The 144,179-nt window shown below is 36.2% G+C and overlaps 2 protein-coding genes, 3 long non-coding RNA genes, 1 other non-coding gene and 1 pseudogene across 12 annotated transcripts; 4 read left to right on the top strand and 3 right to left on the bottom strand.

Annotated features, from left to right (window-relative positions):
• The first annotated feature begins 31,405 nt into the window (after positions 1-31,405).
• LOC112777883 (probable NAD(P)H dehydrogenase (quinone) FQR1-like 1) lies at positions 31,406-68,408 on the top strand (annotated as a pseudogene).
• Positions 68,409-69,340: 932 nt separating this feature from the next.
• LOC112790627 (pectinesterase/pectinesterase inhibitor PPE8B) lies at positions 69,341-73,789 on the top strand. Its single transcript, XM_025833110.3, has 3 exons — positions 69,341-69,887; positions 70,325-70,867; positions 72,959-73,789. The coding sequence occupies exons 1-3, from the start codon at positions 69,536-69,538 to the stop codon at positions 73,654-73,656; spliced, it is 1,593 nt and encodes a 530-aa protein (XP_025688895.1). The 5' UTR covers positions 69,341-69,535; the 3' UTR covers positions 73,657-73,789.
• An 8,033-nt stretch (positions 73,790-81,822) lies between these two features.
• Positions 81,823-85,502, top strand: LOC112790626 (pectinesterase/pectinesterase inhibitor PPE8B). The gene is made up of 3 exons (XM_025833108.3): positions 81,823-82,374; positions 83,339-83,878; positions 84,715-85,502. The coding sequence occupies exons 1-3, from the start codon at positions 82,053-82,055 to the stop codon at positions 85,410-85,412; spliced, it is 1,560 nt and encodes a 519-aa protein (XP_025688893.1). The 5' UTR covers positions 81,823-82,052; the 3' UTR covers positions 85,413-85,502.
• A 336-nt stretch (positions 85,503-85,838) lies between these two features.
• Positions 85,839-90,471, top strand: LOC112790625 (uncharacterized). Of its 2 annotated transcripts, XR_011879934.1 has the most exons (4): positions 85,872-86,313; positions 87,121-87,297; positions 87,704-88,348; positions 88,499-90,471. It is a non-coding gene; the product is annotated as an uncharacterized lncRNA (long non-coding RNA). The 2 variants fall into 2 exon arrangements; XR_003817773.2 differs by lacking the exon at positions 87,121-87,297 and having other exon boundaries at positions 85,839-86,313.
• Positions 90,472-97,816: 7,345 nt separating this feature from the next.
• On the bottom strand, positions 97,817-101,119 carry LOC112790624 (uncharacterized). Of its 3 annotated transcripts, none has more exons than XR_011879932.1 (5): positions 100,656-101,119; positions 99,675-99,851; positions 98,624-99,268; positions 98,283-98,474; positions 97,817-98,149 (listed from the first exon to the last, which is right to left on the bottom strand). It is a non-coding gene; the product is annotated as an uncharacterized lncRNA (long non-coding RNA). The 3 variants fall into 3 exon arrangements; XR_011879933.1 differs by having other exon boundaries at positions 99,770-99,851; positions 100,656-101,115; XR_003196717.3 differs by lacking the exon at positions 99,675-99,851.
• A 1,693-nt stretch (positions 101,120-102,812) lies between these two features.
• Positions 102,813-105,244, bottom strand: LOC112790622 (uncharacterized). Of its 4 annotated transcripts, none has more exons than XR_003196715.2 (3): positions 104,608-105,244; positions 104,293-104,504; positions 102,813-103,032 (listed from the first exon to the last, which is right to left on the bottom strand). It is a non-coding gene; the product is annotated as an uncharacterized lncRNA (long non-coding RNA). The 4 variants fall into 4 exon arrangements; XR_003196714.3 differs by having other exon boundaries at positions 102,813-103,035; positions 104,293-104,485; XR_003196713.3 differs by having other exon boundaries at positions 104,293-104,485.
• Positions 105,245-130,112: 24,868 nt separating this feature from the next.
• Positions 130,113-130,216, bottom strand: LOC112792891 (small nucleolar RNA R71). The gene has a single exon (XR_003197611.1). It is a non-coding gene; the product is annotated as a small nucleolar RNA R71 (small nucleolar RNA).
• Positions 130,217-144,179: the final 13,963 nt, after the last annotated feature.

The raw sequence follows: 144,179 nt of genomic DNA, 5'->3' as shown, positions 1-144,179 counted from the left end.
TTTTAGCTGGTGACAAAATAGAGATAGCAATCAACATTGGGTAATATTCATAGTCATAAGGATAAGACAAACTTTTATGTTGGTTGTCAATGGCCTAACACAATCCTCTACTTATGTGATAATACTATGATGTCTCTTCTTCATATATGCTTGTTGCACTGAATGTTTTGTTATTTCAAACTGATATATGCTTTGGTGGGTTGGGGGCAAGATCATGAAATCAAGCCATTGGTGGAGCAAGATATAGAAGCCTTGTAGAAAATGTTTCCTGAGATTCCACTTTGGATAAAATCCAGACTTTAATAGGGCAAGAAACTATCTTTGACTAGTTTCATTTTGGTTGAATTTTTTTGGGGTTTAGGTTTTTATTGATGCAATGTTTCTTGTTTTCGTGTTTTTGCTAAAGATTGATTGGCTGAACAGGTTTCTGCCTTACCTTGTTAAGGTATTTGCATTTTGAATAAGCTTTGACCCTTTTTCATTTTTACTTTTTACCTTGGTTGTTTGTTTCTCTTAGTGTGTTAATTGTTTTATTGTTTAGGCAATTTACAAAACTGCCGAAGAATATTGCAAAGCCCATAATTGTTGAGTAGATTCTGAAATACAAAATTGATTATGTTGAGTTTGAAACTCTGACACTGGGATGCTTGCCCCCAGCTTTTCAAGGTTAGTAGATCTAGATTGAAGATAACAGATATAATACTTGATACATTCATGAGTAATAATCTCCTAGTTTTGTCCATAAGATACTAAGGATCACCGAGTTTTTATTTTTACAGGGGAATAAATTGTGACAATTTATTAGTTATAATCTTCTTAATGTATCATATTATCGGTTATGCATATGCATTTCCCTATGAGATTCTCTTTTTGGTTTCACTTATTATTTTGTGGGCAGTTTGTAAATTAGGCTAAGAAAATATGGTTTCTTCAATTCCATTTTGTTCATGTGATTGATTATGTCTTGGTAATTTATTTGTGAGATGGTATGAGTATTTTAATTCTCCTTTGATAAATGTAGAATTGGATATTGATACTTTTATAGAAATGAAAGTTTATGTGACTGATGTGAAGGAATTTATTGGTTCGATTGGACATTCCAAAGGCAACTCTATCATTTTTAGAAATGAGTTCACCAATTCAATTATTTTCCTTTTGCTTTTTCTCCCTTATTCATCAATTGAATTATTTTCCTCTAGCTTTTTTCCACTTGCATCCAACAGATTTTTTCATAAGCTTTTATGATATTCCATTTAAGAATTTTAGTTTTCTTTTATATCCACTTTTTTACTTGCAAGAATGAGACACATGAGGTCATCAACTATCTTAAATATTGTGTTCATAGATTGCATAACGAATATCCCAGAATTCATAACTTCCTACTTTCTTTATATATAAAGCAGGTTGAGTGGTTTGCTTCATATATACATACCCCTGATGTAGTGCTTAGAAGGGTATTTCATATTCTTTGTACTATTTGACATTATAATTGCATGTGCTTTCACTTCTCATGCATGTAACTAAAAATTACTCTTTGATAAATTTTATTAACTCTTAAAATTAGATAAATTTAATTAATATATTTATATTTGTATTAAATTTATTTCTCATATGTCTATTCAAGAAGATGATAGTGCACTTTTACCTTTCCTAAAATGCAAGTTTGGGAAGCGATAAATAAATGGTCCTAAATTCTTCTATGATTCTAAGTATGCCTGACGCCTTTGCCCCGATTCCTTCTAAATATATTATTCAGGAGGTTATATGCTCATCGTTTGGCCTTTTAATTGAAAATTTAGCATTAGGAATTCATATTCTTTTGTTCTTTGATTTTATTTAATAATATTTTAAATACTAATTGAAATGAAAAAAATATTGGATAACTTTATTTAATAATGGTACAGGTATGTTGTTCTTAACAACTCACTATCATTTTTGCTGAAGTAAGTTGTGCTCATGTAATTTTTAAGTTGTACAGGTATGTGCTCAGTGTATATGTTATGGTCTTCAATAGAATTAAATATTTATGGTTGAGTAGAGATAGGTTTTGAATATCATTTTCCACTTGATTTGCATATATATGGAGCCAAACTTTTTGAAGGTATTTTCATTGGCTCATTTCTCTCCTTGTCATCAACAACAGTAGTATGTTTTTCTTATTTCTCCAAATAAAAAAATATTGTATATATCCCCTCTTTCTTTTTTTTATTAAAAAAACCTGGTGCTTCGTGAATTTTGACATGACGCATTTACTTTCACTTTTAACTAGGTCTTAAAGTTTTTGGTGGATTGGAATACTAATAATGATCTTCATATTCAAGTTATAATTGGGACTCTTATTTTTCAGGTATCTTTCTAGTTGACTGTTAAATGGTAACTTGTTAGATTTTCATAAATGTCTAAGACTTGACTTGTCCATTTCTTGGTCCTTGTTCAACACTTGTATATCCAAGATTGCACTGTGAGTTTACTATTTGTCCTGCTTCCAGTTTTGGGTGGCAACAATGGTCTTCTATAAAGATTTATTTCAATGGAAAAACTGTATGTCTCTCCATATGCAATCCTTTCTCTGGTTCCTTTGTATCATTTTATAAAACACCTTTCTGATTAATGATCAAGAACTATTTGTTCTTTTAATCAGTTAATGTAAGCTAATTGACTCTAATAATGCTACTATATTTCTGTACCAGTTTCCACTTTCAAGAGTTCTTGAAGGCTTAAACTTAAGAACACAATTTTCGCAATACAAGTTCTTGTCCAAATAAACTTTAATATACTGGCTTTAAGACATATTTAACACTATTTTTAGGCCCTCTTTTTAAGGTTTTTTTATTGGGGGGAAGGATTGGATATGATCATTTATATTATTGAATATATCTAATTGTTTATTGTTTATAACTTCAGGATGCTAATGTCGTCCTTGTATCTCACTGCTACTTTTGTCTTGTCTTGGTCATTTGTTCCTCGCTTTCTTAAACTGATGACATAGTTCTCATATCAGGTAAGGGTAATTCATAGTTGTTTTACAGTTTTCCTTCCACTTTCTTACCTCAATTAGCAATTTTCGTGAGCTTCCTTTCCTTCCAGACAAATGAACTTTATCAGCTAGCTGCTATTTCTTTCTGCTTACTCTCTGCATGGGTAAAAAAACCATATACTAAGTTTTCCTTTACTTGTGTGCCATTCAATATTGCTTTTCCAAAACAATTCAAAGCCAAATGGCCTTGTCTAACATATGTTTATATACAGCTTGTTAGAGTAAACAATTAGTTATGATTCTATGCATTTTGTTAACTTTATTTAATATCTTTCCAGTGTAGTGATAATCTCAGCCTTGATCTTGAGTTGGGTTCATTTGTGGCTGGTTTTATGGTTTCTACAATAGATTTTGCTCAACATACTTTGGATCAGGTATCATTCTCGTGTTTATATACTTCTTTTTTATTGTGAAGTTCATTGTAGTTGTCTGATTATGCTTTCATATTATATATAGGTGGAACCAATTTGAAACCTATTTGTAGCTCTTTTCCTCTGGAGTATCAGAATGCTTATACATGTGCAATTCTTTTGGAACCATGTTGATATCTTGCTGGCAATTATATTCACTTCCACTAAAACACAGTGGAAGAAGATTTGATATACATAGGAATATGAATTTTGTATTATTTGAGGAAGGTGTTTATAGGTAATCACAGGTTAGTCTTGTTTGTTGTTTACACTGATCTGCTTATATCATACACTGATTTAACAAAGTGTTTAGAAAAGAATTCACCCTTTAGATTTTTTCTATTTAAAGGTTATTGGTGCACAAAATTGCAATCACACTTTTGCAATCCGCACAACTAACCAGCAAGTGCACTGGGTCGTCCAAGTAATACCTTACGTGAGTAAGGGTCGATCCCACGGAGATTTTTGGCTTGAAGCAAGCTATGGTTATTTTATTATTCTTAGTTAGGAGATCAATTATAATTATCAGTTTGAATTTCTAAAAAATAAAAGAGCGTGAAATAATTACTTGTTGTGCAATAATGGAGAATATGCTGGAGTTTTGGAGATGCTTTGTCTTCTGAATTCTTGTAACATTATGTTTCCTCTCATGCAAAAGTGCAAAGTTCCTTCCATGGCAAGCTCTATGTAGGGTGTCACCGTTGTCAATGGCTACTTCCCATCCTCTCAGTGAAAATGGTCCAAATGCTCTGTCACAGCACGACTAATCAGTTGTTGGTTCTCGATCATGTCGGAATAGAATCCATTGATTCTTTTGTGTTTGTCATCACGCCCAACACTCACGAGTTTGAAGCTCGTCACACTCATCTAATCCCAGAATCCTACTTGGAATACCACAGACAAGGTTTAGACTTTTTGGATTCTCATTAATGCCGCCAACAATTCTAGCTTATACCACGAAGATTCTGATTAAGGAATCTAAGAGATACTCATTCAATCTGATGTAGAACGGAGGTGGTTGTCAGACACACGTTCATAGATTGAGGAAGGTGATGAGTGTCACGGATCACCACCTTCTCCATCGTTAAGCGCAAATGAACATCTTAGATAGGAACACGCATGTTTGAATGGAAAAACAGAAATAATTGCATTAATTCATCGAGACGCTGCAGAGCTCCTCACCCCCAACAATGGAGTTTAGAGACTCATATCGTCAAAGAGTATAAAATTCAGATCTAAAAATGTCATGAGATCCAAAATAAGTTTCTAAAAGTTGTTTAAATACTAAACTAATAACCTAGGTTTACAGAAAATGAGTAAACTAAGATAATTGGTGCAGAAATCCACTTCTGGGGCCCACTTGGTGTGTGCTGGGACTGAGACTTAAGCTTCTCACGTGCCTGGGCTGTTTCTGGAGTTGAACGCCAGGTTATAACCTGTTTCTGGCGTTGAACTCCAACTTGCAACCTGTTTCTGACGTTGAACGCCAGACTGCAACATGGAACTGGCGTTGAACGCCATTTTACATCATCTATCTTCGCACAAAGTATGGACTATTATATATTGATGGAAAGCCCTGGATGTCTATTTTCCAGCCCAATTGAGAGCGCGCCAATTGGACTCCTGTAGCTCCAAAAAAATTATTCCGAGTGCAAGGAGGTCAGAATCCAACAGCATCAGCAGTCCTTTTTCAGCCTAAATCAGATTTTTTCTCAGCTCCCTCAATTTCAGCCAGAAAATACCTGAAATTACAGAAAAACACACAAACTCATAGTAGAGTCCAAAAATATGAATTTTGCCTAAAAATAAATAAAATTATACTAAAAACTATCTAAAACATACTAAAATCTACATGAAGTTACCCCCAAAAAGCGTATAAAATATCCGCTCATCACAATACTAAACTTAAACTGTTGCTTGTCCCCAAGTAACTAGATAAATAAAATAGGATAAAAAGAAATTAAGAAGCAATAATATCTCAGAGTTTTAAGTGAAGCTCAGATTCTAATTAGATGAGCGGGGCTAGTAGCTTTTTGCTTCTGAACAGTTTTGGCATCTCACTTTATCCTTTGAAATTCAGAATGATTGGCATCCATAGGAACTCAGAATTCAGATAGTATTATTGATTCTCCTAGTTTAGTATGTTGATTCTTGAACACAGCTACTTTATGAGTCTTGGTCGTGGCCCTAAGCACTTTGTTTTTCAGTATTACCACCTGATACATAAATGCCACAGACATACAACTGGGTGAACCTTTTTAGATTGTGACTTAGCTTTGCTAGAGTCCCCAATTAGAGGTGTCCAGAGTTCTTAGGTACACTCTTTTGCTTTGGATCACGACTTTAATCACTCAGTCTCAAGCCTTTTACTTGGACCTGCATGCCACAAGCACATGGTTAGGGACAGCTTGATTTAGCCGCTTAGGCCTGGATTTATTTCCTTGGGCCCTCCTATCCATTGATGCTCAAAGCCTTGGATCCTTTTCACCCTTGCCTTTTGGTTTAAGGGGCTATTGGCTTTTTTTACCTCTTTTGCTTTTCTCTTTTTTTTTCGCAAGCTTGTTTTTCACTGCTTTTTCTTGCTTCAAGAATCAATTTCATGATTTTTCAGATTATCAATAACATTTCTCTTGTTCATCATTCTTTCAGGAGCCAACAATTTTAACATTCATAAAATTCAATATCAAAAATATGCACTGTTCAAGCATTAATTCAGAAGACAAAAAGTATTGCCACCACATATAAATAATTAGAATTTTCCTTATTAAGAACTCGAAAAAATTAAATTGCCTCTTTATTCTAAAAATCTACTATTTTATTCATGTTTGATGATGATGAGAAAAATAAATCATAACTTAATTGGAAATAAAGTAAAAATAGAGATTAGGACAGTTATCACAGAAAGCTTCTGATTGCCTTAACATTGGCAGGTGGTGGTAATTTTTCAATTACCTCTACCTTAGCTTGATCCACCTCTATTCCTTGTTCGAAATTTTGTTCCCAAGGACAATTCCTTCAGTCACCATAAAGTGACATTTCTCCCAATTTAAAACCAGGTTAGTCTCTTGGCACCTCTTTAGAACAAGTGCTAGATGGTCAAGACAGGAGCTGAACGAGTCTCCAAATACTGAAAAGTCATCCATGAAGACTTCCAAAAATTTTTCTACCATATCAGAGAAAATTGAGAGCATGCACCTTTGAAAGGTTGTAGGTGCATTGCACAGACCAAATGGCATCCTTCTGTATGCAAATACTCCAGATGGACATGTGAATGCAGTTTTCTCTTGATCCTGGGGATCTACTGCAATTTGATTATAACCTGAATATCCATCCAGAAAGCAGTAGTATTCATGACCTGCTAGTCTTTCTAGCATTTGGTCTATGAATGGTAAAGGAAAATGATCCTTTCTGGTAGCTGTATTGAGCCTTCTATAATTAATACACATACGCCACCCTGTAACTGTCCTTGTGGGAACCAGTTCATTTTTTTCATTATGGACCACTATCATGCCACCCTTCTTAGGGACGACTTGGACAGGGCTTACCCAGGGGCTATCAGAAATAGGATAAATAATCCCAGCCTCTAGTATTTAGTGACCTCCTTCTGCACCACCTCCTTCATGGCTGGATTCAGCCGCCTTTGTGGTTGAACCACTGGCTTGGCATCACCCTCCAATAGGATCTTGTGCATGCATCTGGCTGGGCTAATGCCCTTAAGATAGTGATGGCCCACCCAAGAACTGTCTTGTGTGTCCTTAGCACTTGAATTAGTGCTTCCTCTTCCTGTGGCTCTAAGGTAGAGCTTATGATCACAGGGAAGGTATCACCTTCTCCCAGAAATGCATATTTCAGGGTTGGTGGTAATGGTTTGAGCTCGGGTTTAGGAGGTTTCTCCTCTTCCTGAGGTATTTTCAGATGTTCTATTATTTTCTCTGATTCCTCCAGATCAGGCTGAACATATTTAAAAATGTCCTCTAGCTCTTATTTGAGACTCTCAGTCATATTGACCTCTTTTACCAGAGAGTCAATAATATCAATGCTCATGCAGTCATTTGGGGTGTCTGGATGCTGCATAGCTGATGAGCGGATAATTTATACGCTTTTTGGCATTGTTTTTAGTATGTTTTTAGTATGTTTTAGTTAGTTTTTATTATATTTTTATTAGTTTTTAGTTAAAATTCACTTTTATGGACTTTACTATGAGTTTGTATGTTTTTCTGTGATTTTAGGTATTTTCTGGCTGAAATTAAGGGACCTGAGCAAAAATGTGATTCAGAGGCTAAAAAGGACTGCAGATGCTGTTGGATTCTGACCTCCCTGCACTCGAAGTGGATTTTCTGAAGCTATAGAAGCCCAATTGGCGCATTCTTAATTGCGTTGGAAAGTAGACATCCTACGCTTTCCAGCAATGTATAATAGTCCATACTTTTCCCGAGATTTGATGGCCCAAACAGGCGTTCCAAGTCAGCTCAAGAATTCTGGTGTAAAACGTCGAAACTGGCACAAGAATGGGAGTTAAACGCCCAAACTGGCACAAAAGCTGGCGTTTAGCTCCAAGAAAAGTCTCTACACAAAAATGCTTCAATGCTCAGCCCAAGCACACACCAAGTGGGCCCGGAAGTGGATTTTTATGTCATTTACTCATCTTTGTAAACCCTAAGCTACTAGTTCTCTACAAATAGGACCTTTTGCTATTGTATTTTCATCTTTTAATCACTTTAGATCTTAGGATCATCTTTGGACGTCTAGTTCTTAGATTATAGGAGGCTGGCCATTCGGCCATGCCTAGACCTTGTTCTTATGTATTTTCAACGGTGGAGTTTCTACACACCATAGATTAAGGTGTGGAGCTCTGCTGTACCTCGAGTATTAATGCAATTACTATTGTTCTTCTATTCAATTCAGCTTATTCTTGTTCTAAGATATCACTTGTTCCTCAACTTGATGAATGTGATGATCCGTGACACTCATCATCATTCTCACCTATGAACGTGTGCCTGACAACCACCTCCGTTCTACCTTAGATTGAGTGGATATCTCTTGGATTCTTTAATCAGAATCTTCGTGGCAGAAGCTAGAATTGATGGCGGCATTCAAGAGAATCCGGAAGATCTAAACCTTGTCTGTGGTATTCTGAGTAGGATTCAAGGATTGATTGACTGTGACGAGCTTCAAACTCGCGATTGTGGGGCGTTAGTGACAGATGCAAAAGAATCACTGGATTCTATTCCGACATGATCGAGAACTGACAGCTGAATAGCCGTGCTGTGACAAAACGCATTGAACATTTTCACTGAGAGGACGGGACTGTAGCCATTGACAACGGTGATTCCCAACATACAGCTTGCCATGGAAAGGAGTAAGAAAGATTGGATGAAGATAGTAGGAAAGCAGAGAGACGGAAGGGACAAAGCATCTCCATACGCTTATCTGAAATTCTCACCAATGAATTACATAAGTATCTCTATCTTTATTTTATGCTTTATTCATAAATCATTCATAACCATTTGAATCTGCCTGACTGAGATTTACAAGATGACCATAGCTTGCTTCATACCAACAATCTCCATGGGATCGACCCTTACTCGCGTAAGGTTTATTACTTGGACGACCCAGTGCACTTGCTGGTTAGTTGTGCGAAGTTGTGATAAAGAGTTGAGATTGCAATTGAGCGTACCATGTTGATGGCGCCATTGATGATCACAATTTCGTACACCAAGTTCTTGGCGCCGTTGCCGGGGAATTAAATGTCCTAACTACAGTTTCGCATTTGTTCCCTGCAATAACAGTGCCAAGTTTTGAACCGGCAACAACACCAAGTTTTTGACGCCGTTGCCGAGGATTGTTTGAGTTTGGACAACTGACGGTTCATCTTGTTGCTTAGATTAGGTATTTTTCTTCAGAATTCTTAAGAATGAATTCTAGAGTTTCAAGGTGATGTTCTTATCATCACCAAAGCTGATTGATTTTCATCAATTTAGCTCTTGAATGTAATGTCCTGCTGAAGCTTGGCTAGTCATGTCTAATTTCTTTAGACTGAAGCTTTAGACTAACATTGCATGATTCCTGGAATTCTCATTAAGAATTTTGATATCATTATTTTCTTTTTTCCACATAATTTTCGAAAAATCCAAAAAAATTACAAAATCATAAAAACCAAAAATATTTCTTGTTTGAGTCTAGTGTCTCATTTTAAGTTTGGTGTCAATTGCATGTTTCTATTCTTCTTGCATTTTTTGAATTCATTCATGTGTCTTCATTGATCTTCAAGTTGTTCTTGATGATTTCATTGCTCTGATCTTTAAATTCTCTTGTCTTGAGTGTTTTGTTGTTTCTCATATGCATTCTCAACTTGTTAGTGTCAGTAGTATACAAACTTCTAAGTTTGGTGTCTTGCATGCATTGTTTATTTGGATCTTAGTTTCGTTTTGATTATTCCTCATTATTAAAATTCCAAAAAATTTTTAATTTGTGTCTTTTCAAGTCAATAATACAGAGAATTGAAGATTCAGAACATACAGCAGAGGAATTACACAGAAAAAGCTGGGCGTTCAAAATGCCCAGTGAGGAAGGAAAACTGGCGTTTAAACGCCAGCCAGGGCACCTGGCTGGTCGTTTAACGCCCAAAAGGGTAGCATTTTGGGCGTTAAACGCCAGAATGGATACCATTCTGGGCGTTTAACGCCAAGATGGCACAAGAGGGAAGATTTTGTTTTTAATGCAAATTTTTTTTAAGTTTTCATAATTTTTCAAAATCAAATCTTTTTCAAATCAAATCTTTTCAATTATATATTTTCAAAATCAATTTCTTTCCATTTTCAAAAATACTTGCTAAGAATTAATGATTTGATTTAACATTTCAAGTATGTTGCCTTTTCTGTTGAGAAAGGTTTACTGTCTGAATCATATTTTTAAATTTCTTCTTAGCCAAGTCATTAATTTTAAAAATCAAATCTTTTTAAATTATTTTTCAATCATATCTTTTCAATCATAACTTTTTAAAAACTATAACTTTTCAATCATATCTTCTTAATCACATCTTTTTCAAAATAGTTTTCAATCATATCTTTTTTATTTCTACTTTCAAAAATCTTTTTCAAAAATCACTTTATTTCTTTCCCAACTTTAATTTTCGAAAATCATTCTTCAATTTTTCAAAATTTCTTTTAATTATTTTAAAATCTTTTACTTTAATTTCAAAAAAAATTCTTCCCCTCTTCTCACATCCTTCTATTTATGGACTAACACTCCTCCACCATCAACAATTCGAACTCCATCTCTCTTGATAAGTTCGAATTCTTCTTCTTCTACCCCTTCCTTTTATTCTTTTCCTCTGACACCTCAAGGAATCTCTATACTGTGACATAGAGGATTCCATATTTTCTTGTTTTATTCTCTTTCATATGAGCAGGAGCAAAGACAAAGGCATTCTTGTTGAAGCTGACCCCGAACCTGAAAGGACCTTGAAGCGAAAGCTAAGAGAAGCTAAAGCACAATTCTCTGTAGAGGACCTAACAGAAATCTTCAAAGAAGAAGACATGGCAGCCGAAAACAACAACAATGCAAACAATGCAAGGAAGGTGCTGGGTGACTTTACTGCACCTACTCCCGACTTCTATGGGAGAAGCATCTCTATCCCTGCCATTGGAGCAAACAACTTTGAGCTTAAGCCTCAATTAGTTTCTCTAATGCAACAGAATTGCAAGTTCCATGAACTTCCATTGGAAGATCTTCATCAGTTTTTAGCTAAATTTTTGCAAATCTGTGACACTGTCAAGACAAATGGGATTGACCCTGAGGTCTACAGACTTATGCTATTCCCTTTTGCTGTAAGAGACAGAGCTAGGATATGGTTGGACTCACAACCTAAAGAAAGCCTGAACTTTTGGGAAAAGCTAGTCAATGCCTTCTTGGAAAAGTTCTTTCCACCTCAAAAATTGAGTAAGCTTAGAGTGGAAGTCCAAACCTTCAGACAAAAGGAAGGTGAATCCCTCTATGAAGCTTGGGAAAGATACAAACACTTGATCAGAAAGTGTCCTTCTGACATGCTTTCTGAATGGAGCATCATAGGTATCTTCTATGATAGTCTGTCTGAACTGTCCAAGATGTCATTGGATAGCTCTGCTGGAGGATCTTTTCATCTGAAGAAGACGCCTGCAGAAGCTCAAGAACTCATTGAAATGGTTGCAAAGAACCAATTCATGTACACTTATGAAAGGAATCCTGTGAACAATAGGACGAATCAGAAGAAAGGAGTTCTTGAGATTGATACTTTGAATGCCATATTGGCTCAGAACAAAATATTGACTCAGCAAGTCAATATGATTTCTCAAAATTTGTCTGGAATGCAAGCTGCACCAGGAAGTACTAAGGACGCTTCATCTGAAGAAGAAGCTTATGATCCTGAGAACCCATCAATGGAAGAGGTGAATTACATGGGAGAACCCTATGGAAACACCTATAATCCTTCATGGAGAAGTCATCCAAATCTCTCATGGAAGGATCAACAGAGACCTCAACAAGGTTTCAACAACAATAATGGTGGAAGAAACAGGTTTAGCAATGGCAAGCCTTTTCCATCATCTTCTCAGCAACAGACAGAAAATTCTAAGTAGAGCCACTCTGACTTAGCAACCATGGTCTCTGATCTAATCAAAACCACTCAAAGTTTTATGACTGAAACAAGGTCCTCCATTAGAAACTTGGAGGCGCAAGTGGGTTAGCTGAGTAAGAAAGTTACTGAACTCCCTCCTAGTACTCTTCCAAGCAATACAGAAGAGAATCCAAAAGGAGAGTGCAAGGCCATCAACATGGCCAAATTTGGAGAGGAGAAAGAGGCAGTGAACGCCACTGAGGAAGACCTCAATGGACGTCCACTGGCCTCCAATGAGTTCCCTAATGAGGAACCATGGGAATCTGAGGCTCACACTGAGACCATAGAGATTCCATTGGATTTACTTCTGCCATTCATGAGCTCTGATGAGTATTCTTCTTCTGAAGAGGACGAAGATGTCACTGAAGAGCAAGTTGCTAAGTACCTTGGAGCAATCATGAAGCTAAATGACAAGTTATTTGGTAATGAGACTTAGGGGGATGAACCCCCTTTGCTCACCAAAGAACTGGATGACTTGACTAGACAGAGATTACCTCAAAAGAGACAGGACCCTGGGAAGTTCTCAATACCTTGTACAGTAGGCACCATGACCTTCAAGAAGGCTCTTTGTGACCTAGGGTCAAGCATAAACCTCATGCCTCTCTCTGTAATGGAGAAACTAGGGATCTTTGAGGTGCAAGCTGCAAAAATCTCACTAGAGATGGCAGACAATTCAAGAAAACAAGCTTATGGACTTGTAGAGGATATTCTGGTAAAAGTTGAAAACCATTACATCCTTGCTGATTTCATAGTCCTAGAGACTGGGAAGTGCATGGATGAATCCATCATCCTTGGCAGACCCTTCCTAGCCACAACAAAGGCTGTGATTGATGTTGACAGAGGAGAATTGATCATTCAAGTGAATGAAGAATCCTTTGTGTTTAAGGCTCAAGGATCTCCCTCTGTAACCATGGAGAGGAAGCATGAAGAGCTTCTCTCAAAACAGAGTCAAACAGAGCCCCCACAGTCAAACTCTAAGTTTGGTGTTGGGAGGCCACAACCAAATTCTAAGTTTGGTATTGAACCCTCACATTCATACTCTAAGTTTGGTGTTGGGAGGTTCCAACATTGCTCTGAGTATCTGTGAGGCTCCATGAGAGCCCACTGTCAAGCTACTGACATTAAAGAAGCGCTTGTTGGGAGGCAACCCAATGTTATATTTATCTATTTTCCATTGTTATTTTATGTTTTCTGTAGGTTGATGATCATGGAAAGTCACAAAATTAATTGAAAAAGTAAAAACAGAATGAAAAACAGAAAGAAAAATAGCACACCCTGGAGGAAAGCTTGCTGGCATTTAAACGCTAGTGAAGACAGCAAATGGGCGTTTAACGCCCAGTATGGCACCATTCTGGGCATTTAACGCCAGAAAGGGGCGCCAGACTGGCATTAAACGCCAGGAAGGGGCAAGAAGCTGGCGTTAAATGCCAGAAATGGGCACCAGCCCGGCGTTTAATGCCAGAATTGGCAGAAGGAGCATTTTTGCTCGCCACTTGGTGCAGGGATGAATTTTTCTTGACACCTCAGGATCTGTGGACCCCACAAGATCCCCACCTACCCCACCACTCTCTCTCTTCTTCACCCATTCACCAATCACCTCAACACCTTTTCCCCAAAAACCCCTCACCTATCAAATCCCACTATTCTCTTCACCACTCACATCCATCCTTCATAAAACCCCACCTACCTTACTATTCAAATTCAAACCACTTTCCCTCCCAAACCCACCCATAATGGCCGAACCATACACCCCCTCTCCACTCCTATATAAACCCATCTTCACTCCTTCAATTTCACACAACCTAAACACTACTTCTCCCCCTTGGCCGAACCACAAAGCCACCTCCATCTCCTCTATTTCTTCTTCTTCTACTCTTCTCTTTCTTCTCTTGCTCGAGGACGAGCAAACCTTCTAAGTTTGGTGTGGTAAAAGCATTGCTTTTTGTTTTTCCATAACCATTTATGGCATCTAAGGCCGGAGAAACCTCTAGAAAGAGGAAAGGGAAGGCAAAAGCTTCCACCTCCGAGTCATGGGAGATGGAGAGATTCATCTCAAGGATGCATCAAGACCACTTCTATGAAGTCGTGGCCATGAAGAAGGTGATCCCTGAGGTCCCTTTCAAACTCAAAAAGAGTGAATATTCGGAGATCCGACGTGAGATCCGAAGGAGAGGTTGGGAAGTTCTTACCAACCCCATTCAACAAGTCGGAATCTTAATGGTTCAAGAGATTTATGCTAATGCATGGATCACCAAGAACCATGATCAAAGTGTGAAACCGGACCCAAAGAATTGGCTTACAATGGTTCAGGGAAAATGCTTAGATTTTAGTCCGGAAAATGTAAGGTTGGCATTCAACTTGCCCATGATGCAAGAAGATGAACACCCTTACACTAGAAGGGTCAACTTTGATCAAAGGTTGGACCAAGTCCTCATAGACGTTTGTGAAGAGGGCGCTCAATGGAAGAGAGATTCAAGAGGGAAGTGATGACAAGTCATCACATACCCATTTTTCAAGCTAATTTCACTTGTTTCACTAGTCTTTATGCACTTTCTTGCATCCTAAGTATGTAATTTGGAATGAAAATGCATGACTTCTTTAAATCAAACAACCACCATTAAATTGATGCTAAATCATGAGGTTTGAGCTAAAATTTATTGATTTTTAATGAATTATAAACCTTATGAGTTTAGAGATACTTTGATTGGTTGTTTTGGTTTCTTGTAGGTAAAGAAAGGAAGAAAAGAAGAAAAACGTGGCTTAGGAAGTGTGGCCAAGAGATGAGAAGTGTGGTGCAACATAGAAGGAAGAAGCAAACACTGCCCTCCACAAGAGCATGTTGCCCTCCAGGAGAGCAGCATAATGAACCAAGCCTTAAAAGCATCACTGCCCTGCCCACAATAAGGGCGGAGCACAATTCTATGCCAAGGACCAAAGGAAGCAAAAACTCTGTCCTGCCCTCCTCAAGATCAATATCAGGCTTTCATGAAAAATAATTCAAAGGAAATTGCTTCCTAGTGTTTCCTATGGGTTTCGAACCCAAGAACAAGGAGGAAAGGAGTAGCGCTCAAATACAAGGAAAACAAGCAAAACTTAGCTTGTTTTCAATCTCCAAGAATCGAACACAAGGAACTAGGCGTTACTTTGGTGCCAAGAAAACCAAGGAAAAAAGAGCAGCGTGTGCCTCCACCGAGTTTCGAACTTGGGACTTCACCCATTGGCAACATTGCCCTACCCTCCACAAGGGCAGGGCAGCATTTCTTGGTGCATGGCCAGCGCACAAATTGGCACGGGCTTGAGCACTTGGCGCGCAACATGGACGCACGGGCAGCAAGGCAAGGCGCACCATGGCAACACTGCCCTGCCCTCCACAAGGGCAGGGCAGCATCCTGACGCAGCACACGCACTCACGAGGCTTCATCACACAATTTCCCTGCTCTGTCCTCCACAAGGACAAGGCAGCCTCCTGGAAGCTACTTTCTCATGGGCTGAAAATTGGATTAAAAATCCAATTTAATTCATTTCTTCACCAAATCAAAAGCCCATCCACATTCCAAAATCCAAGAATAGAAAGTGTATAAATAGGAGATAGTTTGATGTAATTAGGACCCTCTTTTTGATTTTTGAATTTTCACATCTTTAGACTTGATTTTTCGTGGAGAGCTTGGAACTGAGATTTTAGAGAATTGGGAAGGAGAATTGATCTCTCTTCTTCCTCGTTCTTGCTTGAGCACTTTTTACTTTTCTTGTTTGAGTCTTGGGTGTGAAAAATTGAGGAATTTCTGTCTCAATCTCCATTCAAGATCTCTTTGATTTTCCTACTGCATAAATTGAGTTGAATTCAATTTCCTTTACTACTTCAATCTTCAATTTCTCTTTAATTGCTTTGTGAACTTGGATCTGGGAAGGAAATTGAGATCTAGACTTTGCTATCTAGTCTCTGGAGTCCTGAGATCCAATTTTCCTGTTGGTTCTTCTATTGAACCACTGCTGCAATTTAATTTCTATTTTCTGTTTGATATCTAGTTGAATTCAAATCATTTCTTACTTTGATAATTGTTGCAATTTAATTTCCCTTGCTTAAATTCTGAATTCCCAGTCCTCAAATCCCTTTTCCATTCAAGCAATTTATATTTCTTGCACTTTAAGTTACTGCAATTTACATTTCTTGCACTTTAAGATTCAGTCATTAAATTTCTTGTTCTTTAAGATTCAGCACCTTTACTTTCAATTCTCTTTAATTTTTGCAATTCCTCCCTCTCCCTTTACTTTCTCTACTATTTACTTACTGTTGGATATAAAATCACTCAACCAATACTTGATTCGCTTGACTAAATCAACCACTGAACTAAAATTGCTCAATCCTTCAATCCCTGTGGGATCGACCTCACTCCCGTGAGTTTTATTACTTGATGCGACCCGGTACACTTGCCGGTGAGTTTTGTGTTGGATCGTTTTCCACACATCAAGTTTTTGGCGCTGTTGCCAGGGATTGAATTAGATTGACAATGATTAAGTAAGGTGGTGGTCTAGATTAAGCATTTTTTTCTTTTTAACTAAGCACATTAATTGTTTGACACATTGTGTCACCTAACCCTCTAACCACATTCTAGCATTAGAATGTCCATGTTTCATTTGGTTTGTTTGTGATTCTTGCAAGTCATGGAGGCTGAGGTGCGTGAAGAGGGAGTGAGCAACAATACCCAGCCTGCAAGAAGGGTGTTGGCCTCTTACAATATCCCCAATGCAAGAAACTGCGGGAGTAGCATACTCACTTCCAACGTTCATGCAAATTATTTTGAGTTGAAGCCTCAACTTATCACTCTGGTGCAGAATAATTGCTCCTATGGAGGAAGTCCACTTGAAGATCCAAACCAACACTTATCCATCTTCCTCAGGATTTGTGAAATTGTCAAAACAAGTGGTGTGCATCCAGACATCTACAAGCTACTACTGTTTCCATCCTCTCTGAAGGATAAGGCCACTCAATGGCTAGAGTCATTTCCCAAAGAAAGCATCAATAATTGGGAAGACTTAGTGAGCAAATTCCTAGCCAAGTTCTACCCACCTCAAAGGGTAATCAAGCTGAAAACAGAGGTGCAAACATTCATTCAAGTGGATGGAGAGTCACTGTATGATGCCTGGGAGAGATACAAGGCCTTAATCAGGAAGTGTCCCCCAGAAATGTTTAGTATGTGGGATAGACTCCAAAACTTCTATGAAGGGTTGACCCAGAAAGCTCAAGAAGCATTAGATCATTCAGCAGAAGGCTCATTGCAGCTAATAAAGACAGCAGAGGAAGCCCAAAACCTCATAGAGATGGTGGCAAATAACCAATACTTCTTTGCTCATCAAAGACAACGCCACCCAGCCCAGAGAAAGGGTGCACTGGAGTTGGAAGGAGTGGACACTATTTTATCTCAAAACAAGGTGATGCACCAGCTAATCCAGCAACAACTTGAGCAAATGGCTAAGAGAATTGATGAACTGCAACTTGCTGCAGTGAATACACAAAGCCAATCTCAAACCTCACATGGGTGGAATCAATCTGAAGAAAGTTTTGGGACATTCAATTTTGAGCAACAAAGCCCTGAGCAGGTGCAATGCATGAACAACACTTCAAGTTCATTTCAACACAATTTTCATGGTGATGCACACAAGACACCCTGGAAGATTCATTCTAATTCAAGGTGGGGTGAGCATCAGAATCAAGGACAAAGGGACTTCAACTCTGGCAGCCTCAGCAACACAAGCAACCATAACCATTCATCCAATAATACTAACCAATTCAAAAATTCACAAAACACATATCACCAACCCCATAATAACTCACAAAACCACCATAATAACTTTTCCACATCCACATTCCATCCACAAAGTACCCCCACAATTAATTCAAATAACTTCCAACAACAACCATCTCATTTCACACAACCACAACCAAATCTAGACTCTCAAAGAATCTCAAGTCTAGAGAAAATGATGGAGAAACTCATGAAAAATCAAGAGATGGCAAGACAAGATCAGGAAGCTGCAAGGAAAGACCAGGCCCTGGCATTCAAAAACCAAGAGGCCTCAATCAGAAACCTTGAGAGACACATGGGGCAAATGGCTAAGCAAATTTCAGAAATGGGTGAGAAGAGAGCAAATACCTTCCCCAATGTCATTGAAGAACACCCAAGGGACAAAGGAAAAGCCACAAAATGGGAGGAGTGCAAAGCAATTATAGTGGAAAGTGAAGAGACTAGGGAGAAGGAAGCCATCAATCAAGAAGAACACAACAGAGAAGTTCCACAAGAAGAGACAGAGGGGAAAAGTAAAGAGGATCAAGAAACCAAAAATGCAAAAATTTCAAAGGGATACAAGAACACCCTTGAATCACAACTACAAGAGAAGAGGGAAGGAGTGAATCCTTGTGTCCCCAAACTTCCATACCCTCAGAGGTTTAAAAAAGAAAATGAGGATAAGCAATACTCAAAATTCCTGGACATATTCAAGACACTTAGCATCAATATTCCTTTCTTGGAAGCACTTGAACAGATGCCACTATATGCCAAATTCATGAAGGAAGTGCTGACAAAGAAAAGATCCCTGAAGGAAGTACAGATTATTGAGATGACAAAGGAATGTAGTGCTATCCTCCAAAGAGAGTTGCCAGAGAAGAAAGATGATCCTGGGAGTTTTTACATACCTTGCACCATAGGAAACATAACAATTGAGAAGTCATTCTGTGACCACGGTGCAAGCATAAACTTGATGCCTTTGTCTCTAATGAGGAAACTTCAAATTTCTGAGCTGAAATCCACACGAATAGTTCTCCAAATGGCTGACAAATCCATTAAGCAAGCATTGGGAGTTGTGGAGAATGTGTTGGTAAAAGTGGGAAAATTCTTTCTCCCTGTTGACTTTGTTATCTCAGATATAGAAGAGGACCCTAACACTCCCATCATCTTGGGGAGGCCTTTCCTAGCTACGGGCAGAGCATTGATAGATGTTGAAAAAGGGGAATTGTTGCTAAGAGTGCATGATGAGCATCTAGCATTCCATGTTTTTAAAACCTTGCATGAACCCATTCAAGAAGAAGATTTTATGAAGGATAAGGCCAGAGATCAAAGTTTGAAGGAGGCAGTCAATGAGTTAACTCCAAGACTTCTAAATCCATGCTTGAAAGCAGTAGAAATAGTGCAACAAACCAAAGAAGTCAAGGAGGAACTAGAACCAAAACCCCCAGATGAGAAATTCAGCATCCCAAATAAAGAACCACCAAGGCAAGGAGTATCTCTTGAGAAAGAAAAGAAGAAGAGGCCAAGAGGGTGGAAAAATAAGAAGATCCCTACTGAAGGCTTTTCACCAGGGGATAAAGTGGTGTTAAACACCCAACCAATGAAGGTGTTTCCACAATTATCTGAATACTACACTATGAACCGGGTCCTTTCACTTGAACACCTAGAGATCATCAAAGAGGAGACTGGAAGGAAGTTCACAATAAGAGGAGAAAAGCTGAGGCACTATGATTTTCAGCCTCCATGATCAAAAAATGGAGGATGTCAAGCTAATGACAACAAAGAAGCGCTTGTTGGGAGGCAACCCAACCTGAGGTACTTTCCTTTTTCTAGCTTATTTCAATAAGAAGGTTGAATAATTGGTCTGTAATGCAAGGAGCTAAGTTTGGTGTTTCACACCAAAACAAGTTAAGGGAGAATGAATGATTTTAAGTTTGGTGTTCCACCAAAATTTAACTAAAAGCACATTCTCACCTTATGCAGAATGCTAGCTCCAAGCAACTAGACAATTCATTCAACCATCTAGTTATTTTTTAGTTTTTAGTTCCATCACTTTTAGCAAGATCAAGAAAATCCATATAGTTAAGTTGATGCATGAAAAATAGTGGCAAGGAACTAAGTTTGGTGTTCACACACCAAAGTAAGTTCAAAAACCCATAATCATTTTTAGACTAACCAATTGCACAAAGGCTTGAGAAGCAAGCAACCTTTGAGAATTATGCAGGGCATTAGTCAACCATTGAAGATATTATGCATCTTAACTCAAAGAGAACACAACAGAAGGAAGAATCAAAGGGCTGCAACTCCAAAGGTTGTATCTAAACTTAATCCTTGCTGCTATGAATTGTTTTGAATCTGGGAACCCTTATATATCTTGCTAAAGTGTTTATCTGGTTGCAAGTGGAATTGTTTGTTAAGAATAATTTGCATAATGCTTGTCATTCATCACTTAGCTAAATTTTGTTTTATTTCCCATATGCTTGAATAAAAGAGAATTGTTTGAATTAGAAAGTAAATATCCAATGTTGCATAAGTTAGAATGGAAGTTAATGGTGGTATATGTGTTTGAGTAAATGCATAACTCATGAAATAATTGCTGCATAATGTCATTTGTGGTTCAACAGAAGAACCAGGAAGCCGGTTCAACTGAGAAGGCATGACCTCAAGCCCGTGGCTAGAGGATGGTTGGAGTTTATCCAACGCTCAATCATTCCCACTAGCAACCGGTCCGAAGTTACTATAGACCGGGCTATCAGGATTCATAGCATCATGATTGGAGAGGAAGTAAAAGTTCATGAGGTTATATCCCAAGAACTTTATAAGGTGGCAGACAAGTCCTCTACCTTGGCAAGGTTAGCCTTCCTTCATCTTATTTGTCACCTTTATTATTCAGTCGGAATTGACATAGAGGGAGACACCCTCATTGATGAGGACAAGCCCATCATTAAGAAAAGGATGGAGCAAACAAGAGATCCCACTCATCATGAAATCCTTGAGATGCCTCAAGGGATGCACTTTCCTCCACAAAACTATTGGGAGCAAATCAATACCTCCCTAGGAGAATTGAGTTCCAACATGGAACAACTAAGGGTGGAGCACCAAGAACATTCCATTCTCCTCCATGAAATTAGAGAAGATCAAAGAATCATGAGAGAGGAGCAACAAAGACAAGGAAGACACATTGAGGAGCTCAAGCACTCCATAAGATCTTCAAGAGGAAGAACAAGCCACCATCACTAAGGTGGACCCGTTCTTTAATCTCCTTGTTCTTTAATTTACTGTTTTTCGAATTTTTATGCCTATGTTTATCTATGTTTGTGTCTTATGATCATTAGTGTCTTAGTGTCTATACCTTAAAGTTATGAATGTCCTATGAATCCATCACCTTTCTTAAATGAAAAATGTTCTTAATTGAAAAAGAGAAGAATTGCATGTTGAATTTTATAATAGATTAATTATTTTGATGTGGTGGCAATACTTTTAGTTTCTAAATGTATGCTTGAACAGTGCATATGTCTTTTGAATTTGTTGTTCATGAATGTTGGCTCTTGAAAGAATGATGAAAAAGGAGACATGTTACTGAGGATCTGAAAAATCATAAAAATTATTCTTGAAGCAAGAAAAAGCAGTGAATACAAAAAAAAAGAAGAAAGAAAGAAAGAAAGAGAGGAAAAAGAAAAAGAAAAAAATAAAGTCATGATCCAAGGCAAAAAGAGTGTGCTTAAGAACCCTGGACACCTCTAATTGGGGACTCTAGCAAAGCTGAGTCACAATCTGAAAAGGTTCACCCAGTTTTGTGTCTGTGGCATGTATGTATCCGGTAGTAATACTGGAAGACAGAGTGCTTTGGGCCACGGCCAAGACTCATAAAGTAGCTATGTTCAAGAATCATCATACTTAACTAGGAGAATCAATAACACTATCTGGATTCTGAGTTCCTAGAGAAGTCAATCATTCTGAATTTCAAAGGATAAAGTGAGATGCCAAAACTGTTCAGAGGCAAAAAGCTAAAGCCCCGCTCATCTAATTAATACTGATCTTCATAGATATTTTTGGAATTCATTGCATATTCTCTTCTTTTTATCTTATTTGATTTTTAGTTGCTTGGGGACAAGCAACAATTTAAGTTTGGTGTTGTGATGAGCGGATAATTTATACGCTTTTTGGCATTGTTTTTAGTATATTTTTAGTATGTTTTAGTTAGTTTTTATTATATTTTTTTTTAGTTTTTAGTTAAAATTCACTTTTCTAGACTTTACTATGAGTTTGTGTGTTTTTCTGTGATTTCAGGTATTTTCTGGCTGAAATTGAGGGATCTGAGCAAAAATCTGATTCAGAGGCTAAAAAGGACTGCAGATGTTGTTGGATTCTGACCTTTCTGCACTCGAAGTGGATTTTCTGAAACTACAGAAGCCCAATTGGCGCGCTCTCAATTGCGTTGGAAAGTAGACATCCTGGGCTTTCCAGCAATGTATAATAGTCCATACTTTGCCCGAGATTTGATGGCCCAAACAGCCGTTCTAAGTCAGATCAAGAATTATAGCGTAAAACACCGAAACTGGCACAAGAATGGGAGTTAAACGCCCAAATTGCCACAAAAGCTGCTGTTTAACTCCAAGAAAAGTCTCTACACGAAAATGCTTCAATGCTCAGCCCAAGCACACACCAAGTGGGCCCGGAAGTGGATTTTTATGTCATTTACTCATCTTTGTAAACCCTAAGCTACTAGTTCTCTACAAATAGGACCTTTTGCTATTGTATTTTCATCTTTTGATCACTTTAGATCTTAGGATCATCTTTAGACGTCTAGTTCTTAGATTATGGGAGGCTGGCCATTCGGCCGTGCCTAGACCTTGTTCTTATTATTTTCAACGGTGGAGTTTCTACACACCATAGATTAAGGTGTGGAGCTCTGCTGTACCTCGAGTATTAATGCAATTACTATTGTTCTTCTATTCAATTCAGCTTATTCTTGTTCTAAGATATCACTTGTTCCTCAACTTGATGAATGTGATGATCCGTGACACTCATCATCATTCTCACCTATGAACGTGTGCCTGACAACCACCTCCGTTCTACCTTAGATTGAGTGGATATCTCTTGGATTCTTTAATCAGAATCTTCGTGGTAGAAGCTAGAATTGATGGTGGCATTCAAGAGAATCCAGAAGGTCTAAACCTTGTCTGTGGTATTCTGAGTAGGATTCAAGGATTGAATAACTGTGACGAGCTTCAAACTCGCGATTGTGGGGCGTTAGTGACAGACGCAAAAGATTCACTGGATTCTATTTTGACATGATCGAGAACCGACAGCTGAATAGCCGTGCTGTGACAGAGCGCGTTGAACATTTTCACTGATAGGACGGGACTGTAGCCATTGACAATGGTGATGCCCAACATACAGCTTGCCATGGAAAGGTGTAAGAAGGATTGGATGAAGACAGTAGGAAAGCAGAGAGACGGAAGGGACAAAGCATCTCCATACGCTTATCTGAAATTCTCACCAATGAATTACATAAGTATCTCTATCTTTATTTTATGCTTTATTCATAAATCATTCATAACCATTTGAATCTGCCTGACTGAGATTTACAAGATGACCATAGCTTGCTTCATACCAACAATCTCCATGGGATCGACCCTTACTCGCGTAAGGTTTATTACTTGGACGACCCAGTGCACTTGCTGGTTAGTTGTGATAAAGAGTTGAGATTGCAATTGAGCGTACCATGTTGATGGCGCCATTGATGATCACAATTTCGTGCACCAATAGCTTTGACAACATTCAACTTGAACTCATCCTCATTGACTCTCAGGGTTATTTCCCCTTTTTGGATGTCAATAAGGGTTTGGCCAGTTGCTAGGAAAGGTCTTCCTAGAATGAGAGTTGCACTCTTGTGCTCCTCCATTTCCAGCACCACAAAGTCAGTAGGAAAGGCGAATGGCCCAACCTTGACAATCATGTCTTCAATCACGCCTGATGGGTATTTAATGGAGCCATCAGCAAGTTGGAGATATATCCGGGTTGGCTTGACTTCTTCAGTCAACCCAAGCTTTTTGATAGTAGACGCAGGTATTAGGTTGATACTTGCCCCAAGATCACATAGAGCTTTCTTGGTACAAGGACCCTCTAATGTGCATGGTATCATAAAGCTTCTGGGATCTTTAAGCTTCTCAAGTAAGCTTTTCAGAATGACTACACTGCATTCTTCAGTGAGGTAAACTTTTTCAGTTTTCCTCCAATCCTTCTTATGACTTAAGTTCTCTTTCATGAACTTAGCATAAGAGGGTATTTGCTCAAGTGCCTCTGCAAACGGAATCTTCATTTCAAGAGTCCTGAGATAGTCTGCAAAGCGGGCAAATTGCTTATCCTGTTCCGCTTGGCGGAGTTTCTGAGGATAAGGCATTTTAGCTTTGTATTCCTCAACCTTAGTTGCTGCAGGTTTATTGCCTACAGATGTGGGTTGGGACGCCTTTTTCGAATGGTTATTATCAGTACTTGTATGTGTCTGATCCCCCACTGGCAATTGAATACCAGGGGTGGAAGCTGGAGTGGCGTTAGACGCCAACTCCTTACCTGTTTCTGGCGTTTGAACGCCAGAACTGTGCTTCCTTTGGGCGTTCAATGCCAACTCCTTGCTTGTTTCTGGCATTGAACGCCAGAACTGAGCATGGGTTGGGCATTCAATGCCAGCTTCCCACCCATTTTCTGGTGTTTGAGCGCCAGAATTATTCTTTTCTGGGCTCTTACTGTCCTCAGATGGATTTTGGGTGGTTTGCTCATTTCTTGGCTTCCTGCTATCTTGAAGTGAGGTATTTAATGTTTTTCCACTTCTTAATTGAACTGATTGGCACTCTTCTGTTATTTGTTTTGATAGTTGCTGTTCTGTTTGCTTCAACTGTACTTCCATATTCATATTAGCTATTCTTATTTCTTGTAATATCTCCTTGAATTCGGCTAACTATTTTGTTAAAAAGTCTAATTGATGATTGAATTCAGTAGTTTGATCTGCAGGACTGAGTTCAGCAGTTACTGTTTTAGCCTCTTCTTTCATGGAAGATTCACTGCTTAGGTACAGACGCTGATTTCTGGCAACTGTATCAATGAGCTCTTGAGCTTCTTCTATTGTCTTTCTCATATGTATAGATCCACCAACTGAGTGGTCTAGAGAAATCTGAGCTCTTTCTGTAAGCCCATAGTAGAAGATGTCTAACTGTACCCACTCTGAAAACATTTCAGAGGGGCATTTTCTTAGCATCTCTCTGTATCTCTCCCAAGCATCATAAAGAGATTTATTATCTCCTTGTTTGAAGCCTTGGATGCTCAGCCTTAGCTGTGTCATCCGTTTTGGAGGAAAATAGTGATTCAGGAATTTTTTTGATAGCTGTTTCCATGTCTTTATGCTGTCCTTAGGTTGATTATTTAACCACCTCTTAGATTGGTCTTTTACAGCAAATGGAAACAGTAACAATCTGTAGACATCCTGATCTACTTCCTTTTCATATACTGTGTCAATGATTTGTAAAAACTGTGCCAGAAACTCTGTAGGTTCTTCCTGTGGAAGACCGGAATACTGACAACTTTGCTGCACCATGATAATGAGCTGAGGATTCAACTCAAAATTACTAACTCCAATGGAGGGTATACATATACTACTCTTATATGAAGCAGTAGTGGGGTTAGCATATGACCCCAGAGTCCTTCTAGACTGTTCATTTCCACTTAGGTCCATGATGGAGAAAGGGAGATGACTTGGATTTATTTTATTTAATTTATTATAAAAAAATTGATTTTCGAAAGAATAAAATAAAATAAAATAAAAACCGAAATAAAAATAAAATAGACTAAATAAAAAAAAGAAAATTAAAGATTAAAAATAATAAAAATTAGAAAATATTTTATGAAGATTTTCAAAAAAGTGAGGAGAGAGAAAGTGGTTAGGATATTTTCGAAAAAGATAAAAAATATATATATATTTTTTTAAAATCTTAAAAGGATAAGATTTGAAAAATTTTGAAATTGAAATCTGAATTTTTATAAAAAAATTTCGAAAAAGTAGCTTAAAAATAGTTAGAAAAGATAAATTTTTTTTTTAATTTTAAATTTTATGATGAAAGAGAAAAACACACAAAAGGCACAAGACTTAAAATTTTTAGATCTAATGCTCCTTATTTTCGAAAATTTTGGAAGGAAAACACCAAGGAATACCAAACTTAAAATTTTAAGATCAAAACACAAAGAAGACTCAAGAACACTTTGAAGATTCACAAGAACAACAAGAACAAAAGAAAGAACACCAAACTTAAAATTTTTGGAAAACTTCAATAAAATTTTCGAAAATTATAAAAAGATTAACAATAAACGCATCAAACTTAAAGTTTGGCACAAGATTCAATCAAAGAAAAATTATTTTTGAAAAAAATTTTAAAAAGAAGATTCCCAATTACCAAGAACATAAACCAATGCTCTAGCCAATTGAGCTGTAAATGTAACACTTGTTTTGAAGAGGTATATATTTTTTTTTGGAAGACTAATGCTTTGGAAAAGCACAAGAAAAACAAGAAAAGACACAGAACAAGAAAAATTAAAGATCAAACAAGAAAAATAAACAAGAACAATTTGAAGATCAAGGAGGAATGAAGAACACAAATTCGAAAAATTAAAAGGAAAATATAAAATATGCAATTGACACCAAACTTAGAACAAAATACTAAACTCACGAAAAAAATTGAAAATTGATAAAGAAAAATAATAATTTTGAAAATTCTTGAAAAGAAAATAAAGGACTCATATTTAATGACTCTATAGCAACAATACTCTATTCCTAATCTAAGCAACAAAATAAACCTTTAGTTGTTCAAACTCAAACAATCCCTGGCAACGGCGCCAAAAACTTGGTACACGAAATTGCAATCACACTTTTGCAATCCGCACAACTAACCAGCAAGTGCACTGGGTCGTCCAAGTAATACCTTACGTGAGTAAGGGTCGATTGATAAACCACTATTTTATAGTTTATCTTATGCTCAATTGAGTAGTTTTTATCAACTCTTTACACACTTATTCATATAATTCGCATGTTTTACATTTTCCTTCCTGATCTTGTGCTATGATTGAAAACATGCTTCTTTGATCTTATATTTGCTTATTATTAATCCTCTCTTATGACCATTAGATGCCTTGATATGTGTGTTAAGTGTTTTCAGATATTATAGGGCAGGAATGGCTTGGAGGATGGAAAGGAAGCATGCAAAATTGGAAGGAATACAAGAAGTTGGAGAAACTGCAAAGCTGTCAGCTTGACCCTCTCGCACTAAAATGACCATAACTTAAGCTACAGAGGTCCAAATAACGCGGTTCCAGTTGCGTTGGAAAACTAACGTCTGGGACTTCGATTTGATATATAATATGCTATAGTGGCCCTGACGCTAGGCGACGCGACCGCGTACTCCATGCGGCCGCGTCGCAGTGACGAAAAACCAGCGTGGCAGATTTCTTCTCCAGCAATTTTTGGGCTGTTTTCGACCCAGTTTTCGGCCCAGAAAACTCATATTAGAGGCTATAAAGTAGAGGGATTGCATCCATTCAGAGGAGGCACTCATAATTTACTTTTCATATTTTAGATGTAGTTTTCAGAGAGAGAAGTTCTCTCCTCTTTCTTAGGATTAGGATTTAGGACTTCTCTTAGTTTTAGGAGTGACTCTCAATCCCAGGTTCTTTATTTTTATTTTTCAATGTTCTTTGTATTTATTTATTTTTCAATGTTCCATGTTTGGATTGATTTTCTTAATTAATGTTATTTGAGGTATTTCAGTTTAAGATTGTTTTATTTATTAATGCTTTTTAATTTAATCCAGATTTTTTCCCCTTTTGACTTGGGTCAAGTAATTGGTAACGCTTGAGCTGTCAAATAAATAGTGATTGAAATGGGCAGATTATGATTGCACTAGGATTGCTCTAAAGTTAGTCTCTCCATAAGAGTTGACTAGGACTTGAGAATCAAGCTAATCAGTCCACTTAACTTTCCTTTGTTTAGTAAAGGTTAACAAAGTGGGATTAAAAATCCAATTCTCATCACAATTGATAAGGATAGGACTTCCAGTTCTTCATACCCGGCTAAGAGATTTTATTATTGTTAATTTATTTTACTTGTCCAACTAACCTTTTACCTTAATCCAAAACCCCAAAACATACCTTTCCATAACCAATAAAAAGAACATACCTCCCTGCAATTCCTTGAGAAGACGACCCGAGATTTAAATACTCGGTTAACAATTTTTAAAGGGGTTTGTTACTTGTGACAACCAAAACGTTTGCACGAAGGGATTTCTGTTAGTTTAGAAGCTATATCTACAACGCGAATATTTTTAATAATTCTTTACTAGCAAAAATCCTAACGTCATCGATCCCACGGAGATTGTTGGCTTGAAGCAAGCTATGGTTATTTTATTATTCTTATTCAGGAGATCAATTATAATTATCAATTTGAATTACTAAAAAATAAAAGAGCGTGAAATAATTATTTGTTGTGCAATAATGGAGAATATGTTGGAGTTTTGAAGATGCTTTGTCTTCTGAATTCCTGTAACATAATGTTTCCTCTCATGCAAAAGTGCAAAGTTCCTTCCATGGCAAGCTCTATGTAGGGTGTCACCGTTGTCAATGGCTACTTCCCATCCTCTCAGTGAAAATGGTCCAAATGCTCTGTCACAGCACGCTAATCAGCTGTTGGTTCTCGATCATGTCGGAATAGAATCCATTGATTCTTTTGCGTTTGTCATCACGCCCAACACTCACGAGTTTGAAGCTCGTCACAGTCATCCAATCCCAGAATCCTACTTGGAATACCACAGACAAGGTTTAGACTTTCTGGATTCTCATGAATGTCGCCATCAATTCTAGCTTATACCACGAAGATTCTGATTAAGGAATCTAAGTGATACTCATTCAATCTGATGTAGAACGGAGGTGGTTGTCAGACACACGTTCATGGATTGAGGAAGGTGATGAGTGTCACGGATCACCACCTTCTCCATAGTTAAGCGCGAATGAACATCTTAGATAGGAACACGCATGTTTGAATGGAAAAACAAAAATAATTGCATTAATTCATCGAGACGCTGCAGAGCTCCTCACCCCCAACAATGGAGTTTAGATACTCATGCCGTCAAAGAGTATAAAATTCAGATCTAAAAATGTCATGAGATCCAAAATAAATCTCTAAAAGTTGTTTAAATACTAAACTAATAACCTAGGTTTACAGAAAATGAGTAAACTAAGATAATTGGTGCAGAAATTCACTTCTGGGGCCCACTTGATGTGTGCTGGGGCTGAGACTTAAGCTTCTCACGTGCCTGGGCTGTTTCTGGAGTTGAACGCCAGGTTGTAACCTGTTTCTGGCGTTGAACTCCAACTTGCAACCTGTTTCTGGCGCTGAACACCAGATTGCAACATGAAACTGGTGTTGAACGCCATTTTACGTCGTCTATCTTCACGAAAAGTATGAACTATTATATATTGCTAGAAAGCCCTGGATGTCTACTTTCCAGCCCAATTGAGAGCGCGCCAATTGGACTCCTGTAGCTCCAAAAAATCTATTCCGAGCTCAGAGAGGTCAGAATCCAACAGCATCAGTAGTTCTTTTTCAGCCTAAATCAGATTTTTGCTCAGCTCCCTCAATTTCAGCCAGAAAATACCTGAAATTACAGAAAAACACACAAACTCATAGTAGAGTCCAAAAATATGAATTTTTCCTAAAAATAAATAAAATTATACTAAAAACTAACTAAAACATACTAAAATCTACATGAAGTTACCCCCAAAAAGCGTATAAAATATCCGCTCATCAGTTATTCTGTAACATGTAAGGACTCGAATGAAGATCTTGGTTAATAATTACTGACCATTACTTCAAATTATTGGTGTTGTAGCTCAACTAGGGTTTTAGTAATTAGGGTCTTGTAAAACGATCCGGTTAATGCATACACTCTTTATTATAGACATTCTTTTGATACTAACATTTTATTTTAGTTTGATAATACAATGAACCTATTTATTTTTTGAAATATTATAAATATTCAAATACAAGTTAAATAAAAATTTGTATTCCTTAAATTTATATTTATTTTGTATGAAAACGGGTTTATTTTGGAATGAAAAAATCTAAAAAAAAATCTATTTTAACTTATTGACGGGTTTACAGACGGATTTTCTGTCTATATTTCAAAAAAAATGCTTTTCCAAGGCTCCAATTACTGACAAAAAATCTATTGAAAAATCTGACGCTGGTTACTGACAGAAAATCTTTCTGAAAATTGGACGGTTTAAGCAATATGGAAGTGACGATTACTGAGAAAAAATATGTCAGAAAATCTGACAGTTTTTTAGCAAAAAAGGGGACCATTACCGAGGAAAATTCTGTCGGTAACGGAAAAAAATCTGTCGGTAAATTACCGACGGAAAAAAATTTGTCGATAAATAATTTCGGACGAGTCTTTTACAGAAGGACAAAATTTGTCCGTAATTTTGTTGATAACAAAAAATTTTCTGTAATAAAGACTAAATCTATCTATAAATCCATCTATAATAAGAAATTTCTCAGTTGTGGTAGAAAATTTTTATAATTTTTTAGATAACTAAAGTTCAAAATATTATCATTCACATCATGTTGTTTCAAGAAATAATAATAATAATAATAATAATAATAATAATAATAATATAGCAAGTTATAATTTGAGCTTTTCAATACAACCACTTTTTCTTTACATCTAATACCTTAATTAGTATCTTTAGAATACTTTTATTATTAATTAAATCTTTCTATTATTATATCATTAATAATTTTTATAACTAATATATGATAACTATTAAAAAATTAAACAAATCAATGAAGTTTTCATTAACTAACTTTTGGAGCAAAACTTCACTTGTTTTGATAGAATTTGTGATAAATAGAGAGTAGTTGGTAAATGATATATAAAAACTCAAAAGATAATAAATGCTTTATTATCCAAAACTACATCGTTTTTCAGCTCATGACCTCATATGATAGTAACGAAACATGCACCACTATAAATAATGAAATTGGATAATTCCATTTTGTTTCGCACTATTCATTGACAGAAGGAGATACATGTCCACTATTTGCTATCTCAAAGGACCTAATTAGTACTTTTTTTCAAAGACACTACTAGAAAACTAGTAATTACAGACGGATATTTCTGACAGATTTTATCCCACAGAAATACAGACAAAATTTGCGAGGGATTTTTTGTCGGAAATACAAAAAATAAATTAGCATAAATTACAGACAGAAAAGAGAATCATTCGATAATTTTGTCGGAAAAATTAATTTTTTTTCGTGGAAAATGGTTACCGACGAAAAATCCGTCTGTAATCAAATGAATAAAAATGCTTTGTTTTTTTAAATTATTATAGACAGAAAATATGACTGTAATTTAAAATTTTCTATCAGAAAAGATTGAAATAAGGTTTTTGCTTTAAGCGTGTCTTGTCATTTCGCATGACACCTCTCCGCGCCTCCATACTCCTCTGGGCCTCTCCTCCGAATGCTCCATCAGCGGTGCCTCTCGGCCTTGCACCGTCATCGCACCGAACTTCTGTCACACCAAAGCTTCGTCTCACCCCCTCCCAGCTCTTCTTCGTGTGCCGCTCATGTCACTTCGTATCGAACCCTAATGTGCAGAAATCGCTCCATTTTGATCTCGCCTCAGTTGTACAGGTAACCCTAATCTCTTCCACGCCTTTATCACTCTCCTATTCGTTGCTACACTAACGCTAGCCTCTCCTCCTGTTTGCCATTTCCGTCGAGCTTTTCTACTGAGCTTTTTTACATCTCGTTCAATTCACCACCTCTCCTCGAACTTTGTAGTGCACTGTCGTTGTTCTAGTCTTGGTATGGTTTCTGTCGTCTACTTCTTATTGTTTTTGATGTCCTCTTACGCATGCATAGCTATTTTGTTTTATTTTTCTTTTGCTTTGTTTCTTTCTTTCTTTCTCCTTCATTTTCCTTCTTACACTTCTAGATCTAGATATGCTACTACTCATAGAATTTTCCTGTTCTAGAATATCGAGAACCTATCCTCAGATTTGGTTAATTTTTGAATTTATCACTTTCAGTTTTCTAGATTTTTATTTTCATTTTGAAATACTGATCGAGTAGATTTTGTTGTTCAATTAGTTCATTCTTTTTTCAGTTACTGAGAAGATTAGATGGCTTTAAGTCTAAAATATGAGCAATACAGTAATGTCTATGAGTAGAGTATAAAATATCTCCTATTGTTCTATTTTACACACTCTGAATTCTACATGCATCATAGATCAGCTTTTTCTTCAATCTTATGCAGGTCAAGAGCAAATAGAATAGCAGTAATGTCTGTGGATATTTTACTTAGGAATTAGTACGTGTAGATGGCATATGCAACATTAAGATGAAACTATATTTATTAACTTGATGAACTTTTTTCTTTAGGAATCATTTGAGATCCCATGTGGCCAAGGTTGTGGTGGTGAAGACATTGAGTTAGGAGCATATGGAATGAACTCAGGAAAACTGGGCTTGAATCTTTTCTTCAAAAAGGTGTTTGTTCTTAATCCTTATATTTATGTTGAACACCATTCGTCAACTTTTATTTCTTTTTTCCCCCTCAATTTATGGTGAAGACATTGAGTTAGGAGCTTATGGAATTTTTAAAGGGATTTCTTCCTCTTTTTTAACTTCTTAGCTTTCGTATATAGTTTTGTAAATGGTCTTATTAGAATTGTTTTGTTGATAGATATATTTCAGAGATTGGCCTGCCTTGTTAGGTGGGTTGATTACATATTTCTATTTCTTCTTGTAAGGATACCATATTCTTTACATACTTGGTTCTTTTTTTTTCTGATTCTCTTCATGAAAGTTGTTCCTGATAAGAAAATTGATGAAAAAACCACTCAAATTCATATATCTCATCTTATAAGTACTTTTAGTTCTCTAAAATTAGCAAGTAAGGACTTTGGAAGAGAGTCAAAAGTGTTTGTTTGCAATTGATAGACAGCTTGCATGTCAAGAGTGAGGGAGAAACATAGGAGAAAGAAATGTTACGATTCGAAAACCATTTATGAAGGACAAAGAATGAGAAGATTCTAGCTTGAATGCAATGGAAATAAGCCTTGAATTGTTGCTCTATTTAGTCATATTTTTGACAAGTTAATTGACAATATAGAAAGTGGAATAAATAATTTGCTTTTGCTCCAACTTTAGAATTTTCAAATTGGCAAGATTAGAGCACTCTATATGTATGACTTGTTTAGGAAAATTTTCTATTAAGTGTTGTACACTTGTACTTGCTTGTTTTTATATTATGACTTGATTTAGATGTCACTGATAGGGAGAAATCATTTCTTCATGCTGTAAAATAGCAGCGAATCATATTGGATGAAGTGAGTTTTAATAGCATACTATGATCAAGATTAATGGAACTATTTTACTTCTATAATTTTAACTTTCTAATTTTCATAAGATGTTTTTTAATGAAATAGTTATTTTGTACCTTTCCCTTTTTCCCTTATTTCCACACATGTGAGGGTGTTTTCTTTATTGTTTGAATATCTCCAAGAGAAGTTTTAATCTGCTATCTCCTACTTATGGTTACAGTTTATTTTGTTTTTTTTAAAGCTAATGACTTGTTGCTTAATGTAAGACCCAGAATTTTTGAAAAGGTTTATTATAAACTAATTTCAAATTAGATTATTTATTTCTAGCTTTAATTTCAGAAATTACTTTATTAAAGAATATTTAAAGTAAGTTTTGATTAATTGAATTTGAAATAAATTAAGATTCTTATCCAATTATATAATTATTGAATTATTTTTTTATATTTGGATTATAAAGTTGGCAGTTATGAAATAATAAGAATTTTAAGTTTTAAAAATAAAGGAATTTAATCTTATTATCTTATAATTTCAATTAAAGTATTTGATTTTCAATTAATTAGCATTTCGATACAATAAATAATGTTTTTGAAGTAATTTTAAGTATTTAATTAGAATTCAAATTAATATCCTATGCCTTAATTTTATTAAAATTACCTTACTCTAATTAAACCCAAAATCCCCAAATTAAAACCCTAATTTTTTTTACCTAACCCTAGCTACCCCAACCCACACACGTAACACACACAACCAACACCCTCTGTCACTCTTCCTCACCCTCTCAGCACACACACACACCCAACGAAAGAAAGGGAACAGAAGGAATGGGGAAAGCAGAGGGGAAGAGAGATCGGTGAAGGAAAATAGAAGAGGGAGGAGCTGCGCCACCACTGCCGGCCTTGGGCTCGGCATCTAAGCCTGTAGCGTCACCGCCCAACCGCGTCCAGCCCACCACCCATCGCTGCCATCGTGTGTTGCCGTTGAAGGAGGAGGAGCGCGAACCAGATCCGCGAGGAGAGGGAGTCGTGCCGTCGTCCCTACACCATCGCGGATCAGATCTGAGGCGAGGGAGAGGACCGCGATGGAGGAAGGAGTAGCGCTACCCAGTCGCCGTCTGTGGGGAGTCATCGCCGGTCTGCACGCCACCAACTTCACCGGCGTTGTCGCAAAAAGGAGAGAGAGCCACGTAGGAGGAGAACAACCGTCGCGGAGCTGTCTCTGCCACTGCGCCCAGCTGCTGTCGCGAGCCTCATCGCTGCTGATTGGGGTGCGTTACCAAGCTCCTACTGTCGGAGAACCCCACTGCGGTCACTGATGACCACTGCCAGTAAGGAATTTTAAGTTTGGTTTCAGTTCTTTCGGGTTCCAGGATGATTTTTAACATTGCGTGGTTGTTACAGTCGCTGTCGCCAGAATTCTTGTCGCCGTTGTAGTTTGGGATGGCTGTCGAGGCTGCCGTTAGATCAATTCAGAGACCGTTGCTATTTCATTTTTCTTATTTTGGTAAGTGTTTATGTTTTCAAAACCCCTGCGTTAGTATTCTGTTATGTTTGGTTATAAATGCTGAGATTTTGGTAACGTAGGGTCGTGTTTTGAGCATTGCATATCGCTTTTAAGTTGCTTTGAGTGCTGTGAAAGTGATCAGGGACTAAGTTTGTGGTTGCTGTTGGTTTCGGGTTGAGAGAAAAGGTTTCCTTGGCACGTTTTGGGTTATGGTTTTGACTTGTCGAGGTAGGGGCTGTCTATAAAAACTAATTCATTTAAAGTTGGAATTATTATAAATAGATATGATGTGCGAAAAGCATTTCTGGTGATTATGTAAGTCTTATGAATTGTCTGATTTGTATTGTATAAATATGGTTGTCTGTTTGTTTGAAATAATGTCTGATTTTATACAAAATGGAGGTTTTTGTTGTTTTGAATTGAAAGGATTTTAGTATTTGAAGTCTAAATTTTACTTATTGGAAACTAATTTAGTCTTGAATCTCTTGTAAAAGAGTTGAGGATTGGTTTGGTTGGGACTCGAAAAGGGTGACAAAGTCCAAGTTTTAGGGGAGATGCTGCCGAAATTTCTATAAAATCTGAGATTTTGCTCGAAGCATTATTTTAAAAATAATGAATTATGCTTTGAATTGAATGTCTGATAAATGAATTATATTTGAACTTATCTTATTAAGAAAATTATTAAGTAAGTTGGTTTTAAAATTGGGTTGAAATATTTGATACATTACTTTGTTTTGGGTTTGAATTCTACTTTATTTATTCAAGTCAAGAAGCTAAAGTTTTAGAGGTTTTCAATGAACTTAAGGAAATGAGTTATGTTATTCTCCCCTAAAGTCTTGAGATTCTGCTGAGGAATTTTATCACCAAATCCTTATTTAAAATGAGTGATTTTAAGTCTTTCAAAAGAGATTTTGAATTTGACATGGTTTTGAAATTGTTTGGAAGTTTTGAACAGAGGGGGAAAGTGGCACTGTTTTGAAAAGTGATTCTTGGTAATAGGTGAATTGAATACGTTTGTTATTTGAAAATAAATGGGCCAAGAATGATTTTTGAAGGTAAGATATTGAGCCTGATTGATTGGGGATATTACTGAGAATATGAGGATGATTTCTAGATCTGACCTCCTTGCACTCCAAAGAGCTTTTCTGGAGCTACAAAAGTTCAAATGAAGTGTTCTTAACGGCTATGGAACGCTAACTGGTGGACGAAATTGTGATACAAGAGTTCCAGGTACTGTTAGAGAAGCTTTTTCTTTCCACAACTCCATTCAACTAAACCAGCAAGTGTACTGGGTCATCCAAGTAATACCTTACGTGAGTAAGGGTCGATCCCACAGAGATTGTTGGTATGAAGCAAGCTATGGTCACCTTGTAAATCTCAGTTAGGAAGATTAAATTTGTTTATGATGAGTTCGAAAATTAATAATAAATAGAAAATAAAAAGGGATAGAAATACTTATGTAAATCAATAGTGGAAATTTCAGATAGGCGTACGGAGATGCTGTGCTCCTCTTGAATCTCTACTTTCTTATTATATTCATCCAATCCTTCTTACTCCTTTCCATGGCAAGCTGTATGTAGGGCATCACCGTTGTCAATGGCTACATCCCATCCTCTCAGTGAAAATGTTCCTATGCTCTGTCACAGCATGGCTAATCATCTGTCGGTTCTCAATCAGGTTGGAATAGAATCCCTTGATTCTTTTGCGTTTGTCATCACGCCCAGCCTTCAGGAGTTTGAAGCTCGTCACAGTCATTCAATCCCAGAATCCTACTCGGAATACCACAGACAAGGTTTAGACTTTCTGGACTCTCATGAATGCCGCCATCTATCTAGCTTATACCACGAAGATTCTGTTGGGGAATCTAAGAGATATGCGCCCGGTCTAGAGTAGAACGGAAGTGGTTGTCAGTCACGCGCGTTCATAGGTAAGAATGATGATGAGTGTCATGGATCATCACATTCATCAGGTTGAAGTGCAACGTATATCTTGGAATAAGAATAAAAGAGAATTGAATAAAAAGTAATAGTAATTGTATTGAAACTTGAGGTACAGCAGAGCTCCACACCCTTAATCTATGGTGTGCAGAAACTCCACTGTTGAAAATAGATAAGTGAAAGGTTCAGGCATGGCCAAATGGCCAGCCCCCTAAAACGTGATCAATAGCCTCTTAAGATGAAGAATAAAACAAAACTGAGACCAAAGATGTCTAATACAATAGTAACTTGTCCTATTTATACTATACTAGCTACTAGGGTTTACATGAGTAAGTAATTGATGCATAAATCCACTTCCGGGGCCCACTTGGTGTATGCTTGGGTTGAGCTTGATCTATCCACGAGCTGAGGCTTTTCTTGGAGTTGAACTCCAAGTTATAACGTGTTTTGGGCGTTCAACTCCGGATCATGACGTTTTTCTGGCATTTAACTCCAGACAGCAGCATGTACTTGGCGTTCAACGCCAAGTTACGTCGTCAATTTCCAAATAAAGTATGGACTATTATATATTTCTGGAAAGCTCTGGATGTCTAATTTCCAACGCCGTTGAGAGCGCTCCAATTGGAGTTCTGTATCTCCAGAAAATCCATTTCGAGTGCAGGGAGGTCAGATTCCAACAGCATCAGCAGTCCTTTTGTCAGCCTTTTTCAGAGTTTTGCTCAAGTCCCTCAATTTCAGCCAGAAATTATCTGAAATCACAGAAAAACACACAAACTCATAGTAAAGTCCAGAAATGTGAATTTAACATAAAAACTAATGAAAACATCCCTAAAAGTAGCTTGAACTTACTAAAAACTATCTAAAAACAATGCCAAAAAGCGTATAAATTATCCGCTCATCACAACACCAAACTTAAATTGTTGCTTGTCCCCAAGCAACTGAAAATCAATTAGGATAAAAAGAAGAGAATATACTATAAATTTCAAAATATCAATGAATATTAATTCTAATTAGATGAGCGGGACTTGTAGCTTTTTGCTTCTGAACAGTTTTGGCATCTCACTTTTTCCTTTGAAGTTTAGAATGATTGGCTTCTCTAGGAACTTAGAATTTCGGATAGTGTTATTGATTCTCCTAGTTAAGTATGTTGATTCTTGAACACAGCTACTTTTATGAGTCTTGGTCGTGGCCCTAAGCATTTTGTTTTCCAGTATTACCACCGGATACATAAATGCCACAAACACATAACTGGGTGAACCTTTTCAGATTGTGACTCAGCTTTGCTGGAGTCCCCAGTTAGTGGTGTCCAGAGCTCTTAAGCACACTCCTTTGCTTTGGATCACGACTTTAACCACTCAGTCTCAAGCTTTTCACTTGGACCTTCATGACACAAGCACATGGTTAGGGACAGCTTAATGTAGCCGCTTAGGCCTGGATTTTATTTCCTTGGGCCCTCCTATCCATTGATGCTCAAAGCCTTGGATCCTTTTTACCCTTGCCTTTTGGTTTTAAGGGCTATTGGCTTTTTCTGCTTGCTTTTTCTTTTTCTTTCTATTTTTTTTCGCCTATTTTTTTTCGCAAGCTTTTTACTTTTCACTGCTTTTTCTTGCTTCAAGAATCAATTTCATGATTTTTCAGATCATCAATAACATTTCTCTTTGTTCATCATTCTTTCAAGAGCCAACAGTTTTAACATTCATAAACAACAAGATAAAAAATATGCACTGTTCAAGCATTCATTCAGAAAACAAAAAGTATTGTCACCACATCAATATAATTAAACTAAATTCAAGGATAAATTCGAAATTCATGTACTTCTTGTTCTTTTGAATTAAAACATTTTTCATTTAAGATAGGTGAAGGATTTCATGGAATTTATTCATAGCTTTAAGACATAGTTACTACATACTAATGATCATGAAGTAGAGACACAAAACATAGATAAACTCAACATAAAAAAAAAACAAAAACAGAAAGAAATAAAGAACAAGGAGTGAATCCACCTTTAGTGGCATCTTCTTCTTGAAGGACCAACAATATCCTTAAGCTCTTCTATGTCCCTTCCTTGCCTTTGTTGCTCCTCCCTCATTGCTCTTTAATCTTCTCTTATTTCATGGAGAATGATGGAGTGTTCATGATGTTCCACCCTTAATTGTTCCACATTGTGGCTCAAATCTTCTAAGGAAGTGTTGAGTTGTTCCCAATAGTTGTTGGGAGGAAAGTGCATCCCTTGAGGCATCTCAGGGATTTCTTGATGATGAGCTTCCTCATGCATTTCTTGAGAGCCGTTAGGACTTGGTCCAACCTTTGATTAAAGTTGACCCTTCTAGTGTAGGGGCGTTCATCTCCTTGCATCATGGGCAAGTGAAATTCCAACCTCACATTTTCCGGGCTAAAATCTAAGTATTTCCCCCGAACCATTGTGAGATAATTATTTGGATTCGGGTTCATTCTTTGATCATGGTTCCTAGTGATCCATGCATTGGCATAGAACTCTTGAACCATTAAGATTCTGACTTGTTGTATGGGGTTGGTTAGGACTTCCCAACCTCTTCTTCGGATCTCATGTCGGATCTCCGGATACTCATTTTTCTTGAGCTTGAAAGGGACCTCAGGGATCACCTTCTTCTTTGCCACAACATCATAGAAGTGGTCTTGATGGCTCTTGGAGATGAATCTTTCCATCTCCCATGACTCAGAGGTGGAAGCTTTTGTCTTCCCTTTTCCTTTTCTAGAGGATTCTCCGGCCTTAGGTGCCATTGATGGTAGTGGAAAACAAAAAAGATTGTGATTTGACCACACCAAACTTAAAATATTGCTCGTCCTCGAGCAAGAGAAGAAAGAAGAGAAGAAGAAGAAGAAGAAGAAAATATGGTAGAGAGGGAGAGAGGTAGGTTCGGCTAAGGTGAAGAAGAGGGGGTATTGTTGTGTGAAAATGAAGTAGAATGGAAGGGTATATATAGGGAAAGGGGGGGTGTTTGTTCGGCCATATAGGGTGGGAATGGGTGGGAAAATGGTTTTGAATTTTTGAAGGTAGGTGGGGTTTATGGGGAAGAGTGGATGGATGTGAGTGGTGAAGGAGGTGATTGGGAAGAGGAATTGAGGTGATTGGTAAAGAGTGTTGGGAAGTGTGACATGGGGAATAGTCATCACAAAATAGGATTAGGAGGCAAGGTGGGAATATAGTAGGTGGGGATCCTGTGGGGTCCACAGATCCTGAGGTGATCCTGTGGGGTACACAGATCCTGAGGTGTCAAGGAATTCCATCCCTGCACCAAATAGGCATGTAAATTGCCCTTGCACACCATTCTGGCGTTTAAACGCCGTGTGGTGCACATTCTAGGCGTTCAACGCCCATGTAAAGCATGTTTCTGGCGTTGAACGCCAGTTTCATGCTTGTTACTGGCGTTCAGCGCTAGCTTTTCCTCTTAGGCACATTCCTGGCGTTCAGCGCCAGAATGTTGCTTGTTTCTGGCGTTCAGCGCCAGAATGATGCTCTTTTCTGGCGTTGAACGCCAGCCAGATGCTTCTTACTGGCGTTGAACGCCAGCCTGTGCTTCCTCTAGGGTGTGATTTTTTTCTTCTGCTGTTCTTGATTCTGTTTTTAATTTTTATGATTTTTTCGTGACTCCTCATGATCATGTACCTAATAAAACATAAAATAACAATAAAATAAAAATTAGATAAATAAAATTGGGTTGCCTCCCAACAAGCGCTTCTTTAATGTCAATAGCTTGATAGTGGCTCTCATGGAGCCACAAAGGTGATCAGGTCAATGTTGTATAGTCCCAACACCAAACTTAGAGTTTGGATATGGGATCTTAACATCAAACTTAGAGTTTGGTTGTGGCCTCCCAACACCGAACTTAGAGTTTGACTGTGGGGGCTCTTCTTGACTCTGAACTGAGAGAAGCTCTTCATGCTTACTCTCTTTTGTCACAGAGGGATGGCCTTGTGCCTTAAACACAAGGTAGTCCCCATTCAATTGAAGGACTAATTCACCTCTGTTGACATCTATCATAGCTTCTGCTGTGGCTAGGAAAGGCCTTCCAAGGATGATGCATTCATCCTCTTCCTTTATAGTGTCTAAGATTATGAAATCAGCAGGGACGTAAAAGCCTTCAACCTTTACTAACACGTCCTCCACTATTCCATAAACTTGTCTCAATGACTTGTCTGCCAATTGTAATGAGAACAAGGCAGGTTGTACCTCAATGATCCCCAGCTTCTACATTACAGAGAGAGGCATAAGATTTATCCCTGACCCTAAATCACATAGAGCTTTTTCAAAGGTCATGGTGCCTATGGTACAAGGTATTAAGAACTTGCCTGGATCTTGTTTCTTTTGAGGTAGAGTTTTCTGAATCCAGGTATCTAGTTCACTAATGAGCAAGGGAGGTTCACTTTCCCAAGTCTCATTACCAAACAACTTGGCATTCAGCTTCATGATAGCTCTTAAATATTGAGCAACTTGCTCTCCAGTCACATCTTCATCCTCTTCAGAGGAAGAATAGTCTTCAGAGCTCATGAATGGCAGAAGGAGATTTAATGGAATCTCTATGGTCTCTGTATGAGCCTCAGATTCCTTTGGATCCTTAATAGGAAACTCCTTCTTGCTTGAGGGACGTCCCAGGAGGTCTTCCTCACTAGGATTTTCGTCCTCCTCCTCCCTTGTGCATTCGGCCACATTGATCACATCAATGGCCTTGCACTCTCCTTTTGGATTCCCTTCTGTATTGCTTGGGAGAATACTGGGAGGAGTTTCAATGACTTTCTTACTCATCTGGCCTACTTGTGCCTCCAAATTTCTGATGGAGGATCTTGTTTCATTCATGAAACTGAAAGTGGCCTTTGACAGATCAGAGACTAGGTTGGCTAAATTAGAAGTGTTTTGTTCAGGATTCTCTATCTGTTGCTGAGAAGATGATGGATATGGCTTGCTATTGCTCAGCCTGTTGCGTCCACCATTGTTAAAGCCTTGTTGAGGGTTTTGTTGATCCTTCCATGAGAAATTTGGATGATTTCTCCATGATGAGTTATAGGTGTTTCCATAAGGTTCACCCATATAATTAACCTCTGCCATGACAGGGTTCTCAGGATCATAAGCTTCTTCAGAAGCTGCCTCTTTAGTACTGTTGGATGCATGTTGCCATCCATTCAGACTTTGAGAGATCATGTTGACCTGTTGAGTCAACACTTTGTTCTGAGCCAGTATGGCATTCAGAGCATCAATTTTAAGAACTCCTTTCTTCTGAGGTATCCCATTATTCACGGAATTCCTCTCAGAAGTGTACATAAATTGGTTGTTTGCAACCATATCAATGAGTTCTTGGGCCTCTTCAGGCGTTTTCTATAGGTGAATAGATCCACCTGCAGAATGGTCCAATGACATTTTCAAAAATTCAGATAGACCATAATAGAATATATCTAATATGGTCCATTCTGAAAACATGTCAGATGGACATCTTTTGGTCAGCTGCTTGTATCTTTCCCAAGCTTCATAGAGTGATTCACCATCTTTTTGCTTGAAAGTTTGAACATCTACTCTCAGCTTGCTCAGCTTTTGAGGAGGAAAGAATTTATCCAAGAAGGCAGTGACCAGCTTATCTCAGGAGTCCAGGCTATCCTTGGGTTGTGAGTCCAACCATATTCTAGCTCTGTCTCTTACAGCAAAAGGGAAAAGCATGAGTTTGTAGACTTCAGGATCAACTCCATTCGTCTTTACAGTCTCACAGATCTGTAAGAACTCAGTTAAAAACTGATAAGGATCTTCAGATGTAAGTCCATAAAACTTGCAGTTTTGTTGCATTAAGGCAACTAGCTGAGGTTTCAGCTCAAAATTGTTGGCTCCAATGGCAGGAATGGAGATGCTTCTTCCATCAAACTTGGATGTTGGTTTTGTGAAGTCACCAAGCATTCTCCTTGCATTATTATTATTTTCGGCTGCCATCTCCTTCTCTTGTTCGAAATTTTCTGAAAGGTTACTTCTGGATTGTTGTAATTTAGCTTCTCTTAATTTTCTCTTCAGAGTCCTTTCAGGTTCTGGATCAATTTCAACAAGAATGCCTTTATCCTTGTTCCTGCTCATATGAAAGAGAAGAAAACAAGAAAAGAAAGAGAAATCCTCTATGTCACAGTATAGAGATTCTTTTATGTTAGTAGAAGAAGAAAGGGGAGAAGAGTGAAGAAGAATCCAAACTCAAGGGATAGATTGGGTTCGGATCTTTAGATGAAGAGAGGTGAAGAGAAGTGTTAGTAAATAAATAATTAAATAGAATAAGAAAAGAGAGGGAAAATTCGAAAATAATTTTTAAAAAAAAGGGTTAGTAATTTTCGAAAATTAGAAATAAGATAAGATTCAAATTAAAATTTAAAACAAAAAGAATTTTTGAAAAAGATATGAGATATTTTCGAAAATTAGAGAGGGAAAAGTAGTTAGGTGGTTTTGAAAAAGATAAGAAACAAACAAAAAGTCAGAGTTAGTTGAAAAAGATATTAAAATCAAATTTGAAAAGATAAGAAGATAAGAGGTTAGATAAGATATTTTGAAATCAAATTTTGAAAAAGATAAAATTTTTGAAAAAGATAAGATAAAAGATAAAAAGATTTAAATTTTAAATTTAAAATTACTTACTTCACTAACAAGAAACTTCAAGATAAGATTCTAGAATTTAAAGATTGAACCTTGCTTAACAAGCAAGTAACAAACTTCAAATTTTTGAACCAATCACATTAATTGTTAGCTAATTTTCGAAAATTAGATGTAAAGATAGGAAAAAGATTTTGAAAATATTTTGAAAAAGATTTTTGAAATTTTCGAAAAATAGAAAAAAAATTGAAAAAGATATAATTTTTGAAAAAGATTTTGAAAAGATAAGATTTTTAAAATTGAAAATTTGACTTGACTTGTGAGAAACAACTAATTTTAAAAATTTTTGACCAAGTCAACCCAAAATTTCGAAAATTTGGAGGGAAATAAGGAAAAGATATTTTTTGATTTTTGAAATTTTAAAGATGAGAGACAAAAACATAAAAATGACCCAAAATGTGAAAATTTTGGATCAAACACATAATGCATGCAAGAACACTATGAATGTTAAGATGAACACCAAGAACACTTTGAAGATCATGATGAACATCAAGAACACATTTTTGAAAAATTTTTGATGCAAAAAAAACATGCAAGACACCAAACTTAGAAATCTTTAATGCATGGACTCTAACAAACAAAAAATGCATATGAAAAACAACAAACAACACAAAACAAGAAAACATCAAGATCAAACAAGAAGACTTGTCAAGAACAACTTGAAGATCATGAAGAACACCATGAATGCATGAATTTTTTCGAAAAATGCAAGAAAAATTTTTAAGGCATGTAATTGACACCAAACTTAAAAATTGACTCAAGACTCAAACAAGAAACATAAAATATTTTTGATTTTTATGATTTTATGATTTTTTTTTAGATTTTTATTGATTTTTTTTCGAAAATATTTTTGGAGAAACGAAAAAGAAAAGAAAAATTTTGAAAAAAAATTTTTTTTTGAAAAGAAAATTACCTAATCTGAGCAACAAGATGAACCTTCAATTGTCCATACTCGAACAATCCTCGGCAACGGCGCCAAAAACTTGGTGGATGAAATTGTGATACAAGAGTTCCAGGTACTGTTAGAGAAGCTTTTTCTTTCTACAACTCCGTTCAACTAAACCAGCAAGTGTACTGGGTCATCCAAGTAATACCTTACGTGAGTAAGGGTCGATCCCACAGAGATTGTTGGTATGAAGCAAGCTATGGTCACCTTGTAAATCTTAGTTAGGCAGATTAAATTTGTTTATGATGAGTTCGAAAATTAATAATAAATAGAAAATAAAAAGGGATAGAAATACTTATGTAAATCAATAGTGGAAATTTCAGATAGGCGTACGGAGATGTTGTGCTCCTCTTGAATCTCTACTTTCTTATTATATTCATCCAATCCTTCTTACTCCTTTCCATGGCAAGCTGTATGTAGGGCATCACCATTGTCAATGGCTACATCCCATCCTCTCAGTGAAAATGTTCCTATGCTCTGTCACAGCACGGCTAATCATCTGTCGGTTCTCAATCAGGTTGGAATAGAATCCCTTGATTCTCTTGCATTTGTCATCACGCCCAGCCTTCAGGAGTTTGAAGCTCGTCACAGTCATTCAATCCCAGAATCCTACTCGGAATACCACAGACAAGGTTTAGACTTTCAGGACTCTCATGAATGCCGCCATCTATCTAGCTTATACCACGAAGATTCTGTTGGAGAATCAAAGAGATATGCGCCCAGTCTAGAGTAGAATGGAAGTGGTTGTCAGTCACGCGCGTTCATAGGTGAGAATGATGATGAGTGTCACGGATCATCACATTCATCAAGTTGAAGTGCAACGTATATCTTGGAATAAGAATAAAAGAGAATTGAATAAAAAGTAATAGTAATTGTATTGAAACTTGAGGTACAGCAGAGCTCCACACCCTTAATCTATGGTGTGCAGAAACTCCACTGTTGAAAATAGATAAGTGAAAGGTTCAGGCATGGCCGAATGGCCAGCCCCCTAAAACGTGATCAATAGCCTCTTAAGATGAAGAATAAAACAAAACTGAGACTAAAGATGTCTAATACAATAGTAACTTATCCTATTTATACTAGACTAGCTACTAGGGTTTACATGAGTAAGTAATTGATGCATAAATCCACTTCCGGGGTCCACTTGGTGTATGCTTAGGCTGAGCTTGATCTATCCACGAGCTGAGGCTTTTCTTGGAGTTGAACTCCAAGTTATAACGTGTTTTGGGCGTTCAACTCCGGATCATGACGTTTTTCTGGCGTTTAACTCCAGACAGCAGCATGTACTTGGCGTTCAACACCAAATTACGTCATCAATTTCCGAATAAAGTATGGACTATTATATATTGCTGGAAAGATCTGAATGTCTACTTTCCAACGCCGTTAAGAGCGCGCCAATTGGAGTTCTGTAGCTCCAGAAAATCTATTTCGAGTGCAGGGAGGTCAGATTCCAACAGCATCAGCAGTCCTTTTGTCAGCCTTTTTCAGAGTTTTGCTCAAGTCCCTCAATTTCAGCCAGAAATTACCTGAAATCACAGAAAAACACACAAACTCATAGTAAAGTCCAGAAATGTGAATTTAACATAAAAACTAATGAAAACATCCCTAAAAGTAGATTGAACTTACTAAAAACTATCTAAAAATAATGCCAAAAAGCGTATAAATTATCCGCTCATCACTAACATTCAGGGTTTTCCAGAAATATATAATAGTTTATACTTTGCTTCAGAATAGAAGGCCCAAAACTGGCATTCAACGCCAGTCACCTACCCCAGTGCAGGTGTCTAGCGCCCACAAGGGGATAGCCAGCGTTCAAACGCCCAAGAAGGACCCCCTAGCAGGCGTTCAACGCCCAAGGAGTCTCCTAGCTCGTGGATCTCATCAATGCTCAGGCCAAACACTCACCAAGTGGATCCCAGAAGTGGATTTTAGCACTAAAAGACTATTTTACCCTTCTTAAGTAATCCTTAGTCATTAGTTTAGTATTTAAGGGATATTTTACATGATCTTCAAAGACCTTTTAACACTATACACATTTATCATTGTATTCTCTATCAGTATGAGTTTCTAAACCTCCTAGGTTGAGGGGAGGAGCTCTGCTGAGTTTTATTGATTAATAAAGTACTACTGTTCTTTCTCAATTCGTGTTTGATTCTCTATTCTAAGATGTATCTTCGTTCTTCATTCTAAGACCGCGTGCGTGACAACCATCCTTGTTCTTTTTGGGTTCATGTGAATACATAATTGGAAAGCATTGAACTACTAGCTTGATTATACATCTCTTAGATAGCTAATCGACAACTTCGTTGGGGACTTCTCGAGACACCAGTTCAGCCAAAGTATGGGGAGATTAGAGTCTTTGTGGTAGAGGCTAGAACCCAAAGGCACAGCATTCTTTGATCTAGAAGATTCAACCTTGTCTATGATGTTTTGAGTAGGATCACTAAAGAGAATGAACTGCAGGAGCTTCACCCTCAATCAGAATGGATCCACACTAACCTTGGGTTCAGATCTGGAAGAGCATTGGCGACCTCTCAACCGGCGTTGATCACATACAGCCTGCCATAGAAGAAATCATTCACAGTTGAAGAAGACAGTAAGACCAGAGTTATCCAGAAGGATAAAGCATCTCCAATCCTTAACCATCTTCTTATCATTGCAAACATATCAACCTAGTTAAGATCTCTTTATTTCCTTTTATGCGTTTACACAACATACCTACATCTCCTATTCGCCTGACTAAGATCTACAAGATAACCATAGCTTGCATCAGATCACAATCCTCGTGGGATCGAGCCTGACTCGCTCAGGTATTACTTGGACGACCCAGTGCGCTTGCTGGTTCAGTTGTACGAAGTGTGGGGATTTGCACACCAATGGTGGTATAATCCCGCTTGCTCAGAATGTAAACCGTTGTGCAGGGATGGTGGTTTTATCCCGCTTGTAGTGAAGATGGTGGTTTTATCCCGCTCACATATTGATAAATTATTTAGCAAGGACGGTGGTGTGATCCCGCTTGCATATTATTTTGTGTACCTAGTAAGGATGGTAGTTTAATCCCGCTTACTGTGGAGGCAAGGACGGTGGTTTAATCCCGTTTGCGTGTTCCGAGAAAGGATGGTAGTTTAATCCCGCTTATTTATGAAACCTACAAGTAAGGATGCTGGTTTAATCCTGCTTATCCGAGTCGGGTCTGGAAACATAACCGATGCGTGAGCTCATGGCCAGTAGGATAGGCATGTATCATTTGCATCTATGTGACATTGATTGGGTGTGATTATTGTATATGTGGTTTGCCTATGGGAATAATTATGCTTAATTGTTAATGGCTCAACTTGATATAACTACTTAAACCTTCTACTTGGGTGTGATTATTATGTCTGTGGATTGATTTGTTTGGGCCTAGGGCCATGGTTGATTACGAGATGGGCCAAAGGCCATGTTTGATTTGAGTTCTCGGTTTGGAAAAGTATGAAAAACTAAAATGGTTCAGCATAGACTTAATGAACCTATGCATGGAACAGTTTAGTCATTCATGCTATCTAGGAAAAATTTTTAAAAAGGCTTTTGGATTTCTGAGAAAATTAACAGTTTTCCCTTTAGAAAGGATTTCAGATTTTGAATATTAAATCTTTGGTCTTGAAAAGATGCATAAGGCGGTTATTAATCACTGTACTTTAAAAACGGTCTTATTTTCGCATCTTATTATAGCAATTCTGTGACCCTATAGTGAGAACCCTTTCGAGGACGATGTTCTCACTCCCCTACAGGATTTTTCCCTTTTCAGGATATGGGCGACGAAGCTTCAGAAGAGTTATATTCATTTTTTGTTTATTCGATATTATTTTGTATTATCTTAGTTATTAATTTTCCATCGCCTTTATTTTTAGCAATTTTTTGCAACAGGGATAGGAGTTTTGATATGTGAAGTTTGTATATTGGTATGATATATATATATATATATATATATATATATATATATATATATATATATATATATATATATATATATATATATATATGTAGTATTTGAAAGTATTGTAATCTGTATTGTAACGTATGGATGTATGTTTTGAATATTTGGTTTCAGTATTAAACAGGCTCATATTTTAGTACTAAATATTTTAAGAGTCGTCGTAATACCCGAGCTATCAGAGTGGTGCAGCCGGAAGTGTAACTTTTGATAGTTAGGGTGTTACACTTAAGCCTAGGTTTTGATCTAATAACTTTAATTTTACATTTTTGGTGTTTCTTATTTATTGCAAACGATATATTATAAATCATCATTGTGATATCTGAATTGATCTGTTTCTTTATATGAAAAATAGACACACTACATAAAGTCGAGACACTGTAACACTACAAAAGTTGTTCTTGCCTTAGACTCTTCATACAGATGGGCGCTTAGTGGCACTCCCCTGTAGAACCGTGTTGGAGAGCTGTACTTTCTGGTACACTAGAATCTTTTTGGGCTATCATCTATTTTTCTTTTTTTTATATAATTTATCAAGAACAAACTCCTCCTATAAGATGTTTGGTGGAAGACTGAAAGCTAAGTTTTATATCTCATCATGGACATAATTCACATAGAATGCCATTATGCAGGTTCGGTTTCTGTAAATAGTTCCTTATTCCTATTATTTCTGCAAGGAATGTGATTGCCAGGCTCTTGATCACAGGTATGGCTTAGATTCAAAAATGATATCTAGATTTTATAAGCATTGTCATCTGTTGTTTTCACACTTTTTAAATACTTGCATCATTATGTTAATATATATGGTGTCGGGTGCATGTGCTGCCTTCATAGGCATATGTCTATTGTACATTCTTCAATACCAGATATTCTAGAATTGTTAACTATTTTTAATATCCTGGCCCCCTTGTGCAGCTCCTCTAAACAATGTTCAGCCTGTGGTCATAGTTTTGTTAGACATTTTTTTTGGTGGAACAAAGTAAGTCTACAGTTTGTTGATTTAATTTTTTTCTTTACCATGTGTGACAGAGATTATGTTGCCAATTCTTTTCAAATTTGTACAGAGTCTTAGCTGACAAGTTAACATGCTCTTTATTATTCATGTTTAACGTTGATTAGTATGTTGCCACACCAATTCAATCGTATGGATATGGTGATTATGGAAGAAGAGCTATGATACTACTTAAGAAGAAAATTTTAAAGAATATAGTTCTAAGGCGAACTAAAATAGACCGGGCTATTGATCTTGCACTACCACCTAGAATTGTAAGTTCCTGTTGCTCATATGGCTAGTTGTGCAATTCTGAATATGGAAACCCTACATATTTATTTCTATTTTGTTTCTCCTTGCAGGTTTCATTGAGGAAGGAAGCCTAGATATAAAAGAGCAAGACTATTATGTCATATTCTTTATCTCATCATAAAGTATGGTAAAGCTGTTGTCTGTGAAAAAACAAAAATAAAATTTATTCCATAAGAATGAAGTGCTATTTAATTTACTGGTTGCTAGGAAATTACTTTCTCATATCACTTTATTGTGAATGAAATTGACCTGGAGGGCAATTGCTTGTCATGAACAGTTCCTTTTGTCAACTAGGGTTGAGGTTAATCTAGTGGGTCAAAACATAAGCCAAAAACTCTTTATCAAAAACTTCCATCTGACATTTGATTAGCTAGGTCTGGCATGCCTTGCCTTGCCTCAACTTTAGATGATTGGTTTCCAAACTACTATCAATGCGCTGATAGAAGTTTGATCATGTCAAACAAGTTTAGTTTAACCATGTTTGTGGATTAATTTTAGATTATACCTAAACTAATATTAGCTATTAGCTTTGCTGAATTGAGAATGAGAAAGAAGTAGATGAGAGACTGGCAAAAATTCAGTAGGCTGCTGGAGTTCCTTCCAAGAAGGACAAACCGGTGTGGCACGAATTAATCTTCCATTTTCCTTCGCTTCGCCGGATGCTAATCACAGGATGTGGTATCCAATGTTTTCAGCAGATTCCTGAAATTGACGCAACATTGCATTACAGTCCTGAGATATTCAAAGCTGTTGGGATCAAGGACAATTCAAAGAGTCTAGCAGCAACAGTTGCCGTTGGAATATAAAAAACTATTTTCATATTGGTTGCCATAGTTCTTGTTGATAAACTAGGTAGGAAGCCTCTTCTTTACATAAGCACAACTGGGATGACAATTTGTTTGTTCAACATAGGAGCTACTATTTCTATGTTTGGACAAGGATCCTTTGTGATTATGGAATAATATATATTCATTTTGTTATGTTATAAATAATTTTTAATATGATTTCATTGGCATGTATTACTCGCTATACGGACATGTAGAGAGACTAGCAGAACAAATAAAGAAATGTACTGATTCTGTAGATGGTGTTGAGGCCACTCTATGGTACCGGAGACTTTGCCGGAAGATGTAACACCCTACCACACAGAACTTTATGCTCAAGTCATAAAGCAGAGGTGGTGAGGTATTACGACCTCTAAAAATAAAATATATACATAATAATAGTTGAAAGAAATTTTATACGAGGAGCCTTTGAAGAAAATTTTAAAACAAAGCGTTAAACAGAAAAGCGCATCACTCGCATAAGCGATAAACGTAAACCGACGAGATATGAGTGGTGCACGAAATTGTGATCTCAATGGCGCCAACAACTTGGTATGCACAATTGTAATCTCAACTCTTTTTCACAACTTCGCACAACTAACCAGCAAGTGCACTAGATCATCTAAGTAATAAACCTTACGTGAGTAAGGGTCGATCCCACGGAGATTGTCGGCTTGAAGCAAGCTATGGTCATCTTGTAAATCTCAGTCAGGCAGATTCAAATGGTTATGGAGTTTTGATAATTAAAAGATAAATAAAACATAAAATAAAGATAGAGATACTTATGTAATTCATTGGTAGGAATTTCAGATAAGCGTATGGAGATGCGTTGTTCCTTCTGAATCTTTGCTTTTCTACTGCCTTCATCCAATCCTTCAGACTCCTTTCTATGGCAAGTTGTATGTTGGGTGTCACCGTTGTCAATGGCTACTTCCCGTCCTCTCAGTGAAAATGGTCCTCTACGATTTCTGTACAGCTAATCAACTGTCAGATTGCTCGTCTCGGATGAAAAACACCATGCACAGATATTGTATGGCTAATCAGCTGTTGGTTCTCGATCATGTAGGAATAGGATTTACTATCCTTTTGCGTCTGTCACCACGCCCTACAGTCACGAGTTTGAAGCTCGTCACAGTCATCCCATCCCAGATCCTACTCAGAATACCACAGAGAAGGTTTAGACTTTCCGGATCTCAAGAATGCTGCTGATAAACCACTATTTTATGGTTTATCTTATGCTTAATTGAGTGGATTTTATCAATCTTTCATACACTTATTCATACGAATTGCATGAGTTTACGTTTTCCTTCCTAATTTTGTGCTATGATTGAGAACATGCTTCTTTGGCCTTAATTTTGCTATTTATAATCTTCTCTTATTACCATTCGATGCCTTGATATGTGTGTTAAGTGATTTCAGAGATTACATGGCAGGAATGGCTTAGAGGATGGAAAGGAAGCATGTAAAAGTGGAAGGAATACAAGAAGTCGAAGGAATTGTAAAGTTGTCAGCCCTGACCTCTTCGCACTCAATCGATCATAACTTGAGCTACAGAGGTCCAAATGAGGCGGTTCTAGTTGCGTTGCAAAGTTAACATCCAGATCTTCACAAAAATATATAATTTTTCATAGTTGATCTGGCGTTTAAGGATGCGGACGCGCAAAGTACGCGCACGCACACATTGGCAAAAAGGCCATCGGTGCGCACGCGCACCTGGCGCGTACGCGCGCATGAGCCGCGACCTGTACGTGGCAGATTTCATCCCCAGCAATTTTTGGGCTATTTTTTACCCATTTCTCAGCCCAGAAACACAGATTAGAGGCTGGGAGGGGAGCAGAATCATTCATTCAAACATTACTCATAATTTTAGGGTTTAGATGTAGATTCTAGAGAGAGAGGCTCTCTCCTCTCTCTTAGGTCTTAGGATTAGGATTAGGATTCCTCTTTAAGGATTTAGGATTTCTTTTAGTCACTAGGATTGTTTCTTTATACCAGGTTCAATAATTTATGTTTCTCTTTTACTTTTATTTACTCTGATGCTTTTATTTGTATTTGATTTATGTTGCCCAATTGGCTTATGAACCATTCATGTTAGGATTTTCTTAATTAATATACTTTGAGGTATTTCAGACTCATGATTGTTTTGCTCTGTTTATGATTTATTTTCTTCTTTTGGCTTTAGTTAATTAATTGGTAACACTTAAGTTATCAAACTCAGCAGTGGTTGAAATTGGCAATTGCTAATTGATTTAGATCGCTCTAAAAGTTGACTAGGACTTGAGGATCAATTTAATTAGTCTGCTTGACTTTTCTTTATTTAATGAGGGATAACTAAGCAGGATTAAAACCCAATTCCAACACACCTGATAAGGATAACTAGGATAGGAATTCCAATTCTCATACCTTGCCAAGAGATTTTCTTGTTATTAATTTATTTTTCTTGTCAATTAGACTACTTGCTCAAACCTTTTCAAACCCAAAAATACTGTTTTCCATAACCAATAATAAATCATACTTCCCTACAATTCCTTGAGAAGATGACCCGAGGTTTGAATACTTCGGTTTATAAATTTTATTGGGTTTGTTACTTGTGACAACCAAAACTTTTGTAAGAAAGGATTCTTGTCAGTCTAGAAGCTATACTTACAACGGGAATTTATTTGTGAAAATTATAGATCACGCGAGAGTTTCATTCTCCAGCTACCAATGGATTCTAGCCTATACCATGAAGACTCTAATCTCGGATTCAGATGCCTCATTGTCAGAGGGGAGTCGATGTGAATCATTGATTGGAAACCCAAGAGATATACATTCAAGCTTGTCTTCATGTAGAACGGAAGTGGTGGTCAATCACGCGTTCATAAATGAGAATGGTGATGAGTGTCACATAATCATCACATTCATCATGTTCTTGTGTGCGAATGAATATTTTAGAATAAGAATAAGCATGAATTGAATAGAAAACAGTAGTACTTTGCATTAATACTCGAGGAACAGCAGAGCTCCACACCTTAATCTATGGTGTGTAGAAACTCCATCGTTGAAGATACATAAGTGAAAATACGGTAGGCATGGCCGAATGGCCAGCCTCCCAAAATGTGAATAATGGTCCAAAGATGTTCCCCAAAAACTCCCTAGTACAATAGTAAAAAGTTCTATTTATACTAAACTAGTTACTAGGGTTATAGAAACAAGTAAATGATGCAGAAATCCACTTTCGGGCCCAGTTGGTGTGTGCTTGGTGATGAGCGGATAATTTATACGCTTTTTGGCATTGTTTTTAGGTAGTTTTTAGTAAGTTCAAGCTACTTTTAGGGATGTTTTCATTAGTTTTTATGTTAAATTCACATTTCTGGACTTTACTATGAGTTTGTGCTTTTTTCTGTGATTTCAGGTAATTTCTGGTTGAAATTGAGGGATTTGAGCAAAACTCTGAAAAAGGCTGACAAAAGGACTGCTGATGCTGTTGGAATCTGACCTCCCTGCACTCAAAATGGATTTTCTGGAGCTACAGAACTCCAAATGGCGCGCTCTCAACGGCTTTGGAAAGTAAACATCCAGAGCTTTCCAGCAATATATAATAGTCCATACTTTATTCGGAAATTGACGACGTAACTTGGCGTTGAACGCCAAGTACATGCTGCTGTCTGGAGTTAAACGCCAGAAACACGTCATGATCCGGAGTTGAACGCCCAAAACACGTTATAACATGGCGTTCAACTCCAAGAAAAGCCTCAACTCGTGGATAGATCAAGCTCAGCCCAAACATACACCAAGTGGGCCCCGGAAGTGGATTTATGCATCAATTACTTACTCATGTAAACCCTAGTAGCTAGTTTAGTATAAATAAGACTTTTTACTAGTGTATTAGTCGTCTTTTGACCACATTTCATCTTTGGTCTCAGTTTTGTTTTATTCTTCATCTTAGGAGACTATTGATCACGTTTTAGGGGGCTGGCCATTCGGCTATGCCTGAACCTTTTACTTATGTATTTTCAACAGTGGAGTTTCTACACACCATAGATTAAGGGTGTGGAGCTCTGCTGTACCTCAAGTTTCAATACAATTATTATTATTTCTATTCAATTCTCTTCTATCCTTATTCCAAGATATACGTTATACTTAACTTTGATGAATGTGATAATCCGTGACACTCATCATCATTCTCACCTATGAACGCGCGTGACTGATAACCACTTCCGTTCTACTCTAGGCCGGGCGCATATCTCTTAGATTCCCCAACAGAATCTTCGTGGTATAAGCTAGATAGATGGCGGCATTCATGAGAATCCGGAAAGTCTAAACCTTGTCTATGGTATTCCGAGTAGGATTCTGGGATTGAGTGACTGTGACGAGCTTCAAACTCCTGAAGGCTGGGCGTGATGACAAGCGCAAAAGAATCAAGGGATTCTATTCCAACCTGATTGAGAACCGACAGATGATTAGCCGTGCTGTGACAGAGCATAGGAACGTTTTCACTGAGAGGATGGGATGTAGCCATTGACAACGGTGATGCCCTACATACAGCTTGCCATGGAAAGGAGTAGGAAGGATTGGATGAATGTAATAAGAAAATAGAGATACGAGAGGAGCACAGCATCTTCACACACTCATCTGAAATTCCCACTATTGCTTTACATAAGTATTTCTATCCCTTTTTATTTTCTATTTATTATTAATTTTTGAACTCACCATAAACCAATTTAATCTGCCTGACTGAGATTTACAAGGTGACCATAGCTTGCTTCATACCAACAATCTCTGTGGGATAGACCCTTACTCATGTAAGGTATTACTTGGATGACCTAGTACACTTGCTGGTTAAGTTGAACGGAGTTGTGAGCTTCTTTAACAGTGCCTGGAACTCTTTTATCACAATTTCGTCCACCACTTGGGCTGAGCATTGAAGCTTTCACGTGTAGAGGTCTTCCTTGGAGTTAAACGTCAGTTTGTAACTTGTTTCTGGCGTTTGACTCTAGCTTGCAACTTGTTTCTGGCGTTTAACGCCAGAATAGGGCAGAAATCTGGCGTTAAACGCCAGTTTGCATCATCTAAACTGGGGCGAAGTATAAACTATTATATATTGATGGAAAGCCCTGGATGTCTACTTTCTAACGCAATTGAGAGCGTGCCATTTGGGTTTCTGACGCTCCAAAAATTCCATTTCGAGTGCAGGGAGGTCAGAATCCAACAGCATCAGCAGTCCTTTTTCAGCCTCTGAATCAGATTTTTACTCAGGTCCCACAATTTCAGCCAGAAAATACCTGAAATCACAGAAAAACACACAAACTCATAGTAAATTCTAGAAATGTGAATTTTGCTTAAAAACTAACAAAAATATACTAAAAAGTAGCTAAATCATACGAAAAACTATGTAAAAACAATGCCAAAAAGTGTATAAATTATCCGCTCATCACAACACCAAACTTAAATATTTGCTTGTCCCCAAGCAACTGAAAACAAAATAGGATAAAAAGAAGAGAATATACAATGAATCCCACAGTATCAATGAAACTTAGTTCTAATTAGATGAGCGGGGCTTGTAGCTTTTTGCTTCTGAACAGTTTTGGCATCTCACTTTATCCTTTGAAATTCAGAATGATTGGCATCTATAGGAACTCAAAATTTCAGATAGAGTTATTGATTCTCCTAGTTCAGCATGTTGATTCTTGAACACATTTACTTTATGAGTCTTGGCCGTGGCCCTAAGAACTTTATTTTCTAGTATTACCACCGGATACATAAATGCCACAGACACATAACTGGGTGAACCTTTTTAGATTGTGACTTAGCTTTGATAAAGTCCCCAGTTAGAGGTGTCCAGAGTTCTTAAGCACACTCTTTTTTGCTTTGGATCATGACTTTAACCACTCAGTCTCAAGCTTTTCACTTGGACCTTCATGACACAAGCACATGGTTAGGGACAGCTTGATTTTGCCGCTTAGGCCTGGATTTTATTTCCTTGGGCCCTCCTATCCATTAATGCTCAAAGCCTTGGATCCTTTTTACCCTTGCCTTTTGGTTTAAAAGGCTATTGGCTTTTTCTGCTTGCTTTTTCTTTTTCTTTTTCTCTTTTTTTTTGCCATTTTTTTTTGCTACTTTTTTTTTCACTGCTTTTTCTTGCTTCAAGAATCAATTTCATGATTTTTTAGATTATCAATAACATTTCTCTTTGTTCATCATTATTTCATGAGCCAACAATTTTAACATTCATAAACTTCACTATAAAAAATATGCACTGTTCAAGCATTCATTCAGAAAATAAAAAGTATTGCCACCACATCAAAATAATTAAACTAATTTCAAGATAAAATTTGAAATCCAAGTACTTCTTGTTCTTTTGTAATTAAGCACATTTTTCATTTAAGAGAGGTGAAGGATTCATGGAGTTATTCATAGCTTTAAGACATAGACACTAGACACTAATGATCATGTAATAAAGACACAAAACATAGCCAAACGTAAAGCTCAAAACCGAAAACAGAAAAATAAATAGACAAGGAGATTAAGGAATGAGTCTACCTTAGTGAGGGTGGCGTCCTCCTCTTGAAGAACCAATGGTGCTCTTGAGCTTCTCTATGTCTCTTCCTTGCCTTTGTTGCTCCTCCCTCACAGCTCTTTGATCTTTTCTAATCTTATGGAGAATGATGGGGTGCTCTTGGTGCTCTACCCTTAGTTGGTCCATGTTGTAACTCAAGCCTTCCAAAGATGTGTTGAGTTTTTCCCAATAGTTGTGTGGAGAAAAATACATCCCTTGAGGTATCTCAGGGATTTCTTGATGAGGAATTTTCTCATGCTCTTGTTGAGGTCCATGAGTGGGCTCTCTTGTTTGCTCCATCCTTTTCTTAGCGATGGGCTTGTCCTCTTCAATGAGGATGTCTCCTTCTATGTCAATCCCAGCCAAATTGCATATGTGACAAATAAGATAAGGAAAGGCTAACCTTGCCAAAGTGGGGGACTTGTCAACCACCTTGTAGAGTTCTAGAGGTATGATCTCATGAACTTCCACTTCCTCCCCAATCATGATACTATGGATCATGATGGCCCGATCCACAGTCACTTCAGATCGGTTGCTAGTAGGAATAATAGAGCGTTGGATGAACTCCAACCATCCTCTAGCCATAGGCTTAAGGTATGGTCTTCTCAATTGAACCGGATTACCTCTTGAGTCTCTTTTCCATTGAGCTCCTTCCACACATATGTCCATGAGGACTTGGTCTAACCTTTGATCAAAGTTGACCCTTCTAGTGTAGGGGCGTGCGTTTTCTTGCATCATTGGCAAGTAGAACGCCAACCTTACATTTTTTGGACTGAAATCTAAGTATTTTCCCCAAACCATTGTAAGTCAATTCTTTGGATTCGAGTTCATACTTTGATCATGGTTCCTAGTGATCCACGCATTGGCATAGAACTCTTGAACCATTAAGATTCTGACTTGTTGAATGGGGTTGGTGAGAACTTCCCAACCTCTTCTTCGGATTTCATGTCGGATCTCCGGATACTCATTTTTTTTTAGCATGAAAGGGACCTCAGGGATCACCTTCTTCTTGGCCACAACTTCATAGAAGTCGTCTTGATAAACCTTTGAGATGAATCTCTCCATCTCCCATGACTCGGAGGTGGAAGCTTTTGTCTTCTCTTTCCTCTTTCTAGAGGTTTCTCCGGCCTTAGGTTCCATAAATAGTTATGGAAAAATAAAAAGCAATGCTTTTACCACACCAAACTTAAAATATTTGCTCGTCCTCGAGCAAAAGAAGAGAGAAAGAAGTGGGAGAAGAAGAGAATGGAGGAGATGGAGGGAGAGAGTGAATTCGGTCAAAGGGGTAGTAGGTGTTTGTGATGTCTGAAAATGAAAGACCGAAGAGCGGTATTTATAAGGAAAGAGAGGGAGAGTGACCGAATGGAATTGGGTGGGTTTGGGAGGAAAAGGTGTTTGAATTTTAAAGTGAGGTAGGTGGGGGTTTTTGGGGAAGGGGTTTGGAGGTGATTGGTTTAGAGAATATAGGGAAGAGGGTATGATTTGATTGGTGAGTGGGAGAGAGAGAGGTGAGGTAGGTGGGGATCCTGTAGAGTCCACAGATCCTTAGAGGACAAGGATTTCTCATCCCTGCTCCTTTTAGGCATGTAAAACGCCCCTATTGTGCAATCCTGGCATTTAATGCCAGACTGCTGCTTGTTTCTGGCATTAAACACCAGCTTTTATTCTTTTCCTGGCGTTAAATGCCAAGCTGCAACCTGTTTCTAGCGTTTAACGCCAGTTTGTTGCTTCTTTCTAGCATTTAACACTAGTATGGTGCTTCTTTCTGGCGTTTAATGCCCAGAATGGTGCCAAACTGGGCGTTAAACACCCATTCTGCTACCCTTACTGGCGTTTAAATGCCAGTAAATTTCTCCTCCAGGGTGTGATATTTTTAATGCTATTTTTGATTATTCTTTAATTTTTTTGCAGTTGTTTTTTTTACTCCACATGATCATCAACCTAACAAAAAAGAAAATAACATAGATAAATAAAATTGGGTTGCCTCCCAATAAGCGCTTCTTTAATGTCAATAGCTTGATAGTGAGCTCTCATGGAGCTTCACAGATGTTCAAAGCATTGTTGAAGCCTCCCAACACCAAACTTAGAGTTTGAATGTGGGGGTTCAACACCAAACTTAGAGTTTGGTTGTGGCCTCCCAACACCAAACTTAGAGTTTGACTGTATGGGCTTTGTTTGACTTTGCATTGAGAAAAGCTTTGCTTGCTTCCTCTCCATGGTTACAGAGGGAGATCCTTGAGTTTTAAACACAAGGTAATCCTCATTCAATTGAAGGATCAACTCTCCTCTGTCCACATCAGTCACAGCTTTTACTGTGACTAGGAAGGGTCTTCCAAGGATGATGGATTCATCCTCATCCTTCCCAGTGTCTAGGATTATGAAATCAGCAGGGATGTAAAGGCCTTTGACCTTTACTAGCACGTCCTCTACCTGTCCATCAGCCTTTTTCATGGATTTGTCTACCATCTCTAATGAGAATTTGGCAGCCTATACCTCAATGAGTCCCAGTTTCTCCATTACAGAGAGTGGCATTAAGTTTATGCCTGACCCCAGGTCACACAGAGCCTTCTCAAAGGTCATGGTGCCTATGGTACAAGGAATTAAGAATTTACCAGGATCCTGTTTCTTTTGAGGTAATGTCTGCCTAACCAAGTCATTCAGTTCATTGGTGAGCAAGGGGGGTTCATCCACCCAAGTCTTATTACCAAATAACTTAGCATTCAGCTTCATGATTGCTTCAAGGTATTTAGCAACTTGCTCTTCAGTAATATCTTCATTCTCTTCAGAGAAGAAATAGTCATCAGAGCTCATGAATGGCAGAAGTAGGTTCAATGGAATCTTTATGGTCTCTAGATGAGCCTCAGATTCCTTAAGTTCCTCAATTGGGAATTTCTTTTTGTCCAGAAGACGTCCCATGAGGTCTTTCTCACTGGGATTCACGTCCTCCTCCTCTTTTCTAAGTTCGGCCATACCAAGTAAGGTTATGGCCTTACACTCTCTTTTTGGATTCTCTTTTGTATTGCTTGGGAGAGTACTAGGAGGAGTTTCAGTGACTCTTTTACTCAGGTGGCCTACTTGTGCCTCCAAATTTCTAATGGAGGATCTTGTTTCATTCATGAAACTTAGAGTGGCCTTAGATAGATCAGAGACTATGTTTGCTAAGCTAGAGAGCCTCTGCTCAGAATTCTCTGTCTGTTGCTGAGAGGATGATGGAAAAGGCTTGCTATTGCTAAACCTATTTCTTCCACCATTATTAAAGCCTTGTTGAGGCTTTTGTTGATCCTTCCATTAGAAATTTGGATGATTTCTCCATAAGGGATTATAGGTGTTTCAATAGGCTTCACCCATGTAATTCACCTCTGCCATTGCAGGATTCTCAGGATCATAAGCTTCTTCTTCAGAAGATGCTTCTTTAGTACTGTTGGATGCATTTTTCAATCCATTCAGACTCTGAGAAATCATATTGACTTGCTGAGTCAACATTTTATTCTGAGCCAATATGGCATTCAGAGCATCAATTTCAAGAACTTCCTTCCTATGAGGCATCCCATTACTCACAGGATTTCTTTCAGAGGTGTACATGAACTGGTTATTTGCAACCATGTCAATGAGTTCCTGAGCCTCTGCAGGCGTTTTCTTCAGGTGAATAGATCCACCTGCAGAATGGTCCAATGACATCTTAGATAATTCAGACAGACCATCATAGAATATATCCAGGATGGTCCATTCTGAAAGTGTGTCAGAATGACACTTTTTGGTCAGTTGCTTGTATCTCTCCCAAGCTTCATAAAGGGATTCACCTTCTTTCTGCCTGAAGGTTTGAACATCCACTCTAAACTTGCTCAGCTTTTGAGGAGGAAAAAACTTGGCTAAGAAAGTCGTGACCAGCTTATCCCAAGAGTTCAGGCTATTTTTAGGTTGAGAGTCCAACCATATTCTAGCTCTGTCTCTTACAGCAAAAAGGAAAAGCATAAGCTTGTAGACCTCAGGATCAACTCCATTGGTCTTAACAGTATCACAGATCTGTAAGAATTCAGTTAAGAACTGAAAAGGATCTTTTGATGGAAGTCCATGAAACTTGCAATTCTGTTGCATCAGAGAAACTAATTGAGGCTTTAGCTCAAAATTGTTTGCTCCAATGGCAGGGATTGAGATGCTTCTTCCATGGAAGTTGGAATTTGGTGCAGTAAAGTCACCAAGTATCTTCCTTGCACCTCCACCATTGTTATTGGTTTCGGCTATCTCTACTTCTTTTTCGAGATTCTTTGTAAGGTTTTCTCTGGATTGTTGTGCTTTAGCTTCTCTTAGCTTCTTCTTCAGAGTCCTTTCAGGTTCAGGGTCAGCTTCAACAAGAATGTCCTTGTCCTTGCTCCTACTCATGTGAAAAAGAAGAGAACAGAAAATGATAGGATCCTTTTTAGCCAGATATAGAGGTTCCTTTATATAAGTAGAAGAGAAAAAGAATAGAAGAGGAAAAATTCGAACACAGAGAGAGAAGAGAAAAGGGTTCGAATTATGAGTAGAAGAGAAGTGTTAGTAATTAAATAAATAAATAGAAGAAGATGAGAGGGAGAGAATTTCGAAAATTGTTTTTGAAAAATGGTTAGTAATTTTCAAAAATTAAGAGAAGATATAAAATTAAAATTAAAATTTAAAACAATTAGTTAATTAAAAGGAATTTTGAAAAAGGGTGAGGAATTTTCAAAAATTAGAGAGAGAAAAGTAGTTAGGTGGTTTTGAACAAGATAAGAAATAGTAAAACAAACAAAAAGTCAATTAGTTAATTGAAAAAGATATGAAAATCAATTTTGAAAAGATAAGAAGTTAGAAAATATTTTGAAATTAAAATTTGAAAAAGATATGATTTGAAAAAGATATGTTTGAAAAAGATATGATTGAAAAGATATGATTAAAATTTATTTTTGAAAAAGATTTGAAAAGGAAATTAAAAAGATTTGATTTTTTAAAATTAAAATTGATTACTTGACTAACAAGAAACTAAAAGATATGATTCTAGAATTTAAAGATTGAACCTTTCTTAACAAGAAAGTAACAAACTTGAAATTTTTGAATCAAAACATTAATTGTTAGTGTTAATTTCGAAAATTATGAAATAAAGATAAGAAAAAGATTTTGAAAATCAATTTAAAAAAAATTCGAAAATATAAAAGAAAAATGGAAAAGATTTGATTTTTGAAAAAGTTTTGAGAAGATAAGAGTTTTAAAATTGAAATCTTGACTTGACTAACAAAAAATAACTTATTTTAAAAAATTTTGTCTAAGTCAACCCAAAGATTTCGAAATTTATGAGTAAAATAAGGGAGAGATGTTTTTTATTTTTTTGAATTTAATGAGGAAAGAGAAAAACCACAAAATGACTCAACACATAAAAATTTTGGATCAAAACAAATGATGCATGCAAGAACACTATGAATGTCAAGATGAACAACAAGAACATTTTGAAGATCATAATGAACATCAAGAACTTATTTTTTGAAAAATTTTCAAGAAAAGAAAAACATGCAAGACACCAAACTTAGAAATTTTTAATGCTTAGACACTAACAAACTAAAAATGCATATGAAAAACAAGAAAAGACACAACCAATAAAATGTAAAGATCAAACAAGAAGACTTACCAAGAACAACTTGAAGATCATGAAGAATACATGCACGAATTTTTCGAAAAATGAACAAATTTTAACAACATGCAATTGACACCAAACTTAAAAATTGACACTAGACTCAAACAAGAAACACAAATTTTTTTTTTGTTTTATTATTTTATAATTTTTTGTATTTTTTTTTTGAAAATTATTTTGGAAAAACGAAAAAGAAGAAAAAAATTTTTAAAAGATTTTTGAAAAATTTTTGAAAACAAAATAAAGGTTGAAACAAAAAGAAAATTACCTAATCTGAGCAACAAGATGAACCGTCAGTTGTCCAAACTCGAACAATCTCCGGCAACGGTGCCAAAAACATGGTGCACAAAATTGTGATCTCAATGGCGCCAACAACTTGATACGCACAATTGTAATCTCAACTCTTTTTCACAACTTCGCACAACTAACCAGCAAGTGCACTCGGTCGTCCAAATAATAAACCTTACGTGAGTAAGGGTCGATCCCACGGAGATTGTCGGCTTGAAGCAAGCTATGGTCATCCTGTAAATCTCAGTCAAGCGGATTCAAATGGTTATGGAGATTTGATAATTAAAAGATAAATAAAACATAAAATAAAGATAGAGATACTTATGTAATTCATTGGTAAGAATTTCAGATAAGCGCATGGAGCTGCGTTGTTCCTTCTGAATCTCTACTTTCCTACTGCCTTCATCCAATCTTTCAGACTCCTTTCTATGGTAAGCTGTATGTTGGGTGTCACCGTTGTCAATGGCTACTTCCCGTCCTCTCAGTGAAAATGGTCCTCTACGGTTTCTGTACGGCTAATCAACTGTCGGATTGCTCGTCTCGGATGAAAAATACCATGCACAGATATCGTATAGCTAATCAGCTGTTGGTTCTCGATCGTGTAGGAATAGGATTTACTATCCTTTTGCGTCTGTCACCACGCCCTACAGTCGCGAGTTTAAAGCTCGTCACAGTCATCCCATCCCAGATCCTACTCGAAATACCACAGACAAGGTTTAGACTTTCCGGATCTCAAGAATGCTGCCAATGGATTCTAGCTTATACCACGAAGACTCTAATCTCGGATTCAGATGCCCCATTGTCAGAGGGGAGTCGATGTGAATCATTGATTGGAAACCCAAGAGATATACATTCAAGCTTGTCTTCATGTAGAACAGAAGTGGTTGTCAATAATGCGTTCATAAGTGAGAATAGTGATGAGTGTCACATAATCATCACATTCATCATATTCTTGTGCGCGAATGGATATCTTAGAATAAGAACAAGCATGAATTGAATAGAAAATGGTAGTACTTTGCATTAATACTCGAGGAACAGCAGAGCTCCTCACCTTAATCTATGGTGTGTAGAAACTCCACCGTTGAAGATACATAAGAGAAAATAGGGTAGGCATGTGACGTTAGGATTTTTGCCAGTAAAGAATTTCATAAAAACAGTCGCGTTGTAGATATCGTCTCTAAACCGACAGAAATCCCTTCGTACAAACGTTTTGGTTGTCACAAGTAACAAACCCCTTTAAAATTGATAACCGAGTATTTAAACCTCGGGTCTTCTTCTCAAGGAATTGCAGGGAGGTATGTTCTTATTATTGGCTATGAAAAAGGTAAAATTGGGTTTTTGGAAGTAAGGGGCAGTATGTTGCACAAAAAATAATAAGAAAAATAAATAAATAACTATAAAATAAACTCTTGGCAAGGTATGGGAACTGGAGGTCCTATCCTAGTTATCCTTATCAATTGTGATGAGAATTGGATTTTTCTCCCACCTTGTTAACCTTTAACTATGGAGGTAAGTTAAGTGGATGAATTAATTCGAATCCTCAAGTCCTAGTCTTTCCTTAGGAAAGACTAGAGTTATTGGAATATGAATTAATGAAATGAAGAAATCCAATTTTCAATCAATGAGTTTGATAACTCTAGAGTCACCAATTATTTAACCAAAGCCAAAAGGAAAACTATCAACTCGAATGAAAATAATTTGGATAAGTACCAACAACATAAATTAAAGAAAGCAATCATAGATCTGAAATACCTCAAATAACATTAATTAAGAAAATCAATCCAAAGTATTTTAAAATAAAAGGGAAGCTTAAAACAAAGAAACATTAAACCTGGATCGAGAGTCACTCTTAGAAACCAAGAGAATTCCTAAATCCTAGTTTCTAAAAATCCTAATTTCTAATCCTAATCCTAATCCTAAGAGAGAGGAGAGAACCTCTCTCTCTAAAAACTACATCTAAAATTGTAAAAAAGTGAATTATGAGTGCCTAATTATGAATGGATGCATTCCCCCACTTTATAGCCTCTAATCTGTGTTCTCTGGGCCGAAAACTGGGTCAGAAACAGCCCAGAAGTCACTTCCAGTGCTTTCTGGTCCGTACAGGTCACGGAAAAGTGACGCGGCCGCATGGCTTACGCGGCCGCGCGGGTTGCGTTCCTGCCAGGTCACGCGTCCGCGTGGCTCACGCGTTCGCGTCGCCTGGCGTCGAAGCAGCTATAACAAATTATCTATCAAATCGAAGCCCCGAACGTTAGCTTTCCAACGCAACTGGAATCGCGTCATTTGGAACTCTGTAGCTAAAGTTATAGCCGTTTGAGTGCGAAGAGGTCAGGCTGGACAGCTTAGTAATTTCTCCAATTTATTGTATTCCTTCCACTTTTGCATGCTTCCTTCCCATCCTCCAAGCCATTCCTGCCTTATTATATCTGAAAACACTTAACATACATATCAAGGCATCTAATGGTAATAAGAGAGGATTAATAATAAGCAAATATAAGTCCAAAGAAACATGTTTTCAATCAAAGCACATAATTAGGAAGGCAAATGTAAAACCATGCAAATAGTATGAATAAGTGGGTAAAGAGTTGATAAAAATCACTCAATTGAGCACAAGATAAACCATGAAATATGGGTTTATCAGCATAGTCGAATGGCCAGCCTCCCAAAACGTGAACAATGGTCCAAAGATGTTCCCCAAAAGCTCCCTAGTACAATAGTAAAAAGTTCTATTTATACTAAACTAGTTACTAGGGTTACAGAAACAAGTAAATGATGCAGAAATCTACTTCTGGGCCCACTTGGTGTGTGCTTAGGCTGAGCATTGAAGCTTTCACGTGTAGAGGTCTTCCTTGGAGTTAAACGCCAGTTTGTAACTTGTTTCTGGCGTTTGACTCTAGCTTGCAACTTGTTTCTGGCGTTTAACGCCAAAATAGGGCAGAAAGCTGGCGTTGAACGCCAAATTGCGTCATCTAAACCCGGGAAAAGTATAAACTATTATATATTGCTAGAAAGCCCTAGATATCTACTTTCCAACGCAATTTAGAACGTGCCATTTGGGTTTCTATAGCTCCAAAATTTCCATTTTGAGTGCAGGGAGGTTAGAATCCAACAGTATCAGCAGTCCTTTTTCAGCCTCTGAATCAGATTTTTGTTCAGGTCTCTCAATTTCAGCCAGAAAATACTTGAAATCACAGAAAAATACACAAACTCATAGTAAAGTCCAGAAATGTGAATTTTGCTTAAAAACTAATAAAAATATACTAAAAAGTAGCTAAATCATACTAAAAACTATGTAAAAACAATGCCAAAAAGCGTATAAATTATCCACTCATCAATGAGTGAAAGACATATACATAGGAAAAGAATCCCAAGTATACAGATAATAAAGCTTCTGACTCAGCTCGCAAAGTTAAAACTGGCCAGATCATATATACATATATACATGAGAAAAACCCCCCAAAGAGACTCAAAACACAGTTTATAGAACCTTTTTCTCCAAGTCAACCTCTAAGAGGGATAAAACATAAAATATACGTAGTACAGATATAATAGTATCTATATCTATATCTTAACCAAAATGTAAACCGAACACACAAGGATCCTTCGCTGACAGAACCTCCTAGAATGCCTCAGTGGTTTTAGGAAAATTAAATTTTATAATTTAACCAATTTATCCTCTATCAAAATCAAAGTTCTACATTTAAAAATGACTCTAAAAGCTTCATATTCAATCACAACCAATCATGCCTCAATTTTAAACCACTTCATTCCACAAGTTCTCAAATATACAACACAATTATCAATTTATCAATATTCATATATTCACATTCATAATCCTCATCTATTAGCATCAAGTTCATCATTCATCAATCTATTTTACCAACACCAACCACATTCACATCAATAAATCATCAATCTAACCATACCTCATCATTTTAACATACATTGACAACTAAAATCATTAAACATACTCCAAACACAATTCAACTTATCCTATAGTCATCTAGCCTAAATTTTCACGATACCGTATATGTTATATACGACAAACTAAAACCATACCTTGGTCGATTCCCTGTTAATCCCAAAATGTCACAATTGATTACCGTTCCACAAAACCCAAGGCTCCAAACCTCTCTAATGAAAGTTCAGCTTCCAAGGTTCACTTCCAAGAATCCAATTTCATCAATTCATCTCCAATTCAACATAATTTCAATCTAATACATACAATTCCATCGTAACCACAAATCAATACCTAAACTTCAAAAAATTAAAATATTCACAAGGGATATGAGTTTCTCAACTTACCCATGGATGACCTGGGCAAAACCTAGTGATTATCTACTGTTAGAGTACCCCTAAACCATCAAAATTACAAAATCTCTCAATTATCAAAATCTAAAATGTAATTTTCTCACCAAATTGGTTAGTGGATTTTGTAGAGAATTCTGGATTGAAAGTTACGTGGAATTAAATTTTTGGCAACGGTTTGGCGTCATTCTCCCCCCCCCCCCTTTCTCTTTGTTCAGCGTTCTTCCATGGAGAAATAAGGAAAGAGATGCTGTTTTGGGCTTTTATATATTGGGCTTTGGGTCTGGTTTAGTCTCGGTCCAATCGGTTCGTCCCGTTCGGCCTAATTTTGGGCCAAATTATTTAAAATTAGTGCCAAAATTCTTATTTTAATTAGCTCTATCTCATTAAATTATAAACTTTAATTTTTTAATTTCTTTAAATAATAATTAATTTATTGGTTAATTAATTACTAATTTCACGGGTTTTACATGGAAGAGGTGCTTGGCAAAATGGGAGCACCACCGAAGAGCGATGTGCCGCTCATTAACTCGAAGGAGCTGCCAGAGGGTGACAATTTCGTGTTCGGCTTCCCAACATGATTCGAAATGATGGCTGCTTAGTTCAAATCTTTTCTAGATTCAACTAGAAGCCTATGGCAGACACAACAGCTTGCTGGCAGGCCCGCTAGAATCTTCTACAATACCGGTTCTCAAGGTGATGGACAGGAGACTACAGCGTAAGAATTTCACTCTCAACTATTACAACCATATTACGTGTCTATAAAAAATCAGTTATTAAATCAACTATATATATATATAATATTTATCTAAATATAAAATACAAATTTGACTAATTTGATAAATGATTTTGAGGTGCACCTAACATTTTTGAAATTAGTATCAATTGGTAATTAATAGGACTCATGAATGAAGTTCCAATAATGATAAGAAAATTGTGAAATCAATGGCAGGCTAACAGCTATCACTCAGTTGGTTCACCATGGAATGCTATTTGTCCCAATCGGATATACATTCGGCGACGGCATGTTCGAGATGAATGAAGTGAAGGGTGGCAGTCCGTACGGCGCTGGAACTTATGCTGGTGGTGATGGATCAAGACAACTAACTAAACTTGAGATGGAGCAAGCATTCACCAAGGCAAGTATATTGCCACCATTACTAATAAGCTTAAAAAAGAATGAAGCTATCCGTAAATTAGGATATTGAATCTTGATAAGTCCACTAGTAGTTACTTGTCATCTAATGTATTCAGTTTGTATTATTACATGGAAATAATTGCTTTTTGTTAGAAAAAAACGCTTTGTACTCACTAGTGTGTTTTTCTATTTATACTATCAATAAAATTTGTATTTATTAAATTTATATTTATTTTGCATAAAAAAAGATTTATTTTGCAATAGAAAAATCTGTTGCCAATTACCGACAAAAAATTTGTCAGAAAATCTACCTCTAATTATCGACGAAAAATCCGTCTCTAATTACTAACGGAAAATCTGTCGAAAAATCTATCTCTAATTACTGACAAAAAATTCGTCAGAAAGTCTGACGTTTCACGAAAATGGAGGGGAGAATTTACATAGGAAAATTTTATCGGTAACTGGTAAAAATCTGTCGGTAAATTACCGACGGAAAAAAATTTGCCAGTAAATAATTTTCGACGAGACTTTTACAGAGGGACAAAATCCGTCGATAACCAAAAATTCGTCAATAATAAAGACCAAATCTGTCTGTAAATATTAAGTAATTTTCTAGTTGTGAGAATAATTAGTCAAAAGTCAACATTTTCGAGGATCTAATTATAACTTTACTCTAAAAATAAAAATTGTAATTATCTATAAACTAAAATATTTTAGATCACTCAAATTTTTTATTTTGTTTTATGAAATAAAATACATTTTTTATTCTAAACTTTAAAAGAATTTAAATTATTTTTAATATTTAATTTGATTTAATTATACCTTTAGAATTAATATTTTGACTGTGATGGAATAATCACTATTTTTGGCCATGCATTAACTTTCAAAAGAATTTGACCATTGAGTAACCCTTACTCCCTTCCTTTTACGACACTGTTTCCATCTTCCAGAGAGGCAGTTGACTCCGTCACAAACACACACAAAACATAACTCAGGAAACTTTGACATTGCTGCTTACCTTCTTAAATTTCCTCACCTGCCAAGGCTAACCAACACCTTCTATCCTTTATTGGCTTCCTTCCTTCTCTCTCACACACTCTCTTTCCCTTTAAATATTTGCAAATCCCCTTAGTTTAGCATTATATCTATACTCTCAGTCCTTTCTTATTCCAATGGCTCTTGCTTCAAGAAAAATGCCATTACTTCGTACACCTACTTCTTCTTTCACTATCACATCTTCTGTGTTATTCTTTCTGGTGGCGGTGGCGTTTCTTGGTGGTGCTGATGGCGGTGCTTATTTCGCTGGATCAGAGTGTCTCAAAGTGACTCCTTCTGAATTTGTTGTGTCAGTGAGAGATGTGGTTGATGTTATGCAAGGGATTATGTCCATTCTAGCTGAGTTCGACAATGGCGGATTCGGTGATGATTTTCGTGTCTCTAATGCCGTTTCTGACTGTGTCGATTTGCTTGACTTGTCCTCTGATGAGCTTGATTGGTCTGTTTCCGCCACTCAGAACCCCCAAGGTACAGTACAGAGCAACATCACATCCGTCTCTAGTGCCGTTACAGTTACATTATGTTTAAATTAAATTGTAAATCATATGAATTTCTTGGGTTCAAATAGGAAAACAATTCCTTAGTTGAAAACAGGGGATTTCATTTCAAGCTTCAACTCCTGTTTGCATTGCTGCCTCGTCACTCTACACTTTTCACTTAATCGAGCATGCTAAAACAAGTTAATATCTATTTAAACGCTAATTTTATTGTGATTGAATAAATTAAATTTGAAAGGAGTTTCCGGATAATAATATTTTTTGAACTGATTTTCTTTTATTACTTCTGATTAATTCATCTTGTTGAAATGTCGGAAATCCATGTGACATTAAATTAAAGAAAAAATGGGTATAGTAATAATATTATTATATATATTATTCATTTAAAGTATATTTATTATTTTATAGGGAAGCATAACAGTACTGGGAACCTAAGCTCAGATTTAAGAACATGGCTAAGTGCAACACTGGCGAATCCAGAAACATGCATGGACGGATTCGAAGGCACTAATAGCATGGTTAAGGGTCTAGTTTCCACTGGCTTAGTCCAAATGATCTCACTGGTTCAGAACCTACTAACCCAAGTGGACCCGGTTCCGGATCACTCCTTCTCCACAAAACAAGGGAAGTTCCCTGCATGGGTGAAACCAAGGGATAGGAAGAAGCTTCTGGAAGCGAACAACAACGGCGTGGGGGTGTTCGCCGACGCGGTGGTGGCCGCCGATGGCACTGGGAATTACACAAAGATAATGGATGCTGTGAAAGATGCACCTAATTATAGTATGAGTCGGTATGTGATATACATAAAGAAGGGTGTTTATAATGAGAATGTTGAGATTAAGAAGAAGAAGTGGAATCTTATGATTATTGGAGATGGGATGAATAACACCGTTATTACCGGTAACCGCAGTTTTGTTGATGGTTGGACCACTTTCCGGTCAGCCACTTTTGGTAAGACCGAAACTTTTCTCTTTATATATTTTTTATTTTGTTCCTTTAAATTTTTCTCCTGTCTTAATATTAATATTAGCGATATGATCTCATATATATATATATATATATATATATATATTCATCATTCTATTTCTTTAGGTAGATATTAATTAAAATTCTATTAGAGTTTTATTTTGTCTATATATGATGTGTAGAAAAAAAATTAGTTAAAAATTAATTATTATATTAATATAATTTAAAATATAAAATATATATTAAAAATAAATTAAATAATTTATATATTTATATATAAATATATAATAACTAATTTAATGGCTAAATGTTTGTGTACATATGATAATCTTTTTATTATTATACTATACTATTATATTGTGGCTTGTTATAACTTAATCATATATCAATAAAGTGATGAGTACGTAAATAGCAAACAATGTATCATACAATTTTCTTTTATGAGATATGACTTGTACGGTTGGAGATGTTTCATGATTTTTATCTTCCTATATAAAACAAGAAATTATTACTACATATTACTTTTCTGCTCATTTATTTATTGTCATTTCTATTCTTTTGTTTATTTTTATGTTTGTAGAAATAAGGATATATCCTATATACTTTCTTTAATTTATGAACTAATAGTAGTGTACTAATCTAATTTTGCACCATAATTAAATGGTTTGGATTCAAATTTTAGGAACAAAAGATTTTTTTGTTGATATAGATGATAAAATATATTTTATGAATACAATTTTGTGCACCAAACTCCTCTCTAATTTTCATTATATATAGTAAAAGTAGATATAAAAGTATTTCTACACGGTTCAATTTCTCCAATTCATACTTGTGTGTTAGTAATAAAAATTAAATTGATTTTCAAGATTTTTATAATAATTTGGTCATTAAAAGTTACATTTTGTGAGTTACATTATTCCCCCCCCCCCCCTCTCTTTTTTCTATCACAAAAGGATCAAAATAAATTACACAGTATGTAATATAACACAACTATTACTTTTGAAAATGAATATCAATTTTTATTATGACCACAGTCTTGAGAACGATAAAACAAAATAAACGGTTTACTCAAAGTACAAATATACACTCATTCATTCTTTCCCTTTTTCTAATTCCTTTTTACTTTTTATCACTTTTTTCTTATATCATCAACCTCATCTTTTCTTTTTCTGTTATTGTCACTTTAGTCTTTATTTTTATTAAAGTTGTCACAATTTTTTTAATTCATATTTTAGTGATGGTATAAAACTGTAAATTTTAGGTACACGTAACACATCATTGTCCATCTAATAATAATATGGTGGAAAAAATATGTTTGCTTTGCGTGGCTATTTGAGACCTAAAGTTGACCTCTATCCCATCCGGAGGTCAGGTCATGTCTACTGCCTGCATTGTATTGTGTAGACAACGAGAACTCGAAACTATCTTACATTAACTTAGATTTCTATTTCGCCTAAACTCTTAACTCATCATGAAATGGATTATCAATGGAATGGCCTACACCAGAAGCAACACGAAATAACTTAATAACATCCTCAGGAACATTCGATATAGTCCACGATTACATATTCATAAGCAGTACATTGTAGGGCCATATTATTTATTAAACCCTAACTAACATATAAACATAACTTAATCCAATTCTCCAACCACAATTTAATAAGCACATGTGCTGTACCTACATTACATTAATAATGCTTCAAGTCCACACGCCTTGTTTAACATCTGAAATCTCTGACCCAAATCTCATACACCTCCCTCCACTTCAATTAATTGTGCCGTCTATTTTCTAATTCGGTACAATGGACAATTAATTGATACCAGAACTTATACAATTTTATTTTGGAACAGATTAACAGGCAGTTGTTTTCGTGTAAAGCAGTTAAAAATTAATAAAAAAATTAATATGTTTAATGATACTTAACCATATTTTTTTATAAAGAGAACTGCACATCAGGTTTAACTTTGACTAAATTATTATTTAATATTTTTTTTCTATCAATTTTATATAAATACAATTATTTTTTCTCAAATTTTTTTATATACTGATTATGATGTGGAATGATACATGTGCAGCTGTGAGTGGTAGAGGATTCATAGCAAGAGACATCGCTTTCCAGAACACAGCAGGGCCGGCGAAGCACCAAGCAGTGGCGCTAAGATCCGACTCGGACCTTAGCGTTTACTACCGATGTGGTATCTTTGGTTACCAAGACAGCCTCTACGCCCACACAATGCGTCAATTTTACAGAGAATGCAAAATCACTGGCACCGTTGACTTCATCTTTGGCGATGCGACTGCGATTTTCCAGAACTGCCAAATCCTCGCTAAAAAAGGCCTACCGGATCAAAAGAACACCATTACGGCGCACGGCCGGAAAGAACCGACCGAGCCAACCGGTTTCTCAATACAATTTTCCAATATAACAGCAGACTCCGACCTTGTGCCATTGATCAACACTACTCACACGTACCTTGGTAGACCATGGAAGCCATATTCAAGGACAATTGTGATGCAATCTTTCATTAGTGATGTGCTGAGGCCGGAAGGGTGGCTTGAGTGGAGTGGCAATGTTTCTTTGGACACGTTGTATTATGCCGAGTACATGAATCATGGGCCCGGATCTGGGCTTTCTAACCGCGTGAAATGGCCCGGGTACCATGTCATGAATGATTCTAGCCAGGCTAGTAACTTCACTGTCACACAATTTATTGAGGGAAATCTTTGGTTACCTTCAACGGGTGTGGTGTTCACTGCTGGCTTAGGAGTTTAATTACGTTTCCGTGTCTTCCCACTTCAATATAAAGAGAAAAACTACCTGCACAAGTGTTTTGTCTTGTTCTTTTGTTTTTTCCCCCAAGTTTTACCATTTGATACAAAATAATACAAAACTTCCTTTTTCTTCCCTTTTTTCTATTAATACAATTTTTTTGGTGTCTTCTATTATTACAAAATAACATAAAAATTCTAGCAATAATACAAAAATTATATGTAAATAACACATTTACTGACAAAACAACACAGTTTATAAACGTAATAATGAATATTCTATTTTGTAAAATAGTAGGGAGTAGAATTTTTTATATGAATGAAAAATTATATACAAATATATGGAGAAAATTTAGGGCAAGTACTTTTATTAAAATTTGGTCATCACTTAATTAGCAAAAAAAAAGTGAGTAATCCCACACCATTGGATGAAATCTCACACTATTAGAAACATCAATGATAATTAATTGATGGCTAGTTACAAATCACAAAACTTGCTGTCCTCCTAGTAGTCCTCATATATGTAGATTGGGAGAGTTAAACCCCAAAATAGTCCCAGAAATTAGCATCGTGTATTCAAATCGTCCCTAAAATTCTAATTTTTCTAATTACGTTCCTGAGATTGACAAAAGTGCAACACATTAGTCCCTAATCCATTTTTCATTAACAACGTGATTACATGGCTTGATGACGTGGGCTGTTAGTGATATATGTCACTCCATGGTTTAGCCACGTGTAATGGTATGATGATGCGGTGACCAGTGACACATGGCATCCTGATGTGGATGGTTGTGTCAGGTGTCACAATGCTATTTGGCTACTTATTTGTTTGTGCAATATGTTGCAACAATATTCGTCCATGTGTCGTCCATTATGTAATCATTGTAGATGCACCAAATTAGTCCCTCACTTTACATTAAGTGACTTATTTTAGTCCCTAAAATTGAATGACGTGCACTAAATTAGTCCCTTCACTATTTTTATTCGTGTATGTTTTATTAAATATCTCATTAATACAGATAATGTATTGAGTAAAGTGATAATTAGGTCCTGAGGATTTCGCGTTCTGACAAGTTAGACCCTGAAGAAAAAAAAAGTAACAATAGATCCCTCAAACGAAATGTGGATACTTTATATCCTTTTGTTAGTAAGTGTAACACCCTACCACACAAAACTTTACGCTTAAGTCGTAAAATAGAGGTGGTGTGGTATTACAACCTCTAAAATAAAATGTGTATATATAATAGCAGAAGGATAATATGCTAAGAGCCTTGAAGAATAGAGGAAACAAAAATTGTGAAATAAAAGCGCAACACTTAAGAGACGAGTTAACTTGCGTGCTAAGAAGGCTATAGCTGTGAAACATAACATAATAAAAGTAGGAATAGAGTGCCAAAAATACAAATTAACAAGCTCCTAGCTCAACCCGCGAAGTCAAGACTGGCCAGAGAATACTTATACATATATACATACATATTCAAAATCCAAATGTACATAAACACAATCTTGCCTCTCCATAAACCTATATATATCACAGCACAACAAAACAACCCAGTAACCACTTCACCTCAGGTATCCAGTCGCCTAGTGAGATGCCTCTCGACCTGCATTTGAAAAATAACAACATAGTATGGAATGAAAACCGGAGGTTCTCAGTATAGTAAAGGTGCCACACACATGATATATAAGGTTCTGGGAATGCCAGAGGCAACCCTAGAACACTGACACCCAAATTATAGAGCTTAAAGTATTAAACAGAAGCCATAAAAGGTGGTTTTCTAAAAGTATTAAAGCCTAACTTAACTTAACATTAAATCTAAGTCCTATACTGCCATTCCTCTATACCTCCGACTCCATCATGCATTTCACAGACAAATAAACAGATAAAGGCAAGCACAAGAAGATCACATATATTGCAGGTAACAAATATACATTTAGCATAGCAAGTACACTTAGGCACACTCAGTTAATGCACAACAAGTAATTCAAGTAGAATGCATATGATGCATGTCTGTCCTATGGCTGATAAGGCTCATTTGTCAGTTATTTAGCCAACCGGACAAGTCCGAAAACCTTAGTCTGTCCCTCGACGTGCATCCCAAAAGTCTATGCATAACTTTTTCTCAAATAATCAATATTGCTCAATGGGGGTAACATTCCCGAGAATTTATAGTGCCTGATCACCCTTACGTCGTATAGTCAACATAGTATCAAGTTTTCAACCTGGTACACATGGTAGCAAGCCACGGTACTTTATCCAGGGAATCTCGTATCCCAGATCATTCAAATTCAGAAGCCATATAAATAATTCAGTTATAATTCATCAACATCCACATTATTCTCAATCGCATCTCATTCATCATCATACATCAGTCATATTCAATCCTTATCCTTCATTATCACACCTCCCATTCCGTCCATCAATAGTTCCAATTCAAAACATAATTCATTCTTTTCTAAATGAATCAAACTTAAAACATACTCATTTTCTTAGTAACTCAAAATCAAACCATATAACCTTTGAATCTAAATCTTTTTAAATAATCATATAAACAAAATCTCTAATTTTTATAAAATTTCAACAGCATCTCCTCTAAAACTCAGACTTTGCCACCCTTTTCAGGTCCAAACCTGCATTCTTTTCAATTCAACATACTCTTCCTCATCATCATAACAATCACCACAATAAATCTACCTCAAATCAACAATTATACTCATAAAATATTCAAATCTAATAACTAAAATTCAACTAAGAATTATAGTTCACAAATCCTAAGCTTTTAACACCAAATACCTTATTATCACACAACCTCCACAATAGTTATACCTCAAATCAATAATTTACCAAATCACCAGTTAATCAACAAGTACCAAACCAACCATGTTCATCAATAGGATACTAAGTATTAAATATACACATGCAATCCAACTTATCCTTTGGTCATCTAGTCTAAGTTTTCACAGAATATTATATATTAAATGCAAGAAACTTAAACCATACCTTGGCCGATTTCCATGTAACGACCAAAGCAATTTATTCAAAATCAAGGCAGCCCCTCAGAATTCAACAAACTCTAAGCTCAACTCCTCCAAGTTCCAATGTTCACAATTTTAAACTCCAATTATTTATTTTCAACCTAATACACATTTATAACACATATATATCCAATTTAATACTCAAAGCTCAAATTCAATGAAATTAAAATAGAATTATCGTATCCTCACCTTACCCAAACTTCACATAAGCAAGAGTGAATATTTTTCTTAAGCTAATTAGTTCCTAAAACATCATAAATCAAAGAAATTCAATATTCCTACTCAACATTCAAAAATTGGGAGAAGAGGAGGCTGAGGGTAAAATAACAAGTTACCTATGAAATTATTCTGGTAGAAATGTAGAGCTCGACGCGGTGAACGCATGGCCGCAAACGGTGCAGCGATCGGAGCTTGGACGGAGAAGTTACGGGAGTTGAAAGTTAACGTAAGGGTTTGGCGTCCTTTCTTTCCTCTCCCCTAATGTTCTACGACGATGCCAAAATGGGGAGAAGAAGAATGTGGGTTTACTTAAAGGGCTGTCCGGTTGGACCCACAGCCTGGTTTGGGTCCGGTTCAATCGGTTCAGCCTACTCGGTCTAATCTTGGACCGATTTTTTTGAAATTAATGTTAAAATTCTCGTTTCGATGAGCTCTATCCTAATTTGATATAATATTCGTATTTCTAATTTTTCTTATTAAAACCTAATTTATTGACTAATTATCTACTAATTTAACAAGGTTTACAGTAAGACTAACGCCCCTCTAATGTGGACTGTTAATTTGTTGAGGTGTCCATTAAATACCACATTGGAATTACTCTAAATACCAAGGACAAATTGGTCCTTCTATGTTGTTTGAATTTAAATTACCCGAAACCCTAATTTTTTAGAATTCCCAATTATTCACTCTGAAATAAATTCCTTCAACGCAGAATGAATAGTATCGGAAGCTCCAGAAGCATGAGGCACCAAAGGAAAAGAATGAAACCAGCAGTTGGAATTGTAGGGGTGACTCAACACATGGAAGAGGCTTCAGCAATAAAATCGCGCCCAAGTGTAACTGACAGCTATATGCTGTTGCTAGGTTGTTCTTAGGGTGCCCAAACTATAGGGAAGTTTTAATTAGGATTTTTTTATTATTTGAGTTTTGTGTGTTCCATTGAATTGAAAGTCATAGCTGTCATTCATGGTATATTTTTTGGTTCTATTTACAGGACAATTTGCCATATTACAAGTTCTTTAGATGGTTGGATAATATTACTGGAGATGTGGAGGTTCAAAGTTCAAAGCAGGGAGTGGAGGATAGATTAATTGATTTGGAGGAGAGAATTCTGAGATTGAAAATATATTATTGAAATAAGGAGACTCCAAGCAAAATTACTGATAGTAGATTTAGGAATGTTGTGTATTTTATAGCTGATTTTTTAATTGCAATTATTGTGAATGTGTGGGGTAAGAGTTCTAGATGAATCAAATTAGATAGTTGAAGCATGAATGTAGTAGTATTCGTAATTATATTATTATGAATGCGAAAAATGAATAACTATTTTTAAATCATTGTATGATCTATGATGGATGTTAGTGTTAATGTATTTAATGTTCATATTGATCTAATGAAAGAAATCAAATAACTATAATAGGCATAAAAGTATTGTTATATTATCTAAGCTTCCAAAAGATTGTTTTCAATTACAGGGTTCATCCAAAAAGAGACTGAATACTTGTCTGTATTACTAAATCAAAAGAAAATCTACATAGCAACATTATCATAACTGTACAATATATTGTGCCTAATTTAAAATAGGATTTAAGTTCAAAGAAAATATATCCAAAATACTAATTGATCATTTTCAAAATACTACAATTTCATCCATTAAAGACTTCAATTAAGGCTTAAATCTAGGAGTGGGAATAAAGTAAAACATTCTTGAAGTTGTTCTTAGATTTGTTGCAATCGGAGTTTTTGCAGATAATTATCATGATTGTAGGTGTTTTTGTATTATTTATATTTTCGCGTTCAAATTTATATTCTAAGTCAAATTTTTATTGATAATTTTTAAATTTTAAAATTTAAATTTTTTTAATTTTTTTCTCACTTTTATTTTATTAATTAATTATTTATTATTTATCCCGATTTTTACAAATTCTACTACTGAAACCTTCTTTTATTGAAAAGGTATTAGATATATTTTGGATGGTGTTTTTGTTGGGTTTGTTCTCTTTTTATATTGGGCCGAATCACAAATTTTGGAGAGTTCATTGCACTTGACAAGACTATTGCCCTTAATTTCTTCCTGTGTGATCGAACTAAATAACAAAATATAACATGCGAGCTGCACATTTGGCTAGTTCAGTCTTACCAGTTGAGATTTCAGTGAGATGTACCTTCAAGCAATCTTTTCACTATTAACTATGATTTTTCATATGAATAATATCATTTTTTTGTAAAATAATAATATAAAAAAGAGTAGAGGTAACTCAATGTAATTGCTTTTGGTTTATGTTTATGCTATTGTTGTGTGTTCCTTTGTGATTAATTGAAGCATATTTGCAGGAAAATTTGAGTTGTCTTTGTGATTAATTTTTTCTTCTAACAGTTCTTACAAAAATAGTCAACCTAGGGGGGGGAGGGGGGGGAGTACACGTGTCCTCCTCTTATTAGTTGTAGCCATCATACAGTCATATAATACTATACCAATTCACCATAGATGTCATGTCACCTATTTAAGTAGAAACTAAATGTGTTTAAATATTTTTAAATTTTTTTAATTATATAAAATATTTAAGTTTTTTATTTTTATAAACTATTTTAAATTTATTTTAAGAAGATAAGAATAAAATTAGATATAATAACAGTAATAATATTTGAATATTTTTAAATATATTCAAAGAGATATTTTAATTTTTTTTTGTTGAGATAGTTAAATGAAAAATATGAATGGCAAATTTAAAATGTATATAAGAGAAGTTCATATGTGTGCATTATATGCTTAAGGCATTTTATTCTTCGAAATCTTCTTCACTTTTGAATTTGATTTGATTTTCATGGAGAGTCTATTTGGTTTAGCGTTAGAAATACAAGAAGTTTAATTTTTTTGAATGTCAGAAATTTTTTTGTTTGGTAAACTTTTTTTTTTAAATGTAAACATGATTCTGAATTTTAACTTTCGTTTACCAAAATTAACAAAATGTAGTTTTTGCTTCCTATTGTTAGTAGGGATGGCAAATAGGACTAAATATGTCAGGACAGTTCGCATAATCTACCAAAAAAAAAGTTGGACTGGAAAATTGGGACCGCAGAAGAGTAAAAACTCGCTAACCCACAATGCTTAAACCACAAGTTTTAGCGGGGTGGGGCGGACTTCTCTGTTGGGCTTAATCTTTTTTAATAAGGGGGTATTTTTACAATTTTTTTGTCAAAATTTAACTTCTCCCACCCAACTTACAAGAATATGAAGATGAAAATTAAGTATTTTAGATTATATTTATATTGCTTTAGAGACAATATTTATAATTATGTTTTTGGATTATATTTATTTTTCTTTGGAGACAATATTTATAATTATATTTTAGATGAAAACTTGGTTTATAATTATATTTATTAGAAGTTTGTAATTACAAAAATTTTAATGTTTGTGAATATAAAAAATATAATTTTTTTATGTCTTTAGAAATTATAAATTTATTAATATGGTTGTGAAATTATATATATTATTTAGTAGTTAATAATAAAAAAAAGGAAGCCCGCCATCCCGCCAGCCCGCAGTTAAGCGGGGCGGTCATTAGGCGGAATGGGGCGGACTTCTAGTGGGGTGGTGCGGGCTTTTTCGTTGGTCATCCCTAATTGCCAAATTAAAAAGTTAACTAAAAAAATGATTTTTCTCCCAATTTTACCATTTAAGCTCATTTGAAATAAGAGATATTAAGAACAATCACAAAAATTCTTGAATCTTTTTATGGTTATGTTTAACAAATAAATAATTTTTTAATATCATTCTTAGTATTTTTTGTTAAATTTTGATTTTTTATTAATTTTTTATTTATTTTTCTGGTTCATAATATGGATATTTTGTTTAGAATTTTTTATGTTTATTGGTATATATTATTGTATTTTTTAGTAGAATTTTTAGTATTTGTTGTTCATATAATTTTTTTAATTATTTTTATTGATATATATATTTTACAGAATTTTATTAATTTTTTATTTAACTTTGTATAATTTTTCTATGGATTCTTAAATTAGTATATATTTTATTTATTATTGTTATTTTTTGTAGTATAAATTTTAATTTTAATAGAAAAATTAATTAAATAAAAAAATACTAAAAAAATACTAAAAAATTATAATTGAAAGAGTACTAAATTTTAACATATAAATTTAAGTTGTTTTCAAAAAAAAAGTTATAGGTAAATAGTGTTAAAATAATATGATTTTAAATTATATAAATGTATGTCTTTTTTAATAATTTTTATCTAAATATAATTTTAAATAATGTAATTCAAAAATATTCATTTTACTATAATTCACTTTAATACAAAATTATTAAACATAAATCACATTAATACCAATTTATTTTTTTTATCAAAATCAAATTTATAAAATTAATTTGATACAAATTTCTATTTGTAAACTTCAATTCAAACACACACTTAATTGTGTAAATGTAGTATTCATTTCATTATTTCTAATTTTTGCTATTATATTGATTTTGAACTATTATTCACACTCTTACTAAAAGTTTGATCAATATAATTTCAGAGACTATCTATAGTAGTCTCTCTAACACAATTTTTCAAGACTTGAACCAATCAAAATTATTGAAAAAAAAAACGAAATTTCCTAGCATTCTCCTAATAGGGCGTTAATATTATTGTTTCTATACATTAAATTGTTACTTTCTATACTCAGGTTGGATTAGCTGTCTGCCTGTCTATATACACGACAGTAGTGTCTATTTTTGGATATACAAATAACACTTCCCTTCGAAGTATTTACATAAATAAAAAGAAAGTAGCTTTATGCATGCCATATGTGACTTCATCCACTTGGAATTTTGAATTAACAAAACCATCCTCGTGTTCACACTACTTCCTCTGCTTCCTTTTCCGTTGACCCTTTGCTATTTTCAGAAGCTGCCACTATCACACATAACTCCAATGCTATTAATTTCACCAAAACCTCTTAATTAATTTTCCCAACTTCACCTATTGCTAATTATGTTCTGACTATCTTCTAACTCTATTTTATCTCTTTATCATTCTTCTACTTATCCAAACACCCATCCAGAGGAAGTGTGTGTGTGATAATCATCAATTCACCTTCCAACTTTTATTATTTTTATGTTTTACTTTCCATTCAAATTCAATGGCCAGAACCCCGTTATTATTCACTTCATTGTCATTGCTTTTCACTCAGTTCCTATTCACCCCATTTGATGCTGTTCTTGGTTCAAAAGGATCACTTGAATGCCTTAAAGTTTCTCATGCCGAGTTCACTAACTCAGCGAAAGAAGTTGTTGGTGTCTTGAAAAGTGTTACATCCACTCTGCATTCTGAGTTTGTTAGAAATGGCGGCGGCTTTGTCGATGATCATCGCCTTTCGAGCGCTGTTTCGGCGTGCCTTGAGTTGATGGACTTGTCCTCCGATGAGCTCAGCTGGGTTGTGTCCGTTTCTGAAAGTCCCAAAGGTAATGCATTTTTTTTTTATTTTGTCTCTTGGGTTTGGTTCCCATATATTGTTTGCCCCCTTTGGCTCTCTCTGTATAGCCAATTTCAGCCTCTAACGTAACTCATTGCCAGCACTCATAAATTAAAAGCATCTTTTTATGTATGAAACTGCTGTCTTTGAGTGGTAGCTTATATGAGAGTTTCTCGTTCTCAATTGATCCTTTCAGAAATTGCGGTATTTTGATTCACTGTTGAGTAATGCATGACACACTAAACAAATTATAAAAGAATTAATTAGATGACAGATTCTTGTATATATGCTCTCAGCAAAGAAATTAAATTAGAATCTTAATAAGAGTATCTCTCATAAATCATATATTCTTGGTATTATATAATGGTTACGTTATCCGACGATGTATTAATAATCAAGCCGTATATATGAACCATTTATTCACATTTAATTTGAATCATTCAACAAAAATTCAATGATGGTCATCAGTCATCACATTGTTCTATGAACAAAATTCCAATAAATATTTTGTTTTTCTTCATTTAGAATATCTCCACCCGTATTGCTATATATTTTTTTTCGGTTTCATATTTTCTATATATTTGGTCATATTATTATTAATATTATTAACTATAAGTTTTCTAAGAACGAGTGGCCTCAATAAATATATACAATGTATATGCTTTTTGTTGTTCTTTTTTTAAATACAGTTTTGATATGTATTCATCAGTTATCATTTTGTACACCTTCATTTTATAAAAGATAATTTTTTTTTTCTATCACTTCTTATCCGTTTTTTTAAATATAAAAAGAGTTCAATTTTCATGCACTACTCCACCTATAAAGTTGTTTTACACTGACATGCATCAAAATTAAATTCATATAAAAAATGAAACATATACAAGAAAAGTATATATAATGGCATTGCATATAACATTTGTTGAAATATTAAATGTGAAGTAATGTTTTTGCAGGCAAGCATCACGGCACTGGTAATTTGAGCTCTGATTTGAGGACATGGCTAAGTGCTGTTCTTGCCAACACAGACACATGCATGGAAGGATTAGAAGAAGGCACCACCAGCAGTGTCAATAATATAAAGAATGCAGTAACCGCTTCCATCAACAAAGTGAACACAATGGTCCAGGATCTCCTAACACAGGTGCACCCTGTTTCGTATAACAGGGTGAGCAAGAGCAAACTTGAGTTTCCTTCTTGGGCCGAATCAGAGGATCTTGAGGGTAAAAAGTTGCTAACGGCGGTGGATGCCGTGGTGGCTTTGGATGGGAGTGGGGACTACACACGTGTGAAGGATGCTGTGGAATCAGCGCCTGAGTATAGCATGAAACGTTATGTGATACACATTAAGAAGGGTGTGTATTGTGAGAAAGTTGAGATCCATAGCAAGAAGTGGAACCTTGTGATGATTGGAGATGGAATGGAGAATACCGTTATCACTGGTAACTCGAGTCGTTATTTCAATAATACCACCACATACATGACTGCAACCTTTGGTAATTATGGACTCCTCATCACTCTTCCTCCTCCTTTTTTATTCTCTCTATTCAATACTTGTAGTAGTACTCTGATTTTATTCACTTTGAAGACTACAATAATAATGATAACATTCTTTAAGAAGATGATAGCAAAGACAACTACCACGCAATACAATAATACTAATAATTACTTTTTTTCGCATAATTAAATGTTATTCTATTATTTTAAATATTTATGAATGTGCAATTAAGCTTATTAAGGGAAATGTTAAAAGATTTTATAAAGATACTATGTGTATACAAAAAATCAATTACTAAATTAGACACTCATATCAAATATATGTTAAAATATAAATTATATTAAAAATAAATTAAACAACACATATTTAAACATAAATATATAGTGATTAATTTTTTTTGTGTACAAAATATTTTTGCTTCACAAATTTATCATAATTTTTTTAGAGAGACAAAAGAGAAAAAATAAAAGGGAAAGGAAAAATAAAAAGAAGATAAAAAAAAATGTGTCAAACTCATTTTTATAGACCTTCAAAAATGTTTGCACAATGACTTGTAATTTTGATAAAATTCGTTAATACGATATATTGTAAGTGAAATTGTATTCACAAAATTTCAAACCATTATAATTTTCACTAGAAAAGGAAATACTCTGCTTTTTATTCTTTAGTTTTTGTTTATTTCATATATGTTGATTTACTTTGATATTAATTAGGCTTTCATCCTTATGATTTGATTCTATACATAAGCTTATATATAGATTACTTTTATACAATTTTATCTTGCATTTCAACAATTTTATTTGTTACTTCTAATTTTATTTATTTTTTGTGAAGCTGTGGAAGGCAGAGGGTTTATAGCACAAAACATTTCCTTCCATAACACTGCAGGACCAAGAGGGAGCCAAGCAGTAGCTCTAAGATCACAATCCGATCTCTCAGTCTTCTACCGCTGCGAAATCTCCGGCTACCAAGACAGCCTCTACGCCCACTCCAACCGCCAATTCTACCGAGAGTCCATCATCACCGGCACTGTAGACTTCATCTTCGGCCGCGCCGCCGCAGTCTTCCAGAACTGCACCATACTTGCCAAGAAAGGCTTACCGGAACAAACCAACACCATAACCGCTCAAGGCGCAAACGACTCCACCTCACCCTCCGGCTTCTCCATCCAGTTCAGCAACATCTCTGCACATTCTGAACTTCTACCTTTCTTGAACTGCACAAGAACGTACCTTGGGAGACCATGGAAGGAGTATTCGAGAACGGTTTTCATGCAATCTTACATGAGCGAGATGGTGAGCCCGCAAGGGTGGAAAGAATGGAATGGGACGTTGTATTTGGACACACTTTACTATGGTGAGTTCATGAATTATGGGCCTGGATCTGGGCTTTCTGAGAGAGTGAAATGGCCAGGGTATCATGTTATCAATGACTATGATGAAGCTAGTAACTTCACGGTGGCCCAATTTATTCTGGGGGATCTATGGTTGCCATCAACGGGTGTGAATTATGCATCTGGTTTCACTAAATAGTAAATACTAAAACGTTCCATATGTAATTAGTCAAGTGGATGGTTACCTTATCAAAATCCAAAAATAAAAAAAGGTTGTTATTTTATCAAAGAGGAAATAAAAAAACAACAATAATAATAGTAGTAGTTGTACAGCTATTAATATCGCTATTAATTTTTTCTATTTAAATTTTGGCAAATTTATCTTTCTATCTCTTCTTTTACTATCTTTATTTAGGTGATTGCTACGGTACGGTGATAAATTAATACGTATCGATACGTTTAAGATGTGGACAAATAATAATTAAACAAGTAAAATTTATTTTCCATGTCAGTATTTAATTTTTTTTAAATATATAATATATCACCACTTTTACTAAAACACCCTTTTAATTAAATAAAAATTAAACATTTATTTATTTAATTTTATAAAAAAACTTAAACATCCTTTCTTTATTTAATTAGACAAAAATACCCTTTTGAATATCCCTACTCTAACAGCTTCTCCCCCAAATTGAAACAGAAACCTAGCTTCTCCACCACCGCCGCAAGGACTGCCGCCGTCCGTCGCTCTCAGGCACTACCATCGTCGTCTGGTCGTCCGTGCTTCTTCCTCCTTCAAGAATCGCAGCTTCTTCTTCCTCGACCTCGGCGCGTCAGTTCCCGGTATTCACCTGCTCCATCGCGCTCCTGCCGCCGTCCGTCGGGCGCTCAGTCACCATCGTCTTTGTCTGGTCGTCGCAGATTCTTCCAACCCACCACCGTCTTCTGAGTTGTGTTCGTCGCCTGGCCTCTGTCTCCGTCACCATTTTGCCCCCCTCTTCTCAGACTGCTCAGAAGAAAAACCCATCTCCATTCCAGTTTCCTTCCTTCGAGTTCAGAGAGCAGAAGCTCAACCAAGAAAAAAACCTTAGACTTCGACGGTCAGTTCACTACTAACTTCTTTTCTGCGTTTTTTATTTATTCCATTTTCAATGATTATTTGATTACTGAATATTTGAATGTTTTGTGTTTTAATTTTCTATTGAATGATTATTTGATTACTAATGAGCTCTAGTTCTGCTGTGTTGCTATTTTTGTGTGTTGTGATATTTTTTTTGAATGATCTTCTACTGTGGTGCTGTTTTGTGTGTTGCTGTTTTGCTTTTTTATGTGTTCTTTATTTTTTATTGACATGCATCTGAGTGATATCACCACTGTAACTTAACTACTTGCTCTGTTGATGTGCTTAACTACTTGCTCTGTTGATGTGCTTTTGATTTCTGAATGTCATGCCACTTGTTATGTTGCTGCTGCTGTTTTAGTATTTTTTAACTTCTGAATCTGCTGTTTTTGAATTTTTGTTGATAGATTTATTGATTTTAGGATTTAGGGTAATTATATGTTGCTGTATTCTAATTTTAGTTGCTGATTGTTGTTGATTTCTGGCTCTGTTTAGTATGTTGTGCTGATTGTTCTTGATTTTTGGCTCCGTGAGTGTTGTTCTGTTTTTGGTCTGTATTTGATCTTGTTCAAATTTCATGATTTTGTTACTGTCTCCTGAAAGTTGGTTTTCTTTTTATAATATGCTTAACATCAGAAAGATTTGGAAAAATTTGTTACTCTTTGTTAAGTATGTGCTGAAACTTTGTTAAAATTTGCCTGAAAATTTTGTTATAAGATAGATAGATGGATAGATAGATAGATAGATAGATAGATTTTGATATGAATATCCAGTGGTTCCTCTGCAGCTATTGATCTGGTTGATGAAGCCGCTCCCAAACTGAAAATGGAAATTACTTCTAAACCTACTGCACTTGATGAGATCAACCGGTCAATCTTGAAACTAGAGATGGAGCGACTGTCCCTAACAAATGATACCTTTTTGCTCTGTTTTGTTTGCTTTATGCTGAAAGTTCTTTCTTTTGGTAGGTAACAAGGATTGAATTCTAGGCATTGTAGTCATAAAAGCTCTGATACTATGTGATGAAACTAATACTGAAAAGCATACTTAGATATACACGAATGGTTATATCTATAGCTACTGAAATTTAATATTTTTTTGTTTTTTAATTAGAAGAAAGAATCTTACATAGAAGAGAATTTTTTATTTTATTTTATTTATTTTTTTTAAATGTTGTGGCCGCAAATGAATTCCAAATATTCTGTAACTTGATTAATGGTTTGAAGCAATTTTTTGGTTGAGATTACACAAACTAGATTGGTTTGAAGAAATATAGTGAATCAACACACGACAAGTATCATGTGAAATTTTCACTTTCCCAAAAAGAATCAATTCTCATGTGGCTCAGCTCTGCATTTTCTGCTGTGCAGGTTAGTGGTGCATGGCTTCTGTATAAATCTAGTACAGATGGAAAAGGATTCCTCTCTGCAACTCTCCAAGGTTTCACTGTGTTTGATGATCGTGAGGGTGTTGAAAAAGAATTCCGGTTAGCAATAGGAAAGCCTGAAAATGTTGGAGCCAGTCTTCTAAATGCTTTTTCTCATCAGCAAAACCAGGACTCAGCGAATAGTAGCATAGTCAAAGAGAATGGTTTTCCAGTTCCAACGATGCTAATTGTTGATGTAAAATTTGCTCAGGATTCAACTTTTGTTTCTTTGTGCATACAGAGGCCTCAGTTGCTGGTTGCACTAGATTTTCTTCTTGCTGTAGTTGAGTTCTTTGTTCCAACAGTCAGCAGTATGCTGTCATATGAAGAACACAATATGTCTCACATGCTGGAAGCTGTCATTATGGATCAATCAATCTACGTATAACCATGTCCTGAATTCTCCATCTCACCTCAAAAGCCTTTAATAGTTGACAATGAAACTTTTGATCATTTCATTTATGATGGCCATGGTGGAACCTTGTATCTAAAAGATGGACAGGGATTTAATCTCACAGAAGCTAGCTCAGAGGCTTTAATATATGTTGGAAGTGGGAAGAAGTTGCAATTCAAAAATGTTGTTGTTAAGGTCAATGGGCTTGTTCCATCAAATTTTCTTTTAAAAGTAAAAAACATAAAAAAAATTTTAAAGAATCACTTTATGATTTGAAGATACATGAGTATGCCAAAATAATGACATAACATAACAATGAAGAATGCTTTGGTTTTATCTTTGCAGGGTGGACAGTACTTGGACTCTTGTGTTCTTCTTGGAGCAAATAGTAGCTACTCGGTTTCAAAAGAAGACAATGTCTACTTGGAAGATTTTGAAGAAAGTCCTTCTGAAAGGTCTTTGAGAGGGAACATTCTTGATGAACTGTATCAAAGCAATGCAGTTAACAACTCCACAGAATTGATCATTGAGCTTCAGGTTAAGTGTTGCTGTAGTTTAGTATTTGTGCACTCATTTATGCGATTGTGTCCACTTGTGTTTATTAACCGTTGCTTTGTGGGCTTAAAATTTGATATTTACCAACGAGTTAATACTCAAAATGACCCCTGAAATTTGACCTCCAACTTAATTTAGTCCTTGAATTATCAATTGACTCAAATTGTACCCTGAAATTTTAAGACGTGACTCAAGTTAGCCCTTCCGTCTATTTCCGTTACCGAAAAGCTGACATGGCACATGTAATTGACACTTGGTAGCCTCAACAGTTGTCTGACGTGGCAAAATTCTTGTATGCATCAATTTAGCCCCCAATAATTTAAAAAAAAAATTCCTGCATAAGTCTTCTTATCAGGCTTCACCTCTTCCTTTATAAACCTTGTACAATTCAACTTCACCTCCTCCACTATGCCTCAGATCCCTCCTAACTCTCCTGTCACCACCATCATCTTCTTCACCATAACCACCATTTTCTTCTTCACACCCATCTCTTCTCCGCCTCTCATATCTATCCTTATCCTTATTCCTATCCCTATCGTTCTCTCTATCCCTTCCCCTTCTCCTAGAATCCCCTTTTTCATCATCATAATCATCATTATCTCTATCTCTATCTCTATTCCTATCTCTATGTCTTTCATCTCTATCATATTTATCATACCTGTCTCTTCTATCTCTTCTATCCTTTCTATCTCTGTCTCTTTCTCTGTGCCCATCTTCACCGTGTATTTTTCTATCTCTATCACCACCATGTTTCTCTTTGGCTTCAGCTTCAATCTCCTTCTGCAGCTCCTTAACTCTATCCCTATCATCAGCAATAGCCAATGCCTTGAACTTCCCCTTCGAACCACCACCGTCCTACTTCGAACCCTTGACGTCACTATTCCCAGAACCCTTCTTCGGAGGGAGAATAGCGTGGATTATCGTGAGAAGTGTACGGACAAATTGAGAAGCTTGTGGAGTTCTCCACCGCCATGGCTCTAATGAAGAACCGAAGCGCGAATGACGAATTGGGAATTAGCGTGGATTCGTGGAGTTACCTGAGGTTTAGTTGCTGCCTCCTAACTCACCAGAAACGACTTGATTTGGGAGAAATAGGGGTTGCTGGGTTTTTTTTTTAAATTATTGGGGGCTAAATTGATGCATACAATAATTTCGCCATGTCAGACAATTGTTGAGGCTGCCAGGTGTCAACTACATGTGCCACATCAGTTTTTCGGTGACAGAAATAGACGGAAGGCCAACTTGAATCACGTCTTAAAATTTCAGGGTATAATTTGAGTCAATTGGTAATTCAAGGGCTAAATTGAGTTAGAAGTCAAATTTCAGGGATCATTTTGAGTATTAACTCTTTACCAACACTTAACAGCAAATTTGATACTTACAGCCTCGGGGCTCTTTAAAAAGAAGAAAGAATTCAATGAATATAAGTTCAGCTGGAGATGCACTAACATGTGTTGCTAACTTAAGAGGTGAAAATTGGAGATTATACCTTCTTACAAGACACATGATGTAAGAACTTTGGGTCCATCATACCAAATATTGGAAAATAGAGGGAGATGCAACAATAAGATTCAAGCAAGGTGGAGGAAATGTTGAGTATTATTTGTATAGGAAACTATTATCCAAGCTTAAGAAGGAATTTATATATAAAACTAGCAAATTTGTATGAGCCACGTTGTTGGGAAATAAATTAAAAAAAAACAAGAATATAATCTCAATGTTGCAATGAGGAATGAACTCGAGATGATAGAATTTGGAATTGATGTGTTGGAGAAAAGAATTCCTTTTTCTAGTACGAATCCTTTATATATTTTGAAAGGATTCCTTTTTCCAGCAAAAGAATCACGTTTATATATCTCAAAAATGTTGAATTTTCTATATTTACAAAATGTACAAATTCTTTATATATTTTGAAAGGATTTTTTCTTCGGTAAAAGAATCACGTTTATATATCTCTAAAATATTGATTCCTTTTTTATATTTTGAAGATTGACCAAATATAAAAAGAAAAGACAAGCAAAATAATAATCAAGGTCCATATTCATGTGAGAACGTGTGTAAATATTTTCAGTTGTGACCAATGATTAATTTGATGAAACTAAAAGACTATGGTTCAACAACTTCAGGGGCTTGATTTGCATATTTCAGAAATTGAACAACTGTGCACAGAAGAATAGATGTATGTGAAATTTAGTGGTCTTTTCAGAGTTTCAAGAGAAAAACATCCTTATCCAGATTTGTCAACTCTCCTGTCTCAAATTGTCTCTAGCTTTGGTGCTAACCATGTAATGTGGGGCAGGTAAACTACCGTAAAACCATTGAACTTTGTAAAAAAAAAACAACCAGAATTGGCAAATTCATGAGGGGGTTTTATTCTGTATGCTAACTTGTAATAAGGTTCAATGGTGTTCTGCAAAATTTATGTGCTGCAAAATTTGCTAAAAATCCAAAATCTTCAAAATTATGTTAGTTTAAGTAATCATAGTTGCCATCTTTATACGAAGATTATAAGTGAAAATCGATAGATTGATTTGATATATTTGACTAAATTGTTACGAAAAATAGTCACCCAAAATTTAATCACACAAGATAGTTAATTGCAAGTTGTACACGCAAAAAGTACTAACATTATAGAACCAACAGAGATTCAGAAGAATTGAGAGGCAACACATTTCCAAAACTCATTGGCAAGCCACTTCATTGTAGAATTAACTAACAAGTAACAAGAATTATTCAACAATTATAGTTTAAAAAAATTAATACCTAGAACTAAATGCCAGAACAGAGCAGAGCAGATCAGTAGCAAGAAAGGAACAGGGAACGACCGAAGGGCTGACGCGATGGAACAGAACTGGCACCGTCGAGACAGTGGCTGCGCGACGGAGGCAGAAGGCGAGGCCGGCGACGGTGGTTTCGAAGCTCAAGCGTGGCTGCACGATGGAGGAGAACAACATTGCGACAGTGGCATCAAATAATTAATACAAGAAAGAACAAGAAGGAAAAAAATCACCCTAAGAAGAAGAAACGCATAATTGGCACAATTTATCAAGCATACCAATAATAAATATTCAATCATCTACTTATCTAGTTAATTCAATTCATCTATTTTTTTGTTAAAAACAAAGATGAAAAAATAATTTTTTCTAAAACAAAAGATTGGTCATAATCAAGGTCCATATTCTTGTGAGAACTTGTGTAACGCTATAATTTCACTTATTAAAGCATGCCAAACATCTCTCCACATTTCACCTCCCAAATCAATGAATTCCAGTATCCTGCTATTTGAACAAAGCATACTTATTGTGAGCAGAAAAAATGGAAACAGCAGAGTCAAAAAGTGCAGACCCTAAAGGCCCAACCGTTGCATTCTCTACCTTTAATCCTTGTTGTGTAAGATCTATTCTCATGGCTCTCTTCTCTCCCAATAAGTCAATTACTGGAATGTGTATTTGAAGTTATCAATAGAAAAAGATAATGATCCCTTTCTCCTTGCAGAAGAACTATTCTAAACCCCTCCTTCTACTCATAATGAACAAATAGAAGTTCTAACAAACTTTTAACAAAATTTTCAGCATAATTTCAATAAAGATTAATAAGATTTTCAGCTAATCACAATTTTAGCAAAATTTAAGCACAATTTTAACAATCCAATAGCCTTAGGTGTTTCTTAGTTGAAAAAAAATCCAACAACAATACAATATCACAACAATACAATCCAATTACAAAATCACAGTAAACCACAGCAACTCACTCCAACCCAGTAATCTCAAGTCTCCAACAGTCAAAATTATTCAACAATTATTCAATTCAGTAACAAGTCCACAGATTAATTATTCAGCAATTATTCAACCAGTAATCTCAGCAAGGTTCACAGATTAACTAACAAGTAACAAGAATTATTCAACAATTATAGTTTAAAAAAATTAATACCTAGAACTAAATGCCAGAACAGATCAGAGCAGATCAGTAGCAAGAAAGGAACAGGGCACGACTGAAGGGCTGACGCGATGGAACAGAAGTGGCACCGTCGAGACAGTGGCTGCGCGACGGAGGCAGAAGGCGAGGCCGGCGATGGTGGCTGGACGTTGAGGAACGGCGACGAGAGATGGCTGCTTCGGTGCTTCCTCCAAGCTGCGTTCGAGTTCTCTTCTGTCTTCTCTGCGTTCTTCAGTGTGTTCGTTCAGAGAACAGAAAAAGCAATAATCAGAAAAGCATATAGTTCCCTTATGTTCGCGAGAGAACAGAAAAGCAATAATCAGAACTACGTTGGTCTAACATTTCAATTATCACATTATGCCAAGTTAGAACCAAAGTAAATGGCATTGGAAAACATGTTAATAAGAACGAATAGAAGAACTTTATATATAATAGCAAATCGTGTTCTTTACTTGCAATAGGCTATCGAGTGGTCCTGGGTGAGTGGGTGGTCCTGGCATGCTGGGTGCGATTTGCGAGTTGCGAGGGACTGAGGGTGGTGGTGGGTGCGACTTGCAAGCGTGGTGCCGACCTGCTGGGCGCTGGGCGCTGGGCGCTGGCTGTGTGCTGCAGTGCTGGGATGCTCTGTCCGCGAGGAGGTCCTGGGTGGGAGCAGTGGAAGGGCTGCGCTGGGACGAAGGTGGCGGTGGCTGCGAGGTGGTGGGAGGAGGTCTCTCACCGGCGATGGGAGTTGCAGAGAGCGAGGCTGTGAGACCTAGGGAGTAGGGAGAGAGGGGCTAGGGTTCGTTTGGGAGTGGGGCTTGGGGGAATGGCCGAATGGGGGTTACTGGGTTAGGTTTAGGTTTCGCTCATTTTGGGGGAGGGGGGGTTTGATTTTTTTTTTTGGTTTTTTACCTGACCGGTTCGGTTCGGTTCGGTTCAGTTAGTTTTTGTACCGGTTCACGGTTCGACTGACCGGTTCGAATAGGTTTTTAGAATCTTGGTCCGAACCGCTTTTCCCCTCGATTCACGAATTGACCGGTTTGACCAGTCAATTCGAACCGTTTTCAGAACTTTGCGTTTTTCCCTTATTCCAAAAATCCGGCCAGGTGACGGTTCGGTTTGACCGACCAGTTCTTGGCCGGTTCAACGGTTCAATTGTGGTTTTTGAAATTGGGGGTTTTAACATTTGTCCGAGTTGTTTTCTGTAGCGGTTCATGGTTCAACCGGCCGGTCCGAACCGATTTTCAAAAGATAGATTATAACCATTCTCTCATGTTGTTTTTATTTAAAATGCTTAATATATTTTAGTATCAAATTTTCAATTAAGCTTACAACACAGAAGTGGTTCAAGGAATCAAAATGCTAGAGTAAAAATTAAGCTTCACGTAAATTCAACTAAAATCGAACGAAAGACAGAAACATTATAATATAGTGCATAATAATTTTTTAAGTAAAAGAGATGAAACTAACAAGTCTTAGTAGTTAATATAATCTTAACATGACTACATGACAATTACGATTAATTAATTTTTGTTTGACTCCTTTTGTTTATACTTATTATAATTCCTGTTAGCAGATTTAATGGCATTACGCAGCATCAAGTTGTGGGGCCTTAGAATCAAATCCAACGCAAGTCGCATCCTTGTACCATGATTAACCTGAAAAATATAAATATTTTAGGTTACCAACAAAACCATACACATTAGTAATTGAAGTACTATTTTTTTAGCAAAAGAAAATTACATTTATTGTATAACTATACGTCTTCCTGTAGTTTGTCATCCAGGTTGCCACCCATACCCCACAATCATTACTGTGTTAAATAAGACGCGGTTAGCTTATGCAGATAAAAATTTGAAAAAGAAAAACACAAATACAGATATTCCTTACGAGCAGGGAGCTTGTTCTCCTGTTTCTAGCATATCCACAAATGCAAAATCAAGTATCCTTGGCCTAAACGGAGTGTTGTATTTATAGAACGAGTCATACTTGAGCATATCTTCCAGATATTTTGCCTATTTATATAGGAGAAAAAAGAAATAAAGGACGGCATTTGAAATCTAAAAAAAATGTCATAGAAGTGAAAATAGGAAAAGTTAATTTACCAGCTTTACTATACTCGATCTCTTCTGCTCTTTATTTATAGCAATCGGTAGGGAGTCTAGCAGAATTGTTTGATGATTGCACAAATCAAAAACAACCAGATACCAATGTGTGTTGTTCTTGTTGACAGGTAAAAAAATCTAGTACCAACTTTCACGTATTAGAATATTACTAGATACAATTTTTTTTTTAAAAAAGGTATAGATCAGTTCATAAAGATAAATGCCATTAAATAATAAAAAAAATTAAAAATACAATAAATCATATACCTTTTTTAGACCTTCATCAACTTTTTCCATAAATTCTTTTTGATAATATTTCAATAGAACTTCAATTTTGGTATCACATTGCAGTATGAATTGCTGAATTTAATAGTTAGGGGCTAAGTCAGTGACACCAATTAAGTAATAAGATAAAATAAATAAAAACGGTAACAAGCCTGAAAAAGACATTACGTACCGAAAACACAGCTGGCAAATACCAGCTTGTTTGACATCCCATTTCTTTCTCGTGCATGGTTAGCATAGTAGCCACCAAATTCAACACCTATGTGGTAAAATAAATATATTAAAAATTAAAGTATGCTAGACATAGCAGTTTAATTATGCACTTACATCCCCATGTACCCACTCCTTGGGAATTAATGACTTGAAATTGTCACGAGTTCCACTAAATTTGTTTGTTGTCGCCAATACCTCATCACTACAAATACGAATCACATTAATATTGAACTATTTTTTAAATTTTAGTAGATAGATAATGAGATATTTAACCTTCTTTTATTTGGTGCAAACACATAGGTTGCCATTTTAATATCCAAGTCATCTAAATCCATGTATGCAGGAGGCTTAAATAAAATCAGGATCCACTGCAAAAAAAAAAAAGATTGGTGAGATCACTAAGTTATGTAACCGTAGAGGATTCATGCGAATGCTTGTGATATGAGAACTTACAGATGGCCATTCAATTCTCCGTTTATTGTGCTCGATGTTTTTCTGGTTTAGGGTAGGCATGCTAATAGAATATCCATTTGGTGTACTCTTTTTTAAGAGTGCCTTTTGCTCCTCAGTTAGAGATTTATGTGAGGTTCTTGGTGGAGTTTTTTTTTTTTTGAAAAGTTGTCTTTAATGGAGGCCGCATTCACACCACCCTTATTTTGAGACAAATGTGAATTCCAAACAATTCTTCTCTTAGCCGTACATATCTTCTTATCGCGTACACTTGTCTGTTTTGATGCCTTTTTATTTGTACCAGAGTCAGACTGATGATGTTGTGGAGACTTTAGCAGTTTAAGAATTTCATCTGTATCTCTTGAATTAGTAGATTGAAAAGGATATAAGAGAGTAGGAGGCTGAAAATTTGTGACAGTTGAAACTACAGTAAATGATGGTGGGAATATGTTGTATAGTGATGGATGCATGGTTGTCGGATATTGGTTAGAATATACTGCACCAGTATAAAAACCAGGGTACATAGAATACAAAAATTGGGGTATGTGAGGTGTATAGTTCAAGTGCGAATAATGTAAAAGTTGGCTATCAATAGCATTAATGCTAACATCTCTTTTGTCTCTCTTGTTCTCACTACGTTGAGGTAATCCTGATAATTCTCGCTTACCCATATCAAACACTCAAGCATATATGTAATACAATTAGAATTATAATGTGAATATAATTTGCTAATGATATGCTGAATAGTATTTTTATATACAGAATAAAATTTTGTTTGTTTATTCTTTATTATTGAAAAATATCTTTCAAAAAGATTTTATTATTTTATATATATATTATATAATATAATTATAAAAAATGTGTATCTATGATTGTAATTTAAAAAGATTTATTATTTAAAGTGGATATTATTTTTATATACAAATTATTTAAAATAGATATTATTATTCAAATTTATTACTTTAAATTGATATCATATTGTACATGATAATATAATGTGAAAAGCTTTGTGTATTAATACATAATATTTATTAATAAATATTTAATTTTTTTAAAAGATCGTAACATTACTAAAACATGCTAATTTTAATTTTATTATTCTATGTGATAACGAATACGTAATATGTAATAATAAATATATAATATTTTCAAAATTATATATTATTATAAATTTATTATTTTTATGTCGAAATTATTCATAATAGATATTATTATTTAAATTTATTATTCAACGTGACAATAAATCTACTTAATATTTTTAAGTTACTGAAAATTTATTTTGTTTATTAAAACATGATTTAAAATAGATATTATTATTTTAGCTTATTTTAACTTATAACTCTACGTAATACTAGCATTTAAATTTATAATATTGATTTAGATATAATATTAATTTTGACGGAATATATGATTTACTTGTAAATAATATAATTGATGTGATTTATGTTGATTATAAATTAATTAGATTGTCAATAATTAGAATGAATATTTGCATTTAATATAGATTTAGCGTAAATTGATATATAATAAGAACTCTCCTTTATCATTGTTATGTATTTTTATTCTCAAACACATAATACTACAAGCCAGTTACAATGATAAAAAAGCGAAGAAATATTTCGATGGCTTATATGCATTTCAAATCTTTAATGGGTGAAATTATTAGTTTAAAATTTTAATTTTTTTCTTTTTTACTTATAAGACAAAAATTAAACTATTAACACTTAGCTAAGAGAATATAAACGTAAAATAATAGTTTGAACGTTAAAATAAGAGTTAAATAATCTAAGTAATAATTATAATAATAAGAGGTGGTAAAGAAAATAATTATTATTTTGCTTGTCTTTTCTTTTTATATTTGGTCAATCTTCAAAATATAAAAAAGGAATCAATATTTTAGAGATATATAAACGTGATTCTTTTACCGAAGAAAAAATCCTTTCAAAATATATAAAGAATTTGTACATTTTGTAAATATAGAAAATTCAACATTTTTGAGATATATAAACGTGATTCTTTTGCTGGAAAAAGGAATCCTTTCAAAATATATAAAGGATTCGTACTAGAAAAAGGAATTCTTTTCTCCAACACATCAATTCCAAATTCTATCATCTCGAGTTCATTCCTCATTGCAACATTGAGATTATATTCTTGTTTTTTTTAATTTATTTCCCAACAACGTGGCTCATACAAATTTGCTAGTTTTATATATAAATTCCTTCTTAAGCTTGGATAATAGTTTCCTATACAAATAATACTCAACATTTCCTCCACCTTGCTTGAATCTTATTGTTGCATCTCCCTCTATTTTCCAATATTTGGTATGATGGACCCAAAGTTCTTACATCATGTGTCTTGTAAGAAGGTATAATCTCCAATTTTCACCTCTTAAGTTAGCAACACATGTTAGTGCATCTCCAGCTGAACTTATATTCATTGAATTCTTTCTTCTTTTTAAAGAGCCCCGAGGCTGTAAGTATCAAATTTGCTGTTAAGTGTTGGTAAATATCAAACTTTAAGCCCACAAAGCAATGGTTAATAAACACAAGTGGACACAATCACATAAATGAGTGCACAAATACTAAACTACAGCAACACTTAACCTGAAGCTCAATGATCAATTCTGTGGAGTTGTTAACTGCATTGCTTTGATACAGTTCATCAAGAATGTTCCCTCTCAAAGACCTTTCAGAAGGACTTTCTTCAAAATCTTTCAAGTAGACATTGTCTTCTTTTGAAACCGAGTAGCTACTATTTGCTCCAAGAAGAACACAAGAGTCCAAGTACTATCCACCCTGCAAAGACAAAACCAAAGCATTCTTCATTGTTATGTTATGTCTATATTTTGGCATACTCATGTATCTTCAAATCATAAAGTGATTCTTTAAAAATTTTTTATGTTTTTTACTTTTAAAAGAAAATTTGATGGAACAAGCCCATTGACCTTAACAACAACATTTTTGAATTGCAACTTCTTCCCACTTCCAACATATATTAAAGCCTCTGAGCTAGCTTCTGTGAGATTAAATCCCTGTCCATCTTTTAGATACAAGGTTCCACCATGGCCATCATAAATGAAATGATCAAAAGTTTCATTGTCAACTATTAAAGGCTTTTGAGGTGAGATGGAGAATTCAGGACATGGTTATACGTAGATTGATTGATCCATAATGACAGCTTCCAGCATGTGAGACATATTGTGTTCTTCATATGACAACATATTGCCGACTGTTGGAACAAAGAACTCAACTACAGCAAGAAGAAAATCTAGTGCAACTAGCAACTGAGGCCTCTGTATGCACAAAGAAACAAAAGTTGAATCCTGAGCAAATTTTACATCAACAATTAACATCGTTGGAACTGGGAAACCATTCTCTTTGACTATGCTACTATTCACTGAGTCTTGGTTTTGCTGATGAGAAAAAGCATTTAGAAGACTGGCTCCAACATTTTCAGGCTTTCCTATTGCTAACCGGAATTATTTTTCAACACCCTCACGATCATCAAACACAGTGAAACCTTGGAGAGTTGCAGAGAGGAATCCTTTTCCATCTGTACTAGATTTATACAGAAGCCATGCACCACTAACCTGCACAGCAGAAAATGAAGAGCTGAGCCACATGAGAATTGATTCTTTTTGGGAAAGTGAAAATTTCACATGATACTTGTCGTGTGTTGATTCACTATATTTCTTTAAACCAATCTAGTTTGTGTAATCTCAACCAAAAAATTGCTTCAAACCATTAATCAAGTTACAGAATATTTGAAATTCATTTGAGGCCACAACATTTAAAAAAAATAAATAAAATAAAATAAAAAATTCTCTTCTATGTAAGATTCTTTCTTCTAATTAAAAAACAAAAAAATATTAAATTTCAGTAGCTATAGATATAACCATTCGTGTATATCTAAGTATGCTTTTCAGTATTAGTTTCATCACATAGTATCAGAGCTTTTATGACTACAATGCCTAGAATTCAATCCTTGTTACCTACCAAAAGAAAGACCTTTCAGCATAAAGCAAACAAAACAGAGCAAAAAAGTATCATTTGTTAGGGACAGTCGCTCCATCTCTAGTTTCAAGACTGACCGGTTGATCTCATCAAGTGCAGTAGGTTTAGAAGTAATTTCCATTTTCAGTTTGGGAGCGGCTTCATCAACCAGATCAATAGCTGCAGAGGAACCACTGGATATTCATATCAAAATCTATCTATCTATCTATCTATCTATCCATCTATCTATCTTATAACAAAATTTTCAGGCAAATTTTAACAAAGTTTCAGCACATACTTAACAAAGAGTAACAAATTTTTCCAAATCTTTCTGATGTTAAGCATATTACAAAAAGAAACCCAACTTTCAGGAGACAGTAACAAAATCATGAAATTTGAACAAGATCAAATACAGACCAAAAACAGAACAACACTCACGGAGCCAAAAATCAAGAACAATCAGCACAACATACTAAACAGAGCCAGAAATCAACAACAATCAGCAACTAAAATTAGAATACAGCAACATATAATTACCCTAAATCCTAAAATCAATAAATCTATCAACAAAAATTCAAAAACAGCAGATTCAGAAGTTAAAAAACACTAAAACAGCAGCAACAACATAACAAGTGGCATGACATTCAGAAATCAAAAGCACATCAACAGAGTAAGTAGTTAAGCACATCAACAGAGCAAGTAGTTAAGTTACAGTGGTGATATCACTCAGATGCATGTCAATCAAAAATAAAGAACACATAAAAAAGCAAAACAGCAACACACAAAACAGCACCACAGCAGAAGATCATTCAAAAAAATATCACAACACACAAAAATAGCAACACAGCAGAACTAGAGCTCATTAGTAATCAAATAATCATTCAATAGAAAATTAAAATACAAAACATTCAAATATTCAGTAATCAAATAATCATTGAAAATGGAATAAATAAAAAACGCAGAAGAAGTTAGCAGTGAACTGACCGTCGAAGTCTAAGGTTTTTTTCTTGGTTGAGCTTCTGCTCTCTGAACTCGAAGGAAGGAAACTGGAATGGAGATGGGTTTTTCTTCTGAGCAGTCTGAGAAGAGAGGGGCAGAATGGTGACAGAGACAGAGGCCAGACGACGAACACAACTCAAAAGACGGTGCTGGGTTGGAAGAATCTGCGACGACCAGACGAAGACGATGGTGACTGAGCGCCCGACGGACGGCGGCAGGAGCGCGATGGAGCAGGTGAATACCGGGAACTGACGCGCCGAGGTCGAGGAAGAAGAAGCTGCAATTCTTGAAGGAGGAAGAAGCACAGACGACCAGACGACGATGATAGTGCCTGAGAGCGACGGACGGCGGCAGTTCTTGCGGCGGTGGTGGAGAAGCTAGGTTTCTGTTTCAATTTGGGGGAGGAGTTGTTAGAGTAGGGATATTCAAAAGGGGATTTTTATCTAATTAAATAAAGAAAGGATGTTTAAGTCTTTTTATAAAATTAAATAAATAAATGTTTTTAATTTTTATTTAATTAAAAGAGTGTTTTAGTAAAAGTGGTGATATATTATATATTTAAAAAAAAATAAATGCTGACGTGGAAAATAAATTTCACTTGTTTAACTATTATTTGTCCACATCTTAAACGTATCGGTACGTATTAATTTATCATCGTACCGTAACAATCACCCTTTATTATTGATCAATTTTTCATTGAAAGGATAATTAAATCTTTTAATTCGACTTTATTTTGATCACTTTTCTTTTATTGTTTTCTATCTCTTATTCTTTGTCGATGTTGGTGTAGACTTTCCATCATTTATGCTCTTTTCAAGCTTGAGTCTTCTCTATTTCTCTCTCAATGTATGCAGTCTTCATACGTTGACAGACATTAAACCCCAACAACGACTTTCACATCATCTTCTTCTTTTATGGTCGTTATCCAACTTATCCTTTTCAGCCAAGTTTAATTTAATCAAACAGCTAATTACTATCATTTTCAATTGAGAAAGTATGGGAAGACAATAGTTTTAGTGTATAATGTGTGTACAATAGGAGTAACAAGAAAATTAAGATCTTATAATAATTAATTTAATTAATTATTAACAATTACCATTTTTGAATTAAAAAAACTAGAATTTGAAATTATGGTCAGTTACGGAGAGAGCAAACTTGCCTCCCTCTCCGCATGTGAGTTCTCTTCGTCTCTTCCATTCTCTTCCATTCTCATTGGCACCGCTTCACTTCCTCGCTCTTCGGTCCGATGCTACCCAGACTCCAGCACAAACACCGAGCACAAGCGCCGTCACCGTCTAATCACTACTCCGATGACTAGCCAAGATGCCTTGTCCACGTATGCTAGTCTCAAAGAGGATATTTCCGTCAAGATTTTTCATGAATTGAGCAGCAAGGACAGACCCTTTGACACTACAAAAAAAAAAGGTCTATGATTTCGGTGAAAAATCCTGACCACAACTAGTGAAAAGGGTGACCAAAGGTCTATGGTCACGATTTTCCCGTCGTGGCCTATTCTCTCGTGGCCATAGACCTATGGTCGCTGTTTTTTTTATCTATGGTCACGGTTTATATGGTCACGGTTGTAATGTTCAAATTCTGTCACTTTAGGCCATGTTTTTTTTACCGTGACTATAGGTTAATCTATGGTCACGCGATAAAACCGTGATCATAGCCTTATCTATGGTCACAGTTTAGCCTCTATGGTCATCCCTTCTCAAAACCATAACCATAGCCTTATCTATGGTCATGGTTTTGACCATGACCATAGCTTCTATGGTGACCCCTAATTAAACCGTGACCATAGCCTTTATGGTCACCCCTCCCCAAAACCGTGATCATAGCCTTATCTATGGTCACGGTTCCGTCCTCTATGGTCACCCCACCTAAAACCGTTACCATAGCCTTAGCTATGGTCACCCCTCCTTAAACTGTGACCATAACCTTATCTATGGTCACGATTTTTCGCCGTGACCATAACCTTATCTTTGGTCACGGTTTTTAGCGTGGCCATAGCTTATCTATGGTCACCCTACTTTTAAATGGTGACCATAGCCTGTTTACGTTATGAGATTTATTTTTTTTTAAAAGCATAATCACATCCCAAAATGATGATAATCACAAAATAAATCTAAGAATGAGAAATTTGATAAATCCATATCATAAAAGTTTCATTAAAAACTAGATATCTATTACAACACTAATCAAAATAGAGTGTAATCCATCCATTACATGTAATATTGGATAAAGTCTTATCAAAAAGTAAAGAACACATCAAAATAATACATTTAGATAACCAAACTCATTATAAGACCCATCCCATCTTGTATTTGTATAGAACGTATTTTCTTCACATCATGTCCTCCTGCTAGCAAAAGAAATAAACATGTTAGAACAGAGCAAAAATATTTTCGATAATGCAGTACAGTTGAGTAATGAATATAGAGCACAAGTTTAATAAGTCAATCAACATGAAAATTTCATCCACTAAATAACAAGGAGCATTTATAACAAAATCCTTTTTCTTAAATAAATCAAAAACGAAATATAATTTATCCTATTCTTAATAAATCAAATAACACAGTTTCTCAAATATTCAAACACATTGTCACCCAACTTAACCAGAATTTTAGCAACATTGACACCAAAATACACAAAAATATGTATTATTCACAAAATCCTGGTTCTCCTATAATCAACTATTATGTTCACCCAAAAATTTAGCTTCATATAGTTTCCAATTATTACAAATTATCTTTATACTTTTAAAATAACTGCATTAGTTTCCAATTTAGATTTTAAGGAATTATTTTAACAATCGATTTATGATCTCTTTACAATTCACAAGTTCAAACCTAGCTTATCAAAAATCAATTCAACGTCCAATGTACTGCTGACAAGCAAAATTAGAATCTCCAGCAAACGTTCACCAAGCAATCCTCAATTTACATATTAATCAAAGCATAAACATAACGTACTCATAGCTAGCCCAACTAATCAGGATTAAGTAAAATAATCAAACCACTGATCATTATCATAACAACCACAAAAGTAGTTACAGTCTATAAACATAATTAGAATCAATAAATTATGACACAGAAAATTAGTCCAACCATTACAAAACTATTTATATACTTTTAAAGTTGCTATTCTATTTCAGAAAATCAGGTTCTCAAGACAGTTTAATCCCTTAAATTCTAATCCTTCAATAATCACCAAAGCCAATTTCAACTAGTCACAAGTCAATTTCATAGCCATTCCGATTTATCAGATAACTAAAATCAACAAGCACTTATTCTCAATAATCAGAATACAGTCACAACTCAACCAATTCAGTATAATAAAATTAGAATTTTCAACAATTCCATCAAAATCAGAAAAAACCAATATCAATTATAGCTTCAAACACTCGCAACAACAAAGCCCAATAACATTCACAGCCATAACCTGAATTCAATAATTTAATTGAAACACTAAAGCATCATCAAACTTAATCCAAATTTCACAACCTCATACCAAGCTTATTCCTATCAATTAATCATATTTATGAATTATTTGCAATTACTCACTAAACCTCATTGGCATTCATAAGTTAAAACTGTAAATTTTGAAATAAATCCCCTACCTCGATTAGCCGAAATTCGACAATCAAACGCAACAAAGCCTTTTTATTTTTAACTCGCAGTGGCAACAACAATCTTGAACCGAACTAACAGCAGCGGCATTTTTTATCACTTCTCAGCAGCAGCAGTGGCATGAACTAATAGATTCAGAACCAGAATAGTACTCTTGACAAGCACCAACGACCTCGGTGGCAGCTGCGGCGGTGCAGAGTAACTCACAGTAACAATTTTGTTTAATACAAACAGTCTCAACGACAGGCTTCATAGTAGAGACAAATTAGGAGAGAAGGAAGAATCAAAAATAGGGTAAAGCTTACCAAAATAGTAGTGGTTATAACGGTGGTTTCCGATGGTGATGGCGGCGTGCAGCTGGACGGTGGACCACACTCGCGGCAGCAACGACAGTCACAGTGCCACCTCTATCTTGCGGTTCTGCCTCCCTTCCTCCACGCCTCTGGTAGTGATGGCCAAGGCTTCAGTGACGGCTTCGTTCATCACCTCTTCTCTCTCGCATCTTCAGCTTCTCTCGCTCTCCTCTATTCGCGATTCACGGCGGCGATAGAAGCTTCATCGACGGCGACGCAACAGCGGTGAGCGAACGACAATCTCTGATGGCGACGGAAATGCTTCTCGCGATGAGCGCTAGCAGCGACAGCGGCAGAACGGGCTGGGCGTGACGGCGATGCTCCTCGCAGCTCCACAAACGGCTGATAGGAGACGCTGCAGTGCGGGCAAGGCTGGGTGACGCGGACAATGGTGGCATGGGATCCTCTCGTGCGGCAGCCCGGCGGTCACGGCGGCAGCGAAGCAGCAGCATCTTCCCTCTCTCTATACGTTCCTTTCTTCCGTTCTGTGTGTGTTGTTAAGTTGAAGGAGGGTAAGAGTGCTGTTAGGGTTAGTGAATTAGGGAATTTTGGGTTTTTAATTTGGGAATTAGGATTTCTGATCCAATTTGGGAATTAAAATTAGAAATTAGAATTTTATAAAAAATTATGGATAGACATGAATAGATATTTTGATAAAATTAGATGACAGAATAATTTTAAAATCAAATATATTCTATTAAAAATATTTTGGAACATTATTTATTATAATATTGCTAATTTCAATTAATTTTAATTTAAGTTATAAAATTAACATATTAATCACATTTTTATAAAATATAGTTTAAATTTTATTAATTACTCAAATCAAATGATATAACTTTTCATTATTTTTCGGGCAATTTATCATATTAAATAATATGGAAATCAATTTTACCAGAATGTATAAAATGAAAAATAGATACCAGAATGCATTTTCTCCTAATTTATGTAAACCGCGACAGGGGTCTCACGGTTTACGAATACACGTAATCTGCTATAGGGGTGTCGCGGATTACGTGCAACTAAAAATGAGCACAAACCGCGACAGGGGTGTCGCAGTTTACGTGTTGGCGTAGAATGCGCATAAACCATGAGAAAGGTGTAGCGGTTTATGTATTAGTATAAATACGCTGAAGGAGTCTCGCGGATTACATTTGTGCTGGAAAAAAAGATTTCTAGAGAGAGAAGTAGTGGTTTTCTAGAGAGAGGAAAAGAGAGAGAAGTGGTTGAGTTGAGTTGAGATCGGAGCCGGAACCATGGCGGAGGCACGCGGTCTATACAGCCTGAACGACGTTGCGCACGTTGCTGGGAGCATAAACGAAGAGGTTAGTTTGGTTATTTTTAGTTAATGTATGTTGTATAATATTTTTCGTATTTTTCAGTGTTTTGGTTATTTTTAGTTTCGTAATTGTTAGTTAATTTATTTAAATTTAGATTTAAATTATTATTTTAAATCATAAAATGTAGTATTTAAATTATTATTTTAATCGTTTATGTCTTTCATTGAATTTTATGGTTAGAAAATAGGAAGTGTATGTTACCAGTTTAAACTTTAAAATTGTAGTTAACTAGTTCATGACTATAAATTATTACTGTTGGATTTTTTATATGTTTGGTTTATTCTGTGACATGCTCCAGCCGACTAGGTGTATATAAAGTGTCCGGAGGCAGCAGAACATGCCTCTGCATGACAGGATCGTTTTATATCCGGAGAGGGCTGGTTTGTACCACCTGGCGAGGCTCAACGCCAGGTGGTTCTGGTTGGACGAGCCCTTAGTTAGTGCTTTCATTGAGAGGTGGCGTCCCGAGACGCATACCTTTCATATGCCCTTTGAAAAGTGCATTATCACGCTGCAAGATGTAGTATACCAGTTGGGGCAACCCGTGGATGGTTTACTGGTATTCGGGTGCCTTACTGATTTTGAGAAGTTTATGAAAGAAGGCAAACCGGCATGGGAGTGGTTTGAGGAACTGTTTGGCGAGCTTCCACTACAGAATAAGGTGAAGTAGTATATAGTCCACTTCACCTAGTTTCATGAGAGGTTTAGGGTGCTGCCAGATGATGCTACGGAGGAGACCGTACACATATATGCACGGGTTTATATTATGATGCTGCTTTTCACTCAGTTGTTCGGTGACAAGAGTGAAAACCGGGTTCATATACGGTGGTTGCCCTTTGTACCGAGGCTTGTTTATATGGGCAGTTATAGGTGGGGGTCGGCAACGTTGGCCTGGCTATATCGGTGCATGTGTCCAATGGCCAACAGAAATGTGACAAACCTGGCAGGCCCCCTACAGCTACTGCAGTCATGAATTTTCTAGCGGTTTCCTAGCCTCAGGCCGGGGAGCTTCGACACATACTCCTCTCGCGGTTTATGCACATTCTACGCCAACACGTAAACTGCGACACCCCTATCGTAGTTTATGATCATTTTTAGTTGCACGTAATCTGCGACACCTCTATAGCGGATTACGTGTATTCATAAACCGTGGGACTCCTGTCACGGTTTACATAGATTAGGGGGAAAATGCATTTTGGTATCCATTTTTCATTTTGTGCATTATGGTAAAATTGGTTTCCATATTATTTTATATAGTAAATTGCCCTTATTTTTCAATCACCAGAACATTAGTTTCAAATTATAAAATAACTAGTTATAATAAAAATTGTACATAAATATTATTTGACGTAAACTTAAAGTATTTATAAAAATTAATCTAATCATTTCTAATAAATTAATTTCTAAGAGTTCAAATTAATAACATAATTTATTCAAAATAGAATTATTTAAATTAAATTATACAACTCTTTCTTATTTTTCAATAACCGAAATTATAATTTCAATTATACCAAATATCTAATAAAGATTATATAAAAATTCTAATTAATTTAAACTTCAATTATCATGAAACTCCATTTAATTACTTTTAGTAAAATAATTTTCTTAAAATAAAATTATCAATAAATAAAATAAATCACAAATAACTAATTATTTGATTTTCAAAAATTAAGATTGTTACGCTGTGGATCTGCGCGGCTGTGGGGGATTGCAGGAAGCTACAATGGCTATGGGGTCGGATGCAGGGGCTGCGTGGCTGCAGTGGCGATGGAGACTGCAGTAGCTGCGAGGGGGCGGGCTGTCGTGCTGGGTTGTTGGGGGCTAGGTTTAGTTCCTGCTCTGTAGTTTTGAAGAGGAAAGGATAGTGGTGCTGAGTGAGTGGGCCGGGTGTGTGGTTAGTGTTGGTTTCCTTATTAGCTTTGTTCTTTAGTTTTAGTTCCTTAGGGTTTTTATGTTTTTTTCCTTAATTAAAGCACAAAACTTAATAATCGATTTAATTTAATGGTTAAATTTTTAGTGTACAAAATTAATTTAATTTTTATATTATTCTAATTATTTTATATTGTATTATGGCTAAAACATAAACTATAATTAAAACAAATTTGGTATTATAAGTGGTCATTAATGATGGACTTGTTTTTCATCCGTTATTAAGTTATTAAATCATTTTTTATATTATTAAGTTTTAAATCTTTTTTTTAATTTAAAAATAATAGTATTCAACTTAATTTTTTATTTATAAAATTAAATTTAAAATTTTAATATTTAAAACAAATTATATAAAATTATTATTAGTTTTAATTATTAAAATTTTTAAATTTTAAAAAGATAAAATATTTAAAATTGTAAAAGATACATAAAAATCCTAATTAATTTAAACTCAAATGATTAAAACTGTGACCATAGACCTTTTTAGGTCACCTTCCAAAATTGCGACCATAGACCTCTTTAGGTTACCCTCCAAAACAGTGACCATAGACCCTTTTAGGTCACCCTTCTGAAAAACCGTGACCATAGACATTTTTTGGTCACTGTAAAAAACCGTGACCATAGACCCCTTTAGGTCACCCGCAAAATCGTGACCATAGACTCCTTTAGGTCATCCTCAAAACTGTGACCATAGACCCTTTTAGATCACCTTTCCGAAAAATGGTGATCATAGACCCTTTTTGGTCACTATAAAAAACCGTGACCATAGACACCTTTTAGGCCACCCCCAAAATCGTGACCATAGACTCCTTTAGGTCACCCCCCAAAATCGTGACCATAGACCCTTTTAGGTCACCTTTTTTTGAAAAACTGTGACCATATCCCCTTTTTGGTCACTGTAAGAAACCGGGACCACAGACCCCTTTAAATCACCTTTTCGAAAAATCGTGACCTTAGACCCTTTTTGGTTAATGTAAAAAATCGTGACCATAGACAGCTATAGGTCACCCCCAAAACTGTGACCATAGACCCTTTTATGCCACCCCCAAAACCATGACCATAGACTCCTTTAGGTCACCCCCCAAAACCGTGACCATAGACCCCTTTACGTCACCCCCTAAAATCGTGACCATAGACCCCTTTAGGTCACCCCCAAAACCGTGACCATAGACCCCTTTAGGTCATCCTCAAAACCGTGACCATAGACCCCTTTAGGTCATCCTCAAAACCGTGACCATAGACCCTTTTAGGTTACCCTTCCGAAAAATCGTAACCATAGACCCTTTTTGGTCATTGTAAAAAATCGTGACCATAGACACCTTTAGGTCACCCCCAAAACTGTGACTATAGACCCTTTTAGGCCACGCCAAAACCGTGACCAGAGACCCCTTTAAGTCATCCCCTAAAACCGTGACCACAGACCCCTTTAGGTCACCCCCTAAAACCGTGACCATAGACCCCCTGATAAAACCATGACCATAGACCCACTTTAGGTTATCCTCAAAACCGTGACCATAGACCCTTTTAGGTCACTGACGTTAGGATTTTTTCCAATAAAGAATTTCATAAAAACAGTCGCGTTGTAGATATAGTCTCTAAACCGATAGAAATCCCTTCGTACAAACGTTTTGGTTGTCACAAGTAACAAACCCCTTTTAAAATTGATAACCGAGTATTAAACCTCGGGTCGTCTTCTCAAGAAACTGCGAGGAAGGTATGTTCTTATTATTGGTTATGAGTTTGTAAATTGGGGTTTTGGAAGTAAGGTGGGAATATGTTATATGACAAATAATTTAAATGGCAATTAAAAATGAATAAATACTGTAAAGCAAACTTTTGGGCAAGGTATGAGAAATTGGAGGTCCAACGTAGTTATCTCTCTCAACTATAAGGAAAGTTGAATCTAAACTCCACTTGGTCAACCTTTACTAAAGCAAAGGAAAGTCAAGGGACTAATTAAATTGAACTTTGAATCCTATTTATTTTTTAAGAAAAGGTTGTGATTACTTAAGTTCAGCTCAATTAGCAAGATAACGATTATCAAATATGTTGAGTTTAATAACTGTTGAGTTACTGATTTCTTAACCAAAACCAAAAGGGGAAAAAGTAAAATTGCTAGAATAATAGAGGTGACCTTAGATGGAAGGCAATAGTAACTTAAATCAAAGAGAACAATCTTAACTGAAAATACTTCAAATATCATTAATTCAAAATAGAGATTTGGAACATGGAATAATTCATAAATCAATTCAAATATTAAAAGCAAATAAGTAAATAAAAGTAAACTGAAAATAAAAGAACATTAAACCTGGATCCAGAGTTACTCTCAAAACAAGAAGAAATCCTAAATCCTAAAGAGAGAGAGAGAGAGAATCTCTCTCTAAACTAAATCTAAATCATGAAAACTAGAAATTGGAGAGCTCTCCCTGAATGGATGAATTCCTCCACTTTATAACATCTAATCTATGCTGTCTGTGCTTGGATCTAAGCCAAAAAGGGCTTCAGAAATTGCTGGGGGCGTATTCTGTGAATTCTGATACGTGGCCTCTGTCACGCATCCGCGTGGGTCACGCGATCGCGTCTTCTGGAGCTTTTCCTTGCCATGCGGTCGCGTCGGTCACGTGTTCGCATCGTGGGTGTTCTACTTGAGGCGCGCGGTCGCATCAGTCATGCGGCCGCGTCGCTGCTTCTTCGCTTTTGGCACGCGATCGCGTCGTCCATGCGATCGCGTGGATACCAGTTTCCTTAAAACTCCATTTTGCCTTCTCCTTCCATTTTTGTATGTTTCCTTTTTCATCCTTTAAGTCATTCAGCCTTAGAAAACCTGAGACTACTCAACACACTAATCATGGCATCGAATGGAAATAAAGGTAATTAAAACAATTAATTTTAAAGCTTAGGAAACATGTTTTTTACAATATGACATAATAAGGAAGGGAAAGTAAAATCATGCAATTAATGTGAATAAGTAGGTGAAGGATTGAATAAATCACTCAAATTAAGCACAAAAGAACTCATGAAATATGGGTTTATCAGTCACCCTTCCAAAAAACCGTGACCAAAGACCCTTTTTAGTCACTGTAAAAAAAGTGACCATAGACACCCTTAGGTCACACCTAAAACTGTGACCATAGTCCCTTTTAGGCCACCCCCAAAACCGTGATCATAGTCCCCTTTAGGTCACCCCCCAAAAACGTGACCATAGACCCCTTTAGGTCATCTTCAAAACCGTGACCATAGACCCTTTTAGGTAACCTTTCCAAAAAACCGTGACCATAGACCCTTTTTGGTAACTGTAAAAAACCGTGACCATAGACACCTTTAGGTCACCTCCCAAAACTGTGACCATAGACCCTTTTAGGCCACCCTCAAAACTGTGACCATAGACTCCTTTAGGTCACTCCCCAAAACCGTGATCATATACCCTTTTCGGTCACCCTTTTTTGAAAAACCATGACCATAGCCCCTTTTTTGTCACTGTAAAAAACCATGACCATAGACCCTTTTAGGTCACCCCCAAAACCTTAACCATAGACTCTTTTAGGTCGCCCCCAAAAATCGTGACCATAGACCCCTTTAGGTCACCCTTTTTTGAAAAACCGTGACCATAGACCCCTTTAGGTCACCCCTCAAAACCGTGACTATAGACCCTTTTAGGCCACCATTTTTTAAAAAACCTTGACCATAGGTACTCTATGGTCACCCTTTCCAAAAAAATCGTAACCATAGCTTTTTTTTGGTCACCTTAAAAAACTGTGATCTATGGTCACGGTTTTTTACCTTGACCAAAAAAATCGTGGCCATAGACCCAAAATGTTGAAGTGTGAATTCCTTGTTGAGATAAGGATGCTCACATTCAAGGTTCTTACCACCATATTTTTTGGCTTTCATGATCATGATCATGTTGACCTTGGCATGGTAGACAATTTGTACATAATCTTGAATCTAGGAATGAAGTTCATGTCCATCAATCTTCCTGCCTTTGCATTCCATAGGGCCCTCAAGGTCTCTTTCTCTCTATCCCCTTTGTCGCTGCAACCCCCACGCCAGCTGTGCCGACGTCATCCGCAGCCACAACCCTTCCCCTCATGTGCCCATTGATGGATGTTCAGTTCAATCGATTGGCAGATGGTTATTGTGTAATTCTTATGCGGATGGTTAGTTTTAGTATATATAATTAACAAATGTTGGATGTTCATTTTATGAGGTAGCTAGATGGGTATTACCTGGATGGTTGTTTGTTGGATTTGTATCTATCTCAAATTTTTCAGATGCCACTGAGGTAGGATGGTTAGTGAAGAACGTACCAGGGGGGTTGCCGTCGGGAGAGGGAGAAGAAATTGGGAGAAAACTGTTTTTAATTAGGATTTGGATGATTGTTTTGATAAAAAAAATCTGGAGTTTTTGAAATTCAGATAAATAATTAGCCCATTGTACACGTTGTAGAGATTCTCTATTGTCTCTCTAGCAGAATTCCTTCCAATTTTTCGCTCTTATTGTGAAATTAAACATAAAAAATCCTCAATTTAATTGTAATAGATTAATTGTTGTTTCTTTGATTCTTCATCCAAGCATCCTAATAGTATGAATTTTTTTATTATTTTTTAAAAATCTATCGAGACTTATTAAAGTAGTAGATCAGAGCAATTCTATAATGTCTATAATTTTTCTGTCTAAATTGCTTGAACCTGAGTGATGAGAGATAGAGTCTACTTTTATTAAAAAATTGGATGATGTGTTATTTATAGGTACCATAGAATAATACATCATAGTAATATTTATAAGGTTGTAAGAATCGAATCGGTCAATGAACTGATAAAATAACTAGTTCAATGGTTTAGTATTTTAATTGGAATTTAATTGATTTAATTAAATATAAAATAAAATTATAAAAAATATAATATATAATTTTGAATATTTAAATTTAATAATTTTCAAACTAATAAAATTCAAAATTGTTCCATCTTCAACATACAATCAGCAACTCAATCAAATAATTAACCATTAAAATTAACTCAGCAAAACAAATTAATCATCAACAAAATTATTCTACAAAATTTAACAACGTAGTGAAGGTACCGTCAACTCAACCATTTAACAAATAAGTGAAACAACATCAACAAAATTATATCAGAATTATTGAAATCAACCAACTTCAGAGTTAATTCCAGTTTCATACAAAATTAATAAAAGAAAAAACATAACAAAACAATCAAAAACTCATAATCATAACCATTATTGGGTTATTCCATGTTCAAAAATTATACAAAAATAGAAACTCAAAATCATAAAAATTAACAAAAGAAAAAATTGATCAAGCGGAGCTTATTGACAACGACAGAATAACCAAACTGACAGCAACAAAGGAACGAAATAGACAGTGAGAAAGGAATGAAACTCAACTATTGGTGAGGGAGAAACTAATTTGATGACGAGACAGAGATGAGGGTCAAGCAAACTAGCCACACTTGGAGAAGAGATGACAACGACATAGAGAAGACGGTCACGAGCTTTGATCTGCAAGTTTAGAGGCGACGACGACGAGCAGAAGAGAATCGGCGGCCAAGAATTTTGAAATGACCCTTTGTCTGTTAATGCCGACAAGGACAACACCTTCTGATTGAGGAGAATATTTCGTCGATGGTGGGGGCTGGGCGCTGGTTGTTGCTGCTGCTAGGTGGGTTGGAAATCAGAGAGAGAGAGAGAGAGAAAGAGAGGGAGAGAGAGAGAGAAAAGGGTATTTAGGGTTCTTGTTTGTGAGAGAGAGTAGGGTAGGTATTCAATGTTTTTTTATAATTAAAACGACATCGTTTGAAAAAGTTTAAAGTTAAACTGAAAATTCGTAAAAAAATCTATTGATTCTATCGGTTTACTGATTTATTACTACTTTAACTGATTTTTTATCTTTTTTGTCAAACAACATTTTATTTCAATTGGATTGGTTTTTTTATACTAGCAATTAAACTGATCGAATCGATCGGACTGGTTCGATTTTTAGAACCTTAAGTATTAGTATACCTTAAAATATAATTTTTGTCTGTAATATTTTTAAAAAATTTAAAAAATATCTTTAATTTTTAATTTAATTCAATTTTATTCCTAAAATTTTAAATATGTTTTAATTATATTCTTAGGAGATATTAACAAATATACTGATGTAGCAATTGTTCGCTAACATATCACTTACACTTTAATACAAAATTATTACATCATATGTTGTCTCACTCGAAATATAATTAAAAACATATTGTGATAAAATTTAAATTAAATATTACGAATAAAATTAAAACAAAATATAAAGGTTGAGAATAAAAAATATATTTTTAATTGAAGTTATTTTATACAATTTACTTTTTTGTTATCAAACTTTATATTTTATTTTAATTTTTTTAATATTTTAGTTTTAATTTTATTCCTGATGTTCAATGCGTTTTAATTATATCTTAGATGAGATAATACATGACTGCAAAATTCTATGTTAATGTACTACTACCACGTCAACATGTTTGTTAACTGTGTATGTTATCTTTTAGGGTACTGCTTCGGATCTAATGGTTTAAGCGTACAATGTATACAATAGGTTAAATCTTTGGTTCATGAATAAAATAAACATCGCCCATACTATCGAGAATAACCATCCGAATAGCAGGGATAATAAATGATGAGCGGATAATTTATACGCTTTTTGACATTGTTTTTAGGTAGTTTTTAGTAGGATCTAGCTACTTTTAGAGATGTTTTTATTAGTTTTTATGCAAAATTTACATTTATGGACTTTACTATGAGTTTGTGTGTTTTTCTGTGATTTCATGTATTTTCTGGCTGAAATTGAGGGACCTGAGCAAAAATCTGATAGGAAGCTGAAAAAGGACTACAAATGCTGTTGGATTCTGACCTCCCTGCACTTGAAATGGATTTTCTAGAGCTACAGAACTTTAAATTGCGCGCTCTCAATTGCGTTAGAAAGAAGACATCCAGGGCTTTCTAGCAATATATAATAGTCCATACTTTATTCGAGTTTAGATGATGAAAACTGGCATTCAACGCCAGCTCCATGATGCATTCTGGAGTAAAACGCCAGAAACACGTCACAAACCAGAGTTAAACGTCAAAAACACGTTACAACTTGGCGTTTAACTCCAAGAGAAGCCTCTAGACGTGTAAAGCTCAAGCTCAGCCCAAGCACACACCAAAGTGGGCCCTGGAAGTGGATTTCTGCACTTAGACTTATTTTTGTAACCTTAGTAACTAGTTTAGTATAAATAGAACTTTTTACTATTGTACTAGGGGTCTTTGATGAGCGGATAATTTATACGCTTTTTGGCATTGTTTTTAGGTAGTTTTTAATAGGTTCAAGTAACTTTTAGGGATGTTTTCATTAGTTTTTATGCTAAATTCACATTTCTGGACTTTACTATGAGTTTGTGTGTTTTTCTGTGATTTCAGGTATTTTCTGGCTGAAATTGAGGGACCTGAGCAAAACTCTGATAGGAGGCTGACAAAGGACTGCTGATGCTGTTGGAATCTGACCTCCCTGCACTCGAAATATATTTTCTGGAGCTACATAACTCCAAATGGCGCGCTCTTAACGGCGTTGAAAAGTAGACATCCATAGCTTTCCATCAATATATAATAGTCCATACTTTATTCGTGATTAGACGACGTAAACTCGCGCTCAACGCCAGTTCCATGTTGCTGTCTGGGGTCAAACGCCAGAAACACGTCACGAACCGGAGTTGAACGCCCAAAACACGTTACAACTTGGCGTTCAACTCCAAAAGAAACCTCAGCTGGTGGATAGATCAAGCTCAGCCCAAACATACACCAAGTGGGCTCTGGAAGTGGATTTATGCATCAATTACTTACTCCTGTAAACCCTAGTAGCTAGTCTAGTATAAATAGGATAGTTTACTATTGTATTAGACATCTTGGGACGTTTAGTTCTCAGATCATGGGGGCTGGCCATTCGGCCATGCCTGAACCTTTCACTTATGTATTTTCAATGGTGGAGTTTCTACACACCATAGATTAAGGGTGTGGAGCTCTACTGTACCTTAAGTTTCAATGCAATTACTATTATTTTCTATCCAATTCGATTTATTCCTGTTCTAAGATATTCGTTGCACTTCAACTTGATGAATGTGATGATCCGTGACACTCATCATCATTCTCACATATGAATGCGCGTGATTGACAACCACTTCCGTGCTACCTTAGACCGGGCGCATATCTCTTGGATTCCTTAATCAGAATCTTCGTGGTATAAGCTAGAATTGATGGCGGCATTCATGGGAATCCGAAAGTCTAACCTTGTCTGTGGTATTCCGAGTAGGATTCCGGGATTGAATGACTGTGACGAACTTCAAACTCCTGAAGGCTGGGCGTTTGTGACAGACGCAAAAGAATCGCGGGATTCTATTCAAACCTGATTGAGAACCGACAGATGATTAGTCGTGCTGTGACAGAGCATTTGGACCATTTTCACTGAGAGAATGTGATGTAGCCATTGACAACGGTGATGCCCTACATACAGCTTGCCATGGAAAGGAGTAAGAAGGATTGGATGAATGTAATAAGAAAGTAGAAATTTGGAAGGAACACAGCACCTCCATGCACCTATCTGAAATTCCCACCATTGGATTACATGAGTAACTTTATCTTTATTTCCTGTCTATTTTATTTATCTTTTGAATATCTAATCCAATCATATTTGAATTAGCCTGACTGAGATTTACAAGATGACCATAACTTGCTTCATACCAACAATCTCCGTGGGATCGACCCTTACTCACGTAAGGTATTACTTGGACGACCCAGTGCACTTGCTGGTTAGTTGTGCAGAGTTGTGACTAAGTGTAATTCACATGTGAGAGCTACCAAGTCATTGGAGCCATTGTTGATGATCACAATTTCGTCCACCAAGTTTTTGGCACCGTTGCCGGAGATTGTTCGAGTATGGACAACTGACGGTTCATCTTGTTGCTCAGATTAGGTAATTTTCTTTTCAAAAAGTTTTCAAAAATTTTTCAAAATTTTCTTTGTTTTCGTTTTTCCAAAAAAAAAAATTCATTATTTTCGAAAAAAAAATTTAATTATTCTATGGCTCCAAAACTTTCAAGAATGAATTTTAGAGTTTCATGGTAATATGTTGAATCCTAGCTGGCTACAAAGCCATATTCAAACTCCTTTGGAATTGGTCTTCAACTAATCAGTACAATGCATGTAATTCCATCCTAAAGCTGACTGGCTATTAAGCCATGTCAAACCCTTTGATTGGAGCTTTGGGCTAACATTGAAAGATTCCTGGAATTCTTCTTAAAGATTTTGAATTTTTTTTTCTTTTTCCATATAAAAAATAAAAGAAAATACAAAAAAATTAGAAAATCATAAAAATAAAAAATATTTTGTGTTTCCTGTTTGAGTCTTGAGTCAATTTTTAAGTTTGGTGTCAATTGCATGTTTTAAAAATCTCTTGCATTTCTTTTCGAAAAACTCATGCATTCATGGTGTTCTTCATGATCTTCAAGTTGTTCTTGGTAAGCCTTCTTGTTTGATCTTAATGTTCTCTTGTTTTGCATCTTTTGTTGTTTTTCATATGCATTTTTCGTTTGTTAGTATCCATGCATTAAAGATTTCTAAGTTTGGTGTCTTGCATGTTTTCTTTGCATCCAAAATTTTTCAAAAATATGTTCTTGATGTTCATCATGATCTTCAAAGTGTTCTTGGTGTTCATCTTGACATTCATAGTATTCTTGCATGCATCATGTGTTTTGATCCAAAATTTTCATATTTTGGGTCATGTTTGTGTTTTTCTCTCTCCTCATTAAAAATTCAAAAATAAAAAATATCTTTTCCTTATTTTCCTCCAAATTTTTGAAATTTTGGGTTGACTTGGTCAAAAAATTTTAAAAAATTAGTTGTTTCTTACAAGTCAAGTCAAATTTTCAATTTTAAAATCTTATCTTTTCAAAACTTTTTCAAAAATCAAATCTTTTTCATTTTTTATCTTATTAAATTCGAAAATTTTAAAAATTATTTTCAAAATATTTTTCTTAATTTTATTTCAAATTTTCAAAATTACACTAACAATTAATGAGATTGATTCAAAAATTTGAAGTTTGTTACTTTTTTGTTAAGAAAGGTTCAATCTTTAAATTTTAGAATCATATCTTTTAGTTTCTTGTTAGTTAAGTCATTAATTTTAATTTTAAAAATTAAATCTTTTTCAATCTTATCTTTTTATCATATCTTCTTATTTTATCTTTTTATCATATCTTTTTCAAAATTTTATCTTTTTCAAAAATTTGATTTCAAAATATCTTATCTAACTCCTTATCTTCTTATCTTTTCAAATTTGATTTTAATATCTTTTTCAACTAACTATTTGACTTTTTGTTTGTTTCTTATCTTTTTCAAAACCACCTAACTACTTCTCTCTCTCTAATTTTCGAAAATATCCCATCCTTTTTCAAAAATTCTTTTTAATTAATTAATTATTTTAAATTTTAATTTTAATTATATCTTATCTTTAATTTTCGAAAATCACTAACTACTTTTTCAAAATTATTTTCGAAATTCTCTATCTCTGCTCTTCTTCTATTTATTTATTTATTTACTAACACTTCTCTTCACCTCTCTTCATCTCCAATCACTGCCTCTATCCTCACCCTTGTGATTGGATTCTCCACTTTTATTCCTTTCTTCTTCTACTAACAATAAGGAACCTCTTTACTGTGACATAGAGGATTCCTCTTTCTTTTCTTGTTCTCTTCTTCCCTATATGAGCAGGAACAAGGAAAAAGGCATTCTTGTTGAAGCTGATCCTGAACCTGAAAGGACTCTGAAGAAGAAACTAAGAGAAGCTAAATTATAACAATCCAGAGACAACCTGTCTGAAATTTTTGAACAAGAGAAGGAGATGGCAGCCAAACCCAGCATCAATAATGCAAGGAGAATGCTAGGTGATTTCACTAAACCAACGTCCAAATTTGATGGAAGAAGCATCTCCATTCCGGCCATTGGAGCAAACAATTTTGAGCTGAAACCTCAATTAGTTGCTCTAATGCAACAGAACTGCAAGTTTCATGGACTTCCATCTGAAGATCCTTATCAGTTTTTAACTGAGTTCTTGCAGATTTGTGAGACTGTTAAGACAAATGAAATAGATCTTGAAGTCTACAGGCTCATGCTTTTCCCTTTTGCTGTAAGAGACAGAGCTAGAACATGGTTGGACTCACAACCTAAAGATAGCCTGGACTCCTGGGATAAGCTGGTCACAGCCTTCTTGGATAAATTCTTTCCTCCTCAAAAGCTGAGCAAGGTTAGAGTGGATGTTCAAACCTTCAAGCAAAAAGATGGTGAATCCCTCTATGAAGCTTGGGAAAGATACAAGCAGATGACCAAAAAGTGTCCTTCTGACATGTTTTCAGAATGGACCATATTAGATATATTCTATTATGGTCTATCTGAGTTTTCCAAAATGTCATTGGACCATTCTGCAGGTGGATCCATCCACTTAAAGAAAACGCCTGCAGAAGATCAAGAACTTATTGACATGGTTGCAAATAACCAATTCATGTACACTTCTGAGAGGATTTCCATGAATAATGAGACGCCTCAGAGGAAGGGAGTTCTTGAAATTGATGCTCTGAATGCCATATTGGCTCAGAACAAAGTGTTGACTCAGCAAGTCAACATGATTTCTCAAAGTCTGAATGGATGGCATAATGCATCCAACAGTACTAAAGAGGCAGCTTCTGAAGAAGCTTATGATCTTGAGAACCCTGCAATAGCAGAGGTAAATTACATGGGTGAACCTTATGGAAACACCTATAATTCATCATGGAGAAATCATCCAAATTTCTCATGGAAGGATCAACAAAAGCCTCAACAAGGCTTTAATAATGGTGGAAGAAACAGGCTAAGCAATAACAAGCCTTTTTCATCATCTTCTCAGCAACAAACAGTGAATTCTGAGCAGAGCCCCTCTAATTTAGCAAATTTAGTCTCTGATCTGTCTAAGGCCACTTTAAGTTTCATGAGTGAGACAAGGTCCTCCATCAGAAATTTGGAGGCACAAGTGAGCCAGCTGAGTAAGAAAATCACTGAAACTCCTCCCAGTACTCTCCCAAGCAATACAGAACAGAATCCAAGAGGAGAGTGCAAGGCCATTGATGTAATCAATATGGCCGAATGCACAAAGGAGGGGAAGGACGAAAATCCTAGTGAGGAAGACCTCCTGGGATGTCTCTCAAACAAGAAGGAGTTCCCTATTGAGGACCTAAAGGAATCTGAGGCTCATATAGACACCATAGAGATTCCATTAAATCTCTTTCTACCATTCATGAGCTCTGAAGATTATTCTTCCTCTGAAGAAGATGAAGATGTAACTGGAGAGCAAGTTGCTCAATATCTAGGAGCCATCATGAAGCTGAATGCCAAGTTGTTTGGTAATGAGACTTGGGAAGGTGAACCTCCCTTGCTCATTAGTGAACTAGATACATGGGTTCAAAAAACTTTACCTCAAAAGAGACAAGATCCTGGTAAATTCTTAATACCCTGTACCATAGGCACCATGACCTTTAACAAGGCTCTGTGTGACCTGGGGTTAGGCATAAATCTTATGCCACTCTCTGTAATGGAGAAACTGGGGATCATTGAGGTACAGCCTGCCTTATTCTCATTACAATTGGCAGACAAGTTAGTAAGACAAGCTTATGGATTAGTAGAGGACGTGTTGGTAAAGGTTGAAGGCCTTTACATCCCTGCTGATTTTATAATCTTAGACACTAGGAAGGAAGAAGATGAATTCATCATCCTTGGAAGACCTTCCCTAGCCACAGCAGAAGCTGTGATAGACGTTAACAGAGGAGAATTAGTGATGACAAGCCATCATATACCCATTTTTTTAAGCTAATTTCGCTTGTTTCACTAGTTTTTATGCACTTTCTTGCATCCTAAGTAAGTAATTTGGAATGAAAATGCATAACTTCTTTAAATCAAACAACCACCATTAAATTGATGCTAAATCATGAGGTTTGAGCTAAAATTAATTGATTTTTAATGATTTATAAACCTTATGAGTTTAGAGATACTTTGATTGGTTGTTTTGGTTTCTTGTAGGTGAAGAAAGGAAGAAAAGAAGAAAAGCGTGGCTTAAGAAGTGTGACCATGGGAGGAGAAGTGTGGTGCAACATAGAAGGAGGAAGCAAACACTGCCCTCCACAAGGGCACACTGCCCTCCAGGAGAGAAGCATAGTGAACCAAGCTTCCAAAGAAATTCTGCCCTGCCCTCTTCAAGAGCAATATCGGGCGGGGGAGCGCTACTCACAAAGGAAAATAAGCCAAAAATTGGCCAAAATGCTCCCAGCCAGTCTCGAACACGGAGGCTTCACTAAGAAAGCAAGGAAGCTGCACCACTTGAGCGCTACCCTGATGATGTCCAAGACTTAGCACGCGAAATATTTCAAACGCACCATGACGCACACTGCCCTGCCCTCCACAAGGGCAGGGCATCATTTCTTGATGCATGGCGCAGCATTTTGGCACGGCCAGGACTTGTGCACTCGGCCAGCAGCACGCACGCACGGGCAGCACTTGGCGCACCATGGCAACTCTGCCCTACCCTCCACAAGGGCAGGGCAGCATCTTGAACGCCCATCACACGCACGAGGCCGCATGCACCATTTCCTGCTCTACCCTCCACAAGGGCAGGGCAGCCTCCTGGAAGCTAATTTTTCATGGGCTGAAAATTGGATTAAAAATCCAATTTAATTCATTTCTTCACCAAATCAAAAGCCCATCCAAATTCCAAAATCCAAGAATAGAAAGTGTATAAATAGGAGATAGTTTGATGTAATTAGGAACCCTTCTTTGGATTTTTGAACTTTTACATTTTGAGACTTCATTTTCTTTGAGAGCTTTGAACTGAGATCTGAGAGAATTAGGAAGGAGAATTGATCTCTCTTCTTCCTTGTTCTTGCTTGAGCATTTTTTTTCTTCTCTTGTTTGAGTCTTGGGTGTGAAGAATTGATGAATTTCTGTCTCAATCTCCATTCAAGATCTCTTTAATTTCTCTTCTGCATAATTGAGTTCAATTACATTTCCTTTACTGCTTCTTCTTTAATTTCTTGTTAATTGCTTTGTGAGTTTGGATCTGGGAAGGCAATTGAGATCTAGACTTTGCTATCTAGTCTCTGGAGTCCTGAGATCCCATTTCCCCTTTTGATTCTTCTGTGAACCCCTGCTGCAATTTAATTTCCCTTTCTGTTTGAAGATCTAACCGAATTCAAATCATCTCTTGCTTTGATAATTGCTGCAATTTAATTTCCCTTGTTTAAATTCTGAATTCCCAGTCCTCAACTCCCTTTTTCCATTCAAGCAATTTATATTTCTTGTACTTTAAGTTACTACAATTTACATTTCTTGCACTTTAAGTTTCAGTCATTTAATTTTTTATTCTTTAAGATTCAGCACCTTTACTTTCAGTTCTCTTTAATTTCTACAATTCATCCCTCTCTCTTTACATTTCCTGCTATTTACTTACTGTTGGATACAAAATCACTCAACCAATACTTGATTCGCTTGACTAAATCAACCACTAAACTAAAATTGCTCAATCCTTCAATCCCTGTGGGATCGACCTCACTCCCGTGAGTTTTATTACTTGATGCGACCCGGTACACTTGCCGGTGAGTTTTGTGTTGGATCGTTTTCCACACATCAAGTTTTTGGCGCCGTTGCCGGGGATTGAATTAGATTGACAATGATTAAGTGAAGTGGAGATCTAGATCAAGCACTTTTTCTTTTCTGTTCCTTTAATTTTTACTAAGCATACTAACTGTTTGAATTTTTACTTAAGCTAACACTAACTTCACTCTAACAATAGAGTGTATAATTCTGGTTCCTGGTTCTGTGTTTATGTCAGGAGGAAGAAGCTATGAATCCACACCTTTTGATCCTGAAACACTTTGGAGGTTGAGAAGAGAACCAAGAAATGGAGGAAAATCCAACAAATCCACAAGTGGGAATGGCCAACGACAATGGTCAGCCCCAAAGGAGAGTATTGGCTTCATATACATTTGCTAATCCAAGGCATTGTGGGAGTAGCATTCTTACCCCAAATGTCGATGCAAATAACTTTGAATTGAAGCCCCAACTCATCACCTTGGTGCAGAACAACTGTTCTTATGGAGGAGGCCCCTTGGAAGATCCAAACCAGCACCTATCCACCTTCCTGAGGATATGTGACACAGTGAAGACCAATGGTGTGCATCCTGACAGTTACAAATTGTTGCTGTTTCCATTTTCCCTGAAGGACAAAGCTACTCAATGGTTGGAGTCATTTCCAAGAGAAAGCATCAACACTTGGGATGATTTGGTGAGTAAGTTTCTTGCCAAGTTTTACCCCCCTCAAAGGATCATTCGGTTGAAGACTGAGGTGCAGACATTCACACAATTGGATGCTGAAAATCTATATGAGGCATGGGAAAGATATAAGGCTCTGCTGAGGAAATGTCCACCAGAGATGTTCACTGAGTGGGACAAGCTGCAGAACTTCTATGAAGGACTTACGCTGAAGGCTCAAGAGGCACTTGATCACTCAGCTGGAGGATCATTGCAACTGATGAAAACTGCAGAAGAGGCTCAAAACCTCATTGACATGGTGGCTAACAACCAGTATTTCTTTGCTCATCAAAGGCAATGCCAACCGTCACAAAGAAGAGGAGTGATGGAGTTAGAGGGAGTTGACTCAATCCTAGCTCAAAACAAAGTGATGCAGCAGCAAATTCAACAACAATTTGAGCAAATGGCCAAAAGAATTGATGGCCTACAAGTAGCATCAGTAAGTTCCACAAGCCAACCAACAACTCCTTAGGGGCAAAATGAAGAAAACCAAGAAGATCAGCAGCAGGAACAACCTCATGTGCATAACCAAAGCTCCGGGCAAAATGAAGTCTATGGTGACACCTACAATCCATCCTGGAAGAGCCATCCAAACATAAGATGGGGAGATAACCACACTTAAAACCAGCAACCATGGCAAAGAAACTCAAACCAAAACAACTCAAGAAACAACCAAAACCACAACCAGCAAAACACTAACCCCAATCCATATAGAAAACCCCAAAACAACCACCCAAATTCTAGCTACTATCCACCCAATAACCAAACCACTAACCAAAACACCAACCATCAACCTTCAACATCTCATAACCAGCCACAGGTGTCACAAGACACTCAAAGAATCTCCAATTTGGAGATATTGATGGAAAAGATGATGAAGCACCAAGAGATAATGATGGAGAAACTCATGAAAAATCAAGAGATGGCAAAACAAGATCAGGAAGCAGCACAGAAGGATCAAGCCATAACAAGTAAAAACCAAGAAGCTTCAATCAAAAATCTTGAGAGGCATATGGAACAAATGGCTAAACAAATTGCAGAGATGGGTGAGAAGCAATCAAATGCATCCCCTATTGATACTCAAGACCACCCAAGGGACAAAGGAAAAGCTACAAAGTGGGAGGAGTGCAAAGCAATCATGATGGGAAGTGAGAAGGAAGCCATCAATGGTTCGGGGGTAAATACTTAGATTTTAGTCTGGAAAATGTAAGGTTGGCGTTCAACTTACCCATGATGCAAGGAGATGCACGCCCCTACACTAGAAGGTTCAACTTTAATCAAAGGTTGGACCAAGTTATTATGGACATATGTGTGGAAGGAGCTCAATGGAAAAGAGACCCTAAAGGGAAGCCGGTTCAACTAAGAAGACTGGACCTCAAGCCTGTGGCTAGAGGATGATTGGAGTTCATTCAATGCTCCATCATCCCCACTAGCAACCAATCTGATGTTACTGTGGATCGGGCCATCATGATTCATAGCATCATGATTGGAGAGGAAGTAGAAGTTCATGAAGTCATCTCCCATGAATTCTACAAAATAGCCGATAAGTCCTCTACTTTGGCAAGGCTAGCTTTTCCTCATCTTATTTGCCATCTATGTTACTCAGCTGGAGTTATCATAGAAGGAGACATCCTCATTGAGGAGGACAAGCCCATCACTAAGAAAAGGATGGAGCAAACAAGAGAGCCCACTCATGGGGCCCAAGGGATGCATGAGGAAGCTCATCACCAAGAAATCCCGGAGATGCCTCAAGGGATGCACTTTCCTCCCAACAACTATTGGGAACAACTCAATACTTCCTTAGAATATTTGAGTTACAATGTGGAACAATTAAGGCTGGAACATCAAGAGCACTCCATCATTCTCCATGAAATAAGAGAAGATCAAAGAGCAATGAGGGAGGAGCAACAAAGGCAAGGAAGGGACATAGAAGAGCTTAAGGACATCATTGGTCCTTCAAGAAGAAGACACCACTAAGGTGGACTCATTCCTTGTTCTTATTTCTCTGTTTTTCGATTTTTATGCTTCATGTCTATTTATGTTTTGTGTCTCTACTTCATGATCATTAGTATGTAGTAACCATGTCTTAAAGCTATGAATAAATTCCATAAATCATTCATCTCTCTTAAATAAAAAAATAATATTTTTTTCAAAAGAACAAGAAGTACATAAATTTCGAAAATTGTCCTTGAATTTAATTTAATTATATTGATGTGGTGACAATACTTTTTGTTTTCTGAATGAATGCTTAAACAGTGCATATTTTTGATCTTGTTGTTTATGAATGTTAAAATTGTTAGCTCTTGAAAGAATGATGAACAAAGAAAAATGTTATTGATGATCTGAAAAATCATGAAATTGATTCTTGAAGCAAGAAAAAGCAGTGAAAAACAAAAGCTTGAAAAAAAAAGAGAAGAGAAAAAGAAAAAGTAAGCAGAAAAAGACAATAGCCCTTAAAACCAAAAGGCAAGGGTAAAAAGGATCCAAGGCTTTGAGCATCAATGGATAGGAGGGCCCAAGGAAATAAAATCCAGGCCTAAGTGGCTAAATCAAGCTGTCCCTAACCATGTGCTTGTGTCATGAAGGCCCAAGTGAAAAGCTTGAGACTGAGTGGTTAAAGTCGTGATCCAAAGCAAAAAGAGTGTGCTTAAGAGCTCTGGACACCTCTAACTGGGGACTCTAGCAAAGCTGAGTCACAATCTGAAAAGGTTCACCCAGTCATGTGTCTGTGGCATTTATGTATCCGGTGGTAATACTGGAAAACAAAGTGCTTAGGGCCACAGCCAAGACTCACAAAAGTAGTTGTGTTCAAGAATCAACAAACTTAACTAGGATAATCAATAACACTATCCGAAATTCTAAGTTCCTAGAGAAGCCAATCATTCTAAACTTCAAAGGAAAAAGTGAGACGCCAAAACTGTTCAGAAGAGTCCCGCTCATCTAATTAGAATTAATATTCATTGATATTTTGAAATTTATAGTATATTCTCTTCTTTTTATCCTAATTGATTTTTAGTTGCTTGGGGACAAGCAACAATTTAAGTTTGGTGTTGTGATGAGCGGATAATTTATACGCTTTTTGGCATTGTTTTTAGGTAGTTTTTAATAGGTTCAAGTTACTTTTAGGGATGTTTTCATTAGTTTTTATGCTAAATTCACATTTCTAGACTTTACTATGATTTTTTGTGTTTTTCTGTGATTTCAGGTATTTTCTGGCTGAAATTGAGGGACCTGAGCAAAACTCTGATAGGAGGCTGACAAAGGACTGCTGATGCTGTTGGAATCTGACCTCCCTGCACTCGAAATAGATTTTCTGCAGCTACAGAACTCCAAATGGCGCGTTCTCAACGGCGTTATAAAGTAGACATCCAGAGCTTTCCAGCAATATATAATAGTTTATACTTTATTCGTGATTAGATGACATAAACTGGCGCTCAACGCCAGTTTCATGTTGCTGTCTGGAGTCAAACGCCAGAAACACGTCACAAACCGGAGTTGAACGCCCAAAACACGTTACAACTTGGCGTTCAACTCCAAAAGAAGCCTCAGCTCGTGGATAGATCAAGCTCAGCCCAAACATACACCAAGTGGGCCCTGGAAGTGGATTTATGCATCAATTACTTACTCCTGTAAACCCTAGTAGCTTGTCTAGTATAAATAGGATAGTTTACTATTGTATTAGACATCTTGGGACCTTTAGTTCTCAGATCATGGGGGCTGGCCATTCGGCCATGCCTGAACCTTTCACTTATGTATTTTCAATGGTGGAGTTTCTACACACCATAGATTAAGGGTGTGGAGCTCTGCTGTACCTTAAGTTTCAATGCAATTACTATTATTTTCTATCCAATTCGATTTATTCCTGTTCTAAGATATTCGTTGCACTTCAACTTGATGAATGTGATGATCCGTGACACTCATCATCATTCTCACCTATGAACGCGCGTGATTGACAACCACTTCCGTTCTACCTTAGACCGGGCGCATATCTCTCGGATTCCTTAATCAGAATCTTCGTGGTATAAGCTAGAATTGATGGCGGCATTCATGGGAATCCGGAAAGTCTAACCTTGTCTGTGGTATTCCGAGTAGGATTCCGGGATTGAATGACTGTGATGAGCTTCAAACTCCTGAAGGTTAGGCGTTAGTGACAAACACAAAAGAATCGCGGGATTTTATTCCAACCTGATTGAGAACCGACAGATGATTAGTCGTGCTGTGACAGAGCATTTGGACCATTTTCACTGAGAGGATGTGATGTAGCCATTGACAACGGTGATGCCCTACATACAGCTTGCCATGGAAAGGAGTAAGAAGGATTGGATGAATGTAATAAGAAAGTAGAAATTCGGAAGGAACACAGCACCTCCATGCACCTATCTGAAATTCCCACCATTGGATTACATGAGTAACTTTATCTTTATTTCCTGTCTATTTTATTTATCTTTTGAATATCTAATCCAATAATATTTGAATCAGCCTGACTGAGATTTACAAGATGACCATAGCTTGCTTCATACCAACAATCTCCGTGGGATCGACCCTTACTCACGAAAGGTTTATTACTTGGACGACCCAGTGCACTTGCTGGTTAGTTGTGCGAAGTTGTGAAGAATGTGTGTGAACCATAGTATTGTGCACCAAGTTTTTGGAGCCATTGCTAGGAATTATTCGAGTTGTGAAAAGTATGAGTCACAATTTTGCCTGTCAAGTTTTTGTCGCCGTTTCCGGGGATTGTTTGAGTTTGGACAACTGACGGTTCATCTTATTGCTCAGAGTAGGTAATTTCCTTTTTATTTTATTCTCAAAAAGTTTTCAAATATCTTTCAAAAAAAATTTTTCTTCTTTTTCATTTTTCCAATAATTTTCGAAAAAAATACAAAAAATTATAAAATCATAAAAATAAAATTTTTTTTATGTTTCTTGTGTGAGTTTAGTGTCAAATTTTAAGTTTGGTATCAATTGTATGTTTTTAAAATTTGTGCATTTTTCGAAAAAAAACTCATGCAAGGTATTCTTCATGATCTACAAGTTGTTCTTGATAAGTCTTCTTGTTTGATCTTCATATTTTCTTGTTTTATGTCTTTTGTTGTTTTTCATATGCATTTTTGCATTCATAGTGTCTAAACATGAAAAATCTCTAAGTTTGGTATCATGCATGTTTTTCGTTTCTTGAAAATTTTTCAAAAGTAAGTCTTGATGTTCATCTTGATCTTCAAAGTGTTCTTGGTGTTCATCTTGACATTCATAGTATTCTTGCATGTTTTCTTTGTTTTGATCTTAATTTTTCATGTTGTGAGTCATTTTTGTATTTTTCTCTCTCATCATTAAAAATTCAAAAAAATCAAAAAAATATCTTTCCCTTATTTCTCTCATAAATTTCGAAATCTTTGGGTTAACTTAGTCAAAAAATTTTTAAATAAGTTGTTTCTTATTAGTCAAGTCAAGATTTCAATTTTAAAAATCTTATCTTTTCAAAATTTTTTCAAAAATCAAATTTTTTCATTTTTTATTTGTATTTTCAAATTTTTTTTTAAAAAAATTGATTTTCAAAATCTTTTTCTTAATTTTATTTCATAATTTTCAAAAATTTTACTAACAATTAATATGATTGATTCAAAAATTTGAAGTTTGTTACTTTCTTGTTAAGAAAGGTTCAATCTTTAAATTCTAGAATCATATCTTTTAGTTTCTTGTTAGTTAAGTAATCAATTTTTAATTTTAAAAATCAAATCTTTTTCAAAATAAATTTCAATCATATCTTTTTTTTTTCAAAATCAATTTCAAAAATCTTTTCTAACTCCTTATCTTTTCAAAATTTGATTTTCAAATCTTTTTCAACTAACTAATTGACTTTTTGTTTGTTTCTTATCTTTTTCAAAACCACCTAACTACTTTTCTCTCTCTAATTTTCGAAAATCACCTTCCTTTTTTTCAAAATTCTTTTAATTAACTAATTGTTTCAAATTTTAATTTTAATTTTATTTCTTCTCTTAATTTTCGAAAATCACTAACCATTTTTCAAAAACAATTTTCGAAAACTCTCTCTCTCTCTCTCATCTCCTTCTATTTATTTATTTATTTATCTACTAACACTTCTCTTCTACTCAAAATTGGAACCCTCTTCTCCCCTCTACCTGTGTTTGGATTTTCTTCTTATTTTCTTCTACTCACATAAAGGAGTCTCTCTACTGTGGTAAAGAGGATCCCTATTATTATTTTCTGTTCTCTTCTTTTTCATATGAGCAGGAGCAAGGACAAGAACATTCTTGTTGAAGCAGATCCTGAACCTGAAAGGACTCTGAAGAAGAAACTAAGAGAAGCTAAAATACAACAATCCAGAGAAAATCTTACAGAAATTTTTGAAAAAGAAGAGGAGATGGCATCCAAAAATAATGACAACAATAATAATGCAAGGAGGATGCTTGGTGATTATACTACACCTACTTCCAATTTTTATGGAAGAAGCATCTCAATCCCTGCCATTGGAGCAAACAATTTGAGCTGAAGCCTCAACTAGTTGCTCTAATACAACAGAACTGCAAGTTTCATGGACTTCCATTAGAAGATCCCTATCAGTTTTTAACTGAGTTCTTGCAGATTTGTGATACTGTTAAGACTAATGGAGTAGATCCTGAAGTCTACAGGCTCATGCTTTTCCCTTTTACTGTAAGAGACAGAGCTAGAACATGGTTGAACTCACAACCTAAAGATAGCCTGGACTCTTGGGATAAGCTGGTCACGGCCTTCTTGGCCAAGTTCTTTCCTCCTCAAAAGCTGAGCAAGTTTAGAGTGGATGTTCAGACCTTCAGGCAAAAAGATGGTGAATCCCTCTATGAAGCTTGGGAAAGATACAAGCAGTTGACCAAAAAGTGTCCTTCTGACATGCTTTCAGAGTAGACCATTTTGGATATATTCTATGATGGTCTATCTGAGTTCTCTAAGATGTCACTGGACCATTCTGCAGGTGGATCCATTCACCTAAAGAAAACGCCTACAGAAGCTCAAGAACTCATTGACATGGTTGCAAATAACCAATTCATGTACACCTCTGAGAGGAATCATGTGAGTAATGGGATGCCTCAGAAGAAGAGAGTTCTTGAAACTGATGCTCTGAATGCCATATTAGCTCAAAATAAAATGTTGACTCAGCAAGTCAACATGATTTCTCAGAGTCTGAATGGATTGCAAAATGCATCCAACAGTACTAAAGAAACATCTTCTGAAGAAGAAGCTTATGATCCTGAGAACCCTGCAATGGCAGAGGTGAATTACATGGGTGAACCCTATGGAAACACCTATAATCTCTCATGGAGAAATCATCCAAATTTCTCATGGAAGGATCAACAAAAGCCCCAATAAGGCTTTAATAATGGTGGAAGAAACAGATTTAGCAATAGCAAGCCTTTTCCATCACCTTCTTAGCAACAGACAGAGAATTCTAAGCAGAGCCCCTCTAGCTTAGCAAACATGGTCTCTGATCTATCTAAGGCCACTTTAAGTTTTATGAATGAAATAAGGTCCTCCATTAGAAATTTGGAGGCACAAGTGGGTCAGCTGAGTAAGAAAATCACTGAAACTCCTCCTAGTACTCTCCCAAGCAATACAGAAGAGAATCCAAAAATAGAGTGCAAGGTCATTGATATAATCAAAATAGCCGAATCCAAAGAGGAAGCGGAGGACGTGAATCCCAATGAGGAAGACCTCATGGGATGTCCTCCAGACAGAAAGGAGTTCCCTATTGAGGACCTAAAGGAATCTGAGGCTCATATAAAGACCATAGAGATTCCATTAAACTTCCTTCTGCCATTCATGAGCTCTGAGAACTATTTTTCCTCTGAAGATGATGAAAATGTAATTGAAGAGCAAGTTGCTCAATATCTAGGAGCCATCATGAAGCTGAATGCCAAGTTGTTTGGTAATGAGACTTGGGAAGATGAACCTCCCTTGCTCATTAGTGAACTAAATACATGGATTCGGCAAACTTTACCTCAAAAGAAACAAGATCCTGGTAAATTCTTAATATCCTATACCATAGGCACCATGACCTTTGAGAAGGCTCTGTGTGACCTGGGGTCAGGTATAAATCCTATGCCACTCTCTGTAATGGAGAAACTGGGGATCTTTGAGGTACAAGCTACAAGAATCTCATTAGAGATGGCAGACAAGTCAATAAAACAAGCTTATGGATTGGTAGAAGACGTGTTAGTGAAGGTTAAAGGCCTTTACATCCCTGCTGATTTCATAATCCTAGACACTGGGAAGGATGAGGATGAATGCATCATCCTTGGAAGACCCTTCCTAACCACAGCAGGAGCTGTGATTGATGTTGACAGAGGAGAGCTAGTCCTTCAATTGAATGGGGACTACCTTGTGTTTATAGCTCAAGGATCTTCCTCTGCAACCATAGAGAGGAAGCATGAAAAGCTTCTCTCAATACAGAGTCAAACAAAGTCCCCACAATCAAACTCTAAGTTTGGTGTTGGGAGGCCACAACCAAACTCTAAGTTTGGTGTTGAACCCCCACATTCAAACTCTAAGTTTGGTGCTGGGAGGTCCCAACAATGCTCTGAACATCTGTGAAGCTCCATGAGAGCTCACTGTCAAGCTATTGACATTAAAGAAGCGCTTATTGGGAGGCAACCCAATTTTTATATATCTATATTTCTATTGTTCTTTTATGTTTTATTAGGTTTATGATCATATGGAGTCACAAAACAATTACAAAAATTAAAAACAGTAGAAGAAAAAGCACACCCTGGAGGAAGAGCTGTCTAGCGTTTAAACGCCAGAAACAAGCTTCTGTCTGGCGTTTAACGCCAGAAACAAGCATCAGGCTGGCGTTAAACGCCAGAAACAAGCTACATTTGGGCGTTTAACGGCAAAAACAAGCAGCAGTCTGGCGTTAAATGCCAGGATTGCATACGGAGGGCGTTTTACACGCTTAAAAGGTGCAGGGATGAGAAATCCTTAACACCTTAAGAGCTGTGGACCCCACAGGATCACCTCAGGATCTGTGGACCCCACAGGATTCCCACCTACCCCACTTCTCTCTTCTTCACACAATCCAATAACATTATACCCTTTACCAATCACCTCAATCTCTCTTTCCCATTACCCCTTCACCAATCACATCCATCTACTCTTCCCCATAAACCCCACCTACCTTCAAATTCAAAATCTCTTTCCCACCCAAACCCACCCTAAATGACCGAACCCAAACCCCCTCCCTCCACTATATAAACCCCTCCAAACTTCTTCATTTTCACACAACACTACCCTCTCTTTTCCCCCTTGGCCGAAACCCACACCTCTCTCCCTCTCCTCTATATCTTCTTCTTCTTCTTCTTCTATTCTTTCTTCTTTTGCTCGAAGGCGAGCAACATTCTAAGTTTGGTGTGGTAAAAGCATAACTTTTTTGTTTTTCTATAACCATTGATGGCACCTAAGGCCAGAGAAACCTCAAGAAAGAGGAAAGGGAAGGCAATTGCTTCCACCTCTGAGTCATGGAAGATGGAGAGATTCATCTCAAAAGCCCATCAAGACCACTTCTATGAAGTTGTGGCCAAGAAAAAGGTGATCACTGAGATCCCTTTTAAGCTCAAAAAGGTCGAATATCCGGAGATCCGATAAGAGATTAGAAGAAGAGGATGGGAAGTTCTCTCCAATCCCATTCAACAAGTCAGAATCTTAATGGTTCAAGAGTTCTATGCAAACGCATGGATCACTAGGAACCATGATCAAAGCATGAACCCAAACCCAAAGAATTGGCTTACAATGGTTCGGGGAAAATGCTTAGATTTTAGTCCGGAAAACGTAAGGTTGGCGTTCAACTTGCCTATGATGCAAGAAGATGCACGCCCCTAAACTAGAAGGGTCAACTTTGATCAAAGGTTGGACCAAGTCCTCATGGACATATGTGTGGAAAGAGCTCAATGGAAAAGAGACTCAAAAGGCAAGCTGGTTTAATTGGGAAGACTGGACCTTAAGCCTGTGGCTAGAGGATGGTTGGAGTTCATCCAACGCTCCATCATCCCCACTAGCAACCGATCTGAAGTAACTGTGGATCAGGCCATCATGATCTATAGCGTCATGATTGGACAGGAAGTAGAAGTTCATGAAGTCATCTCTCTAGAACTCTACAAAGTAGCCGAAAAATCCTCCACCTTGGCAAGGCTAGCTTTTCCTCATCTCATTTGCCATTTATGCAACTTAGCTGGAGTTGTCATAGAAGGAGACATCTTCATTGAAGAGGACAAGCCCATCACTAAGAAGAGGATTGAGCAAACAAGAGAGCCTATTCATGAATCTCAAGAGACGCATGAAGAAGCTCATCATCAAGAAATCTCTGAAATGCCTCAAGGGATGCATTTTTCTCCAAACAACTATTGGGAACAACTCAACACTTCTCTAGAAGGATTGAGTCATGACATGAACCAATTAAGGGTGGAACACCAAGAGCACTCCATCATTCTCAATGAGATTAGAGAAGATCAAAGAGCTATGAGGGAGGAGCAACAAAGGCAAGGAAAAGACATAGAGGAGCTCAAGAACACCATTGGTCCTTCAAGAAGAAGGCGCCATCATCACTAAGGTGGACTCATTCCTTAACTTCCTTGTTCTTATCTCTCTGTTTTTTCAGTTTTATGCTATATGTTTGTCTATGTTTTGAGTCTTTACTACATGATCATTAGTATTTAGTAACTATGTCTTAAGGCTAGGAATAATTCCATGAATTCTTCACATTTCTTAAATAAAAAATGTTTTTAATACAAAAGAACAAGAAGTACATGAGTTTCAAATTCATCCTTGAAATTAGTTTAATTATATTGTTGTGGTGACAATACTTTTTGTTTTCTGAATGAATGCTTAAACAGTGCATATTTTTGATCTTGTTGTTTATGAATGTTAAAATTGTTGGCTCTTGAAAGAATGATGAACAAAGAAAAATGTTATTGATAATATGAAAAATCATGAAATTGATTCTTGAAGCAAGAAAAAGCAGTGAAAAAGAAGAAGCTTGCGAAAAAAATATGGCGAAAAAAAAAGAAAGAAAGAGAAAAAAAAGCAAGCAGAAAAAGCCAATAGCCCTTAAAACCAAAAGGCAAGGGTAAAAAGGATCCAAGGCTTTGAGCATTAATGGATAGGAGGGCCCAAGGAAATAAAATCCAGGCCTAAGCGGCTAAATCAAGCTGTCCCTAACCATGTGCTTGTGTCATGAAGGTCCAAGTGAAATGCTTGAGACTGAGTGGTTAAAGTTGTGATCCAAAGCAAAAAAGAGTGTGCTTAAGAGCTCTGGACACCTCTAACTGGGGACTTTAGAAAAGCTGAGTCACAATCTGAAAAGATTCATCCAGTCATGTGTGTGTGGCATTTATGTATCTAGTGGTAATACTGGAAAACAAAGTGCTTAGGGCCACGACCAAGACTTATAAAAGTAGATGTGTTCAAGAATCAATATACTTAACTAGAAGAATCAATAACACTATCTAAACTCTGAGTTCCGATAGATGCCAATCATTCTAAACTTCTAAGGATAAAGTGAGATGCCAAAACTGTTCAGAAGCAAAAAGTTACAAGTCCCGCTCATCTAATTAGAACTAATATTCATTGATATTTTGGGATTTATAGTATATTCTCTTCTTTTTATCCTATTTGATTATCAGTTGCTTGGGGACAAGAAACAATTTAAGCGGATAATTTATACGCTTTTTGGCATTTTTTTAGGTAGTTTTTAGTAGGATCTAGCTACTTTTAGAGATGTTTTTATTAGTTTTTATGCAAAATTTACATTTCTAGACTTTACTATGAGTTTGTGTGTTTTTCTGTGATTTCAAGTATTTTCTGGCTGAAATTGAGGGACCTGAGCAAAAATCTGATAGGAGGCTAAAAAAGGACTACAAATGCTGTTGGATTTTGACCTCCCTGCACTCGAAATGGATTTTCTGGAGCTACAGAACTCCAAATGGCACACTCTCAATTGCGTTGGAAAGTAGACATCCAGGGATTTCCATCAATATATAATAGTTTATACTTTATTCGAGTTTAGATGACGCAAACTGGCGTTCAACGCCAGCTCCATGCTGTATTCTGGAGCAAAACGCCAGAAACACGTCACAAACCAGAGTTAAATGCCAAAAACACGTTACAACTTGGCGTTTAACCACAAGAGAAGCCTCTGCACGTGTAAAGTTCAAGTTCAGCCCAAGCACACACCAAAGTGGGCCCCGGAAGTGGATTTCTGCACTTAGACTTATTTCTGTAACCCTAGTAACTAGTTTAGTATAAATAGAACTTTTTACTATTGTACTAGGGGTCTTTTTCCCTATTTTCAAATTCATTTGCCATTTAGGGAGGATGGCCACTCGGCCATGCCTAGACCTTGTTCTTATGTATTTTCAACGGTAGAGTTTCTACACACCATATATTAAGGTGTAGAGATCTGCTGTACCTCGAGTATTAATGCAAAGTACTATTGTTCTTCTATTCAATTCACACTTATTCTTATTCTAAGATATCCATTCGCACCCAAGAACCTGATGAATGTGATGATTATGTAACGCTCATCACCATTCTCACTTATGAACATGTGCCTAACAACCACTTTTGTTCTACATGCAAATAAGCTTGAATGAATATCTCTTAGATTCCTTAATCAGAATTTTCGTGGTATAAGCTAGAATCCATTGGCAGCATTCTTAAGAATCCGAAAAGTCTAAACCTTGTTTGTGGTATTCTGAGTAGGATTCAGGGATTGAATGACTGTGACAAGCTTCAAACTCGCGACTGTAGGGCGTGGTAACAGACGCAAAAGGATAGTAAATTCTATTCCTGCATGATCGAGAACCGACAGATGATTAGCCGTGTGGTGACAGTGCACCTGGACCATTTTCACTGAGAGGACGGATGGTAGCCATTGATAACGGTGATCCACCAACATACAGCTTGCCATGGAAAGAAGTAAGAATGATTGGATGAAAGCAGTAGGAAAGCAGAGATTCAGAAAGAACACAGTATCTTCATGCGCTTATCTGAAATTCCCATCAATGAATTACATAAGTATCTCTATCTTTATTTTATGCTTTATTTATCTTTATATTCGAAAACCATTATAACCATTAGAATCCGCCTGACTGAGATTTACATGATGACCATAGCTTGCTTCATACCAACAATTTCCGTGGGATCGACCCTTACTCACGAAAGGTTTATTACTTGGACGACCCAGTGCACTTGCTGGTTAGTTGTGCAAAGTTGTGAAGAATGTGTGTGAACCATAGTATTGTGCACCAAGTTTTTGGAGCCATTGCTAGGAATTGTTCGAGTTGTGAAAAGTATGAGTCACAATTTTGCCTTTCAATAAACATCTCATGTAATAAAATCACTCATCCCAAAAACTTAAGCTGATTTTGGAATTCACCAAGGATCGAAGAATTCAAGGAAGAACACAAGGGAGTGGAGCTTGCAAGACCTCTTCCAAAGCCATCACCATCCAATACAATATTTAAATGGGTAAAATTCCTATCCTTAACCTTTACTTTCCCACTTGAATATGGGCTATTGGAGACGGATGGTCAACTTAGAGCTCTTTGTGGTATTAAGAGTAAGAGGAAGATGGTTAGTGGCAAGAGTTGTGAAGCAAGGTTTAATATGGTTGCATGCTCCAAATTGAAGTGCAAGGATTGGTGTAGAGCTCAATTAAATGGGTCTTGAAGGTTATTTGGATGTCTCTGTGAGAATTCAGATTGCTTGCCACCCGGTGGGAACAATGGTGATCCACAAGGAGACGGATATAAAAGCAAGGTTTGGGACCCTGGAATTCATTCCCACAATCAACACCCTTGGGGCCTTGTCACTTGCTCCAACTTGCTCGAAGGCGTTAGGCGCCTAGTTTGGGATCCCAGTAGCCATTGGAATTACAAACATTGGTGGAGATTTCTGGATCAGTACAAGAACAGGCCACCATGACATGGAGCTCACCACATGTCCAACTTAAGGACTTTAACTAAAAGTGCTTGGTGGGAGACAACCCACCGTGGTATATGATCATTCCTTTTCATTCTTAGTTATTTTTCATAGTAGTAGTTTTCTTACTTATTTGATTTTTATTGAGTTCGTACTAATTTTCTGATCATGCAGCTATTTTAGAACAGGAACCGGAAAAAAAAAGAGAGAGCACCCAACGCGCAAGCGTCGCTGACGCGTACGCGTCAGATGGTTGTGCATAAAAAAAAATGACCAGAGAGTTGCATGGGAGTGGCGCCAGAATGAAGCCTTTTGCACAAACAATCACACGTGCGCGTCATTCATGATTTTGGCACTCCACGCGTACGTGTCACTAACGCGTATGCGTGACCTTGAATTTCGACGTAAATATGTGTTGGACAGAGAGTTATGCTGGCTTGGGGCTGGAAGTGTACTAGAAGCATAAAATTTGTTCACGCGTACGCATCCCTGACGCGTACGCATCATTTGCACAAATGGCCATCCATGCGTACGCGTGCATGACGCGCACGCGTCGATTGAAAATCTGGGTTTCCAAGCTGCGGGAACAGCAAGTTGTGCGTGCGCGCGGCTGCCTTCGCACGAATCGCACAAAACCAAGGGTGCGCTGACACGTGCCTGACGCTTACGCGTCATTAAGAAAATTCGGCGACCCACGTGTACGCGTGCTGCACATGTACGTGTCGCCTGCGCCGCACAATTATACTAGTTCGCCGCCCAGTTTTAATTTTCTTTTCTCTCTCTCCCAATCCTAATTCTCTCTTGTTCCTTTATCCTTTTATTCTTCTTTCATCTTATTATTTGTTTTTGTTTTCAAATTTTCTTTGCTTGAGGATAAGCAAACCTTTAAGTTTGGTGTTGACGCTTAGCTTAAGAGTTTTCTGATTATTCCTATGGCACCAAAAAGGGAGGCGAATCATCTTCACTGAGGAGCACAACCTGAAGAATAAAACGACCGCTCAGATAACTAAGGTGGTTGAGTTCCTTTCATTTCTTTTATTCCTTCCTGCTTTTACTATATTATGTTCCGGTTTTCTACTATTTTGCTTTGTTTGCTACATGATCCTTTATTAGTTAGAATCCTAGGACTAGTTTAGTTCTCCCTATTACTTTAATTTTGAAAAGATGTCTCATGTATTACTCACTGAGCTTGAATCCAAATAAAAAAAATACAGGAGTGATATATTGCATGAGAAAGTAGGTCTATATTGAAGAATAATCTTATTTACTTAAATGTGGTGGTATTTTATATGATTCTGAATGCATGACATGAACAGTGCATATTTTTATAGTGAAGTTTATCAATGTTAAAATTGTTGGCTCTTGAAAGAATGATGAAAAAAAGAAAAATGTTATTGATAATATGAAAAATCATAAAATTGATTCTTGAAGCAAGAAAAAGTAGTGAATAACAAAGCTTGCAAAAAAAAGTGGCGAAAATTAAAAAAGAAGAAAAAAAGGAAAAAGCAAGCAGAAAAAGCCAATAACCCTTTAAACTAAAAAGCAAAGGGTAAAAAGGATCCAAGGCTTTGAGCATTAATGGATAGGAGGGCCCAAAAGGAATAAAATCCTGGCCTAAGTGGCTAAATCAAGCTGTCCCTAACCATGTGCTTGTGGCGTGAAGGTGTCAAGTGAAAAGCTTGAGACTGAGCGGTTAAAATCGTGATCCAAAGGAAAAAGAGTGTGCTTAAGAACTCTAGGCACCTCTAACTGGGGACTCTAGCAAAGCTGAGTCACAATCTGAAAAGGTTCACCCATTTATGTATCCGGTGGTAATACTGGAAAATAAAATGCTTAGGGTCACGGTCATGACTCATAAAGTAGCTATGTTCAAGAATCAACATACTGAACTAGGAGAATCAATAACACTATCTGAATTCTGAGTTCCTATGGATTCCAATCATTCTGAACTTCAAAGGATAAAGTGAAATGCCAAAACTATTCAGGATTGCAGTTGTAAATCCCACTATAAGAAGAGACATGAGCTTAATCGATCTCTCATTCTCATGCAAATTCACATCCTAAGCTTATATTAGTTTTGGTTGCTTGAGGACAAGCAACAGTTTAAGTTTGGTGTTGTGATGGTGAGCATCTTTTCTATCTTTTCCTAGTGAATTTGCATATAATTTGTTGAGTTTAATAAGAATTAATTATCTTTTACCAATATGGATGCTACTTTGAGTCTTTTGCAATTTTGTTTATTTTAGGTAGCATTCGGCGGAATTTGATGGGGTTTCTGCAGCACAAGAATCAAAGGAGATGGCAGCGAGGAGCGACGCGTACGCGTGACTGACACGTACGCATGATTTGGAGCTTTCCATGGCGATGCATGCGCGTGACTGACGCGTACGCATGATTTGAAGATTTGCACAGCGACGCGTGTGCGTGACCGTCGCGTTCACGTGACTGGCAAAAAAGACCATCGACGTGTACGCGTGACATGCGCCACGTGCAGAAAATGCAGAAACCGCTGGGGTGATTTCTGGGCCCCATTTTAGCACCCAAGTTAGGCGCGGATCCAGTAAAGCCAAGTGGTCTCTACATTACAAGACGCGGAGTAGTTAGTTAATTCTGATTTAAATTCAAATTTGAATTTGAAAACAGGAAAAGATATTATTTTAATTTTAAAATTAGATTTTAAATTAATTAGGATTTGTTATAAAAAGGGAAGACTTCTATACAAATTTAAATTATTGAGGGAGGTTCCATCCGGGGAATTCCATTAGGGAATTCTATACAAATTTACATTCCGCATTCCATGAGCAACTAATCCTCCATTGTTAAGGTTAGGAGCTCTGTCTATTTGTATGGATTGATTTTATTACTTTTTCTATTTTAATTCATGTATGGATTTATAATTTAAGAATTATTTTTGCTCTTTATTTTATGAATTTGGGTGGAACGGAAGTATAACCCTTTTTCTATTTAAGTTCTTGTAAAACTTGGAAAAGCTCTTTACTTGAACAACAGCTTGAAAACAATTTCTCCTAAATTTTAATTATTTGGATTTAACAGGATACGTGACATATAATCCTCTTATTTTTGGGTAATTAGAATTTTTGTGGCATATAAACTGGAATTTGATCATCACCTTCTAATTGGAATTAATTGGCCAAGGAATTGACAGTTAATGAATTTTAGAGGAAACTAGGAAGGTCTAAGGAATTAGGGTCTAGTCACATATAGTTTGCCATAAATTAAATCCTACATGATTAAAATAGTTAGTAAGAAAAGTTAATCCGGAAAAATAGATAATTCTGAAGCCTTAACTGTTTCTCAAATATTTTATTTTCAACTTATTTACTTGCGTACCTGTGATGATTAGATTTTTGACGGTTTAGAATTTCACTAATGAAATCTCGATGTAAAGTATAGTCTCTAAACCAACAATAATCCTTTCATACAAAAATTTGTTTGTCACAAGTACAAACCCCTAAAATCTATAAACCGAAGTAATTAAACCTCGGGTCATCTCTCAAAGGACTTGCAGGGTAGTGTTCTTGTTATTGGTTATGAACTTGTTTATTTTGGGGTTTTAGATGAGAAACATGAATAGTAAATGGTAATGAAATTTTATTAACAAAATGGTCGCAAGGTTTGATGATCAAGGACCATCATTATCACTAATCACAATTATGATAGTTTCAAGGATCAATCTCACTAAGTCATCCTCTAACTAATAGCAAAGGAAAGTCAAGTGAGTTATATCAATCCAAATCCATAAATCCTAGTTCCCACTAATTGAATTAATGAAAGCTAGAGTCAATGGCTATCAACTATCAATCACTTGGATATTAGTAACTCAAGAGTTCCTAAGTTATCTTCCCAAGCCAAGAACATAAAATTCTACTCTAACATCCTCCCAAGCATTCCATCAAACACTTGGAAGGCACAAAAGAAAAGTATAGTAAATCACAACAAGAAAGAATTCTAACTACAATTGAATACAAAGAATTAACAACAACAATCAAGGAAATCACAATTATCATGAATTACCTCAAATTGCATTATTGAAAGAAAACAAAAGAACAAAAATAGATCCATAACAAAGTGAAGAATTACAAGAATTGAAATACAAAAGTAGAGAGAAGGAGAGTAGAGAAGTAAGAATTGATAGAGGAAAAGTAAATCAAAGCATGAATTAAACCTAGATCTAAGAGGAGAGATTAACCTAAACCTAATCCTAATTCTAGAGAGAAGTGAGAGCTTCTCTCTCTAGAAACTATCTCTAAACTAATCCTAATGTGTATGAATGAACTAATCTAAGCTAGAATGATAGAATGGTGAATGAATCCTTGATATCCCCTTCAATCCTTGGTTCTTTAAAGCACTCGGGCGCCAAAATTGGTTGTAACTGGGCCCCACAACTTCCCAAAAATCGATGGGCACGTTTTCTGTTTAAAACTCACGTGTGGCCATCGGCGCGGACGCGCACGGTACGCATACGCGTCCCTGGCCAAATTCACAATGTGCGCGCGAGCGCCTTGTGCGCATGCGCGTCCTTGGCCGAGGTTACTCCTTTGGCTTTTTATGCTTCTCTCCACTTGCATGCTTCCTTCCTTGCTCCTTTGATGCATGCCTTGCCTATTTTAACCTGAGATTACTAGCAAACACATCAAGGCATCTTATGGAATCAAGGATGAATTAAAATTACCAAATTAAAGGCTTAAAAAGCATGTTTCTACATTCAAACACAAATACGGGATTGATTACAAAACTATGCTAATTCATTGGCTAAATGTGAGAAAAGGTTATCAAAATGCTCTAAATTCAACACAAGATAAACTCTAAAAACGGGGTTTATCAACCTCCCCACACTTAAACCTTAGCATGTTCTCATGCTAAATTAAGAATGAACTAAGGGGTATGACATTTATTAAATGCAACTAAGCTATATGAACTTATCTAAATGCAACTACCTAAAGTGAATGAAAATGCTTGGTCAAAATAAATCAATTCCCAAGAAAGCATGTGTAAGCACAAGAGCTAGAGCAATAGGAACCAAGTCCAAACCACAATTGCATTGGATCATCAAGAGAATTATAAACTTGCAAAAATATAAATGATAGTGGTGAAAACATGTAATTGAGCTTTTGAACCCTCACCGGATATGTATCTGCTCTATTCACTCAAGTGTTTAAGGGTTAATTCACTCAATTCTCTACTAATCATGTTCTTCCAAAATTTGATCTTCTTCTAACAATCAACACTTAATCCATGCATGCATACATTCATCATGAGGTCTTTCATAGGTTGTAATGGGGTTAGGGTCAAGGTAGGATCATATATGGATAAGTGGACTAGAATTTGGCCCTTTGATGAACTTAAACTTTCCCACCTAACCTATATAATGACCTATATAATGGAATTCTAACCTAACTACCCATCTTTCACTTTTTCACATACTCATGCATTTTCTTTTCATTTCACAACACTTATGCATTGATTCTCTTATTGAGCTTTGCTTTGGGGCATTTTGTCCCCTTTTATTGCTTTTCTCATCCTTTCTTTTTCTACATATATATTTTTTTCTTTTTTCTTTCCTTTCTTTTTTTCTTTTTCTATTGTTTTTCTCATCATTTTTTTCTTTCAAGAATATCAATGCATAAGGTCTTACACTTAATCAATACATGAGCATACACTCAATTCCCAAATATAAGAATACAAAACATCCCTTTTTATCCCAACCAATGTTCCCAATCCTCACTAAACTTGAAAATAAGCACTCTCACTAGCCTAACACAATCAAAGATCCAAACAAGGGACTTTTATTTTTTTTTTTTGCTTTAGGGCTTGTAATGTGCTAAAATGAAGAATAATTGGGTTAAGCATAGGCTCAAAATTGGTTGTAATGGATGATAAAAGGTAGGCTATTTGGTTAAGTGAGCTAATGAAATAATGGTCTCAATCATATAAATGAGTGAATACAAGGAATAAATGGACATATAGAATCAAGCAAATCTAGGATCACAATCATAGAAAGAGAATAATTGCACACAAGAAGGAAAAATAAGTGGTTATAAAATGTAATCACATCAATAGGCTCAAAGCTCACTTGCTTGTGTTCTTAGCTCAAAACATACTTCACAAAATATAGAATTCAAGCAAGTTCCAAAAATTTTTCAATCAATTGGGGTGTGCTCTATAGTTAACTTCCTTAGAAAATCTCAATATTTGACTAAGCATTGTTGTGATTGAGAAATTCTAGAAATTTCTTTAGTTTACCCTTTTCTTTTTCAATCAAAAAAAAATTTTCTTATGCAACAAGGGTTAACTAGGTCTTTGACAATTCCAAAATAATTTCTAATCACAACCACAAACTAAAAAGATAACTATATAGAGAAAAATCCAACTGAAAAGTATGAAATCTAGCATCCAAAATATCTAAAATCCAAAATATGCATCCAAAATATCTAAAATCCAAAATATGCAACAACTAAGGCAAAAGTATCCAAAATATCCAAAATGACAAATATATACAAAAGTGCACAAAATAAGATAGCTAGGTAATATAACTAGGAAATATGCCAAAATGTTCACCGGTCCTCTAATGGTGCCACCGACAACCTCCCCACATTTAAGATCAAGCATCGTCCTCGATGCTAATCCTGAGGATCAGGGATAGGTGAACCGGTAGGCTCTAACTGAGTCGATGGTACTGGCTACTGGATCTCTGTGGTCTCTGTAGTGACATGTATCTCTGGTGGTGCATCCTGCTGAACCGGCTCCTCAACATCCTCCTCCTCCTGATCCTGCTCATCGGAGGGTGGAGAATCTGGGAGCGGAGGTAGCTCAATACCCTGTGAAATAAATATCTGGTCAATCCGATTATAGTGACGCATGAGC

This window comes from Arachis hypogaea, chromosome 3 (genome assembly GCF_003086295.3).
Source record: "Arachis hypogaea cultivar Tifrunner chromosome 3, arahy.Tifrunner.gnm2.J5K5, whole genome shotgun sequence".
NCBI lineage: Eukaryota > Viridiplantae > Streptophyta > Magnoliopsida > Fabales > Fabaceae > Arachis > Arachis hypogaea.
This window is presented reverse-complemented; position numbering and strand designations above follow the sequence as displayed.

Bases quoted from the DNA above. Each gene is read 5' to 3' on its own strand.
- LOC112790627 (XM_025833110.3), top strand. From the start codon at position 69,536: ATGGCTCTTGCTTCAAGAAAAATGCCATTACTTCGTACACCTACTTCT. The intron at 69,888-70,324 runs GTACAGTACAGA...ATTATTTTATAG, and splicing joins CGCCACTCAGAACCCCCAAG to GGAAGCATAACAGTACTGGG. The intron at 70,868-72,958 runs GTAAGACCGAAA...ATACATGTGCAG, and splicing joins TTTCCGGTCAGCCACTTTTG to CTGTGAGTGGTAGAGGATTC.
- LOC112790626 (XM_025833108.3), top strand. From the start codon at position 82,053: ATGGCCAGAACCCCGTTATTATTCACTTCATTGTCATTGCTTTTCACT. The intron at 82,375-83,338 runs GTAATGCATTTT...ATGTTTTTGCAG, and splicing joins CGTTTCTGAAAGTCCCAAAG to GCAAGCATCACGGCACTGGT. The intron at 83,879-84,714 runs GTAATTATGGAC...TTTTTTGTGAAG, and splicing joins ATACATGACTGCAACCTTTG to CTGTGGAAGGCAGAGGGTTT.